This window comes from Phoenix dactylifera, chromosome 17, assembly GCF_009389715.1.
Source record: "Phoenix dactylifera cultivar Barhee BC4 chromosome 17, palm_55x_up_171113_PBpolish2nd_filt_p, whole genome shotgun sequence".
Taxonomy (NCBI): domain Eukaryota; kingdom Viridiplantae; phylum Streptophyta; class Magnoliopsida; order Arecales; family Arecaceae; genus Phoenix; species Phoenix dactylifera.
In genome coordinates, this window is record NC_052408.1 from 10,903,992 (window position 1) to 11,014,088 (window position 110,097).

Sequence of the window (110,097 nt, forward strand, 5' to 3'; positions counted from 1 at the left end):
ATACGACCATACTATAACGTTTAGAATTGGAGTCACAGGTCTGTGGCTATTTTATAACAGCAGGGATGGAACAACTACTATTGCCCCTCGTGAACAAAGGTTGCATTGTGTCTCCCGCTAATGGAAGCTATGGGCCATTGTTCAAATTTTAAATCCTAGCAAGAAATCCTTCTCTGGTAGGTGGCTGCAAAGAATGGTCGACCTTAGGTCCGTTCCAGATGGTTGACCTATAATTGATTTTTGTCAATATACAACCAATTTGACCTTTCCAAGGGGCTGTAACTTGAGTTGTCTCGTGTTCAAAGTCGTGCCTATTTCTTAAAATATCAAGTGCAGAGCAATTAACGGTGTCACATCTTTTTTTTTTGGAATTCAATGATGACAGTTTTACATTGGTGATTCAAGATTTTGGATGTGATCTACCATTTTTTAGCTACTTATATATTTTGATGCATGGATTAAAGTTTTTCAAATCATATGATTTTTTATTTATATACAATTTAGAGATAGCAGATCATATCCAACGATTTGGATTATCAATATAGAATTTCATTATTCAATTCAAAAAAAATGTAAAAAGGAGTGGTTAATAGTAAAAAAAATATGTATAGCATTTGGCTTTCCACTATAATATATCAAAAACTAAGAGGAAAATATGGTGATGGTCTATTTGCCAAACAAGTTACGTCGGACAAGGATATTGAAGTAAATATCTGAATTGATTTAGCTTGCCGGTCCGCTATTCCTGCTTAGAAAAGTTCAATGCATTGGTTAGGAGCCATTCATCATTTGCACGACCAAATGTAAACGCCTATCTAACTAAGACGTGTAGGAATTGACTAAGAGCTCTCTGTTAGATTTTTCCTTCTCTCTTCTTTTTGGTAGGTTTTTTGGTACGCCAGTAAAGTCTTTGAAGACCAACAGATTATCAACTCGATCTTCCAAGCTGTGTTTCATCGTAGGATTGAGAGAGATGGAGGAGGAGGGTTATGTAGAAAGCTATAATGAGCAGATATAAAGATTATAATTGGTCTATAGAAATAACATAGAGAAGACATGAAGAGAATAACCAATCTAGAAAAATACAAGGTCAAAACATATTATGTCTTTGTGCAGAAACTCCTTCTATATTTCTCTCAACTAAGATCTAACTTATTGTGGTAGACTTTTTTTCAAAAAATATATAAATCTCGCTAAAATTGAGCTGAGGATGAGACTCAGCCCAACTTTTTTATTATGGACCTTCGAAAATTTTGCCAACTAAATTAGTTTGACACTCTCTTTAAAAATTCATCTTTTAACATCTCTAGAGGCATGCGAATTTTTTTCCCTTTTTTTGAGAAATAGGATGCATGCATATTAAAATCGTTAAGTTTTTGATATAACTCCAATCATACCTCCTCTCCTCTTCTTAAGGTAGAGGATTGGTAAGTTTAAATTGGATCCAGACCTGATCCATGATTCCAATTCAAAAGAAATCCTTTCCACTTGCACCCCAACAAAAAACAAGTGCAGGTGTGGATGCGATCAATGCTAGGTCCAAGTTATTTTCACATACAACCTAGCCTTGTGTTATTGGTAAAGCCACTTGTACCATCAAACATACGAACCTTTACTTCCAGGGATACGTATTATGGCGTATCAACTTTGTGAACAACTTGCTTTCAAAACCTCTCATCATATGAATCACCAACCATGGTGCTGGTTCTCTCTGCTCTCTTTTGTGCAACCTAGTTGCTGGTTGGTTCGGTCAGTTGGGTATCTCTGCAAGGAGCCTGTTTTCACCTCTGCTCTTGTCGAGGAAGGGCAAATCTCTCTCTACTGGGCCATGGGAGGTCCATGGGACCACCATCCCTCCATGCTTTCCCCCTGCCTCTTTTGTCAGTTCACGTGACTGGCCCTTTGTGAGGCCTTCGAAAGCATTTATGGTCCCCTCCTCATGTGGCCTTGCTTCTCAAAGTTGCCTCTTTTCTGCTCACCATGAATGAAAAAGCTCACAAATCCTAATGCTATAAGAGTTGCAAACTTCTCTCTCTCTCTCTCTCTCCCCCCGGGGGACTGTTGTGATATTTATTTTAGAAGGTATGAGTTCTATAATAGGTTTTTTTTTTTTGCTAAAATAGATGATTCATACCGTTTTAGTACGGACATATTCGAAAAATTCAAAAAACAGTAAATTATGGAGTGTTCTAGGCAACTTCCATTCCTCAACCCACAGGGCGCCTCTGGAGCGCTTTAGGCCACATACGAGACCACTCAGTCCGCAGCCCTGTTAGCCTTTCTATAAACGTGCATGGCATGGAATGCCACGCTGCCACTAACCATGGCCCGAATGTTTCGAAGCAAGGGGTAGCACCCACCCATGTCGTCGGTGCCTCTCTAGATCCAACCGATCACTGTAACCGAATCATCCTCAAGTATAACTGTTCTAGCCTGCAATACACGTCGAGCATGGCCCAAACCGGCCCTTGCCGCCCTCAGCTCAGCCTCTAAGATCGAGGTGTCAACGATCTGGCAACCACCACACTAGAGTATGGGCCTCTAATGACGCCACCATCTAGCATGCATTCATCGAATTTGACCTCGAAAAAACTTGAGGGTGGGGGCTCTTAGGTGAAAAATACCGTTCGAGACGCTACATAAGGAGAAGTAGAGCTTCAAGTGCCCCGAGCTATCAAAAGCTCATCCGATGGTTCTGCATGGGTAATCTCTACCACTTGTACCTGGGCCCACTCTACAACGAACCTTAGTAAAGGGCTGTTCTTAACAAAAGTCCAAGCATTTTAGCCAGCCATATCTGATAAGCAGTATAGATCGCTCCAACGGCCACCTGCTGAGTCTGGAAGACGACGGCCCACCATCTGAGTGCTTGCAAGAAAGAGCTCGAGTGGCACCAAGAATCCAGCAGCATCGCGACGAGCCTCCAGACCCTCATAGAACGCTCACAGTAAAACAGAGCGTGGTCCACGGTCTCATCCACCTAACACTCAGGGCACTAAGAATAGATACCCAATCCCTGCCCGCACAACACCAATCTCATCGGCAGCCAGCCCCAGGCCACCTTACAGAGGAACAGAGCCACCCTTGGGTAAAGACCGAACCTCCAGATCTAGGCACAGTCCAGCTCCAGGCGCTGCTCACTTTGGAGGATGCGATAGATAGCTCCCATTCTGACTCTGGATCTGCAATACATACTCCACACCCTCACGTCGAGGCTAGCACACCCTAGAACAGAAAGCATCTGGACTCTCTCTACGAGATGCTCCCAAAACAACTGATCGATTCAGTTGGCATCCCACCCATCCTCCTCTAGGCGGAGAATATTGTAAAGCCGAAGTCTGTTCACGGCCTTGATGTTGATCATAGTCGGCCAGAGCCTCATCGAGAGAGAGTCCACTCAAGGGTCCTCCACCACATCCACACTCCGCTTATCACCAATCAGCTACCTGGAGTTAGCCAGGATAGTGGGCACATACTTATAGATTTTATGCCAAAGATAGGAGCACCTCCGGCTATTTTGAGCTGCCCCACCGGTCCGTGTTGGGCCGTAACGGCTTGTCTATAATGGTCTTAGCAAGCAGCTATCTGGCATTGCAATTAATGTAAGGCTGGTGGGCGATGGCCTTCAATCCTGGACCAGATGCATGTAGTTTCTATCTCTCAAATTAAGGGAAGAAAGGCAGAATCCAACAATGAAAACAAATATTTTGATTTAAACTCGAGAGTTCATTTCATGATCAACTCTGAGTGGTCCAAGTGACAACGAATGTAGTAGCATAAATTTTTTACCTATACATATACATATATACATATACATATACATCTACATCTACATCTACATATACACATATACATATACATATACATATACATATACATGCATATATGTGTATATATATATATAATCTAACTTCACATGTGATAAGGAATGAATTATCATCTTCGGGACCCCTGCTCTTCAGCAAGAAATGCTTAATTAAGGATGTTTATATGCAATCAAATGCTCTTAACAGTTGGAAGCATCTGTGTTCAAGGAAGCTAGGGGAGTGGCACCACCAACTGTGGAACAATTTGGCTTCTTTGTCATTCTCCAACTGTTGAGTTGTGTTCTGTAATGAAGAGGGGTGCTGTCCACCTTTGTACTCCTTGTTCCTCCCTTTACTATCCTGTTTTCCCTTCGATTTTGTACATAATACCTGTACATACCCTTGTTTGATCATAATAAAATAAGGGGGAAGTACCTTCCTAATTCTTTCTTTTTCAGTCAAAAAAAAATAAAGGAGATGTTTATATGCAAGCCTCCTCTTCTTCTTCTTCTTCTAATCCTGTTCCTAACTCAATATATTTTGTAGCATTAAAAATAACAAATGATTTAAGCACTTGGGTATAATTTTCTAAATGCATCAAGAAGAATAAGGTGACAAAAGGAAACGCCTGGTGCCTCTTCGGAGGATGATCCAATTCTGAACTTGTCGTTTTTCAATTATTGTGTACCTTTCAGGGAGCATCTCCATCTTCCCTTTGGACTCGCAGATGCTGTTTTGATGCTGCTCCAATGGTATATATCCTCTAAGCAGAATGTGCCAATTTCAAATTAATTCATCTCCGAACCTACATGTGGGACATCCATAAGGCAATGCATGAAGTCTTGTAAATAGAGTAATCTTGGTGCCTAGCTTGTATCTATAACTTCAATCTGAGGATCCAAATGCCCTCCATTGGTAAATTTGGTCTGCCAATCTATTATCATATGCAATGAAATGACACCTGGTTGAGGTTTTTAAGACAAGACCAGACACATGCTGTCAAGCTCAAACACCTTCAACATTCTCGCATCAAAGGATATGAAGATGACATTACCTTTATGGTCCTAAAGCTCAGCACTGCATGTGAAAATCATTGGCAAGATATTGTGATTATCTGGTCAGAAGCACTGATTGGGTTTCGTCGCACGACATCCATCATTAGGAGGCCAGCCATGCTGTCTGCTCCTTTCCTTCCAATCTAAAAAATGCGCATGCCATGAATGGCACCCTGGCTTGAAGATTTTAACTCTAGAAGATGATTGAAAACAAAGGGTTTGGTTTTGCTGTCTTTGCCTTGCCGACTGGATGCAACTCCTTGTATCAGCATTGCCTTTCATTTTTGACCAGAATTTTTCAAATTTCAGACTGAGCAAGATCTCATAGAAGATTGATATATTAGGTTGAAAGCCAACTGTATTTAAGTTTTTTACTCGGTGATCAAATCTCACTAGAGGGATGACCTTGTGACTGAATTCCTTGGAAGATATATGCATATAAAAGAAATTATCAAGCTCCTCTGGAAGCGTTTACAGTAGTAAATAACCAACTGGAAGCTAATAGCGGCTTGGCTGACAAACTTTTGCTGGATATCCATACCAACAAAGATAGACTTGCCACTGGGTGGTCATTGAGAATTAACTGGTTATTTGATGCATCTGCCAGTTTTACAGAAGGGAGAATAGGGTGCGAGTATTGGCTTGGCGTGGTCCGGGTAGGATCCTGTATGAGAAAAAGCAACCATGCATTGCCTCTGTGAAAATGGTAGCCAAAGGCAATTACTTCATCAGTCATCACAGAAACACTAAAATCGACGGACCAGAAACTCAAAAGACAAACGATTCTTTTTGTTGGATTTCCTGTCAAATAATACAAGATGGGATAGTGCTACAATGTACTCTAAACCTGAATGAAACAGGCCTTGACATCAAAGCAGTACAAGCAGCAACGCACCTATAGCAGTTCTGAAAATCAATTCCCAAAAGGCAGCACCAGAAAATGAATCACCTTCTGAAAATGATGCTAGTGTGCTCCATCAGCAGCATATGCAATTCCCCTCTTGGAAAAACAAGTAAATATGCAAGTCCACAAGAATATATTGCATCAATGATGAGTCTACCGGAAAGCTTCCAAAAATCAGAAGCGTAAAAACTATCAATCCAAAGCATGCTTTTGCCATGTTCTTTATTTAAGAATCTAATTTACAGCGTGCCTGCTGCTTCAGTTAAAGTTGCTCAGAATGAGCATTACACACTTCTGATAAGACTTAAGCAGACCAACCACAGTTATTTGCCTCAGCACGTTTTTTTTTTCTTCAATAGACGTACAACAAAGCCATTACAGCATCTCGTATTGGGGACGAAAAAAAATATGACAGGAACTTTAAATTGAACTGATAAGAAGTTTGGAACAGTCTATATATGAAAATTCTAGATCTGGAGCAATCAACGATAGTAGGCCATATGACGGGATGATCTAAAAGGAGAAGAATCAAAGGGAGAGCCCCTGCTTGATTGGACAGAAGAATTAACGGGCTGCTTCCTTGGATTCTTGGACTCAGATAGAAGCCATGATTCAACAACTGAGAGCAGGTTGTTGGAACCTTTCAGTTCATGAATGCCAGACAGTTTCCCAAACCTTCTCAGCTCACCATCTTGGATGTAAGCCACATCTGTGGCCCATGTCTCCAATCCATCAAATATATGTGTGGCATAAACAATGGTAGCTCCTCTCTACAATAAATTTTTAGAACTTAGATAGTGAAGGGAAACTAAATAAGAACAAAAGGAATGAAATTGAATTTCTACCTGTTCACACTCTTCCTTGAAGAAGTCAAGAAGATCCATTCTAGTGACAACATCTAGGTCCACGGTAACCTCATCGAGCAAAAGAACCTGTATTTCCTTGAAGGTTTAAGTAGGGATAGCTAATAATAAGAAAATGATGTCCTTAAAGTTCATTTAGACATCCTTTATGGAGACAACCGTGCTTGCTAGATTAAGCCTGATGGATGCAAAGAAATCATATTTTCCAGTCCAATGAGTACTAAAATATTTCAGGAGTTCAAAGGAAACTACAGAACATATGCTTTAGGTTTTTTTTTTTGCACTTATGTAAATAGAACTTTCACAATTTGCACAGCAAGACACCAAAAGCATCCACTATGAAAGCAAATTAGGGAAAATCTTAGTTGCAAAACTCGTCTACTTTGTGGCTGGAAATATTAAGGAGCCAATGCTTATATAGCATCTCCAGTAAAACAAGAAAGGGTAACTAATAGGCAATGGATCAGATGCAGATTAATAATCATTTTGTATGAGGTGGTTGCAGAAATATGCTTATTTTATTAAAATTTTCATCCTCTCAATTTCACAAAGTTATATAATAAATAGGGCAAAAATTTTGAGACATTTTGTATTTTTTTTAATCATTGAAACTAACATATGAATGAGATAATGGGAATATTTACCATGATTATGCTCAAGTCTCAAATTATGCATCGTTAATTCCTGTTTTGTATTTGATTTTTTGTTATTATGTTCGCTCTGTATATGAGTTCAATGTTTTGCAAACTGCAATCAATATAATAATTAGTAAAACGGCAATTTCATAACATGCAGAAACAAAAGAGAAGGCAGCAATTGTAGTTTAATGTTGAAGAGCAACCATATATCCTCAATGGCAGATCATTGAACATGGAGAAAAACACTAGAAAAGTTTAACCTTGTATGGGTGAAGAAGGCCCATGCAAATTTGGACACGGCGGCGCTGTCCATCAGAAACTCTATGCATCCGCCACTGAAGATCAATGTCAAGTAGACTGACGAGCTTCTCTCTCCTAGCAGGATCAATCCCTTCAACTGTTCAAGATTCAAATTAAGGGGAATAATCAGCATCCTAAATTATACATTTAGTCCCAAACTATCAGTTGTTTCAGCTGCTAACCACATGAACAGAGAAGTTGCTACATCTATTAAAACTTCGCCAGTATATTCTGGACTCACGGACATGAAAGATTTCCCTACTCCTACAGAAGCAAGTAATTAACATCTACAGACACTATTTTTGTATTGGCAATTAGCAGGAAAACAATCTAGGGGTCATTTTAACATGAATTCACCAAAAATCTGAAGAATAAATAATCTGTTTTTTTTTTCTGTTACTATGTGCATGGAAATAACTTATATTCAATAAAATAGAAAATTATCTAAGATATGAGAAATTAGAGAAGAATATATTAGGAGAACTGACATTTTCTCCCTGGAGCATGTCATATATCACTCAATGACATACCTCCAAAAATCATATGCTCAGCAGAGAAGTCACCTTGGAGTGGAACATCCCCCTGGGAAAAGAATTTGAGTAAGATAAATCATTTCCATAAACCATGGCATTTCTAGGAACTCAATAATGCTTGCTATGTTCATAACAACTCTGCATGGTTTAAGAAATGTTCTTGCGAACATGAGAGTTTCAACTATATAACTTCCTTAGTCTTTAAAACTTCACATACATAGCTGTTCTCCCACAATGAGTTTGGTATAAACATGATCATTAACTAAAGTGTTAGATTGATATCATTTTCTATGTAATTTTTTTTACTCTATTTGTCAACAAGCATTCGAATGTTAACATGCACACATGTTCTTCCATAATGTTCAAGAAAAAAAGGTAAGGGAAAATCTTTAGCTATATCATAGGGTGAATAGTGTTAAGCAACAAAAAAAAAAGCTCCAGAATAAAGCTACAATGGGTCAAGCTCCTCCTATGAATCTTACAAAGATTAAATTTCCAATCTATCGTATGTTAGAAGTGCAAAATCTTCTGCTCAGAGTTCCACGATTATACAAGCATGTATTTGGAGAAATGCCCTCATCTCAACTACAATACAGTCACGGTTAACTGACAGGCAAAATTTTTTAATGGAGCTTGTTTTGGTCCAATAAAACAAGAAAATGGAAAAACTCACAGCAGAACCAATAGTTTTACTCCAAGAACCTCCAAGATAGGCGAGGTCACCACTACAGACCAGCTGTGTGTCATGAAAAGCAGAACGATTGAGGACTCTCACTACATCCCTCCCTCCAACCATATGTTTCCCAGCTAGAATCTTCAACAAAGTAGTCTTACCTGCAGAAGTATATATCAGCACTGAACACCTAAATCTTATTCATTATACATTAAGTTTTTTCCCCCAAAAAGCAGTCTACATATTTTGTTGGGAAAGAGCTAGGCAAGCAGCTGCAAGAGAAGAGCAAGAGAATATTAAGTTGTACCTCCAAACTGTTTTTTTTTTTTATTTTTTTCTTTAAAAATAAAAACAAAGTCCTTCCTTTTGAGACTAAAGAAACAAAATTTCTTTACTTGCAAGCAATATGCAGAGAATCCAGTGAAATTTATCTAGATGCCATCTTTTCTCATGACAATCAATCCTGGGCTTGTTCTACAAATTACTCGAGAAAGAGTTGAAAACTCGATGCCATCTTTTGTAATGACAATCAATTTACATGAAAATGATGAAGTTGTTCTGCAAAATCATCAAGAATGAGTAGAATTCTGAGAGTGCCCTTTATCTCTCTAGTAGAAGGAGAGAGTGGTCTAACTTTCTTCTAAGACACCATGTTGTTCCTTAACGTTTCCTTGTTACAGCTTCTCATACCATACCGTATCTCTCTTCCCTGCATGGAACTTCAACTTGATCAACTTCCACATTTAAATGACCAAGGATATGTTGATTTCCGTCCTCATAGTAAATGTTATGATTCGAACAAATTTTTGGTACTCCTCATCAGAGCAACCCTTTCTATCATCATTCATCGCAGTTCCAGTGGGGGAAAAAACAGTCAAACACATAAAGAAGGACCAAATAATCATGAGGAATAGCAGGATATCAAGATGATTAACTATAGCAATGAGATATTACCAGTAAATAATTAGAGATAGAACATACGTGTATACTCGGTGTACAAAATCCTCCAAATCTATTCGAGTCACTCAATAAATCCATGTTTCATTACACCATGAATAAACCGAATTTGATTCTTCTGACGTATTGAATTAATTTCAGGAGAAAAAACTGAATTTGCTCCCAGATACGTCCAAAAATCAGATTTTTCTAATCAGACTAACTCATGAATCCCATCAGTTTAAAATCCATCCCTTGAAATTAGAATATTTATAATATACAAAATAGATCTGGATAGAAATCCCTTTGCTCTTTTTTTTTCAAGAAGCAAAAAACAAACCGGATTTGTTCGCTGTAAGATCTTCTACTCGATTGGGGGCAGAAAACCTTGGTGAAATTAGGGTTTTATACTGAGGAAAGAGATAATTCAAGCCAGAAACATGGTTTTGTTTGGAAGAAAGGAGGGGGGAGGAGGAATCAGGGAATCTAAAAGTGGAAAAGAAAGGGAAGGGTACCGGATCCATTGGCACCGATGAGGAGGCAACGATCGCCCGGAGAGATCTCGAGATTAAACTTCGTGAACAACGGAGGCTGGCCCTCGTAAGCGAATTGAAGGCCCGAGACCTCGATCCCTCCCGTCGATTCCACCATCTCTCTCCCTCTCTCGAGCTCCCTCGCTCGTTCTCGCTCTCCCTCTCTCCGAAAGAACTTATTTGTAATAGTTACGTCGTATAAGGTGTTTTATGTAAAAATATTTATCAGAAGTTTGAAGTGCTTCCCGCAAGCGGCGTATTGGAGGTTACTTGAAAACTGAGCATCAGGACGTTTTGCACGTGAACCCATTAACTTATAAATATTACAATCAAATTTATTATCGTAACTTCCTCCGAAGCTGGTGTAGGCTGAACTACTCCCCACCAACTTTTCGTAACACCGTATACAGCATTAATACTTGCATATAAATTTCATTAAAACATAATATAAAACAGTCATCAATACTCAAGGGCATTACTCGATGCCTGATGCAGATGATGCAAAACGCCGGGACTTTAAACCTTAAGACCAGAGTATTTTAATATTCATCAAGGTTTTAATAACATTAATATCCCCTTATCTTACCGATTCGTTTGGCCATTTATGTCCTACTTACATAAACACCACCAATATTAGTTATTTTATACATTAAAATATATTTACATAAATTAATAAATATTTTTAAGTTAATTATACATATATTAAAAAATATAAATTTTATTATAAATAAATTTTAGTATGCTTTGGTATATAAATAAATATATTATTTATTAACAGGTCCTATGTTAAATTTATTGATAATTAATAAATATTTATTATTTTTATTAATAATTGGAATATGATAATAAATATAATAATATATTAAATATATTTTATTTATGAATTTTATTAGTCAATATATTTAAAATATATTAATATAATATTAATATAATATATATTAATATAATTAATATTAATTGTTTAATATAATTAATATAACACAAATGAGAATATTTCTGTCAAGAAATAATATTTTTATATTACCGATTATCCATCGTGGATAAACAAATGGTATTTGTTTTATCTTTTTTTTCAAAAAATAAACATGAGAACTATTATTTATTTTTCCATATCTTGTGTACCTTTTATATTAAATATAGCAATCTGACATGACATGAGATTTATTTATTTTTCCACGTCACATTACCCCCCAGCTAACCAGGCTCTTAAAAAAAAAAAAAAAAAAAGTTATCCCACTACGGCAGACCCTAATCAAAATTGTTAATGTAGTGATTATATCGTTCTTCCCTAGTGGTGTGGCCCGGGAGGGTGTTATCAACAGTATAATGATTATATATTTATTTTTCAAACTATATAATCTTTTTTAAAGACAAAATTGATGCAAATAAATTTTAAGAAATTATAGTTTACAATAAAATGACGTTATTTATAATATAATAAAATATCACAATGATGAATAAGATGCTATAATGGTTTTTATCTTTTCTCTGTAATCATATATATGATATAATGGATGGAGCCTGAAATCATTGTAATGGCCATTATGATATCATAATGGCTATAGCTTTATACTCATCGGTCATCATCTTATATAATTCATGCAAGTTTTTGGCACAATTATTTTGTCCTTCGGCATGCATGCATGAGACGCTTGTTCCTTGAAACACCTTGGACTAGAAAACTTTGCCATGCCCTTCTCTGACTAGAAAACAACTTCGACTCATCTTATACTAAATGTCCAAGAGGCATACATAGTGAACATGTTTAAAACTAAGGCTGCAAATGGGTCGGGTCGACCCGTGACCCGACCCGACCCGACCCGCGTAGACCCGACCCGATCCGAATTTTAGGACCCGCGGGTCCGGGTCGGGTCCTAAAATTGGACCCGAATCATTTTCTGGGTCGGGTCTGGGTTTACCAAACGGACCCGACCCGACCCGAATGGACCCGAATGTTTCAAATTTATCAAGTAACAGATGTAGCTTGTGATTTTTCTTTTTGTCTTCAATCTTCATTCTTTAGATACTCTTCTGTTGCCTGTTGGAATACTCAAAACATTTTGATAACCTCCACGAAGCTTCATTTTCTTCATGGATGAGCCATCTCCACCTGAAGCTCCTCGGGACCTTCCCATTGCTGAAGAGTTCCAGGATCCCACAGAACCAAACACAAGGACATTGACCATCAAAATAGCAGGATCCTCGGCCGATAATGGCGAGAAGTCTGCTCCCATCTCTCCTTCCATTTCAATCTCTCCGCACTTGAACTCCCCCTCCCCACCTTCCTCTGCATTTGTTTCGGCATTACAATCGCCTTATATATCTCCAAGGGCCTTGGAACCGCCCCCAGAGAGGTTGAAGAGGGAGCTGTTCAGAGATGTGCCTTACTTGCTGGTCATCGACAATCTTGAGACGGAGAAGGAATGGTGGGAAGGAAAGGACCTGCATGATTTCATTCCAAGGAACACCGGAGCTACCCATGTCATTGTGACGACCCGGCTCGCGAAGGTGATGGTCTTCGAGCCCATGCAACTCCCACCTCTCTCTTTGGCCGACTCGATGCTGCTGATCAGAGGAAGACGGAAGAAGGACTACCCTGCTGAGGAACTGGAAGTGCTAAGAAAATTTGATGAGAGATTAGGAAGATTAAGCTTCGGGTTGTGGGTGATTGGATCGCTGCTATCCGGATTGGACCCGATCGGACCCGAACCCGACCCGAATCAGACCCGGACCCGACCCGAACCCGACTCGGACCCGACCCGACCCAACCCGATCTTCAACCGGGTCGGGTCCGGGTCCAAAATTGGGACCCGAACAAAAAATCGGGTCGGATCGGGGTCACCTAGGACCCGACCCGACCCGACCCATTTGCACCCCTATTTAAAACTATTCCTTTTTTCATTTTCTTGATAGCGGTTTACAAATTAATGCTGCTCTATACGGACCCCTCCCCGTCCCAGCTCCTTATAAAACGTGGCAGGGTCACAACAGAAACGCATCCTCAGGCAAAATCCAAAGCCCTGCAACGAACATCACCAATGTCCTCATGTGACGTAGACCCCATCTAAACCGCTAGCCCAGCCCAATTTTAAGCAGGCCCAGGACATGCCGAGGCCCGATTAATTTTCTGGCATTGGAGATTACAGCACGGGACGATTAATGCTGACAGCATCCCGACCATTGGCGTCGTGCCTTTGAAAGGAGACTCCGTTTCGACTTTCAATTTTGTACCTCGCCTCCTCTTTCCTCCTTGGGACTCTAGATGTAAGTTGAAGCCACCAACAACAAGCGTTAGAACACCTTGTCCTTGTGCCACAAGACTAGTCATCTCTCCCCCAGAAGTATCCTCTGCCCCTTATAATCAGTACCGGCATACACATCCAATAAAATTCAAGAATATTCATTGAGTTTTGAAATTATCATTACAACTTACTGGGGCAGTTATGGAATACATCCACGGTGGCTACACCCTGCTTCCAAAGCACAATAATACCCTCGACAAATTTTGAGAATCAATGGCATAGGACCCCATATTGCTGAGAACCAACGCTGAACTCAGAGAAGGCTGTCGCCAAAGAATTGCGTCTCATACAAAAAATAAATATCCGAGCCATGCACTTGGATCAATCTCCTAAATGAGATAGTGAAGGAGGGATTGCAAACTCTCCTATAATTCTAGATCTTCATTCTTCAACACAAGACAAAACGGGACCTTTCCCAGACTTTTGTTGTTGGGCCGGCCCACAGCTAGCTGCTCCTTCCATCGCCTCCAAAGTCAGAGCACTCTTAGCCCTTTTGACTGCTACAGAGTGATCACCTATCGCAGCTGAGGATGGTTGATCCGGTTGCCCGTCAGCAGGCCTGCCACCGTCTGGAGCATCCCCGACAGCCTGCACCGCTGTCGTCGCCAGTCGTAGTGCCGACTCCACTCGACTAACTCCGCAATCTGGACCATCTTTCTCTATGAACCCCGCAGCACAAGTAATAGCCTTCACCCACACGGCCACTGTAGTGAGCTCAACTCCGACGTTATGCTGCTAAATCCGGCGATAAATAGTATTTTTGACTAAAAAAATTATAAATAACAAACTAATATGGATATATCAAATTATCGTTTTGGTATTTTTGATCTCGTATCGATACCATCCAATTACAGTATTGGTTTATGGTATGGTGCGAGATAACAAGTTGTACCGAGTATCGATATGATACGATATTGATCAGTATGATAAATCTTGGGGTATACCTTTTGGGTTGTTTATGTTCTTTATATCTATATTTGGAAAGTAATAAAAAATTTGTTGACCCATGGAGTGTATTTATCAATTTCCTGGATCAATAATAACGGTATTTATTGTAAATAACGACTTGATTCTTTTTGCAGGTGGAGAGTCGGACGATGCCCTGCGCATTCAGTTTGTGCATGAGAAAAGTTGCTCCCCTGCTAATTGTACCTTTGGCAACGCCACCCTCAACAGCCATTATTCTTGTATCGCACCAAGAAAGACACCAACACGCCCATGGCAAACTAAAAAGCCCTCCCCGGTGCGCCAAAATCTGCTCGTGTAGAGGGCAGCCTCCAGATAAGGGTGGCAATTGAATTGGATCACATCAAATACGGATTGAATCGGCTACTGACCAGATAAAAAATTTATTAATCCAAATCTAATATATTTATTCAACAGATTAAAATTTGAAATCTGAATTCGATCTATTTATTAATTAATAGGTAAGCGGTCCGACCCACATAACTCATTTATTAAACAGGTTAAGTCAAGTTAAACGAGTTAGATGGATTTTTAACGGGTTAAATAGATTTAAACCGACTCAATAGGTTAGGTAGGTCAAATTAAACAGATCAGAAACAAAATAAACAGAATTCGAATAGATTAAATATATTTAATCCACAAACCTTCTGATAGTATGTAGAATGATACCATCACATATGGAATAAGATTGGCGGCTATCATGAACAGTCACCAATGGCAATATATAAAAGAATTTGTGAGAAGAATAAAATTGAGGATGACAAGTTTTGATACACAAATCCACTTACATTGGATTTGGCAGCATCCTTATAGGTTTGGTGTTTTTAAACTAATCTTATCCGCTAGATTGAACATAGATAAGGCTATTGGTCTTGGATTTGATAGGCTTACATGTTTTATATGAAGGAATTAATTAGTAATCCTAGATCGCATATTAAGAAATAAATGATCTTTTAATCATCGAATCTGTCACAGGGCTTCATTGCAACATTTTTCAGATCAATAACAAAAGCACTCCAAACAGTCTCAACAAACTCAGAAGACTAAGACCGAGAATAATATTTAATGCATGAAACAGATTGATGGAAGACCTTTACACTAGAAATATTGAAAACATGGAAGCTAGATTGAGACATATTACAAGCATATTAGATGCACTCTGCAGGAAGCAAAACGCACGTCCAGCATCAGTTGTGTGGGTACTCAAAAAATACATGCAAAGGTATACAGTTAAGACATGAATGGGCAAAAAATAGAAATACAGCCATTTCAAACTTAGAGAGGCTTCAATCTATGCCCTCAGTCCTGTGAGATAGTTTACATTCATCTGATTAACTTTTGGCGAAAAAGCTTCTGGATGCTGTGAACTCGCAACAGGGAGTGTATTTTCCAGCGAACTAAATGGAATGTGATTTGGTCGCTGCAGTGTCTTCTTCGTTGGACGTAAGCAGGCAAGGTGACCTTTCAGCTGGTTGTTGCAAATAGGCAATTTGCCAACTTGAGTTGCTGCTTCCTTTTCCTTAGTGACTGGAGCTCCACGAGGATCCTGTCGCACCAACAATTAACACACCTTGTTGATAAGAATCTTTAGCTGACGTTATGAACAGATAACCATAAGATATATAGACAAATAAACAGAAAAAAGACATTATATAAACAGAATATAGAGAGATCTTTAGAAAAAAGTCAAATTGAGGGAGAATCTACATCATCTAAGTCAAGCAGTAAGTTAACTTAAAAATAAGTAGTAAATTAACTCTTTGAATTATCATCAGTATCCATACTAAATTAACTCTTTGAATTATCATCAGTATCCATACTGTAGTATTGTTAATGCTCATCTCTAAAATCTTTCAGAGAGACAAGATGGATACAAAGCTCAGAAAGAAGAGCAACATCATCACAGAAGAGTAATCGGTACAAATTCTGCACTGACAACCCGACGTCTCAAAAAAAGATAAGCTAATCACAGCTATATATGTAGAAGTGCAGCAGCTTAGATTTTCCAACAGGTCCTTGTAAATTGAAGGTTAGAAAAATGAAAATAAAATAATGGCTTTAGTAATGGGAGTCTGAATTTCGGCTAATCTATAAAGACTAGACTGCAGCCAAATACCAAAGCTAGGGATGAGATATAAAAATATAATTAAACATAATCAGGAAAGCAGCATACCCCAAGCAGGAGAAAAGAGAAGGGCTGTTTGCTGTTGCCTTCATCAAGATGTGTTTCGATAAGTTTTCGTAAATCTGAGAGGTTTGAATTCTTCAAAACATTGAACTTCTTAATTAGGTTTCCTGCAGATTCTTTTGTTGCCTCCCATTTTACATAAACTTCCAACAATCCATCTTCCCCCTCCTCTCCTGGTCTGTGGTTCTCCTTTGAGTTTCGTGATGCTTCGAAAGAAAGACATCTTGATTGTGGTTCTGCCGATTTCGGCTTATCTGTGAGGCAAAGTGATTCAAATGGCGCAACCAATGAGGAAATTGGGCTTTCAGCTGCTCTCAAATTAGACATGCAGTTATTAAGTGGTCTAACTAATGGCTGAAGAGGACTTTCTGCTTCTAACCCTTCATTTGTCTCTTCAGGTCTTTTCTTGGAAGGAGTTGAAACTTTAACTTGGTGAGCTAACTCTCTGTGGTTGCCGCAAAGTCTGAAAATATTTTGAATTCTTGTTCTCCTGGCAGAGGCAGCATCTTTTGCAATTTCCACGATACCAGCTTGCTTTTCGATTGCATCCTTGTGATATTCAGCACCCAAGGATCCCAAGCCATCAGTCCACAGTTTTCCCATGTCTTCTTCTACCACCTCCTTATCAACTTCGTTTTCCTCTGCACTATCTTTTTCTTCTCCTTCTTCATCCTCCTCAAAAACAGTGCTCAAGCACACCTTATCTGGGAATCTCAGCATGTTAGGATCAACTTCCTCTTCCATACTCAAAGGACAAGAATGCAGCAGGGAGAGGTTTGAATGATTTTCTGACTGCTGAGAGTCCTCCTTAATCTCCTTCACATCATATATCGCTGGTTGATCCCCCATATCTAACTCCATAGATTTCTCCATTCCTTGGTCTCCCGCATAAATTTCAGTCAGTCTTTTCATAAATCTACCTTCATCCATGCCTTGTAATGAATCCTCAACAACTTTGCCCTTTTCATATTCCACTTCCTCCAACTGTTGCCTGAGCATATTGAGCTCCTCTTGTTGCTGTAACAACTTCTCCTCCATCTTCATTAACTCAAGCCTCAAAATCTGTGTTCTTTCATCCACCTTTGATTTTATCTCTTCTTCCTTTACAGCCGCCCCCCTTCCTTCAATCAGTTTGAGCTTAGTCCTTAGCTGTGCTACTTCTTCCTCTTTCTGCAACCGCTCTTTCTGGGCTTCGTCACGCTCTCTCTCTTTAAGCTTGTTATCCATTTGTAGCTTATATATGAACTGGTTCATTGCTACAATTCTTGATCTCAGATCCACAGATGACACCTCAGAATTCACTTTATCTCTGGGAGTCGGCATATGAGCAGCACGGACAATGCACTTTGCCTTAGCTCCGTACTCAAGAGTAGAAATGGTCTTGTGCATTTCTTTGGGGTCAGGACTTGCACAAAGAATCATCAAAATTTTTGATTTATCATCCTCAAATGAATCCTAGAAAATACAATGAAAAAATCCTCTGAATCATTACCCGTTCTTGAATAAAAACCAATAGTAGCCTCAAAGAACATAAGCTCGAGAAGATAATAAATTTTACCTGCAAAAGCATTGTAAGTTTGCTATCTCTGAATGGAACATGAGAGTCACCATTAGCAATGGATTCAACCACTCTTTTGAGTGCTATGTTTCCTTGATTAATTTTAGCTGTCTGCAAAAGATGCATCAAGAATCAACCATATGAGCCCCGATTTCTAGTTGAGCAAATATAATTTGGTACCTCGGCAGATCTATTAAGCTACCATCCCAGATGACAAGCAGAAAAATAAACATGAATTTTGATGGATCAAACTGAAACACATGACTGCAAAAGGCAACCTAGATAATTACTGGGCTTGAATCAAACCAAACTCTCATAAGCACAAAAAAGTAAAGGAGAAAGAAAAGTTTAGGTAGTTAACATGCACTGATGAATGCGGTAAAGAAAAAAGTAACTATAGGAAGATGACCTGCATGATAATATAGGAAAGCAGGTTGACATATAATAATGCAATAACTGAATCTGCATGCAAACCTGGAAGAATCATCTCGTGTTTTAGTCTGCATATTAAGGTATTTGTTCACTAAGTAAAAGAGAGGAATAGAAAATGATACCTGCATTTTTGCTTCGAATCCAATTTGACCAGCTGCTTCTATGTTTTCAGAACCCGCCATGTCAACCAGCATCAGCCTTCCACCTACTGATGGAACATCCAGAATTATCTGTAGATGTTTGCAGGGAAATCAGTATAGGTATCAAAAGGAGGATACAGAAAATTCAGAAAACATTCAATGATAAGCAACAAACCATGCAATGACTTCGTGAGCTTCTTTCATTGCAAAGAGTGCTTTTAACAATCCTCCGCTTTTCTACTTTGGCAACTTCTCTTGATATTTTTCCAGCTTCATTTCCTGATATATACGTCGCATTCTTTGCCTTCTTTCCCATCACTTCTAGTCGAGCCTACATGCGAAGCACAGAAAAGGGAAAATTTATAAGAAAGATAACAAAATTTACACAACATAATTCTAATGATTAATGAGAGTCTTCAAAGATGAATTACCTACGGGCAACTAAAAATCAGTTTTGTAAAATGAATTATGTTATATTTACTAGATGCTCTGAGATCAGATTGACGCCTTAATAACCTACTTTTCCTAGCTTGTTAGAAAAAAAGCTTCACACACAGTGAATTCTTATTGTAAAAATAGAAGAATAAACAGATTTTAAGGATCAATAACCTATAATCTCCCAATCGGGGAGTGCAATAGAGAACTTGAGATCCGATGCGAATAATCAGTCGAAGGAGCGGAGTGCGGGCGCACTCACTCTAACGGCGTACCTTTCGCATGATGGGTCAGCGAGGAAATGGGAACAGCGGAAACTAATTTAGTTTAACAAATTAATATTTATTTAATAGATGAACATTAGATGAAGCTGAACTGGATTTTCTTATTTGTTTCTTTGATTCTCATTTTCATTTTCTTCAGGGATGCGCTCTTTGTTTCCTTCATTCTTCATAGAATGAAACAGGGTGAATTGTCATGTACTTATGACAATTCACCCTGTTTTCTCTTTGCAAAAAAAGAAAAAAAAAACTTAAATCAAATTAATGCCTTAAAACTTGCTCAAAATTCTTCAAGAAAATTTTCTCTCTACAAAAAGAAAAAAAAAGTTAAATCAAATTAATGCCTTAAAACTTTCTCAGAATTCTTAAAGAAAAAACAACAAAAATATTGGGAATTAAGTCCAACAAAAGAAGACGATATTAGATCACTTTGTCAGAAGCTCCTAATTTAACCAATATTTGCAGCTCAACAAAGATGAAGGTTGCAAACTCATTCAATCAAAATCTGCCAGGCAGCTGGAGTTCTGACAGTGCTTAAAAGTGGAACTGAGAAATTAAGATGCAGAGTCATTTTAAACATGAATCAATGGTGCCAAATTGTAAAAAAATCCTTAAGAATACCCAACTTGGAGAACCAAACAAGCTAATAAGAGACTCAGTAAATAGCACATAAAGGCTGAAAATATTACTGATATGTAGAAATCAATAATTGCCTTCACTACCACATAACTGACATGATCCCAGAATCCCGTCAATGTTACCAAAACATAAACCCTAATTTTATCCCAGAATCCCGTCAATGTTACCAAAACGTAAACCCTAATTTTTAAGGAATCAAGTCGGATCCCACATCAAGAAATCAAGAAGGTGGAGAAATAGAAAACTCACTAACCTTAGGAGTGTTTCCTTTTGGAAGCCCAATAGTTGCTCCCCCTCCATTTGAATGTCCTGAAAGAAGATCGTAGATCTCTTCGTTGTATATCTCCAAGACAGCAACTTGGACGAACAAACCAAGCCCAAACCCCCCATCATCCACACCGTTCTCTCTATCTTCATCGCCCTCCCCTAAAATATCCCTTAAAGCTCTGTACACAATGCCTGGCTGCTTCAAACACCCGAACATCGTGTGACTTTTCCCTGATCCTGTTGGCCCATACATCATAATCGTGCACTTGGAACCCATCCGCACACCATTGATCCTCGGTTCCACGAATCTCTTGTAAAAGCCCTCAAGATCTTCATCCTCAGAAATTGAGACTCCATCGAGGCTGAAATCTCGGTACCCGATGTCGGTCCTGACCCGAACAGAGCGGCCATCCTGAGAGATCTCAAGAGCCGAGGGGGGCTTGTCTTTCCGGTCTGCGTGGTCACGGATCCGGCCAATGACTTCAACCGGGTGCTCGGAGGGGACCGTTTCTTTGATGACTGAGAGAGGATTTGGAGAGGGGTGCACTCCGTTCCTTGGATTTGGGAAATGGAGGCGCTGCTTAGATTGAGGAGTTCTTGAGGGAGTTTGTTGCCCCGTAATGTTTCTTGGGGACGGCGTCGGAGCCATTGGCAAAAAATTTAGCCTTCCCTACTCCAGAATCTGTAGAGAGGATGAAGAAAGAATTGCACAAAGAGAGAGAGAGAGAGAGATAATTTTAAAGAACTAAGAGAAGGAAAAATTGGGTCGCTCTTAAGGCTTCTCTGCTTTCTTTGGAAAGAAATGAAGAGAAATCGTAACGAGGGGAAGGGGGGAGGAAGGGATGCTCAGAATTTGAATGGTATATAGCCGTTGGAAGTCCTAACGTCTCTTTCTCCGGAAGATTAAGTGCGACTGATCCGCATAACGTTTCTGTACGGACCAATAATTGCCGTCCGTGAAGACCCCGAGCAATCACGGTCGACGGATCGTGGGTCCGCCTGGAAATTTGTATGCGCCACAAATGGAGGTAGGAGTGAGAAAGAGAATCCGGATCGAATCCCGAACATATCGGAGTGGGAGCGCATTCGATCAAGCGATAGATATGCATCCACAAGGACACGCGTCGGTATGCTAATTATGTCGATTCTGCCGTCCATCGTATCCGCTGTTCGCTAAATCGCGTAAGCTTTTCGACATTGACGGATATGACCTCCATGAAGAGCAGATTAACCGAGTCGCCATGTGGATCTGGTAGTAGTTGTGCCTCCGGAACTATATGTTAAGATGTTCCTTCCATAGAGACAAAATATGCAGACTAGAACATGGTCGTTCACTGGCGGTTTGTCGTGTCCCTGAGGAACACCAGAAACGGACCGGCCTCAACTGTGGCTGCAAGAGCTCAGTATCTCTCAAGGAGGAGGCACCTCTGCCTTGCTCTGTTACAAAAGAAGATACCTTCAACGAATCATAAACCATAGTGAAGCAAAATCAGATAAATCATATAACTTTGTTAAGCAGTATAAAGTATTTACCAAGGGAAAAAATGTGCTCTACCACCCCATTTTTATTAATGAAATAAAAATGAGAAACAAAGGCCTCACTAACGTAAAGACCAATAGTCTCATAATAGAGCACCAAAAGGAGATAAAAAAAAAAAAAAAAAAATCTAACCAAAAACCCCTCAACAGATCCAAGAGCCATTAAGTTCAGAGTAAATATTCAGTTTACTGGTTATGAAGAAACAAACGAAGTACAGCTCCACTGCATGTCCTTTGGATGAAAGAATTTTCATGCAATTGCAATGGCTTGTAGGCTTTGTGAGATCACCAACAGCCTGAGCACCCCTCGATCGCCTCTAGTAATGCGAGTATTGGCTTCAAGGAAAGTTCCTTCGAAAGGTGGAATCTGCGAAAATTGAACTTTCTGCAAAAATCACATGATATTCTCTAGCATCATACCCTGATAAGAAGATTGTAGATCATCAGGTTGCTTCTTGTCCTTTATTATTATTATTTTTTGTTGAGGAATAATGGCGGAAGTAAGGCGCTTATCCCAGCTTTATTGAAGAATAAGGCGCCAGTTTGCTTCTTGTCATTTTGTCAAAAGGGTTGACATTTGCTTCTTATTGTTTGACATTTTGGGGTTGTCTGGATCCCTGAGTATCATTCTGTTTGTCCCTCAGAGAAATAAAATGGTGATGCGAGTCTTCACTTCAAGTGGATCATGTGGCTTGCCGTTCGCTCTACTGCATGGCATTCTCAATTGCCATGATAGAAATTTTCAAACAAGTGGCAATATGTTCAGAGTAAATATTCAGTTTATTGATTATGAATATTAAAAATTAAGTAAATATTACTGAACTATTTCTATGTCAGACCTGTATCCTATCTCCATTTATGCACTAACTTTTCTTACTTAATTTTCCATGTATAAAAAAAGAATTTTTCTAACTCTGTCTAGATTTCACATGCAGAATACTAGGTCTTGAAGTAATATCTGAAGAGACACTTTCTCCGGCCTCCATTTTATTGTTGATAACAAATAAATGTTTTATATCAGTATTCTTTGCTAAGAACTTGTACTGAATCATTTACTTACAGTTTACGTTGTTTCACTAATTTTGCTGTTTTTATAATTTTTTCTGTTGTAATGACTGGACTTGTCATCTAATATTACAAGGCACTGAATGCAAATCCTTGATATGTGGTATTTTATGTAATTATGTTTTTCAAATTTCACTCAATGTGAATCATCTATAGAAAAGTAATAAGTCCTTGGCCCAACCAACAACTCTCATGGGAATGTTTTAGGCTCAACTCCTGTTCTGGTTGAGGCTGCTTCTGTATCACCCTGGATACCAAAAAATATTTTACTAGTCTGAAATATGGAATTACATTGTGTTTAAGATGTATCTGAAAAATTGTTCATTCTCCAGATCTCCTCTGTCATTCTGCATCACCCTGGCTTCCTCAATATCTTACCTCCTCGAGTGGATCATCCCAAGAGCCAGAGCACCTTGTTTTCTGCTTACCCCCTGAGCTCCCCAGGATCAGGAAGCCAGTGCGATCGAAAAATACTTTCATGCCCCTGAGCAAATTCACTTCTATAACAAGCCTTTGCCAGCAACCAATGCAGCTGTTTGAACAAGAACTTGAGCTCTGCAACAGGCCTTGGCTTCACTGGATCAGATTTTTGGCAGGATATTGTTTTTATAAGCAAGCAGAAAAAATCTGACTCGGAAGGGAGGCTAGACTAATTGACTGAGCGAGATATCATTCCTTGCCTCCCTTGACTTTGCTGGTATGTGAATTTTATGTATGTATCTGTGAGTTAAGAGTTTTTGCTGGCCAATTACATGGAGTGGAGTTTTTGAATTGGTCATGTGGATTGTATTTTACTAAAGTATGTGAGTTACTGCAAACAGTCACCTCCTTGGCTCCATCACCCTCTTACTGCAAACCTCTCACAGCTGTCCCTATTTGTGAGATCCCGAAACTGGGCCCGGCCCATTGACCGGCCCAGCCCAAATTTTTGCCCTCACGTGCGTCGCACGTGAGGGCGTGTGAGAAGGGGGGGAGCCATCCCGAAGAAGCCGGCTCCCCCATTCTTTTTTTAGGGCTTCTCCTCTCTTTGAAGAGAGGGGAAGAGGAGCCGCTGCCGGCCGAGAGAGAGGAAAAGAGGGAGGGTCTTCTTCGCGTTGCCGGAGAGAAAGAGAGGAAGAGGGAGCCGAGAAGCCACAGCGCGGACGATCCTTTTCCTCCTCCGTTTGCCGCCGGAAAGAAGCCGCCGGATCTTCGCCGGGGCTGAGGTAAGATTTCTAGCTTCACCTCTTGGTTATACCATTTGAAAAGAAGAAGAAGAAGAAGAAGAAGAAGAAGAAGAAGAGAGAAGGAAAAGGAGGGGGAGGCACCCGTGGCAATCGGCTTGCCTTCGGCCACAGGCGCCGCCGGCCCTCAGTGACGGCCACTTTGAGGACCGGAGAGCACCACTTTCCCTTGTTCCTCTTCTCTGTTCAGTGAAAACAGAGAAGGAATAGTGGAAGGAGAAAGAGAGAAAGAAAGAAAGAAAGGAGAAGAGAGGGAAGAAGGAGAAGGTGTAGGTTTCTCCCATGCCCATACCTCCTCCACGGGAAGAAGGAGAGAGCCGGCCGCTGTGGCCGCCGCCGGCCTTGACTTGGCCACTCCCGAGCTCGCCGACCTCCCTTCGCGGGAGAAGAAAGAAGAAGAAAGAAAGGGGGGAGGAGAAGAAGTCGGGAGAAGAGGAAGAGGAGAAAGAAAAAGAAAGAAGAAAAGAAAGGGGGAAGGAAGAAGGAAGTCGGGAGAAGATTCCAGAGAAGAAGAGAAGAGAAGAAAAGAAAAAAAAAGAAAAAAAAAAAAAGAAAAAAGGGGAGGGAAGGAAAGAAAAGAAAAAGAAAAGAAAGAAAAAGAAAAGAAATAAAGAAACAAAAAAATAAATAAATAAATAAATAAAGGGAGAGAGTGGTTTACGGGTATGAACCCGAATACAAACCCAAACTCGGGATGTCGGACACTTCCGCGTGTTCGGCCCTGGGAGGATGTTAAGATTTGAGTTTTATACGTATATTGTGATGAATTTTAAAAGAAAAATATGATTTTTGGATATTAGGTTCTGCGAGGAATTTGTGAAATTAATTGGATTTGTTGTGGATCGCATTCAATGTAAGTAATGAACTGCCTTCTCTAGACTCTTCATTTATATAATATTATTTTTGCATCAAGTAAATTGTTAATGAATTTATATATGATTTATGAATTTTATGAGATGATGCTTTGAATGAAAAATGGATATGTGAATTGGAATAATATTTTTTCGGACTATTGTTATATTACTGTTCTTGCATCGTATATGCATATTTAGATCGGATTATGATATATCTATTATGTTACAAAAGAATTTTGATGTGCATCAGATTTAGAACTCTCAGCCTGGCTATGTTCTGGACCCTGCCAATAGGGGGTTATGCATTGGCAATTCTGGCCCCACCACAGGGTATAAGTGTGGTATTCTGGCCCACTCCGCAGGGTATAAGTGCGGTATTCTGGCCCACTCCGCAGGGTATAAGTGCGGTTCTGTTTCTGGCCTAGCCACAGGGTATAAGTGTGGTCGTAGCTAAAGGCTGATGAGATGAATGTGATTTGTTTCGAATCAGATTTATGATTATGTATGTGGATATTTGAAAGATACGGATTTCAATGAATTTGTGCTTGAAAAGAAATTGATTATGTTATTATGTTGATTCATCGTAATTTGTATTTATATTTTATGTTATTATATGAATTGACTAGTTAAGGTGTTTATTACTTACTGGGCTGTCTAGCTCATTATACGATTTCTTACTGTTTTTACAGATCCGAAGAATTAGCTCGATCCGGGGGTTTTACAATATGGGAGAGCGAATACAAAAATTATGACACAAGTTATCTTAGATTAGATTTTATTTAAGTTAATGTTCTATCTTTATTGTTCCGCTGCGTATTTAGAACTGTGAGACTATATAATTTGTGTCAGTCAATGGAATAAGATTGCATTTATTTCAGCTGAATTATTTTATTTATATAACTGAGATGTTTGGTTAAGATGCCTTGCATGCTCGTGGGGAGAGTTTCCTACGGGTGTGCGGCGGTTGGCGCGGACCCCCGGCTCGCGATCTCGGGCCGGGGGCGTGACAACTTTTATGGTATCAGAGCCAGGTTGGATAAATTATGAAATAAGAAAATCTGACATGACATGAGTGTAGGTGGGTAGACACTAGGGACATTGGGACGTTAGTTTATGATGACTGTAACAACCATTCCATGTACTTGTAATGAACTGGTAAGCTTATTATTGGCATGCTGCTATCTGATAGACATAGGTCAGTATACCTCCACGTCGGACGAGAAAAAAAAAACTACTCGCAGAGCTACTAATAAGGCACCCAACCCGCAAAATGACAGCACATCCCAACAAGTTGGTAACACCCCTCAGCAGGAGAGAGTCGTCAATCCTGCTAGTGATACTCAGACAGAACGACAAGAACCGGGCCTAGGCCAGGTTATGCAAACCATAGTGGGCCTTATGCAGATGCAACAGCAGTTGCCCCAGACAAGACGACTTTGATTTGAAGAGTGTTATGACTTAGTTTGGAAGAAGTATAATCTACTCTTGAACTACATGTACGAAAATTTCGTGGACGAAATTTCTTTTAAGGGGTGGAGGATGTGAGATCCCGAAACTGGGCCCGGCCCATTGACCGGCCCAGCCCAAATTTTTGGCCTCACGTGCGTCGCACGTGAGGGCGTGTGAGAAGGGGGGGAGCCATCCCGAAGAAGCCGGCTCCCCCATTCTTTTTTTAGGGCTTCTCCTCTCTTTGAAGAGAGGGGAAGAGGAGCCGCTGCCGGCCGAGAGAGAGGAAAAGAGGGAGGGTCTTCTTCGCGTTGCCGGAGAGAAAGAGAGGAAGAGGGAGCCGAGAAGCCACAGCGCGGACGATCCTTTTCCTCCTCCGTTTGCCGCCGGAAAGAAGCCGCCGGATCTTCGCCGGGGCTGAGGTAAGATTTCTAGCTTCACCTCTTGGTTATACCATTTGAAAAGAAGAAGAAGAAGAAGAAGAAGAAGAAGAAGAAGAAGAGAGAAGGAAAAGGAGGGGGAGGCACCCGTGGCAATCGGCTTGCCTTCGGCCACAGGCGCCGCCGGCCCTCAGTGACGGCCACTTTGAGGACCGGAGAGCACCACTTTCCCTTGTTCCTCTTCTCTGTTCAGTGAAAACAGAGAAGGAATAGTGGAAGGAGAAAGAGAGAAAGAAAGAAAGAAAGGAGAAGAGAGGGAAGAAGGAGAAGGTGTAGGTTTCTCCCATGCCCATACCTCCTCCACGGGAAGAAGGAGAGAGCCGGCCGCTGTGGCCGCCGCCGGCCTTGACTTGGCCACTCCCGAGCTCGCCGACCTCCCTTCGCGGGAGAAGAAAGAAGAAGAAAGAAAGGGGGGAGGAGAAGAAGTCGGGAGAAGAGGAAGAGGAGAAAGAAAAAGAAAGAAGAAAAGAAAGGGGGAAGGAAGAAGGAAGTCGGGAGAAGATTCCAGAGAAGAAGAGAAGAGAAGAAAAGGAAAAAAAAAGAAAAAAAAAAAAGAAAAAAGGGGAGGGAAGGAAAGAAAAGAAAAAGAAAAGAAAGAAAAAGAAAAGAAATAAAGAAACAAAAAAATAAATAAATAAATAAATAAAGGGAGAGAGTGGTTTACGGGTATGAACCCGAATACAAACCCAAACTCGGGATGTCGGACACTTCCGCGTGTTCGGCCCTAGGAGGATGTTAAGATTTGAGTTTTATACGTATATTGTGATGAATTTTAAAAGAAAAATATGATTTTTGGATATTAGGTTCTGCGAGGAATTTGTGAAATTAATTGGATTTGTTGTGGATCGCATTCAATGTAAGTAATGAACTGCCTTCTCTAGACTCTTCATTTATATAATATTATTTTTGCATCAAGTAAATTGTTAATGAATTTATATATGATTTATGAATTTTATGAGATGATGCTTTGAATGAAAAATGGATATGTGAATTGGAATAATATTTTTTCGGACTATTGTTATATTACTGTTCTTGCATCGTATATGCATATTTAGATCGGATTATGATATATCTATTATGTTACAAAAGAATTTTGATGTGCATCAGATTTAGAACTCTCAGCCTGGCTATGTTCTGGACCCTGCCAATAGGGGGTTATGCATTGGCAATTCTGGCCCCACCACAGGGTATAAGTGTGGTATTCTGGCCCACTCCGCAGGGTATAAGTGCGGTATTCTGGCCCACTCTGCAGGGTATAAGTGCGGTTCTGTTTCTGGCCTAGCCACAGGGTATAAGTGTGGTCGTAGCTAAAGGCTGATGAGATGAATGTGATTTGTTTCGAATCAGATTTATGATTATGTATGTGGATATTTGAAAGATACGGATTTCAATGAATTTGTGCTTGAAAAGAAATTGATTATGTTATTATGTTGATTCATCGTAATTTGTATTTATATTTTATGTTATTATATGAATTGACTAGTTAAGGTGTTTATTACTTACTGGGCTGTCTAGCTCATTATACGATTTCTTACTGTTTTTACAGATCCGAAGAATTAGCTCGATCCGGGGGTTTTACAATATGGGAGAGCGAATACAAAAATTATGACACAAGTTATCTTAGATTAGATTTTATTTAAGTTAATGTTCTATCTTTATTGTTCCGCTGCGTATTTAGAACTGTGAAACTATATAATTTGTGTCAGTCAATGGAATAAGATTGCATTTATTTCAGCTGAATTATTTTATTTATATAACTGAGATGTTTGGTTAAGATGCCTTGCATGCTCGTGGGGAGAGTTTCCTACGGGTGTGCGGCGGTTGGCGCGGACCCCCGGCTCGCGATCTCGGGCCGGGGGCGTGACACTATTACTATTGGGTTAATGGGTCGATATAAGGATGTCAGCATCTATTAAGAAATTTTTCTACTACATTATCTTCTCCTCCATTTAACCCTTTTAACTATTAGTGGTAGAAGGATTTAGGCTTCGAGTCAGTGAATCTTGAAACATTTATCCCGCTTTCTTTCGTCATGATTGGCAGGAGTGCCAATCATGAGGAGACATCGATGTTTTTCTTTGTTTGATTCTGACCATTTTATAATTATCTTAACAAAAAATTATTCGTGCAACATAAGCACATAAAATTAAATTTTAGTTAGCCAACTGAAAGAAACCCTAACCAATAGTAAGGAAAGCATGGCATTCATCTTCCATTGGTGAATCCATGATCCGATACCGACAATATTACCAAGTCAATCGTTCGTGGCAATGATTTAAGAATTATTTTGGATGTCTCAACTTCTCTTACACTATACAATCACTGTGCTAATTACCAAATTGGGGGCAATATAATTAGTGTGATGAGCAAAAGACAAGATAGATCCAAGGAGAAAACAAAATGGCCTTGCAATGAAATAAAATTAAGGGGAAAGACAAGATGGATCCAAGGAGAAAACACGATGGCCTTGGGCTTAGCCATGGCTACAACATGAAGCAGGAATAAGACATCATATACATCAAAGAAAGCCTTCAGCAGTTCAAGTACCTCTGATGGTTATAGATGGAAACATTGAGGTTGTCTCCCAAATGGAGGTCTAGTACTCTGGTGATTTCTGCAAAGCTTCTTCTGCAACCAAATAAAGCTACCATTCCTTGTGATGAGTTCCACGTGTTTGCTTTTGCATGCAATGCCTATAGATACAAACATATGTGCCATTTGTGGATCTTACTTTGAATAAGTCAATCAAGTCCTGCTAAACTATAGGTTACTTGATATAATATGAGAATGAGTGGGATTACTTATACTCAATATAGTAGAATTGCTAATAGCTAGACCATCTTGCTGGATCCAGCATTTTTTTTATTGTTATTATTTTCTATTGCAAAGATGGTTATGCTTTCGCCATCCTAAAATCATATAAATACAAATACCTTAAGCAAGCTGCATGGTTCATCATATTAATAATTTGTTATTTGTTAGTTTGTTAATAATTTAATATTTTGCTATGTATCATAATTTGGTCATCATGACATCGTCAACGTCAACATGAACATAGCAATCAAAAACCATAATTGGAGTTTAGCATCTAAAATATCATTGCCAACCAACTGCCAGGTAATTTTATAATTGATTTTTTAATCATGCATTCCTCTGATAGTATCCTGCCCTCTCTCTCTCTCTTTTTTTTAAAATCAACTTCAAGACTGCTGGGCATGAACATTATCAAATAATGCATTACTTATAAATATATGCAGAAGAAACACTACATTTGACATGGAACTTGTCTTTATTATTTTTGTTTAATTTTAGGAAGAGAAAATCTTGAACAAAATGATAATTGAAACTTTGGATGATCATCAGCTCCATTTTTTCTCCTCTCTTCACATCAATTTCAATATAATATATATTATGGAAGAGCTCAATGTGAAGATCATTAGTATATTCCCCTGAAAAAGATCCCTTGCTTACCCAAACTCTGATTATTATATATAAACAAATAATGCCAAAATCACCAATAGGCTTTTCTTAATCCAATTAACCATTTGCTTGCTTGGTGGGCAGTTAATTGGTTCTTTGCAAGTCCTTCCAATCCCTATGACATATTTGCCCTGTCAGCCAGTTCCGTCCCCTTGTCGCTCAACCCCACCATAGCCATGTTAACATCCATTTTTACTTGGTTAAATACGCCAACCAGCCCTGCCTCCTCCCTCTGCAACAGTTGAACTCTGCAAGTAAAAGTAAACCAGAACTCGGTTTTTAATCCAAGATATCACTACCAACATGACATGGAGGCTTGTCTTCGACAGATTTAACTTTATTTTGTGTCCTTTTTTGCCGGCCAAGCTGAATCATAATTGTCAGAATTGTGGAAAGTGACCCTTTCTTCAGATCCTCTTCCCAATTGACTTGGTAAACTAGCCTGCAAAACTCTTAATTTATACCCTCCCACCCCCATCCCCCCTTTCTTCTCCCCCCCCCCCCCCCCCCCTCTCCCCTCCCATTCTACTTCCAGGCAAAGTCTCCATCCAACACCATGATGATGAAAGGAGACTTTGAGGTGCATCGTGCCCTTGACTTGGTCCAGCCCGGCGAGAACTGGGACTGCACCCCAGCCGAGTTCTCTGTATCCCATCACACCTCCAATCCCTCGTCCGCGATGGCCAGGCCGGTGCTCGATGGCCACCGCACCAACACCGACCTCTCGGAGTTCATGGAACAAGTTGCGAGTCACTTCTCCGAAGCCTCCCCTGGCACCGATGGCTTCCCAATGGATACTGCTCTACCCACAGAAAAGTTCACAACATCACCAGACGAGTATCGGCCCCGAAAGTCCCCAAGAAGAGTCTACGAGAGCAGCGTACGCGGCGGCGAGAGTAGAAGCAGCAAAAGCTTGGCCGAAAGAGATGAGCACGGTTTGAACATGATAACACTTCTGTTAGAGTGTGCAGTGGCTGTATCCGTGGAAAACTTGGCCCAAGCCAACAGGATGCTGCTTGAGCTGACCCAAATGGCTTCCCCCTACTCCCCGTCCTGTGCTGAGAGAGTCGTGGCCTACTTCACCAAGGCCATGGCCTCTAGGGTCATGAACTCATGGCTCGGGTTTTGCTCCCCTTTAGTCCCCCACAAGAGCATCCTTTCAGCCTTCCAGGCCTTCAACAACATCTCCCCTTTCATTAAATTTTCACACTTCACAGCCAACCAGGCAATTCTCGAGGCCTTACACCAGAAAGAGAGGGTCCACATCATTGATCTTGACATCATGCAAGGCCTCCAATGGCCTGCCCTCTTCCACATCCTTGCATCGAGGGCCAACGGCCCCCCGCATGTGAGGATGACCGGGCTCGGCGCATCCATGGCCGTGCTCGAGGAGACCGGCAGGCAGCTCTCCAACTTCGCCAGGAGGCTTGGGATGTCATTCGAATTCCACCCCATCGCAAAGCGGGCAGGAGATGTGGACCCATCCATGGTCCCGAGCCAGAGAGGGGAGGCCGTGGCCGTCCACTGGCTACAGCATGCATTGTACGACGCCACCGGGCCTGATAACAACACCATGAGGCTGCTGGAGCTGTTGGCCCCTAGGGTGATCACCTTGGTGGAGCAAGAGATGGCACACGCCGGCTCGTTCCTGGATCGGTTTGTGGAGTCGCTCCACTACTACTCCACCATCTTCGATTCCTTGGGCATGTCGTTGCCCTTCGATGACGCGAGCCGGCACCGGGTGGAGCACGGGCTCCTGTCGAGGGAGATCAACAATATACTGGCCATCGGAGGCCCAGCTCGAAATGGCGAGGAGAAGTTTGTGAGTTGGCGAATGGAGCTGGCTCGCCGAGGATTCATGCAGGTGCCCATGAGTGGGAACTCCATGGCGCAGGCTCAGCTCATCCTCAACATGTTCCCACCTTCATTAGGGTACACCATCTTCCAAGGAGATGGTACTCTCAGGCTTGGATGGAAGGACACCAGATTGTACACGGCATCAGCATGGACATCTCGTCCAACTCAATAATACCCTATGCTAGTTTCTGATAATGAGGCCTCTTCTTGATATGGAATCCTAACCCTTTGGAGTGAAAATTAGATTAACTAATCATTTGGTGACTGGTAGTACGTACAGGTTATCAATAAAGAAGCCTTATAATTAGTAAGTGGAGATGAAATACATAATCAGATAGAGAGAGAAAGCAATGAAACTTAGGAAATAACGTAAACAAGACACATACATGGATGATGGAAATTATAATTATATACAGTAATTTAACATGCATGCACTCCCTAGGTTGGCCGGTCCTTTAACAACAACAACAACCATGGCCTATATGCTTGAGAGGAGCATGCTATCGAAAAAACTTCACCATGTGGACTGGTTATTATAAAATAAAGCTAGTCAACAGGAGCCTTTTGTTAGAGTCCGATCTACGACGGAAGGACTGGTCATTAACTTCCCCTAAGATATAAGATGGATATACCCCTTGATATGGATCTAGAGGGAATGCGTTTTCCATGCAAATGAAAAAGGGTCCTGATAGTAAGGCAGACTTCGAGCAAAGTTAGAAGAGATGATAAAACAATTAGAGGCCATCAAATATGATCTTAATCTGCATGAGATCATGATAAGCTTCTTGAGGGGCGGGATGCATGTAACTAAGATATCAGCAACTCCCTAGAATGCATCTGGTTGTCTCTCTGTCGCCGGCTAATTAGGTCATGATGACTAATGGCTAGGTGCACTCTCGAGAATTAGTAGCATGATACTGCTACCTGAAGTGTATCCAAATCACATATATGATCAGCAGGCAATCTTCTATAAATTCTCAGCATCTTTTTCAACATTTGACACTCCAATCCCTCATAATTGTAAATCCACACTTGACCTTGACCATATCTTTCTAGTTTATCTTCTTTTTCTTCTTTTCATTTTCTTAGATAAACTACAAACTAAAAGGACCTTCTTGCTTTCGCAATTTTATTTAATCATCTAAATTGTCATTTAGCGAAAATATAAATATGTAATCGTCACTACTAAACTGAATAAAAGAAATGGAGAAATAATGTTCCATAAACAATAGCTATACAGACCATCAATAGATCCAAGAGTCCAGCCTCTATGATAATGAGTGGTTGGAAATTCCTACAATCATAGCACATGTCAGAAATTTACTGGATGCATATCTCTTGATCAAATTTAATACAAAATGAAGGTAGGTGAGAATGAGATTGAGAAGGAACTTTTTCTCACATCATCTTTGGCCCATCAAAGCCTTTCATGCACTTAAGCAATAGAAATTAATTGCCACAAGTCGGGAGAGAGAGTTTGCTACTTGAATCCAGTCGTATATCATTTAAGATTGTGGTAAATCAAATGGTGAGTGATCTGACATCGCATGCTTTGTGCTGCTTGGCTTGATCCAACGTTCCCGTTTATTTGCAGAGTCAAATCATTGACATATGTTTTGGTCTTCCATTTTGGCCTATGCATGGTGGCATGGTTGATGCAAAATGATGGCAATTGGATTTCTAAGAAATCTAAAATTCATGAGGTGAGATGGATGAGTCGTGCAATTATGCAATATATGATCAGCGAAGCCTAAAGTGGATTTAGACTACTTAGGAGCGCGAGCACTTGACTCAGCCCATTTTATAGTCCACCGGAAATTGCTATCTTGGGAGCGTAATACGATTAGATGTCAATAAGAATGAATGCACGAATATTTTATCCATCCTCGAATTGAGCAAAATGGTTTTAATCAAGATTAAATGGGGACAATTTTGGTGATAGTTTTAAAAATTGAAAATTGTTCAATTTCAGTTTTGATTTTGATTTTGGCGAACTTTTTAATCTAAATCCTATCCAAAACCAAACCTGACACCAAATCCGAAATCGAATATACCTGATATCTTTTAGTACCCTTTATATCTAGTATAAAACCTAGTCCTCCACCGTATTCAATTTGCGACCATGGATGGATAAATGACTAAATGGACAAGCTGTAGAAGCTAAACAGACGATCTTTTTTCCTCCATTTAGTTTTTCTTTGTGATTATTGTGTTTGTTAAATTTGTTTTCTTTGATGAGTTGAAATTGTTTTTTAATTTTGATTATTATGTTTGTTTGATGGCTGTATTATTATTTTAGAATTTCTGAGTTTATTGGATGGTTGTGTTATTATTTTATAATTATTAAGTTTATTGGATATATAGTAGTGTTATTGTTTTTGGAAATATTTATTAGCCGAGTTGATATGAATTATATGAAAATTATAAATGATATCTTTATTTTGGATATTTAAATATAAAAATTTTGAAATAAATAAAAATGGTTACATTTTTGATTTTTTCAGTTTTGATTTTGTGGTTTTTTTAGTATAGGTTATGATTTTTATTTCAAAAATCATTCGGTTTCATTTTTGGAGAGCGATAGCAAATTTAGAGATTAATTTTAGTTTTTTTACTAACCATGTTGAATCTGTTGATATTGTTAGATATGGTTTTCTTTTTTTGGACTCATTGATAATATGCGCATACATGTATACTTGAAAGAGCATAGCTTTTTCATTCGATCCTCAATAATATGGCTGGATGTTAACCCCTCCTAACCTAGAATTTGTATTATAATATGTACATGATATAGAGCAGCAATATTAGCACTCAAATTCTCCAAGAAAGTCTCCTTCCATATTTCCTATATTATATATATATATATAGAGAGAGAGACATATTTTACACGTATCCACCTTACTCTCTGAGGCGTCGCATTCATTACGTGTCACTAGATAATTTCCTAGAAAAGTTGTTGCATGTTTAACATGGTGCAGCTGATGGGAATGGAGTAGTTAAAAGGAAAGAAACTAGACTTTCCCGCTCTCTTCTCCGCAAGTATACTCGATGGCGTGGCCAATCTAAGCAGTGGAAGCCCATGGGAGCACCCCCATCCCAGGGTGTCCATCCAACATCGGTTGGCCACGTGGAATCCGGAACTCAACTGGCGAACGCCGCGGGGATCAGTCGCAGCAATCGAACCGACGCGAATGCCTGGTGCGAACTGTCGATTCCTGTGGGCACCCACCCAGCTCGCCTTATATTTATAGTGTACGCGCTTATATTTTATAGTGTACGCGCGACATAGAGATCGGGTGGAAGAATGTATTGGGGACCATTAATCTCAGCCGTCGATCTTCAACACCCCTCCTTGATTTTGGCAACGCGCTTCTTGGATAATCTTCTAACGTTCATGATTGACTCTAATCTTTACACCTTAATCACCAACCGTACACGTAGAAGTTTTAACAAAACTGGTCCATCGGTTAACAGCACCGACTTCTTCCGGCCACGAAGGGCGGGAAGCCGAAGCAACATGCGCCGCGCGAAGTACCGAACAAATTGCAACAAAATCGAGTAGTTCTGCTGCCCGAAGGCCCCCGAGCCTACCAAACATTATAGTGCGAGCAATTAAATCCACCGTCCACTTGCTTGCCGAGATATCAAATGAAAGAGAGATCTTAGTTTATTGCATGTAGTTTTTACGCGGTCATCCTGACGGTGAGATTAGTCTATTGGAGTCCCCTAGGCTTGAAACGTGTCGGCCGGTGGCTTCCTAGCGAAGCGGCCGCTTCGTCCCCGTGTTTTCCCCCTTACATTATATTTTGTTTTTTTATTAATTAATTAACAATGAATAACTGCGAAAATATGTGCAGGTGTGCTTTAATAATAATAATAATAATACGGTTCATCATAAAAAGCGACAAAAAAAATCACTCAGCCTTTTAGCCATTGTCTCCGCGCTCGCTCGTCTACCTCTCCGTCGTTCTCCTTTCTTCTCTTTCTCGCGCTCCTCTTCGGACCGCGTCACGAAGATTTTGGAGGAAATTTTTGTCTCCGGATCGGTGATCTCTCTTCGTTTCTCGTTCGAATTCGCGGGATTCTATCGTTTTCTTTGATCGCAAGAACCGATCTTCCCCTTCAGGTCCCACCATCATTCTTGAGGTGGCGTCGATCTTTTCTTCAAGAACTAGAGTTTGAGTTTGGATCTCTCGGATTGGCGGAGTTCTGAGGGTTTGGATCCAGCTCTGGATTCGCTTCTAGGGTTTGATCGGATTTGGACGGAGGGCTTTTGTTTCAGTACGGCGGTAGCTGGGATTTGTTGTTAGGGTTCGCTGTCTTTGGGAGGAGTGTGATTTCTTCGTTCTTTTCGAGACGGGAGGTTGAGCGCTAGGATTTTGGTGGTGGATGTTGGAATTCTTTGAGCTGGGAAGGGTCCTGATCGTAATCCCCCGGGTGAGTTGATTGTAGTGGAATCGAGGTATAAGGCTTAGATTTCTTGTAATGTAGGTTGGTGGGATCGGGAATAGTTGAGCATAGAAGTTCGTAGAGTTCCTTTTAGGGTTTTATTTGGGGTGAATTTGGATTTCTCCAGATTGGGAGATCGGTTCATCTTGTTTTGGTGCTGGGATCAGCGGTAGCAATCTAAGGTTTCATCGAGAGGGTGATCTGTTGGCAGTTGATTTTTTGGGGGATTTCTTGACGGATCTTTACTCATGGAGCATGTCATTGGAGGAAAGTTCAAGCTCGGGAGGAAGATCGGCAGTGGATCTTTTGGCGAGCTCTATCTTGGTGAGTTACGATCTTGATTCTCTTATACACATTTGGATCCTGTTTTGGTTTTGTTTCATCTCGTGGATCTTTGTTTCTGGTAGTTTTTTGATGTTTTGTTTGGTGGATTATTGTTGTCCAGGTGTTAACATACAGAGTGGAGAAGAAGTGGCCATAAAACTCGTATGTTCTGATCTATTCTTACCTGTTACTTATATATTTTTGCAACAGCAAAGATCCAAGTCTTTTTGCGTGCATATCTTTGGAGGCTTCTGACTGTTTTTTAAAATTAAAATCTCCCCCGGTTTGTTGTTGCTCTTGGTGATAAGAAATTGAAGTAATTAAATCCTCTGGCTGTTTGGTAAAGTTAAATCGCCAGCACAACTATAGCTACCGAGATTGGAAATTTTCTATTTTTATAGTGATAACAGGCTTGGGATTGCAGTCACAGGAGTTATTGGGGCAATTCCACGCAGCCCATTCATATATGATGATTCTGGAAGCCTGATGCAGTGTTTTATTTTAAAAACTTTTATTGTTCCCACGTGTGTGCTTTAATATTTTGTTTTTTTAATATGCACGTCCATGTTGTTTTTATATGTTATCAGAACTTATTTTGTATCTAAGTGCTTTGATTTATGTTTGCTTGTCCAAAGTTTGTTAGGATACTTACTCTTCTTGTCCATATTTTTAGTCAATTGACGATCTAATGAATCCTTTCCTAGCCTTGCATGTTAATTTTCTCCAGCGCTGCATGTGCTTTATTATAAGAATTATTCACTCTTTTCCTTGCCTCTTATACTAATTTCTGCAGGAATCCGTGAAGACCAAGCATCCTCAACTTCATTATGAGTCAAAGTTGTATATGCTTCTCCAGGGAGGAAGTAAGTGGTTAATCACTAGGTGTAATCAGTTTGCCTTTTTAGCCAATATTACTAATTCTTTTTTTATTTTTTATCCATTTTTTTGGTGTGTTTGGGTGTATTTAGCTGGGATCCCGCACTTGAAGTGGTTTGGCGTGGAGGGAGAGTACAATATCATGGTTATTGATCTTCTAGGGCCTAGCTTGGAAGACTTATTTAACTACTGCAATCGGAAATTCTCGTTGAAAACAGTTCTCATGCTTGCTGATCAGTTAGTAAGTACATTCTTTGCTCTTTTTCTTTCTTTTCATTTTCAGTTCCTGGGATATCTGGTTCCCCTCACACAACACTAATGATGAACTTATTTTGTGCTTCTGCTTTCTGAACAATGTATAGTTATTAGTGATGGTAGAGTAACACTGTTAATTTTTCATTGTAGATTAACCGAGTTGAATACATGCATTCAAGGGGCTTTCTCCACCGTGATATAAAACCAGATAACTTTCTTATGGGCCTAGGTCGTAAAGCAAATCAGGTACATTATTATATTACAGTTTCTCTACTTTCTTAGTGCTTAAGAATATCAATTGCATTTATTGGTCCGGTGCTGCAGCTGAACTTGTATCCTTTTATGAATAAGTTAGTGACAAGATTTTGATTCATACTACTTGATCACAGATTGATATTGTTAAACAGCAAATTTGCACTCGCTATGTGCTGATATCTTCTATGTCGCAATGTAAATGCCTTGTTACTAGTTTTTGCATGTCCAGTTTGATTGATTCGCCAATATCAATTAATGTCGGTGGGGCCTTGGACTGCTTATCATTTGTGATGACCAGAATGAGAAACAATCTTGGATTGCTAGGAACATTTTGTGAATGCAAGGACGAAAGTTCTTGTATAGTCAAATTTTTGAAGGAGAATTTCTGCATCTCTAAAGAAGATATACTTTTACGGGGTTTACTTTTTGACAATGGGCTGGCATTTTTATTTGACATTTCCTTGGCTGGGTCTCAGATAACTTAAATAAAAAAATGAAGAAATATAGCAGGCCATGCATATGCTGTATCTGTCCTTGCAAGATTAGATCTGCTTTAGACCTTTTCTCGACAAAGAAAAATAGTTTTGATCATTTGAAATAAAGGACATGGAAGAGTGTTTTCAGCCATAGCCGCCGCATGCATGCTTTCTAATTAATTTTGAGCAAGCACTGCCCTCATTTAATGGCTGGCTTCCAGTTGTTCATTCAAATACTTGGGCAATTTCCACACCTTGATCATGGTCTAAGTTTTTGTCCAGCATAATATATGGAGCTTCACCATGGTTCAATAAACAAAGTAATGGAATGCACTGTGCAATCAAAGCACAAAAGCGCCACTAATCACCTTAAAATATTCGAAAATCCTGCACCCTTCACTTCTTTCTTTATCTCTTGCTTATTTGCGCCCTTCATCTTGGCCATCGTTGTGATCCTTCACCCATTTCACTTCAATATGAATATGGAAAATAGTTTGTTTTGATCTGTTCCACATGCCAATGATTTAACAAACATCCACTATTAACGGCTAAGAATCATGCTCGCTTGAACGCTGTTGCATGTGCTCATTTTTGTTTTATTGTAATATATAATTTTTTCTTAATTGTTACCTTAGGACATTCTATACTTATATCCAAATATATAGCAAACCTTGAACAAACGTGCTTAGATTGCAAGGTGAACAAAGCTGTTCCTATCAACTGCTAAAAGGATGGATATGGCAACTAGCATGTCTTCTTTTTCAACTCCACCTTTGTTTGGCTGATAGCTTTATGTAGCATTTTGTAATCTTAACTAACTAATTAACAAATTTTTGTATATTAAATCACAGAATTTAAACAAATACTTGAAGTAATGAGCTTTGGTTAGGTTTTGACAACAATCAAGCTTTGATAGCTCAAGGAGGTTGAAGTCATGCATTAAGTTTTGCCTTGAACTTTTCAAGTGATATCATGACTAATCCAGATATCATAGTGGTCACTATCTCAATATTTTATGACATCATAATTATTGGCTTGCGAAATAGACTTCTGGCTATTTTTTTTCCAAGAAAAAGGATCTGTACTCCTATGATGCTTGTCTGAATCACAATCTTCAAGTCAACATTTTCATGGTTGCATATGTAGTCGCTCCAAGTATTCTTAAATCAATATAAGCATGGCTATTTGGACAAAGGCTCAACAGTAATGTTTGCATATGTTGTCTGATATATATTAATTAACTGCATTATGAGGGCATTTTGCCAACCATAGGAATTTGGATGGTCTTATTAAATTTCTGATATGTTTGGTTCTAGCAATAAATATTCTTGACGTGCCAAGTTCAGTTTACCTCTTACTTTCTCTAAGGATGGTGAGCTATGTATATTGGTATTTAACTTCGTTGCGCCATCTTAAACATGCATATTGCACAGTTTTTTTTTTTTTTGTAATTTATTGTTGTTTTGTATGGAAATTATGGGGTTACAGATTTTTTATAAAAATAGATGTCATCACGATGTCTTTTTGGGCATGTATTCACAGAGAGAACTCAAGCATAATAGATAATATGAATAGATAGAGCACCATTTGTTGAACCTATGTTCTATCCAAAACCTTGACTCTTAATTTGGCATTACATAAGAGCTATCCATTGATATGGAATATCACAATATGCGAAAACTTATTTGCTTTTTAGAGATGATAACATGTAGGAGAGATGTGGGATAAACATAATGGCTAGCCGAGCATGAATTAGTTTGTACATATACACCATTTTATTTTATGTCTGATATGTAAGCAATTCATGGCTCTTTTTAATTTTTACTTGTATTAGTGCTTTGTTTTATATGATTCTATGTTGTCCGCGTGCTATTTTGTTTTCCGGGTAAAGGTCTGCACACTAGTTACTAGCATAATTGGATGCATTCACATTTTTTGTTGTTGTTGTAAATTCAGCTATAAACTGCTCGAGTTCTGTTGGATCTTTTCCCTTATTTTTCACTTTTGCTCTTTATGACAGGTTTATATCATTGATTATGGCTTGGCAAAGAAATATAGAGACCTCCAAACTCATAAGCACATACCTTACAGGTGAATTATAAATTGATTCTCATGTGTTAATGTTAAATAAAAGCTGTTTCTTGCCTGCATGCTAAGTGATCTATTTGCACTCTTTGGTATTATTCAGAATTATTCATGTAAGTTGGATGTTAAACCGATTACTATTTGAGGTCTGGTTCTCATTTTTTATCCTCATCATTAGTAACAGTGGAATAAGAAAAATATAGCATATAGCAAATCAAGCCGGTGTAATATTTCAAAATTGAACAAACCAAGCTGAGACCTTATTCAAGGAATGTAGTTCCAAAACCTTTTTTTAGTCTGTACTCTGTACTATATAATGACGGATGCTTTCTATCATGGCAGCTCTCTCCTTGTTCTCTGTCTATCTTTTGTTTAAGACTAGCAGATAGTGTTAAAGATGAAGGTGACTTTTGATGCCCACCTGGCCTACCCTGCCTGAACTGGGCCTGGCCTAACTAGCCCCACCTGACCTATATGTTCCAAGTAACCTACTACTGCCTAGCCATATATGCTGGCTGCAAGGTTCTGTGCAAGATCTCGGTGATAGCTAATAGCTACATGCTCCAGCCACATTTGGGGCTTTAGTGTAATGCTTGGGAAAGGAACCAGATAAGCCTATATGGCTGGATAGGCTGCTTTCAGAATGATGGCATCGGTTAAGGGAAAAGAGTCCTTTAATGGACACATCGCAGATAGAACTCATTCAACCGAGTGTCTGATAAGCAATTTTCTCGAGTCTTCAGCCTTGGTAGCAGCCTAACTTTTTACGGGCAGCGGTAACCATCATTTGTGAGATTGGATGCTAGCTGACTGCTAGTGAGAAGCAATAACAAATCAAAATCACCATGGCTTTGATAGCGATGTCCCATTTACAATTTTTTTTCCTGTGCTGTAGTTTTTCTTTTTTTCGAAAAGAAAGGTGGTACTATTGTATTCTGAAAGTGCTTGTTTCTTGGTTTTTTTCACTGAAGATATATGGCTTCATTTTATAGGGAGAATAAAAACCTGACAGGAACAGCACGGTATGCAAGTGTTAACACTCATCTAGGAGTCGGTGAGTTTGCCACCCCTTATGTACTGATATTTGGCAAAGAATCTTTATATTCTTATATGATTGCACTTCTGCTGTCTCTTATTATTTTTATGTTGTGTCTTCATGCAGAGCAAAGTCGGAGGGATGATTTAGAATCTCTTGGTTATGTGCTTATGTATTTTTTAAGAGGAAGGTTGAAATTGACATTACTCCTGTTTATATTTACTTACACTCATTATAACACTCAAACAATTGTGTGACATCTGTATTCTTCAACTTTTAACTGGTCATCTTGCTTGGCATCAGCCTTCCTTGGCAGGGACTGAAAGCTGGCACTAAAAAGCAGAAATATGACAAAATTAGTGAGAAGAAAATGCTTACCCCGGTAGAGGTACTAAAAGTCCTCTTTTACTGGTCTCTTTTCTGATTTCAATGCATAAAATGTTCAAGCCTGTGATCTCTTTTTATTAACATTTTACCAGGTGCTGTGCAAGTCACACCCATCAGAATTTATATCTTACTTCCACTATTGTCGATCCTTGCGATTTGATGACAAGCCAGATTACTCATATCTGAAGAGGCTTTTTCGAGACCTCTTTATTAGAGAAGGTTGATTTCAAGCGTTACCCTTTCTGGCCTTTGCTGATGCCTTATAGTATTTAAGCTGTAATATGGCTAAATAAATTTTCTACAAAGGATAACATGTCTAAATTTTAAACCTTTGTAGTATTTTATACCTTCTATGTGTTGACTGAAATATTATTGCAGGCTATCAATTTGATTATGTTTTTGACTGGACCATATTGAAATATCCTCAGATTGCTTCCAATTCTCGAGTGCGGGTATGACTAGTGTATTTTCTTATTACCATGGCACATGTCACCCCCATTATCTCATGTTTATATTTTGGTCCTCTTCTTCCAGCAACCCAGTGGAAGAACAAGTGGAGCTGTTGGGCCTTCTCTGGATAGGGCAGAAAGAACCTCAGGTTTGTTTCCTTTTCTGGTGAAGCAATAGGCCATAAACATCGATTATGTATTGATTAGTGATTGACAGATTGAATTACTTTCTTTCTTAGTCTGACGAAATTCATGATAAATCCTCAGGTGCAGTTGAAGCATTCACAAGAAGAAATGCTTCGAGTTCTGGCCATCATGGAGACCGCTCCAAGTATACAACGGCAGATGATACACCTATGTCATCCAAGGAGACTGTAAGTTGCCCTGATTTGTTTTTATACGTATTTGTCTGTATATATCATAACCAAGTGCCATACCCCTCATAACTTACTTTCTGAAGTTAACTGACTCTCCAAAAGTACACATGAAATGTTTTAAAATTTAAATATACCTAGTTAAATGTTAATCACATTCTGTTGTTATAAAACAGCATCATGTGCAACCAATAGCATATTCAACTGTGTTTCTACAGTCAATTGAAAAAATTACCATTTGTTACTGAAATCTGCAATCAAAAGCTGATACATGGTTAGGACAAGTGAACCAATCAACTCCCAGAATCACATTTTTGATCCTTTCAATTAAGTTGACATGGTTTGAATGGAGCCTCACTTCCAGACACTGCAGGCCCAAACAAGCAGGTTAACTTCCGTTTCTTTGGAGGGAGCTGCGCGTTACCTCTGGAATGTGTTCTTAGCTATATTATTTAGTGCTGTGTCAACAGGTCAAGCGTGCTTTATGGATGCCTGAGCTTGATATTAACAATTAATAAATGAACTAGGTATCACCGAGCGCTTGCTTGGATTATATCACCCCCTGCCACTTGGGCAAGGTGACGAGGGTTTGATTCCTTAGAGTTAATCCTTCAGAGGTGGGGTGGGTATAGGGTAGAAAGGTTGAAATTAGCCTCTTCTAATCTTAAAGAAGGTCATAAAAAAGGGTACCACCAACTAGCTGCCTAGCTAAACTGTCTTGATCCTCTGTTGTCAAAGTTGCCTAAGGCTAAGAATTTGGCATCAATTCAAAGAGGTTAGGATCTTATCCCGGAGGTGGTTTGTGAAACATAACACTTTTTTATTGAATATATGGTGATTCGTAATGCTGTTTTTTGATGTTTGGGATAAGTCTCCTTTGCAAATTTAAGATTAAGGTTGCTAAGCAAATATAACCTGGAAGACACAACAAGGTTAGGCGTTATTGGCCCACTTAACAGGTTATTTACCACATGCACGCAAAAGGGAAATTGGGCAAGAAAATCTCATCCTTGAGAAATTCTTGATGTTTGTTTTTGCAATGCTTATAATCTGTTATATCCTAAATATATTTCTTATTTCATGCTCGTTATCTCAGCTTCACGAAACAGAAAAAAGTCGCCCATCTTCACGCAATGGCAGCACATCAAAGAGGGCAGTTTTTTCAAGCAGCCGGGCAAGTTCTTCCCTCGAGCCTAGCGAGCAGCACCACAGCAGAACAAGCCGGCTGTTTTCAAGTAGCAGTAGCCGCCCATCTAGTACACAAAGAGTTTTTCAGCCTGGGGTTGAATCAAGGTCATCGTTAATTTCTCAAACTGCAGCTGTGAGAGGTTCTCGTGATGAACCTCCAATCCGTGGCTTTGAACTCCTATCCATTGGTGGGGAAAAGAGGAAGTAGGAGGACAAGCTGGTGGGTAAGATGCTTCTTCCCCTAGGAGGGACTAGTAATTCTTTGCCATTTATGAGTTTTCTTGAGCATAGCCGAAGTTGGTTATGTTCTGTTCATATTTTTTAGTTTTTGCTTGATTGTGATAAGATGTACTTATAAAGCAAAACATCCCAGCCATGACATTTATTCACAGTTTCGTGTGATTCCTGCTAGCCAGTAATCCACCAGAGCCTTCATGTGAGCCGCTGAACACCTTTTTGATTTCATGTTGAGTCGATGCTGCTGTTGTTCAGGGGTAATACACCTGAAGTCTTCCATGGACAATTGTTTATATGAGACTTTCACCTTTTCAATAAAGGAAAAAAAGGAAAGAAAAAAAATTCTAATCCATCATACGTTTTATGTTGCTGCTGTTACTGGGTATCGTGGATTTTACTTAATATTCGTGGATTCTATGATCCGACGAGCTGCACGCTCTGGTGATCTCTACCATGCGACTTTCGTCGGCTTCTCCTAGCTGTCACAGATTTGGCTGTGAGTTGCTCATCGAGTTTGTCTGATTCATTTGAGAGCTTGACACTTGGAGGCTGAGATGACTCAAGCTATGTTCCCCATCTGGAGCCCCTATCGTTGTTACGGTTTCTCTGCTTCGATGTCACCAGCCATGGCCCGTAGAGGCCATCTGAGGGAGAGTTCGACATTTTGACCCTACCTCTAGGGGACAGGCTGGATCCTTTCGGAATCACCTGAGTCTCCTTTGCCGGTATCCTAGTTTAGGTTTCTCCACCGTTATCCACTGCAACAAAGTTTTTCGGCCTAACTTGTGCCTAGCCGCCCGGAGAGATCTTGGCTCTTTAGGTAGTCAGTTGACTAATGCCTGGTGCGGCCGCACTGGAAGCACACGATCGTGATGTTTTCATAAATAAATTGTCGCCAAGAGGTTGAGTCAGGGCCTGGATGGAGATCCCCAGCTATAGTGGTTGGGTGGTGTCTACCGTGAGCGAATCCGACCCTCTGCTGCTTATCGGTGCAATCGTCCAAGAACACGGGCTGCCCGATCACACTCACAATGCGGAGGATCGCCGATCCTCCCCCAGAATACAAGTGGGAGGAGAGGCAATCTTATCCAGACCAGGGCTGATTTGATCGAACCCTCATTAGGGAAGTTCCCAGCCTCTAAAGTTCAATTGCCAATGGTTGTCCGGTGATGGCTCTGGGGCCTCTGGATAAGATCATGTCTCTCTCACTCTCGGTCTGGAAGTGGAAGAATAAGTATAGTCCCCTGCTAAGACAAAAGGACTCGACCTCATCTTACAACCTCCCCTTTTCCTTAAAGTCCCTGGAAATCAGCTCCAACGGGACTCTCCTTCCAAGGCTTTTTGCAACCACCGCCATTTTTGCCCATTTCTCACGAATCTCCTCTTCCGGCAGCTATATTCTCCTTGGACAGCTCTTCTCCATGGGCACTCCTGTCCCACCTTCGTAGGTGGGGGACCAGCATCGTCGATGTCCGAGCTGGCCGTGGACACCGCCTCTCGTGGAACCAGAAGCAGCAGCAGCAGCAACCGCCACTCTTAATTTCGATGAAATGCACCACCTGCTCACGAAAATTAAAAGCATCGATAGGACACACTGCTCCCAGAGCGCTCCCAACTAGGCTTCCTTACAAAACGGGCTTCTCCACACACCAACTCCTCCCTGTATCCTACCGACCCAATGTTTCCCCTCTGAACATTCTGCGCGAGAGCTTCCATTCTTGCACTTGCTTCATCTGTATCATCCGTCCGAGGTTCATATATTGGATAGAACAATCTGAACCGTCCGCTTCCTTCCTCTTCGAAACTCAAGAGCCCATCGATCGGGAATTCTGGATTTCACGCGACGGAAAGGTGACGCGCTGGTGTAACGTTGTTCATGGTCGGCAGGGTGTTTCGTTGGTCATCGTGGTTTCTTTGGATGCATGAAGATTTCTATGCGTCCATGCGGAGGATGCATATCTTTTCTACGTAAATCCTGATCAAAAGGGCAGATCGTCGATATCGGATAGGGTGTCGTGTTCCGACTTCCGAGCGGGGACGTCTGAAATGGACCGACCACCAATCCAAGGCAGCAGCCTGCTGACTTCCTAACGGTCAAAAACTTGGAATAGAAATTTAAATTGTGGACGAAGTCGGCTCCAATCTTGTACCTGACGTTCAAAAATTTCAACGTTTGTAACCCTTTCTTCATTTCTCCTTCCAGCCCCCTTTTTTGTTTGTCTCCTATGGTCGGATTCCCTAGCATTATTCCCTTCCCAGTTACCATTTCCACTAAAATAAATCGACCTTGCATTGTTAACCGAGTTACGTACAACTTAGTGCAACTCAAAACACATGCTCTTTGAAAAAATAATTAGCGGCTCATGATTATATTTGAAATGATGGAGACCCGTCATGCAAATTGTTTAGCAAGATCCGAACACAGGAGGCAAAATGTATATGTAAATGTTGATCACCTCATAAATATTGGCTATCTTCCATGTTGTCGGATCGTTATAATCCTAGAAGTCGCTGTATATCCATTGAAAATGTTTTTTTTCACCACGAGGAACTAGCAAATGTACATCTTTGTATATATGCGCCTCCAAATATTGTGGGAACCATGAATATAGTATCTCTTGCATTAAAAACAGAAAAGGCTTGCATATTATAACAATCAAAAACCTCATTCGATCATATGGTATGTGAATAACTTCCATCTATGTATAAATCCAGCTTAATTTAACTTTCGATTATATCACTACCTTGTTAGTTTCAACCGTTCAACCTTGGGTTTTAGATGACCCTTTTGGTATGATCAACGAAGATGAGTCTTTAAAACCATAGTGCACATGCCCATCATACTCGCTACGAAAAGCATCATCCGGCCGTATGACGTACGCTAGTCCATTTCCTTGACACAGTGGGAGTGCTTTGCACACAGAGAATATATAAGGCTATCTATGGAAGAAGATGGTGAAGATGTCTCCAATGGGAGTGGAGATGTTTGGGATGAGTAATTTCAGTCTCCTTTTTAAGGTCAAAGTTGGGTGAGCAGCTAACTTCTAATATCTAAATATACGCATACATATTGTCATATAAGTTTACTTACAGATACTTCTCTTTCTTTTTTTTTATAAAAAAAAGAGCAAGAAATAGTGGTCATGCAGCCATTTAATAAAGGGTAGTTGATCATGAACATCAACAGCATGGCTAAAAGTTAACTGGATTTGTGGACATCCTGCTGTTTTTGTCAGTCATATTGCATACTGCAAGACCATGGTGCAATTCTATTTTACTTAAAAGAAATCTTTATACTTCTGTAAACAACCCATTGCCACACTAAGCCGAAGTCAGTTGTAAAGTTAAAGCTGGATGGTCCTGTGTAACCTATGCTTCAAGAGGTACTAGTAATTGACGGTGGAAGTTACTCCTATAATCTACCAGGCACTCTTTCCTTAATAAGGGATCGATTGACATAAAGAGTCACCTTCCAGAGTAGCACTGGCCTCCTCCTTAATCTGATGTAGGCAGGAACCTATGCTATATAAGATTTAAACTTCATCATAACATAATCTTTTTCATCCGTTTGCTAAGAGGATAGGCATATCTTGCTTTCCACCTAATAGAATGGTTAAACTGAGAAAGGAACCACTATTTAAACGAGTGGGTTTAATCTGATGCAATATATCTTTCATTTTTTTTGACCTCTCCATTGTTTTATATCATGTTTCTGTGTAGGCGGCTGCAAGTCAGTGATTGCTCTTGGATGCTCAAAGCCGGTGCAGAAGCTGACCAAAATTGGGATCAGTTTTCTCTTTAAGGAACTAGGTGGAAGTATTCTGACCTTATTGAGGATGACTTACAAATTTCACTGCACATTCTAGTTCCATTTTGTACATTCCGGTGCACAAGATTTTGCCGTCAAGTAAAAGTGAGCAGCATTCTGGAGTGGTCCGTTACTTAGTAAAGCTGCCTATGAAGAGAGGGCAGTCGCCGACCCTTTTCTGACGACCATCCAACGTACAGCAGGTACGATGGTTTTATGAAATGTTAGTCTTATCCTAGATTATAATCCATTTATGATGTTCGGTTGCCATGCTCCTTTGCTTCCCTTTTATAATATTGCACAAGTATGGGCTGCTGCTCGTTTTCAGCTTTCTTCTGGCATCAGTTTTCCTGCTTGGTTCGTATGTCTCACATTTGGTTAATTTTGCACATTTCTTTTCTAAATACAATTTACATGACAAAAAGAGGAGAACATTTGCTACCTGTATTTTGTTAACATTGTTGCTTAGTGTTTAACATTGTCTTGAAAGGTTAGATATCCTCTTCAAATATGTATTATTGATGAAGGTTTTTGACTTCAATAATTTTTGTTAAATATAGTGGACTATAAGTTATTGCTTTGGACTGTGAGTTATTTAAATGATCGTTCTTTGATTGTGTTGATAGTGACCATATTCAAGATTGCTGTTTGGCATTGAAATAAGCAACACTTTAGGAAGGATGGTTAATGTTTTCAGAAAGAGATTTCTTGTGCTCTACTGTGGTTGCATAAACAACAAAATGGCTGGCTTTGGCGAAACCTTCTTAAACTGTTTCTCTTAGTACGATGAGACTTTTGAAATGTGAGACGCGTCAATCCCATCCATGTCTTCATATCTCAGTCCTCATTTTGAACCGTTGAACTGAAGACATGATCTGCTCGTCTGTCACTGGTGTCTACTCCGCACATCAATTTGAACTTCTCAAGCTTTCCTCAAAAAGAAATCTGAAAAAAAAAAGAAGAGGGGATCATGTCAAAACAGTTTGCCATCCCTCATGAAAGATGTGAACTTGCCACTGCCTCTTAAGGCTATTGTGCTGATTGGGATGTGGACTCAGATTCTTTCTAGATTTACAATATCTGAAGGTTGACATGTGGTGGAAAGGTATGTCTGCATGAAGCTGTGCAGCAGAACTTGCACTGTTTCCACGAACTCTGCAATCGACTTGCCTCTTTGCAAGTTATCTATATGATTAATACTGTTTACAGGTTGTCTATAAGTATATCCATTCTGCGAACAAGTTCACTGCTTTGCAAATCCAATATTTTCATTCCTACGGCTGTGCGTCCATTTCATGTCCTTGCTGTGGTCATGTCGATCGTTTGGTGGACGTTTGGATCATTGGATGCCATGCTTTGAGACCCACGGGATGACGGGATTAAGTCTCTTGTTCAGAAGTGAGAGTGGTCATGCTGATAGGTCATGGCGGGGGCGGGCACGCTCACCTCTGACTAGTCGGAGACATAACCGTGCTGCTGCTGAGCTGCAATAGTATTACATATCACATACTGTGATTGCAGCATTCCAACCTCCTTCAAAGTTGAGTAACCCGAGATGCCATACAAAACCTTACACGCGACGACCTAATGGCATATTCTGCATGCCTACGATATATAGCTCTATATATATATTTTGCCGGCTGCTGAGGCTTTAAACAGGAGGCTCAGAGAATTTATTAGGTGGACCAGGTCCACTGTAGATCTAGGGTGGTGAATTCATTTCATCTTATGCACGGTGGAATTATTAGATGGATTTATTTCACCCTAACTCTACGGTGGATCTAATTCATTCAATAATTTCTCAGTTTTGATTTCATGGCTGTGTGGATAATGCATTGAACCATGATGTTGGGCCGGAACAGCGCTCAGAGTACATGCCTGTGCGGGCGACTGCTAGAGGTCCCACTGTTTCGTTGCTGCTTTGGACCCCAAACAGATATACTATAGGACTAGCATAATTATGCCTGCAACTTTCTCCTACTTGCGCGTGTTCGATCCCCATGTTGGTCGGCCATTGATATCGCTGTTTAGATTCATAAATATGTCTCAAAATCCCCTTCCAATAAGTGAATTTAGAATTACAAGTGTGCAGCTTTGATGCCTCATCATGTTCTAACCAAGCTTCCAAGCATGCATGTTGGATGAAACTTAACGAGCTTTGAGCGTACACATCTATGGAAAGCTCATTCCTCTTTGATATTGGTCACTGGAGGTTCACTAGCACAAGTATTGCAAAGCTAAACGAGTGCCGAGTCTGAGAAGCTAAAACTTTTAGATGCAAGTTTGCTGCATTTAAACCTAGGACATATTTTAAGGCTAGTAATGTGCACCTCTAGGTGAGCTTGATGGCATTCGTGTCAGCATTGGTGACTTTTATTCAATGACGAATAAGACGGTCCTTCTAAAGTGGCTGAACTATGGGACTTCACGGGGACCAAGTTACAAACGCACCCAAAGGCATCAAGACCAAGAGGCACGTAGCTCTGCGTGTCCTTCAGTCTCACAAGATTGGACCTACGACAATAGCGGTGCTCAAACGGAGCCCGACAGAAACGATGGCGTAAATAATTGCAGAGTTGTAGGCTCTGAATCCTTCTTTCTGGCTCTGCTTAAAAGCCGGTTGTAGAAAAAGAAAAAAGACTGCCTACAAGCCACACAAGCCATGCCACCATTTAAGCCTCACAAACATCTCCCATTAAATAAAAGCATTCTCTCCTGTACCAAAATAATAATAGTAATAATAATAATAAGAGCATTCTCTCTCCATATATTTCTCCCTTCCATTCCTCCCTCCTAACTATAGGCCAGATTGCTTCTTTCTTATATTTCTCTCCTCAGAGGAAATCGAGGATTTGAAAAAGATATTTGGATCCTCAAACTCAGCAATGATCTTCATGTCAACTTTTCTGTTTTTCTGTATCCTGTTCTTAAAATCTTCTGTACTCATTCATTTTGTTAATCTTCATCCTACGCAAATAACATACAGCTTTTGAGACTCCGTTTTTTTCTTTTTCCTTTTCTTCTTTTGTTTTTCATAGCGTTCTCAACTTCTTTTTTTCTTTTCCTTTATTGGTTATATTATAGATTTTAACTAGAAAATAATCCGTCTTCAGGAAAGAAAACAAGAGATTTTTTTTTGAAATTTCATCGACTTTACTTTATTAAATTTGTTCAGTTCATTCTATATAGTAACCTTCACCACAGGGAATAATGAATCTGAGTGAGATCAAGAAGCAAGCCTCTTCTTTTCTTCAAGAGAAATACAAGTCAGCCAGGCTGGTCCTTACTGATGCAACTCAAGCTGAAATGTAAGTAGTTCGACCCAATGAGAAGTGAGCAGCATAGAGAATAATTTTTTCTTCACTTTTTGCTGGAACAAATTAGTGGTTGCCAAACCGGAGGAAGATTTACATTACATAATTTTGTTTTCAGAGTTAACTCTCCTTTTAAACATAATTCTATAGAAATCAAAAGTAGAACTACAAGTTTGGGGCTTACCAAATAATTATATGATCTGCAGCCCTTCATATCTACATCATTCATGTTACCCATGCCTTGGTTAATCTTCATACATTATAGCATGCCCGGAAATGTTCTTTATTTAAAGTTTTTTTTCTTTCCTTTAATTTCTCTCTCCCTCTCAAATGGTAAATAGATTGGCTGAAGAGGCTACAAACAGTGATGTGTGGGGTCCTGATGCTAAGACAATGACCAGAATATCTGAGGCAGCTTATGACATGGATGACTATTGGAGGATTGTTGATGTTCTGCATAGAAGGTAATCATGTGTCTAAATCAAACAAAAAAGAACATTTTTTTACATAATTTACATTCATGTTCAATAGGAGCATGTTAGTACTCATTTGAACTGCTGGTGAATTTATGGGATCCACAACCTAATGCTCACTGTCAGTGGAACACTAATCAAATGCTATTATATAGTGAATTTGATAATGAACAAGTCCAAAGTGTGAGAAATAGGAACTTGGAAATCTATTGTAAAATGATTAGTAATTTTGGTCGAACTTGGAAATCTCATGCTTAGTAATTTGGCTTCCATGTAGGCTGCGTTCTGTGTATTGGAAGGAATGGAGGCAGTCATACAAAACCCTAGTGCTGTTGGAATTTTTGCTGACTCATGGACCTGAAGAAATGTTTGAAGAATTCCATTGTGACATCAATGTCATTCAGGAGCTCGGCAAATTAAACTATGTCGATGAAAGAGGGTAATTTATTGCTGAGTTGATATAGCCATAAAATACAATATAAATCTTGTACTTCGAAATTTATTGAAAGAGTGGCAATTTTCCTTCTTTAGGTTCAATTGGGGTGCATGCATGCAAAACAAGTCTGAGAGGATATTAAGGCTCCTAAGCGACGAAAAGCAACGCCAAGATGCACGTTCCAAAGCACTCAAAATCTCAAAGGAGATCCAAGGCTTTGGGAATTTAATTGTATCCCCTTCCTCATCTTCCTCATCTACCCCATCTTCTAGTAAAACTTGCAGATCTTCATCATTCGGTTCGTACTCGCTAGATAGTCCTACATGGAATGGAGAAGATGATCAAAGCAAACAATTGGAACATCATATAGCAGCTAATAAAATATCTGAGGATTTAGAGCAAGGATCATCAGAGAAGTGCCCCTTTGACCCTATGCTCGATAAAGAAGTGCAAAGGTTGCATCTTTGGGATAGCCCTATCAAGGAGGATGGCTCTTTGTTTGAATCTACTAATGAAGACAAAGAAGGTGAATCAGATGATAGGTCTGGTGGATTTTGTTCACGGCTTTTTGGGACAGCAAATCAAAGTATAAGAGATAATAATGTAATTGGCTTTAGAAGTTTATCAGATGTAGGCAAGGTGACAAAGAAGAAGATTGATCGGCAATTCTCCCATGGGTTTTGATTGGAGAGTAATCATATAATGCTCTTGTTCAGTGTTATGTAGCATTTCAATTCTCATATGAAATCATTGTATCGGTTGATGGAAATGCATGTGATGTCGAAAAAAATAATTCAAATGACAAGAAAGAAATATCAAATGTAATTTTTTGTAACCAAAATTTTCTTATTTTTATTGAAGCAGAACTTCGTTCCCCAAAAATTGAGGCAGGACTTCCAGTTAACATACAATTGTCATAACATCAGCATATTATTGCCACAAGCCGTTGTACATTGTTCGAAGTAATTGCCACTACATAGAGTCAGTTTGTGCAACATTTCTCAAAATTTTTGGACATGGCAATGCAATTTAGATGACCATGGTAAAGCATACAAAAGAATAAGGCCTGAACAAAGACAGTGACTTGAAAAGAGACCTGTAGCAAATGAGATAAGGTCAGCGCACCCTCAATTTCAAAGCAAAAGGTGTCTTCTGAATCGATTCAATGGCATTTGCAGCTAAATAGAAGAACTTCGATAACGAATTGGCACTGAATATTCTCTCTCTCTCTCTCAAAAAAAGGCACTGAATAGTCTTACTTTTCTGTACAAGCCTGCTGAATCCACTATCGCCATCCAGTGAGATAACATCTGAACTAGAGTTTACGGCAATAACTGGAAGGTGCAAGAGTCTGTAAATCAATTGAACAAGCTGGAAATGCACACTTTGACAGAAGCTACTAACTTAAATATTTAGAAGTGTTAATCAAGCTGTCTTTCGGTATGAAAAAAGCTTGGAAGACTGGGACCTGCAATGGGGTGCCAAAACTAAATTGTATTAATTCAGATCTTCAAGAAATTTATTGCGATTGCTTAGTTACAATCCAAAATGGCCATTGCCGGACTTTCTGCAGAATTTTTCACCTCATAAGAATTATCCTACTTAATAATAGGCATCCATTTGATCAGAATAATTTATTTTTTGATAAGCAAAAGAAAGGTGCACTGCATGCATGCATACTTATCAAGGAACTGAAACACTTGGCATCCAAGATGTGCATAAATATCAAGATGTACACAAGCATACAACGTCAACATCTGCTCATACTACATATTCTTCAATATCTAAATTTGTTCCTCTAAGAATCTCTCTCTGTCTCTCTCTCTCTGCCTTCTCCCGAGCACAAAATAGTTATGCATGATAGTATTTCATGTCATATGGGGAAAGTAAGAAGGGAAAGAATCATTTGTCAATGAAAGCGAATCACAATGCAGGAGATGGCGGATTTGCTCATTCTACAAAGTGCCTCCTCGGCCAAACATTCAGCTGCCATTTGAGCATTTTCAATGTGGCTTATCAAGTCCACAGCTTCCTGGTATCTCATCACCTGGAAAAGATACGCATTCATTCGTTTAGAAAATCAAGAAACTTCTTATTATCTCAAACTATCAATTAAAAATGTAAATATGGTGAAGGAAAGAGAGAGGAAGATATTTGTATGTTTCCTAATACATTTTTCCTCCAGAAAGATCACTACCTCCCATACGCCATTGCTTGCAAGTATGATAAAGTCCATATCAGGTTCCACATTTTGTGCAATGACAACAAGTTGCAAGTCCTTTGGAGGCTTATGGTCTCCACCACTTGCAGCACATAACATGTCTGTCCAGAAGACATAACATATTGCATTACGTGAAATTAAGCAGGAAATTAAGTCCTTAGCAACATCAAGAGATGGAAGTTTAATAATTTGATGAGATTCTCCAAAATGATGATGATGCTTGATATTTCAATGTTTAGTGATGCTTTTTTTTTCTTCATTTGTATCTTTAAATATAAAAAAAGGATCTCACTGTAAGGCTGACCGTTTATGTGCAAAATTGGCTACAAGAGATTCATAGGATAGTATTCAAATATGAACCAGAATCACTACTCTTAGCATCTCATGTGAAACTTAATAGTTGATGGCTAACAAATTAACAGCATATTATTAATATAAGTGGAGGTGTGGATTGGGGTCATGCAAATGTTAGTAGGAAGATATGTACCTGAGAATGACCATTGTCCCTTTATTGCTCTTCGATGATGTTTCCCACCTATTTGTGCGGCCACGCCATCCTTACACACTATAGCTTTGTATCCACCAAAAGATGCTGCCACAAATTGCCTTCTATTCATAACAAGCACAGTTGTGGATCCTCCAATCTCATTTTCTTTCTCTCCTTTATGAACCTTTGCCCTTGTAGAAATATAGGCCTTCCTCATCGTCTTTTTGGCTTTTCTTCGAATTTGATACTGCTAAAGAAGAGATATGTCAAGTAAACAAGAACAATGCTTCCCCCTAGAAAAAGTTAACAAGAAAGATTTCATAGTTAAATTCTAAGAACCTACTTCAATGCTGCAAAATAAGTATATACATCACAGCACTTTAACATGCATTTCTTGTAATCCTCATCCAATTAAATCACTTGCCACATGTATATATAATGGGATATTGCTAGCTTGAGATTTCTTTAAGGTTAAAGTAAAAAAGAACAATAATGTAATGTTGCATCTGCAGCTGTAAAACCATAGGATGGCATTGAATGAAATGGTTTCCACTGCTTAAAAGCAATTGTACTCATATTCATTCCAAAAAGGAAACAAAAAAAAAACAAAAACAAATTTCATATATGAAGCATGCAGGCTGACCTGATGGGCGTTGAGGTAAGAATATCACAGGCTAGGTATGGATAATTAATTAACTGTAACTATATTCATAAATCACACAAATGCATGCTTATAAAAAAGTGAGAGAAAAAAGAAGAGAGAGAAGCTATGAATAATGAATCAGGGGTATTCTTTTACCTCATTAAGTTTCTTGTCAAAGAGATGTGACTGCAAATATTTTGTGATTCCACATCCCATTTTCTGATCGAAGGCTCCAAATAACCACATCTCCGAACGTTCTATTTGCTCTCTTTGCGCAAGCACAGAACCTTCAGGGTTACCATCCCTTTCAATTACATGAAAACCATGCGAAATGCCCACCCAAGTTCCCCTTTTCTTTGCTTCCTTTTTGTCCTTAATTGCCTTTGTAGCAAATCTTCTCAATCTAATTGCCTGCAAACAGAACAAATTGCAAAAGGGCAATCAAACATCTGGAAAAATTATCAGATCTAGCTCTGTCCATTCATTAGGATTTAGGATCATGTTTTGGGATCAAAACAAGATTCACTGATTCATCAAGGGACTATGTGCAAATTTGCCTCATCATTGATGGAAACAGACACTAGATTCAATATATGAACACTACAAACAGACACTGATTCATCCGAGACATTCTAGTAGCATATCCTTGTGAGCAAGAAATAAGAAAATCATAATTATATAATACTATTTTAGTCAAACATCAGGCCTTCAATAATATGATCTATAAGATTATCACTTTTTCCTGGTTGTGATAAACTGATATACCACCAGCTATCGGCTGATACAATTTCTTTTGATATGCCACTTGGTTTTTGACCCCTTATTTAATCACTTTGTATTATTGGGTCATAAATTTTATGCACTACTTAGAATCAATGCTTCCAACAATAACCGAAATTAAATCATGAACATTATAAAATTTCAACAACAACAACAAAAAAGATTTGCCTTTCATCTTGACCTCAGATAAACCAAGATATCCGAGTCTAGAAATCTAGATACGCATCCTCATTGTTTTTCCGGCTTTGTTTCCTCTATATATACACAACCTTACCTACCGAAAGTAAACTATATGAACTCTAAATAAATGTAAAATTTTTGACAAGAGAAGAACAAGGAAAGGGAAAAGAGAGTACCCTGAACTTTCGAAGAAGAACCTTTATAGCCATTCGAGTATCTCCAACAAGGACTGTGGTTTACGTCAATCAAAAGAAAGAAAGAAAGAAAGAAAGAAAGAAAAAGGGGGCTTGGCTGATGTATATCAGTATATAGGAGAAGGAAATTTGAAAGGTTCTTCAAGGGTATCCAATCCGTCTCTCCTCCCTTCTTATGTGCATGACGAAGTCCGCCAAGACCATAAGACCGAGCTTACCTCGTGAAAGCCGACATCTGGCCCAATCCCATCTGGATTCTTTAACGGAGACGGATACAGGGAGAGTGTTTCAAGGTGAGGACGATTCGACCAACGGCTCGAATTTGTCGTCTACAAGTAGGAGCTCTAAGATTGTGGACGGTCTAGATCGGCATTAGATTGAAGAAAATCTGATAATAACGACATATTAATGGTCGAGATTTAAGTTTATTCGAGAGAACTTAAAGCATTCCATCCATAGATTAATGACTATACTTAATTCATAAAATTAAAGAAACGGTCTTAGCATGGACGTCGGGACCGTTACGGTCAACTAGAGTTCAAAATGTGACAGGAGGGAAGGGAAACCAAAAAAAGAAAAAAAGAAAAAAGGAAAAAAAGAAAAGGAAGGCAGTGCCTTGTAAGCGGGGAAAATTAATCGTAGGTTGCTGTTATAACGAACTTACTTACAAGTCCCTGTCTCGCAAGCTTTTCACTTACGATTCTGCGGATGAGAACTATTTACTGGTTTCCTATATGGATAATTAATTACTTTGAGATTCCTAGTTAGAAGCCTAGGATAATATTGGTAGATCCTTATTTTTACAAAAAAAAAATCACATAAAAGTCCATGGACAGGAGCTTCACTTGATATCAGCTACTTTTGCGGGTAACGTCTAAGAAAATTATTTATCTAGGTCCCTAGTTTAACTGTAAATTACTTATAAGTTGGTATCGAGCTGCTATTAAAGCTACAAACAAGTTGGGTCAAATTGGGTATGTTTGGTCTGGACCAAACCTAACTCATATTTTGATCATTATGTTAAACTAGGACCTAGCACGTAGCTAATTAGGTTAGGTCCGCTCCATGAAAATGATTTTAGATCGAGTGAATAAGTTTGCGTCGTACTTGACAGAGGCCTGATTCGAAATGTTTGGGTTTGAGTGAGAACTCGATGGAGCCAAGTTTGCAGAGAAAAGTCTTTTCGTAATGGATGATCCTCGAAACCATAATCTATTGATATACGGCATAAATCCAGTAAGTCAAGTATCCAGTTATTCTTTTGTAGCTAAAAAATAATATCTGATAAGTAAATATAAAATTACTAAAAAATTATTTTTTAAAAAGAATAACTTAAACTTGAATTTTCATTTATTAATTTTTAATTTCATCTAAGCAGTCGATCATTCTAATTTTACAAACTACAATTTCTAATATATACACACACACATACACTTTGAAGGAATTGTAAATAAGACTTCGCCGAAACAAATATTGAAATATAAATGTGTAAATATAATTAAGTGGAAACTGACAAGAGTAGATGTAGTTATTGAGATGCAAAAATGGATTAGTTTAAATAAGAGTTCATTCGATGAATTGAAAAATATATAAAGTGAAAGAGAATAAAATTTCTATGATTCAGATTTTTTGAGTTGAATAAAATCGGGCCGAGCCTTTTTTTTTTTTTACATAAATTAGATACATATGATATACAATTGGGTTAGGTCAGCTTGAAATGCAAGATGTAAACTTGACCTGAAGTTTAGATCAGATCTAAATTTTTTTAATCTAACCTATCCCATGGGTCTTCAATTATAACTTTTGGGTCAGATCTAATCTGGCTGGGACGTGGTCAATTGACTAGACCTATTCTACATATCTAAGAGTTATAGATTGGTTGCTGTATTTTCATATGGTTTGGATTAAATAGTCCCATATTTTTTTTTAAGAAAATGGTTTTATAATTCCCTATCTTCTTTTGGAAGTGATATGGCCATCTCTCTCTCTCACGCTTGCTCATCAAGCTTTGATATATTTGCCAAGCAATTTTGGTATATATAACTCAAGACAATTCCACAAAATACTTCAGAATGCTAGGGGCAACTCTCTATCTTCAACCTACAAAGTACTACCGAATTGACTGACTACAAAAGCGGCCACCTAATTCGCAGCCCCATTAACTTCACAGAAACATGTTTGGCCCGAAAAGCCCTTTCATCCCTCATTATTGTTTAGATATTTTGAAGCAAAAATTAGATGCAACCATTATTCTTTGGGCCCTCCGGATCCAATTAATGACCGTTGCCAAGTCCGGGCCCATTTATTTTACATGTCTGATCTAGATCCACAAAGAATAGGCTCGATCCCAGCGATAATCCGTTTTTCATCCGGAATACTTGGAACCCTCCACCGATATCAGCTTGCTTGAATATAATGCGCATAAAATTTCTATAGGTAGGGGAAAAAAGTGTACGGAAGATGTAATTGGGGTCGCAAAAACCCTAGGGTGTTGGGTGGAAGACGAAAGAGGAAGAAGAAGAGGGATACGGAGAGAAACGGCCGATTCATCTGGGGGGGAAGAGATGAAGGTGGTTGCGTTGGTGAGCGGCGGCAAGGACAGCTGCTACGCGATGATGCGATGCATCGATCACGGCCACGAGGTCATCTCTCAATCCCCGATCCCCCTTTTGGTTCGATCCTTATTCGTTCCATGAACTCCATTGCATTTTATCTTTCGCAGATCGTTGCGTTGGCCAACTTGCTTCCGTTTGATGATTCTGTGGACGAGCTCGACAGCTACATGTATCAAACCGTAAGTTTTCTCTGTCTTGTCTTCGATAATCCGAGGAGACGTCGCTGACAATGCTTTCTCGTTCTCACGATTCTTGATTGTCAACTTTTCTTTTGATCCTTAGTTCTGGAACAGTGCCCCAGTCGGGAGGGTTCATCTGGGGCGAGGGTGCATCAGTGCCCCAGTCTCTTTGTCATCTTCTCTTTTCTGATTTTGTTGGCTGTACCCACGCCCGGCGCGTGTAAGTTGCCGTTGCACCAAAAAAAAAAAAAAAAAAAAAGCTTGTTGGTGATGTCTTCTCCTGTATCAATTCTAGTTGTCTCCTCCACATCCATCATCCGCCCCCGCCGCGCGCGCGGAAAAGAACACCCGCCCCTTTCACCTCGACCCTCCTGAAAACTATGCATCTTAATTGAAAAAAATCACATCATGTATTTGATCTACTGTTATTCTATAAAGAAATCCATAAACTTTTTTTTTCGCTGTTATTAATTTATGTACATGTTTGAAAGTATGAGTGATGAATTTGTTATAAATTTTGGCTTTTTTTTATAAATAAAATTAGGTTGGGCACCAAATTGTAATTAGCTATGCAGAATGTATGGGACTGCCATTGTTTCGGAGGCGGATACGAGGATCCTCAAGGTATGCTACCTCAATAGAAAACCTAATGATTTAAATTTTACTTTTAAAAAATTCTGTTTTTTCCCTTCACTTTCTTGTTTTTTATATAATAATTTCTAATAATGGTAATCAATTTTTCATCTTTGTTTTGGTTTGCTAATGAAAATAATGGTCATTTACAATTCTACTGTAAAGCACGATGATGCCTTATTTTTGAGATGCTTCTCTTCTCAATCCAAAATAAATGAACTTGTTTGGGGACTGTAGAATCTTTTTTTCATAAGTTATGCTATGATTATTTATGATGTTTTGAGAATACACTAAAAGATGCTTTATGTTTCTCTTCTGTTACATTTTTCTCAAAAATGGTTTTTCCCGAAAAGGGCTTTCTTTATTTATCCTTATAAGCTCGATCTTCTATACTGTCTCTTGCAGTAGATTTTTTCCACCCTCTTCATTTTATTCTTCAGATGCTTGATGTTATTATTTTGTGCGTAGGCATCAACATCTTAGTTATGCGGTGACTGAAGGAGACGAAGTAGAAGATATGTTTATTCTGTTAAATGAAGTTAAACAACGAATTCCCTCTATCACAGCAGTCTCTTCGGGTGCCATTGCATCTGATTATCAGAGGCTACGGGTGGAGAGTGTTTGTTCGAGGTTAGGCCTTGTTTCTCTGGCTTATTTATGGAAACAAGATCAAACTTTCCTCCTTGAAGAAATGGTAATCTGGAGTTCATTTGTTGTTTCGTTTAACATATGCTTATTTTACTGACAAATTGTTAATGGCCACTTATTTTGACATTGCTTTGATGCTAATGGTTTCCATGATGTTGGTTCTTATCAGATAAGGAGGGGAATATTGGCTATCACTATTAAGGTAAAAAGCCATCACTATATAACATTTACTTATCCATATCCGGAAATTTAATTTGCTTGATTTTCCAAACTAGAACTTATGCTCGGTGGACTTGTATTTTTCGTAATTAAATTATTGTGATTATTTCTGCAATCACCCCCCCCCCCCCCCCCAAACTCATCTGCATGTTTTCCAATCACAATGTGTGGGCAGTCCTGATTGCCGGGACAGATCGTCTGTATAAGTTTCTTGATTTGACTATTGTCATCATCTTGCCTTTTTTTATTAAAAGTATATTTACTGAAATATCAAATTGTTGGAAATTCCATGCTTTCGAGTTCCTTGCTAAGATGTCTTTTGTTGGAGCTAATAGGCCATGCTACTGGCTTGAGATTTGAGCTCCAGAAGGACAGGTTTTCTTTGGTCATCTTATGTCAGGAATTTTTGGCAATGCTTAGATATTGAATTCCCTGAAATACACTGGAAAAGATTTAGCAGTCCTTTAGGACATAGTTTATTGTGGAGAAGTGAAGTTAGCTATAGCTAATTCACTTGAACATTACAGGTTGCAGCTATGGGTTTGAACCCTGCAAAGCATTTGGGCCAAGAACTTGCAGATCTGCAATCACATCTGCTTCAAATGAAAGAGTATGTAAGGGTACATCAACTTTGACCGATTTTCATTTGTTTTATTATTTACCATTGCCCGCTGACATGTTTATTGAGCTGCAAGGACTATTATATATGAGTGATGGACAACAATTTAAGGTATAATTCTGGTCCATCCTGGTGCAGCAAAACACCAAATCATACTTAGAAAATATGCTACCAGATCCAATTTAGGAGTAAGTTGCAGAGAAATACACAAAAAATGGGTTTTGATGCAAGTTACAGCTGACTTTTATGTGTTAGATATCCTTTCCTTGAAAAAGGTAGCGGAATTGGTCCTGGGTTCTATGACATATAATATTCTGCCATATACAGTATGTAAAGTGAACCTGTAGTCTTGATCAGCCTTCTTATGGCAGAAATGGGCTTGCTAAATGTTTGCACAATTATGATTTGGTTCTATCTCTTACTTTTGTGTAGGCTTTATGGAATAAACGTCTGTGGTGAAGGAGGAGAATATGAAACGCTAACTCTTGACTGCCCTCTGTTTAGAGTAAGTCTCTATCTCCGGCTCCTGTTTAATGGGATTCGATGTGATGTATTCATTAAGCTTGCTATGGCTGGGGGTACTGTTTTAGCTGTTTAGATTTTGCATTTGAATATCATGTGGTTATGCAAGCCATATATTCTTTATCTAATGTTCATTTGAGATGCATGAGATGAATAATGAGGAAACGACAAAGCAGGGCTGCATTTGCAAAAGCTTGCATTGCTGAAGCTGAATCCCTTTAATATGAGTGGATGATGCTGGAAAAGCTTGTGGAATCAACTCCCAACAGAAGGAGTTTACTGAATAATATATTCCTGAAAATTGCAAAACAAAGAAGCTAGATATGATTTATCCTTAGTGCTTTCAACTGTCTTGTTTAATATTTACAGTAGATGTCATAATATTTCTTTGGCAGATTGTTGAGCAAGTCTAACTTGTATAAACTTGCAGACTGCCAGGATTATGCTTGGCAAGTTTCAAGTCTTACTGCACTCAGACTTACCTTTATTGCTTTTCAACTGTCTTGTTCGATATTTAGAGTAGTTGTCATAATATATCTTGGATTCCTCAGATTGTTGAGTAGGTCTAACATGTACAAACTTGCAGAACGCCAGGATTATGCTCGACAAGTTTCAAGTCATACTGCATTCAGCCGATTCCATTGCACCAGTTGGCATCCTTCATCCCTTGGTGTTCCATCTTCACCACAAAAAAGTGGATTCGTCTATCAGCAGTTGTAGCAATAGTTGTTCAGAGAAAATGAGTTATATATGTGAAGTGCAAGGAGATTCTGTGCCGAATTATATGGTCAAGTGTCAATCCATGGATTTGGCATCTGACATGTGTACTACTAAGAAGGTGAACTTGTGTATCTCAGCAACCAGAAGGGACATGTTTTCCATTGGTTGTTGGATTCAAAATCCTTCTACAACCCCAGAAGGTAAGCATACATTTCCCTGTTGAAAGTTGGTTTTCCTCTTGTGAATCTTAATTATCTTTGCTTAGGTGAGTGCTTTTTTAAACTTTGCTATTTGAGTATTCCAATGTTCTAGAATTTGAACTCGCAGACCTGAAGGAAGATCTGATAGCGATTCTGAAGAGAATTGAATCAAAACTCAGTGAACATGGTTTTGATTGGGTGAATGTTCTGTACATTCACCTCTATATTTCCAATATGAAGGAATTTGCACTCGCCAATGAAGTGTATGTGAGGTTTATTACAGAAAAGAAGTGCTACTTGGGTGTTCCATCGCGCAGTACCATTGAACTGCCTCTGCTCCAGGTTGGCCTAGGTAATGCTTATATTGAAGTGTTAGTAGCAAAGGACCAGAGCAAAAGAGTTCTGCATGTACAAAGCATTTCATGCTGGGCGCCTAGTTGCATTGGGCCATATAGCCAGGTAAGATCCTTATAAATAGTTCACTTTGATGTTCATTTTTAGATATACATATTGAACTTTTTTTGGTCATATAATTGTGAATGTATGCAAAGCGTTGTTGATACAACTTGATTACTTTTATAAGATGGTCAGCTTCATAGTGTCCCCTTTTTCCAATTAATCCTTAATTTATATAAAAGTAGCTTAATTTCAACTTTTTTCCAGTTCAAAAAATAACCTTTGCCATATTAATCTGTTAAAGATTTAAATATTCCCTAATAAACCTAATTAGATTTCTCTTGAGAAAAGCTTAAAACATGCTAGATTATGTAAAGAAAGGATTTTAACATTGCCGAACTTTGAGAACTAAAAAATTAGTGACAATTCATAGGAACAGGCCTACTCATGCTAAGGTCCAATTTGGTGAGAGAAAATCAAATTTAGCAGGAAGGAAGAACTCAAAAACTTCTAAAAGTGATATTTAGTATACTAGATTCTAAGAACCTCAAATGGAGGAAGAATAGAGATGTACATGCATTATAGCTAGTTCTTAGAAAATGAACAGTGCATTGGCATGAGTTCTAAAATCTATGTTTTTGGAAAAAGGGTGGTGAAAGCCCACCTACTCCTAAAATGTTTAATCCTTTCTATGTAGGCAACCTTGCATAAAGAAGTTCTCTACTTGGCTGGGCAGTTGGGGCTGGACCCCCCCACAATGATGCTATGCTCTGGAGGTCCAGCTGCTGAACTAGAACAGGCATTACTAAACAGCGAGGCAGTGGCCAACTGCTTCAATAGCTCCATTGCTTCTGCAATTCTTTTTGTCATTTACTGTTCTGCATCTCTCACGTCAAGTCAGAGGACTGAAGTTCAGCACAAAATGGAATTTTTCATTGGACAAAGGGTCTCTGGTTTGCAGCACAAGAGAAGAGTTTCTGATCCTATTTTCCTATATATTCTTGCAACTGACCTTCCCAAAGGGTATGTATTCTTATCATATTTGGTTCTACTGCTCAAGTGGCACAAATTTTACTTTCGATTTAGCATTTCCAAGCTTTATCATGTATATTGTGATGTGTAAAAATGTCTAATGGTTAATATCATGTCTTCAATTTACCTGCTCGTTTTGGTTTCCTGTGCTCAGAACAAGAATGTGAAGAATTTTGTGCTGCATTCTACCTTAATATTATATGTGTCCTGAACAAAAACATTTTAAAAACTTTATTCTTGCAGAGCACTCGTGGAGGTAAAACCTGTCCTTCACATACCAGGGAATGGGTATGAAATTGAAACTGGCATTGCACAACCACCTAGACAAGAAATAGCAAACAAATGGAGATTTGAGTACTCAGAATGGCATGATTCTTGTTGCCAGATTCATACCATCAGTGGAAAGATTTGCTCGGCGGTAGTGTCTGTTACTAATGATGTGGCAGCCAAGGTCTGCTCCAAAAGTGATGAGAAACTTGGAAACTTTTGGCACCACAACACTGAAAAGCACGTGAAAGAAATTGCAATGTTTTCTGTTTTCCTTCTTGATAAGATCCTTTTGGAGAATGAATTCCTTTGGGGAGACCTGACGGTGAGTTTCTTACTTCTGATCTTTGATAATTTTTTTTGGTAGCAAAAGTAAGTTGATTTGTTAAAAGCCTATATTTGTTCTTCAAAAGCAGCACACACACTTAATCATATGTACGTGCCTGTAAAGAATCTGCCAAAGATGCTTCAGAAATATTTCCATGTACTAATAATTTCAAAAAGCCAACAGCCTTTGTTCTCGAATACCTAATAATTTATTGAGAAACAATTTGGTTCTACATTGTGTAAGTAATAATATCAAATGTCTACCAACTAGAAAGTATTTCAAGGTTGCCCGATTATGATTTCAATTATTAGAATGTTAGTTCTCTGTACAGTTTTGTGCTTGGCCCCACGAGTGTGGAATCAATCCGCATACCTGCATGTGTAAATGATGCAAACGTGCTTGCATGTCATCATCTATATGTTTCCATGAATGTTTGCATACAAAAATTTGCAGTCTAAGACTATTATTCCCACAAAGCAACTTGCTTGCTTACCTTGTAGCCGCAAATGTCTTTAATTTGCTTCTCCTTATTCATATGCATGTATTAAATGTGCAGAACTTGAGGTTCTATTACGCAACAAATATTCCCATTGCTACTGAAGTTTTGGCTGACATATTTTCTGGGGTTTTCACTGAATTTGCGGAGGTCAATAAATGCATTGATATCAGTAAGGAGCCAATTTTTAACCTTGTTCCAGTTATAGGCTCTGGCAGATCAGCATGTACGGACAACATAATTTCTTGTGAGCTATTCGCATTGAAGCAGTGAGTTTTTTTTTTCTTACTGTGAGAAACAGGAGATTTGCGAATCAGAGGAATGCCACAACTAATTATTTGATCACGGCATTCCTTGCTTTAACATTATTATGATTAGATTTTTCTGAGGACTCTGGAACCATTCTTTTCCGTGATTGCTCGAGGATTGCTATGACATACTCTCAGAATCTGGAGGCATCCTTGTTGATTACACTCGAACATCAATTTCTGTGGTACCATAAAGCAAACAGAAAGAACCCCATTCCAAGCTCGATAGTTTCAGAGTGTTGATACATCTGTTGGAATCTCCAAAGGCCCCTGTTGCTGCATGGATTAAATGGGCATATGGAAACGCTTTCATCATCTTTCAGTTTATCCTTACGAAAATGAGGTTCAAGGGGATTTTTAAAAGCAAAAGTTGGACATTTGACAGTGTTATAACTTCCATCAAAGATGTCTATTACATGTATAACTTGGTATCGTGAATTTAGCTAGATAATTGTTTCATATTGTGGTTTGTTCCGGGTTTCTGCTGAGAAGGAACCACAGTAGTCGTGAAGTTGCTGCGCAGCGTTGAACAGCAATGTGCAAGCTCTGTCCTGCCGCGTGCAAAATATAGGGTCGTTTTATCCATATGATGAATGCCAACCCTAGCTTAGCGAATTGTACAAGCATTGTGGCTTGTGCTGCAGGAGCGCGGATTCATCAAGGAATCACGCAACCGTACAACAAGGGAAGGGGTAGCTATTCTTTTATTTTGGAATACATTAGTCATTAGTGCCCCCAAAACTTGTACAGCACTACCTGATCTCCAGGATTTTATTGCAGTGCTTCCGATAATATATAAAGAGGACGATCCAATCCGATAGGGTGAGGTACAAGAGGGCGGCAGTGCTATCCCATTTTCCGCTGCAATTAGTAGGGCCACAAATATGTTGGTATAAAAAGTAATAGGCAAGCTCTAATGCACATGCACAATACACAGTGTCGATTCAGACACTTCAACCCATCCCATTTGCAGTGACGACCGAGCTAGTTCTATTGATACCATAGCATATTCCATATAAAAGCAGCCAGATCCAGGGAACTGATTTCAGGGACAAAGTTTTGTACACTAACGAAAATTATGACAAGAAGAAGACAATGCAGGCTAGGTTTTCACGCTTAGGAGCACCCAGGAAGAAAACCGGAGGATTCTCTCCAAGCACTGATTTTGCCCCAGGCTGTTAGGTCTCGCGGTAGGACGAGTAGCTCCTTGCAAGGAGACAACCGACGGAAACTTACAAATGGAAGTTTCAGGAGGCAGGCGCAAGACGGCGGACGATGATTTTTTTACCTAACCATCCTGACTGGATAGAACCAAACCAAACCAACCGTTTCAGGAGGCATAGAGAGCAAGCAAGCACAAGATGGTTTCAGGAGGCATAGAGAGCAAGCAAGCACAAGATGGTTTCAGGAGGCATAGAGAGAAAGCAGGCACAAGATGGCAGACGAAACGAACGATGATTTGTTTAACCGAACCATCCTGACTGGATGAAACCAAACCAACCGCCTCTCTGTTTCCCTACGCTTGGTTCTACCATCAGTAGAATCCTGCAACCGGACTTTTTCTGTTTCCATGGTTCTACCATCGGTAGAATCCTGTAGCCGGACTTTTTCCGCCTGTGTTTCCACGCTGACCAGAGAATAGACCATAATGCAGCGGGCCGAGAAAGGTCGGAGCGCGATGTGCTTTGGGCCCAAACCCGATACCACCAAATGGTTTCAGGGCCCCGTCTCATGGGAAGATTGATGTTTAAGCCAGAGACCCGCCGTGCCTGGTGCTGACGTGGGACGCCGGCCGACAGCGATCCCCAAGTCATATGACCTCTTAATAACGAAGGACCTTTTCATCCTCAGATACCAGATTGAGGCCCCATTGCATACATTACTCATTTTGAGCGTACGTTTCCAACTAAAATTAGGCCTCTATTTGCATCGTACCATTTTACGCAAAACTCCAGACCTCTGAATCCCACACAGACGAGCAATTCTCATTAGCTTAAGGGGCCAAGCTAAGCAACACCGTGAACCCGCATTCAAAGGAGATTCATCAGAACAAAAGGGCAATCTGCACCTTCCTGTCCATCGTATTAGCTCTTACAATACTCCGTTTAGATTGACGGTTCAAAAGCATGGAAATTCGTCAAATTGAAAACAGAATAATTAGCTACCTGCAACATTCAGCGATTAAAGAACAAACTTGGCATTAAAACAAAAACATAAAAAAAAAATGTAAATATCTAGGCAAAATCTCCGATAAGATCTCTACTAAAAGATCCCCCAAGTTCTGGCTTTTGAACAAGAACTAAAAGTAAGATCGAACAGGGATGCATCACAAGCGATGTAAAAAAACCAGCGAACCATGCCATCAGACCTCAGGATGCATTCTGCTTCTTCAGTTTTGCGAACTCCTGCTGGATAGCACCACCTCTCTGAAAAAGTGAAGATTGGAGCATTAGGAAAACGGGAATCAAATGATATGATTTGAGGAGAAAGGATGAAACAAACGAAAATCCAACCTTGATCCTTGCCAACATGACCTTGAACCTGTCAAAATCATTCAAGGCGGCTCTTCTCTTCTGAACAATCAATTTCCTTCCCCATGAACTATTCTCCCATTTGTTCTTCACATCTGCCATTAAATAATCTATTGGATGAACCAAAGAAAGAGGATGTCTCCTTTGGAGGTTACAGAAAGAGAGTTTGAATCATACCTGCAGCTTCCATGGCAGCAATTAGAGACTTCTTCTTAGGAAGTCTAGGAATGTCGATCTTAATATCAGTCAAGGAAAGCCTCTTAAAATTCATTTGCCCTCGCACCATATCAGGGGCATCGACCAGAGCCTGATAAAAGTTTTCAAATGACAACCACAAACAACACCCATCAAAAAATTATGATCTCTTGTCTAGAACTCTGAAGGAAGGTCATCAGATATTGGGGAAGAATTGTTCAAGTCCAGGTAGACATGTTACTATTTTTTATTTTTTTTTACCTCAAGTATATAAAAAGAAAATGAAAGATTTATTCCCCAACCACCAATCCATTATTTCCAAATACGAAAAGAATTTCTGTAATTATCAACATTTCAGACTAGACGAGATATCTAAAGTCGGAGAATATATAAATACAAAACTTACCCAATTTATAACAGTACATAGGAAAAGTCAGTCAATAGAAATTAAAAATGGAAATAGAACAACAAAATCATAATCATGTTGCAGTACAGCAGTGGGATACCAAAGAAGACATTTAAGGAAGTTGGACTACTAGTTACACTTTACATTATCCACCGTTCTGAGATATGAGGTTTAAATTCTTTCAAATTACAACTCAAAAAAGACTTTTAAATTTGTCAATATCAATAGAAGATACGGTATAACGTAAAATGACTAATGCCACTTCTAGAATTGGAATATGCATTTCGTGTGGAAGGTACATGGTCTACAATTCATGTAGTTGTAACTAGTTCTTTCCTTTTACAATGCATCATCAATAGTTACGAATATTCTGTTAAAAACAAAGGATACAAAGGAACCTTCACCAATATTTGCTGGCAAGTCAACCTTCCTGTAATGTAATCAATTTCTGAACACACTGTTCTTCTATGGTCTTTCCTGATAAGTTCCATTTGTCTTAATTAAAAAGAGAAAAGAAAAGAAAGATAATATCCAATTTGGTGTCTGCTCCATGCTTTTCAAAGTAAACCTTCAATGCAGCAGAGGAAAAACTCATTCATATTCAAGAGTAAAGCACAGGCAGATTAAAAATGTATTTCAAATAGCAAGCAGCTGGTTCAAATATAGGTAGAATAAAGGTGTGACATCAAATTTGCCTCTATTTATCTACTTCAGGGAAAAACATTAACATAGAAGCTGATTATATCATTAGAATGTCAATCCATTTTGACAAAGTTAAAAAGCATCAGGATCAGAATTCAGAGGTCATGAAGATGCACAGAGTTGGCCAATGCAAACCGAGTAGATAAGAAAGACCATCTGCATACAAAGTATGCATCTGATCGTGCAATAGTTTCCAATTGCATCTGATCATGAAGATGCACAGAGTTGGCCATTGCATTCAGAGTAGACAAGAAAGATCATCCGCATACAAAGTATAAATCTGATCCTGCAATGATTTCCAATTGCATCAGATGATATAAAATACCAAAATTAACTTAGATTATTGTTCCAATCCAGAAAAAAATTATTTTTAGTTTACTGAAGAAGAACACTCATACTTCGATTAGCTGTCGACAAGGCCCGCCAAACCGACTGTACCGACATACCCGTGGGCCCCAATTCGGTACCGGTTGGAACCGGTACCGAACCAGCCAACAAAGCAGACGCGCGCACAAACGCGACGCGCAGACGCGAAAAAAAAACGCATCCACCCACGGACGTGTTGCCACAGAGTAGCATTAATTAGCCCACGCGGGCTGCCAGCCCGCGTCAGCACGCTACCCTGCTCAGGGGAACACGGGCGCGATTCCCTGCTGGGTAACCGGCCACGGCCGCAGTTCCTGCATGGGGAATCGCACGCAAGCACGAGCTAGGTGCACGATTTCTTGCTTGTGCGTCTGCGCGCGGACGCGTTAAATTCCACAGAGTGTTATTAAATGGCCCACGCGGGAGTGCAGGAAGCTGTGCTTGGGCCGGTGCGAACCGACCTAATTCGCACTGGTACGTAACAGAAAATGGCCAATTCCGGCTCCTATAGGGTCGGAATCGTTTTTCACAGCCGAACCGTACCGGTTGGGGCCGGCATCGGGACGCGCTGAACCGGCCGGTTCAGCAGAACTTATTAATAAAGCCAAAAATGAGTAATGTAAAGGATTGCAAGAACCTGAATTTTATAATACTAAAAAAATAAATTAGTTGATATTTCATCTTTAATCCTTGTCACAAGAAAAAAAAGTCTAATATGGTCATGTTTAATAATCCAACCTAAATTACTATTCATAAGTTCTATTACTAAGAAATATTTTCCTGCAGTTTTTCACATCAAAGTAAAGATGATTCCATTGAGTTGGTATAGCTTACAAACACTACAAACGTATCTCAACCTAAATAGTTATTTCATGTCTATTTATCTAGAATGCACTGAAAAAACCTAAAGAGGACAAAAAAAGAAGAAGAAGAAAACAATGTTAACATCATTTTTATTTTTTTATTTTCAAAAAACAGAAAAAATAGATATTCTATTTTCTGTTTTTCCTATTTTATATAAATTAAAACATCTTTGGTATAATGAATTACTTTTAAAAATCAATATGGAGATGGTGGCAGTTGCTGTGAAAGCGACGGAGGTGGCAGTTTTGTTGGTGGCAAATCTAGTGGCGGTATAGCAAAGGTTTCGACAATAGCAAAGGTGATATGACGGAGGTGATGACAATAGTTGTGCTGTTGGCGACCATAGCGGTGGTGGTGAGAGCACCAACAATATAACAAAGGGAGCGATGATAGAAGCGATGAAGTAGTAGAGATGGCGATGGCTATGACTGTGGTGGTAACAATGATTGTGGTGAAAGCACTAGCAATGTAGTGAAGGTGACGACAATGGAAACAACAGCGACAATGATGGCGGCGGCCATAGTGGTGTCAGAGACAACGATGATGGTGGTGGAGGCCGTAGCGGTAAAAGATATGAATTTTCTGTTTTTGAAAATATTTGAAAGCAAGACTTCTTTCAATTTTTTTAGAAATAATTAAAATTACTTTAAAATACGAAATAAAAATAATAGTACCAAACATGTTTTTTATCTCAGTTTCTACAATTTTGTTTTTGAAAATAGAAAAGAAAAATTAAAAGAAACAGACACTAAATTTCAATATTGTGAGTCAACTCCGTATCCCGACCTATGCATTCCAGATTTCCAATTCGCTTGTCAAGTGTATACCAATGTTTGTTATCCATATTCAAGCTAGATGCAAACAAGGTGCCAAAAAATCACAAAAATTTTGGATCCAACCAACTGAATGAAGTCCCGTCCAAAAATGATTTTCCATTGCCAATAGATAGTAAGAATATTCAGCCAATTTCTATGGAGACAGGAACAGAAAAACGGAAATGAAACAAGTTGAGATAGCATATTGCGGAACCATCTCTTCTACAAGAGATTGGAGTGTATTTCTAAACAAGAATAACAATTGGAGCAAAATGATCCACTCAAAAATAATAAAAAATAATTAAGAGATCCTCCTACTGAGCTAATAAGCCCCAGTTTTCGTCCAAGCCCACGGAAATAAACACACCATGCATCGCCGGAGTGGTAATGAAACTATAGACAAACAAAGAGTGTTCCGGAAAAACTAAAGAAGGCTCAAAACTTTAGGCTTTTGCTTCTCAAACCCAAAGAAAATACAAAATAGAAATTTTCTCATCTTCATAAAAATAGAAACTTTCTTTCAAAGAAAATGGATTGAGAAACAGATCAAATACATACTCGGTTCTGGTCGACAACGTCGACGATGACGACGAGCCTCCCGTAATCCTTCCCGTAGTTCACGAGGGCAACCCTCCCGATCTCCACGTATCGCTTGAACGGCTATCAGATCCCAAAAAAAAACAAGATAAACGAATCAAATAAAAGCCCTACCCAAGTAAAGACACAACAAGAAATGAAATCAACAACTAGACGAAGGAGTCAATGAATCGAAGAGGGAAAGGATCAATTCTATCACCATGGTTGAGAACGGCGGCGAGAGGGCGTAAGAGAGAGGGAGAGGGGAGCTAGGGTTAGGTTAGGGTATCTCTCGTGGTAAAGCCCTGGCCTCGGGTCGCCGCGAGGGGTTTTATTGCTCTTCGCTGACCGTCGGGTCTAACTTCTGAGGCACGCTATTTGATGCTGCAAGCCTGCAACACGTGTTAAAAATGCCTCGTTTCACTCAGAAACAACAAATTACCACCAGGGAGAGAGATCAAGATCTACTGATCGGGACCGTCCATTGAACATCATGAAGCATTTGTCTGCTTATTCTGCTTTGTAATTTTTTTTTTTTTGCGTATCAAACAAGTTCTAAAATTATTGATATTAAAATAATTTTAATATACATATATTGATACTTGGATGTATGATGGATTAAAAAATAATTTTTGTATTTAGTTATTAAAAAAAACACATTCTAGAATAACTTATGTTTGATTGCGTATTTATTTTTTTTAAAAAAATATAAACTATCTATCATATTTTTAATAAAGAAAAATATCTTACTCCATTCTACCTAAATACTTAGAGATATTTTTGAAAGAAAATTATCCCAATATCCAGCGAATGGGTATTGGATTTTACCGGATTTTTCTTCTAATAAAATGTGAAAGCCTATCTTTTTTAAAATCCCCAACCAAATATGAAATATCTCACTATTTTCTCATTGGCCCCACATTTTTTCTCTTTTTTCTGCAAACCAAACAAGTCCTTCGTGGAATGGTATTCTTTGGATGGATGATTCTCCCCTCTCAGAAAAATTGGACATCATGGTATATGGCATGGAACTCTTCTGCTCAAAGCCCGCACGCTAGCTTATCATTCGGACTCTGGGGTCTCCCTGCCGCGGCTGGACGGCGTCTCTCCCACAATCTCGCCCTCTTGGGATTGGCGGATCCCCCAAAGATTTAATTTCGATATTGTTATGAGATCGCAGCGACCGGATACTTGTTGCATGGTCACTGCTGATCCATGCGACCTCTATTCCAGTAGCAGAGCTCCGGGCTGCTGACTGCTGTTGAGGGGTTGAGGAAAGCCCATTTCATGCTACAAGCCACGGCAATTTGGATTGAAGGGGGCTTTGCATCACTGCTTTCATGGACCGCACCCTTCTCATTGAGAAATTAAAAAGCTCACATCACACCCAGCTAGTCACCAGACCTCCAGGAGGCGAACCAAGCCAACGACTATCTTGTCAACCCGGTTGCCAACTCTTCAGCCTGCCAGATGTTTGGACTGGAATCTTGCCACCTGATTCGCTTTATATGTAAATGCTGGTGCCTGGGGAATCTAGTACAATTCGATATAAAGTGGCTCTTGTCCCAGAACTACCAACAAAAAAGGAAAAAAAAAAAACATGATAATATATATATATATATATGATATAATGAAAATTAAAATTTTCACATATATATCCTTCAAATACAGTTTTATTACATATTTACTTTCTAAACACCATTATTTACCTCTCAAAGCATCCTCCATTAACAGTGATGCTCCTCCTCCTGCCACAATTTTGATTGGTAGGGTTAATGAATTACTATCTTACATATGAAATGATACTAGTACCCCTTTCATTAATATCACTAGAAAAATTTAGCATACAGTTTATACTACAAAGAGTTATGTTTTGCTAAATATTCAAAGATATTAATGCAAAGAGTAATAAAGTTTATTTTATACTTAAAAATAGTTATTTATTTATATTTTCAGCCAAAATGTAAATCAAAAGGAGCAATGTCACAAAAACAAGATGATATAAATATGTATGGTGACTTTTTAAAAGCAAATATATAATACATAATATTTGCAAGGATATGATAGCAATGTAAAAATCTTAATAATTTAGGTTATTTTATCTCTTATGAAACTACTCTTGTTTTAATTAAGTGAATTTTGTATAAAAAAATCTAATTAATTGTTGATCTTACAAGAACATATGGATGCTGCATCAAATTATAATATCCTATATACACCTTTGACGAATGCCCAATGCTTATAGATTAATTGCTTAATTTTATTTTCAGTTGAGACTGTACGCAACTCTTCTAAAAAAGAAGGGCAAATTCCAAAATCGATTGTACTCAACTTTGTAAGAGGCCGTGTGCAACTTTTACAGCCCTAGTATACCCAATTCGTACGTACTCCATCCTTTTAAGTTTACGGGCATTCTTCTCCACAATCGCTCACTCATTTCTATCGTAGCTAATCATGTACCGTCCGTACTGCCCAACAATATCATGTCATAACATTGCACGCCTTCCAACTATTTTATAAAGAAATGAAAAGAATGATAAATATGTGCAGATGGATACATAATATTCATCCATTCAAATGAAGCAACAACACAATCCTCCAAGACGTTCTCAATATCAGATAAAGTGGCTTCCCGATATAACTCCAACCAGCACGACATCATCTGAAGCAAGTAAAGAGAGAACCTTCTGATGAAATGCCTCCACGTATTAATGACTTGGTTAATTTGGATTCCAGTCTACCCTGGCAAGTTGTCTTGACAATGGGAGCAAGTGAGGTGGATAATCGACATGCGACACTGCAGTACAAATATTAAGTTGTCTTTTGATTAATTAGTTAATCTTTCTTCTTTTTCCAAAAAATAAAGAGCATTGGAGAAGGCAAATCACTTGATGCTAAAAATATGAATGACTATCTCACTTTTAAGTTCTAAAAAATGTCAATATTCATGTAAAATGATCTGTGACACAGCAGTACATCCGCTGCGAAGGCGGCTTCCTCCCCATCCTTTTCTTAATACCCCCTATAAATGAAAACTATGAACCCCCCCTCTAAAACAATGATAACCCACTCCTTAAATTATATTTAAAAAAAAAAAAAACATAAAAAAGATCCCCCAAAAATGGAAGGGGAATGGGATTAGCAAATCAGGTGGCTTCAGTTGCAGGAATGACCAATCTAATGAGTGAATCTCAAAATTCTCAGCTTTGCTTGGGATTCGAGCTCTCATTCTGAGATCTTTCAAGAATTAAATTACAATTGTTCATGGTTTGCGCATCTAGAAGACTATGATTCCAAAGTTTAATCATAAATAGCCTCCAGCACCTGCTCATGCAACAAAAGATTGTCGATACAGGTTTTTGTTAATGAACATAATAACTTGATGGATCAACTTAAAACAGGAAAAAGAGAACCACCATAAACACATCAATGAGTTTATTGGTGAAGGCTATCTGCCGGTGTTTATTACATGCAGGAATAGTAATTAAAATATTGTAGTAGGAGGACAAGTCCTTTTTTAAAAGAACCTTGATGAATTAGCTGGTTCAGAAGTTGCGACTCACAATGCACGAATGCAATTTGGGTAAGAGATGCATCCGTATATGGACAGCAGAAAAGTTGTTAATACAATTTCAAGCATAAAGATAAAGCTGCATGTCTAGGGATGCTAAAACATTCGGCAGCATACATTATAGCAAATGAAGAAAAAAGAAAACCAGAAAAAAGAGGTGCAATGAACAAGCATATGCATGTAAATCTGCATGGAAACCATGGTACAACAGAGACCTACCATAGCAAAGCAGGAGACCGCACAAGTACTTGTCCATGAAGCCGGGAGAACGCTTGACATGCCCAAGGAATGTGCCCATCTGCTAGCACCCTGTAAAGAAAATGATCATATTTTTTATGAGGACCAAAGTTTACAGATGTCAGCTATTAACCACCAAATTCCAACTCAAGCTAAGCTGCAAAGAATAGACGAATTGGTTATTGCTCAACCGTCCAAGGTAATCATTTTTTGGTGATCATCTCAAAAGAAAGGAGCGTACGATGGAAGGAGGGAAAGCGTAGAGGGGATAGGGTGCATGGACTCATTGTGTGACATTGGAGATTATATCTGAACAAAATGAAGTTACTGAATATGATATTTATTCCAGTTATTTCATACCAGAATACCTTTTTATGGCATCCAAATATTTTCAATTGGCGCATCACCTGCTATGGTTATGTGACATTTCAAAAATTCTTGACATTACTTCATGATTCACTTAATCCTCAATTCGATAACATTGAGCAGTGTAAATGTATAATTGTGTTCAAAATGTGATGATTGGGCAACCAGGATAACGGAAACCATAAAATTAACAAAAACACAGCTAGGATTGAGATTAATCCTTAGACTTGAATTACCAAAGCTAGATTAATGCAAAGAGAACTAATGGAATTTGAACCAGATAAAGCTTAACCTTTGTTTCCTGACAAATGAATTCCACATATGCATAATTTGCTTCTCGTCCTTTGTCACATCCACAAAATCATCAAGCATCTGCATCATGTTATGGTCATCATGATAAACAAAATATTTCCACTTTATGTTGTAAGAATAATAAAACACCAGATCACTGAATTTGATAACCACAAAGGTGCACATTACATGCAGCCAGTTTTAAATGAAAGAATAGGAGTTCTAAACCAAGCCAAAACGATATCTTATAGATGATTGACTTGGACCTTCCAGACACGCAGGATAATGTAGCTATCCTACTCTGACTCTAATAAAATTCTAATTAAAGAAGACAGAAATGAGCAATACAGCATAATCACCGGATCTTACCCTTCTATCTTCAAAATCAGCAATGGCATCATCAACTTCATCCTCACTGTCCCGATCTGAAATTACTTGCTCCGCCACCATTGGCTTTAAACATAATAAACATATCATGTCTAAGAAATTAAAAAGAACGATTTTTTCATAAAAATAAATGTAACAGCAAAATGTTGAAAAGAAAAATAATAATAAACTTAAATAAGTTTAGTTAAGAAAAGAGAGCTCAATTCCATAATGTCTCAGCTACAAATTTAACCATATTAACAAATGAAAATGCTTCAAATGACAGTGTATATAAGATGAATATCAAAGTTAAAGCAGAAGTCACATGCATGAACAGTATAAGCTTGAGAAGGAAATTGATGCAAGTCAAATATATAAAGTGAAACAATTTTAATAGGCATATACACAAAGCCCACAAAGAAGCAAAATTATAGCATTCTGATGTCAATGAAGTACATGGACCTACAAAAAAGGCTGCATAATTACTGATGTAGAACTATTTAAAGATATTCTATTTTTTATCTATTATTGTGGATTTATCTTTTAGTATTTTAAATATGGACCGCATGGATGCCTGCCTAAAACAGCTGCACACCACTTAGGCACTATGCAGTGCCCTGGCCGTCTACATACTGCAGCTGCTTTTGGAACCTTGACAAGGTGAAGCATTAAGTTCTCAAACTGATGCAGGAAACCAGTATCAACTGATAAGAGATAAAATATCAGCTTAAATCTAGAAACACAGAGAGCACGCTAATAAGGCAAATAAAGAATTTTCAGTACGAGTTGATGAAGTGATCAAAAGAAAAGAGCTATGCATCACCTGAGCTCTGTGAGAGTGAAAAAACTGGCGTTTTTGTAGCAGTGCTTGGCTGCTGAAGAAGACCATGAAAAAATAGTAAAAACAAATAACAATTTAGCTAGTATTGATGTAAGGTTGTCGAGAACTAAAATATCAAACTAAAGGCCAGTATTGCATATCATATAGGGACTACTAAAACAGTTTCTTAAGTATGCACAATATGCAAGGATTAGAAACCCACTTTCTGGGATCAGTTCGTTCAACAGATAATTTCCGGGTCTTCGCAAATTGCAACACAGTTGGAGGTGCAAGATTGCTTCCAGATCCACGCTGAGCACAATCATTACTGATAGAAGCTTGAGCTGAAGCAGCGCAAATGCCTATAGTATCAGGGCTAGATGAGCCAGGTTCTATACACTCTGCAGCATAATGATTCTCGGAACCAAAGCTTTCAGATTTATGCCTTGCAGACATCAAATGGGTTTCACTGAATGATAGTTTCTGAAGCTTTTCTTCTTTGTAAGAGCCATTATCTGGTTCATAAATAAATATTCAGCCTATGAGTGAGAAATAACTAAATGCATATCTGGATAATAAATGAGATGCATATCATTATAACCATTCAGAAGTGCAGCATCTGTTGGGTAGGCAAGGAGCCTGTAAGAGGAACATGTGCCATTTTCTTTCTGCAGATAATCTTCATGAGAACCTTCTTGGGCTGCTTCTGGTGATTGCGACTCCAAAACATGTGGATGCACATGACATGCACTCTGAACAAGATTTTTTGATCTTATATGCCTCTTAAACTTTGAGCTAGCAATAAGATTCATATGTTTAGTTAAAAGAAATTCATTGAATTTTATCCGTGCAAAGAAAGATCTGCTCCAAAGCTTCAGCAAGAATTAAAATGATGTGCAGAAAGATTACCAGTAAAAAAAGGTTTGCAACCTTGGATCCACTCCATCAGATACAACCTGCAAATATATGATTTTAGATAGTAAAAGACCTGAAATCGAGAATTGATATCAGAAGGCTCTTTAACCATATGAGTATATGACCTTTCCAAAGCAGGTGATAATTGCACATCCTTTCAGAATTATCTAATTAAAGCATCAATGGATATATGTAACTGTTTAATGCTCAAGACTCAAGAGTTAATGCCTCTTAATAACAGCTTAGGAAAGAAAAATATGCAAATATTCAAGAGAGTATTCCTGTTTAGATGCTACCTTCTTCAAGAACTAGGTGATAGCACGAGTTTTCTTTGTTAAAGAGACATGAGATGTGTTTTGCAACTCATTTAATTCATGGATGTTCTCAACATAGTATAATAACAGAATGAGTTTTTCTTTCTTTTTTTCCCTTTTGTTCCTTTGTTATCTACTGGAAGAGCCTTTTTTCACAATTTTTGCATCAGAATTCAGTAGTACCAAAAGCATCCATGTAAAGTTGGCTCAAAAAATATGAAAATTACAACAAATAGAATATATGACCACTTCTTGTAAAATAAAAAAAAGGATATCCCAGTGCATGAGGATCCCACTACTGCAGTGTCTAGGGAGGTTTGGATTACACAACCTCAACTTTGCATGCAGAGAGGCTGCTTCCGTGTTTCAAATCGGGATACCCGTCTTACAATGGAGCAACCTTACCATTGCCTAAGGCCTGCTTTTGTATCCACTTCTTGTAATATATCCTAAAAACAGCTAGAAATATGCCAACTAACTATTAACATGCAAACTATTATATAGAACTACTCTAGTTCAAACACCAGTCTACAACTTAGAATCCACATAAATATTATTTAAGCAATAAATTTCAACAATGACAGAGTACTAACCTCAGATCCCCATATGTCAGTCCTCACAGAGACATGCACAGCTTGGTACTCTTCAGTTACCTGCACTTAAGTCAGCAACATGTTTAGTTCAATGCTCAACAGGTGATTTGATGAAATATGACTGACAATCTCAGAAGTTTACCTACCCAGAACTCAAAATTGAATAGGTCATGTGAGGAAGTCAAGTGATATCTTAAACCCTATAAAACAGCAAATTAAACATATCAGAGAGATCTAGAAAAATACGAATCAATAGAGAACTAAAGTCATGAAGAAAGAAAAATGAACAGGCAAGAGCAAAATATCACCTTAAAGCTTGCGCATCGCACCAGGCAAAATGGACAGGAGAAGTCTTCAGTTACTGTTTATAAGAAAATGGATTGGTGAGAACTAGAAATTACCTAGGAGTGATGCTTCCCACCTAACATAAATGTTTATAACATGAAACTCTAATATAGGTTTGGCTTAAGTAAAATTACACAAGCAGATATATTGCATGAGATGTGATCAACTAAGGTTTCTGGACATAAGACCACTCATCACCTCAAGTCAGCATCATTTCAGACCTTAGAACTTATGAATGAAAAAGAGGCTAGCTAGGATACATGGAGGAAAACTCCAAGCATGTTCGACAATCTAATTTGGTAATGAATTCTTTAATTAATATCTAAAGTGCAAATAGTATCATATTCTATTTTATCAATTAGGTATCATAGTCTATGTATCAATAGGTATGATTTTATGAGCTTGATGGTGTTATTGGATTTCTCATGGCTTTGGCTAGTTCAACTGTCCACCATGCATCACTTGAAGAATAGATCCAAGTAACCTAAGAGAAAAAGCGAAAATGTGGTGCTTCTGGATGTGGCTAAGAAGCATGACAATTATTATTTTTTGAGTACTTCCATCAATCAAAATATTTAGCTGATGCATCATTGAGTTGCAGCCTATGTATTTGGCATTGTGCCATTACCTGAATAATTTAGACAACTGAGTCAACATACTAGCACAATATTGAATTACTCCATTTAAAAACATGGTTAAGCATACCTAGTAATCAGTAAGGCAAAAGATTGGACTAAGAAGGTCAACACTTGACTTTAATAACCATTTTTATTATGGTAACACCAAAATAATGTACTTAAGGGTCAGGGTGAGGGGATGATAACAAGGGCAGGATTTTCATTTAGCTAGGCAAGTAACTCCTTAGCAGAGTAAAAGAGAAAGAAGATGCTAGTTAACATGATAAATGCATCAATTGCAGCATAACCCAAAAATTCCAAGTAACAAAAACAAGCCCATAACTGCCTTTTGCAACACAAGTAATGGCCTGATTGGCTTGGTGTATGTAGGCCAAGTGAAAGGCCACTTCACGAAGAGGCCTCAGCTCCCCTGGGTCAAAGCCACTTTAGGCCTTTTCTCCCTTAAATTGTCCCAGGCGGGAACTCAGTTCAGCTTCACTTCAGAGTTAACAATATGCCCAAAATGGGCATGAATTTTCACTTATAGGCAGCCAAACAGGTCCTAAGCAGAATAAGAAATATATTCCACGGGCACACCACATACTAAACGGAAAATAGTAATAAGCATGTAACCTTTTGCTGGCATTGGGAACCTATGTTCCCCTTATCATACAACCTTTTTATAAATCTGGCAGCTCACCGAACAAAATGTACCAAACTGGAAAGATTTCTTCTAATTGAGAAATCGAATGAGCTCTAAAAATGTATTCTGACAAACTAGATCGATCTAAATTACTAAAACTTAACATTTCCTTTGTTTTTATGTTCTAATTTGAGGAGGTAAACCTCATCTTCCTTGTTTGCTAGGTGAAACTTAAAAAGAATTAGTGCATCTCTTTCCGTTTCCATCTTCTCTCCACAAAATATAACATCATTTCTCCAAACCCCCCCCCCCTGCGTGCGCGCCTCCCTCATTCTTTTTATACCAAATAAAATTTATCCTTGAGGTGTGTTACTTCATTACTGGGATGCGTAACATCAAAACACTATATGTGTTGGATTTTGAACAAACTACCCCCTCCTTCAATGGAAGGTCCCAAAGTTCCATAACAAAAATTCCTGCTGTAACATTGAGTTCTGAAAAAAAACAACTATATCACATACAGTTGAAGCGCGTGCACATGCACTCACACAGAGAGATGGAATTAGGTCTCACATACAGATGAAGCAAATGCAAGAATGGAAGCTCACATGCAGAGAGAGAGAGAGAGAGACCTTCTGTTTTTTGCAGTGTGTTGTTGTAGTATCTATAGTTAAAGAGGACATTTCCCGTTCTCAATCTGGACAGCAGAAACAGGCAGGTTAGCAACAGCATAAATCTGGGCATCTGATATTTACAATATTCTAACTATTAAAAAGACAACATTGAAAGTGGCAAATATCGGATAACGAAATGAATCAGAATTAACATTGACAAATAAAGAAGTATTCACACTAATATATTGATTATTAATTACATCTGATTGCCTCAAATTTGCAACCAGACCTGATACTCACAAAAAGTTCATCTAACTAATAGAAGAAGTGTATCAAATAGTTCAGTTTAGTTTTCATTTAGCAAATAACAAACGACATCCACATTTGGCCCAAAAATTTTTAAACTAATATAAGACCATTAGGTTTATTGTTCAAAGATCAGATGTTAGAAGTTTTTCGTAGTCCATAAAACCTCAAATAAACTTTGATTTACCTGAGCATCACTTCACCACATGTTTCATTTTCAACTATAGCAAAGAAAAAAGGATCACATATAAATTCCTCACTTTAAAATTATGTGTAAAATACTCTCCCTAAATATCCAACAGCTGATATCAAGAAGAATTTGATTATGGCCTTAATAAATTTTGAATTCATTACTGAACCCTATATTTTTTTGCATTCATATATGCCCAACTAGGATACAACTACTTGTAATTTCAAATGTAATATCATCGCTAGTTTATTCAAATGCTCGTTCATGTCTTTTTCCACCTTCTCACTAACCAGGTTTTCAAATACAAGTCAGATAAACTTTCAATTCTTAAGCAAGTTTTCTACTCCTTAGGGCTCTCCTATTATTTCATAAGATAATTAAGGAAAAAGGCAGTAAGAGTATTTTCACTAGCACCACCACTTCTGCCATGTACTTTGTCATGGGATCACCCATGTCCCATGATCATCAAAATCCACTTCAACAAATATTTCCAAAACGGATGAATGAGGCCCTCCTGTAGTATTTGACTTGGACAAATGACAAACAAGGACTAATTTTAGCAAATAAAAACCTGAAAAGATATTGCTTTCTGTTCTAATATCAAAACTAATGTATACATAAAACCCCCATGACAGACAAATCTTCATAATTGAGAGGTTAAAATTCATAAAAAACAAAAAGGACCTTGACATGTAAGCCAAAACTTAAAATCATATATAAGCCTCATGACTCTGAAACCTGAAAACCAATTATCGGAGGAAATTTAGAAAGAAACCTGCCATTAAAACTGAATTAGGATGGCACAGTTTTTTTAAATTTCTAAAGCTAAGAAATTGAAATCCAAACGCAGTGCATTTCCACTACATATTGTGAATGACCATGTTCACTGTTTGCTGACTTTAAGTGTTTCTTAATATATGTCCTATTAACCACAATAAACATTGGATATGTGAATATGACCCCACTCTTACCTCTCTTGAATTATTAAAAAAATAAATAAAAAGAGGTAATCAAGATATCATCACCCATAGACAACTACTGCATTGTGCCTGCGTATTTAAGCATAGCCATCACCCTTGTGCCACATCTCCACTTACCTTCCACTTGCATGTGGATATCATGTGTTATACTATTTTGCTTCCTCGCAGATGCTTGTCAATGGTCCATAACACTAGAAACTAGGACTTCACAAGGTAATCTTACTCTTTCATATGTACAGCACCTTCTAGAACTCGGATTGTTAAAAATGCCCAAAGGACCTTCCCTCTTAACTTTAGAATACATTTACTAAGCCTAAAGACAGAAGACAGGAATTCAATGGTCTCAGGAACTTCATTTAGATTATCCAGATGGCATTTATCTTTTTTCTACTAAAATATGACACGTGATGAATGATGAACATCACATAAGAATTTAAACTTGATTGAGATAACATAATCACCAGTTAAGTACAGATTATCACCTATTAAGATATAAATATACACACACATATTTACATAGAGACACATATGTGACAGGATTTATTTACCAATTACACAAAAAAATAAAATATCAAAAATTTACAATTCATTGAAGAAAAGGAAAAATTTACAAAAGCTAAATACTTAAAGATGGAATAGTAAGTAAAAATCTAGTTACCGGATAATATGAGGTAATGATGATGTTGGAACATCATTGTATGAGTAAGAATTATAAGGAGACCTCTCTCTTGCTCCAATCTCTTGTGCACATATACTCACTTGCACTTGATATGAATTCTTTCAGTAAAGAAAGTCATCAATCATTTGAGGATCAACAGAAGTTGAATATGTAATATAGAGGCATGAACTCACCATAGGATCCGCATTATGAGAACAAAAGGTCATGCAGTTGTTCTGGTTCAAAAATTTAGGCTGCAAAAGTGACAACGCCAATACATGTAATGAGAAAATGGAACAGACTAAATATAGAATCCATAGAAGGAAAGAAAATAGTGGGGAAAAAATAAAATGTAGTACATCATTCTTAGCATCTTTGCTAGTAATTGAGGTGGATCCATGTTCTGATACTTTTGCCCAAACAAAATGTGGATGAGTTCTGTTTGACCATACATAACCAGGTACTACTGGTTTGACATGATGCACTAATAAATTCAAGAAAAAGACACATGAAAGTGGTATTACATGATTAATAAAAAATTTCTTTGCCGCGACATGGTGGCTTGGCCAATTTGGAACTTCTGATAGTGTAAGACAGGTTACAAAGCATGAAACTTGTCAAGCTGCAACATGCTGGAAATATCCAGATATGCGTTCCAACTGACAGGGCCATCAAATAAGCATTATATATTTGATTAGCCTGGGCAAAATATCACATGACAACTTAGGTATAGTCCCTTAATTATCAGGCATAAAAGGGCCCTAGGTGTATACCATGAAACTAGTTCACAGTGGACATGACACTGTGCCGTTCAAAATAATACTAATTGCGCCAGGAAATTTTTGACATATTACTCAAATGAAAGCAAAGAATGCAGCAGTAGAAATCTGAGACTGTCATGAAAAGCAAATGTCGACTAATATGTTTATCTGATATAAAATTATTACCTGGAAGATAGTAAATGATCTCAATACCAATAAATTAGTACCGAAGAAAGATTCCATACATACACAAGTAGCCACAACAAGAACCAAAGTTTTAATAAAGTATATGTTGGCATTTTATGGTAAGAAGTCACATGAACGACAAGGTTTACTACTTCCAGATGATAATAATACAAGACAAACAGGATATTATTTTTTCATAAAAGAAGGAATAACAGTTCTGCCTCACCCAAAATTCCTTTACAGAAAGTGCACAGTACCAGGGAAAAGTAGTCGATGACCTCACATAGAAAATCATTTAATTGCCACAGCATGTAGCCTCAAAACACTAGGAATAGATCATATCAAAAAAATATAATCCATGTGGAAACTATGATAAATAACCAAGTTGCACCTCAGCACACTGATCAATTAGGGAATCCTTTTTCTTTTCTCTGGATATCACATGAAGCCTTGCAGCATCTATGTGCAAATGTCAGACATCCCATAAATATTAAAAATAATAAATTTATAAACAGCTATCATTTTTAAGCACTTAATTTGTCATATTCATATATAAGTGTATACTTCTACTGGAGTTAATAAATATATGAGCCATTATTTCTTAAACAGTTAATTTGACATAAGCATAAAATGAGGAAATACCTCTATTGAAATAGGAATGGTACATTATTAACATTTAACATAATGAATATGGATGTGTTATATAAACACTATCAACTTCACAATCTTGCTAGAAAAAAATGTAGAAATACGTGGTGGACTACTTTATGGGACAGAATCCATGGGACAGCTGATACAGTATACCATTTCCATCAGCATGACAATAGCGAGAACATCAATAGGTATTATTTATGGAAACCCAGCTAGCATCATGCTGATGGAAAAGGCGATGGCACATCTGATGTCCCATGAACCTGTCCCCCTAACAGCATTCAAATTATTGACAGCCTTCAAAACTAAAAATAGTAGGATTAATATCAAATATGTTAACCATAGTTGTGCATAACATACCTCCAAACTGCACGGGTGCATACTAACAGTCGAAAGCATCTCAGCCTTATGTCCTAAACTCAGCGTCACACACCTCTCCAATGATGAACAAAGTGAATCAATTGGTATTTTTCCCCATAGACAATGACCTTCAATATCTGCTCGCAGAAAAAAGAAAAGGAAAAACTAATGTAGCATCAGTTACAGGAATTCGGAGAATTCACTTGATATCCTTAGTCTCTGCTGGAAATACTGAAATACCAATTTAGTTAACAATCACATACTAAATAAAGACATGACTTGCATGTATGGGCAGAACAATTTAACAAATTTGCAAACCTAAAGATAGTTTTATTTCGGGGGCAAAGTCTAACAACCATGAAGGACTTGAAGACTTGAGAAGGGGGGAAGAGAAAGGAAGGAGGGGGGAGGGAGGACAGACTGTTTAAGGACTTGATGCCTCAATCTACAAACTAAACATGATATTGTTAAATATTTGCCAAAATTTAACAATTTAATCACATAAAAGATGCCTAATATAGTGGCATATTGGGGGCAAATACTTAATATGGTGATTTAAAACTTAAAATAATATTTGCCAAGTTTTCAGGTTACCAAAAGAATTGTGTATGATATTAGTTATTTGCCAGCTGAGATTTTAATAAAATTAATTGTTATAACAGCATAAATGTCTCGTAAACAAAAACGATATTCATGGCATAGATTGTACATTAATAAACCACATCCCTAACTAATTTTGCAACTAATATTGTCTTACTTGGAAAAGAGGTGAGTTCCTCATGATTCAGTGATAGATGATTTTCACCAGAAGCACCTTTTGGTTCCCCTGGATGAATTTAAAATGGAGTTATACTATACATTTACAGACAATACAGAACTAATATCACACAAATTCGTAGAATGAAATCAGAGACTATTTGATCAACTGTACATGCATAAAATACAAAGTCCATACCATTACTGACAAGGATAATGTTGAGATTTCGAACTCGAGCATCTGATGCTAGCTTCTTAATCTCAGGAATAACAAAACTGGCTTCTACTTGATCTTTCTTCCCATATTCATTGAAGGTGGTTATCATACAAGCTCGACTAAGTTGATATACCGCAGAATGCTGTTTGCCATTTATCAAAAGAGAAAGTGAATATTCGATAAAGATATAAAAACAAATGACTTGTAGGATAGCTAAGTTTGTCCACATTTAGATAACTTTTCTACCTCTGTAACATCAGCAACAGGTCTTCCCAATAACACATAAAGAGGTAACCCATCTTGTTTTTGTCCCTCAGCATTCATGCTCCCGGAAAGTGATACAGTTATTTGAATCCTACATGACCAAAGCAAATTTAATCTACTAATTGTCCTATTAAAAAAAATCAAAAATTTATATCAGTCAAAATATGGCACATTAAGCCTTTAGCACATTCACATTAAGTAAAAAATCTTTGGATATCAAGAAAACACAAAATCCTGAATTATGGTATCACTTAGGCCCTGATTGGGGGAGCTGTTAGCAGTAGACCTTTTGGAAGTAGGACTATTGGAAGTAGGACTATTGGAAGTAGAGCTTTCTGAAGTAGAGCTTTTATAAAAAGTTGTTTGTTGTTTGGTAACTACATTCCTAAAGTGTTGTGACACTTTAACATGTGTTTGGTAAACAAACTGAGAAAGTTCTTTTGTATGACAAAATTACTATACTTTTGTATACACTATACAGTCTTGATTCTCGTAAAGCCAGTCATACTTAGTATTCAGGTGGAAACACTTAATGGAATATAAGATGAATAAATAGATGATAGTTACAAAAAGTAGCATTTCTTATTTATTTTTTTTTTAGGAATCAATTTGATTAAATGATGAAAATGGTGCCCAACCAAAATCCACTCAGCCTGGATGTTGCCTGTGTTTTTCTATTTGTGTGTGATGGTAGGATTCCTATAACTTACCATATACCATAAAGCAAGCAATATTAACCAAGGATTTAAAGGAAAAAAGATATCAATATTGAAACAAGGATTTAAGAGAAAAAACATATCTTTACATCTAAAAAATACAAAAAACTATATGACAAAATAAAAACCTCCGTTTGTGCTTTGCCTCTATCTTGTATTGCAAACATCTTTGAAGAAGCAACGGCTGCAGCATAATCAATAACTATTAGAACTTTAAAACAATTTTTTCTTTCAAAATGAAATCATTCTGCACATGACCATGGCAACAGACAGATGGTACAGGGACTTTTTTAAACAAGACAAGACACCAATACCAGAGCCCTATGGTTAACGTACATACATTTTGTATAGCGCGTCGTTGAAGAATATTGTAAAGCTCAACAGGTTTACAATAAACCGAAAGGCTTTCTTCAGCTGCAAATTGTTCTTCAGCGGTCAAATGAACCCGAGACTGCTGGCGGCACATCTGATCAGCAGTCCTAGAATGGCTGCAACTGCAGCCAATGTTCCTGCAGATGAATAAAATCAACATGTAAGATAGTTCATTCTTTCATTGGTTAGAGCATAGGCCTTAGAAAATAAAATTTTAATGAAAGTAACCAAAAATAACAGACCTAGATGGCAAGATTGCTTTTAGAAACTATTGAAGTTAATGCTGAACAACCAGATATGGTGTTTAGAGTGCAAAATTACGTGGTTTCACGAACCGCCAAAGGTAAGCCTGGCATTCTGGATGGAAAGTGGCGAAATATAGATTTTCATAGAACTCCAAACTTGACCAAGTATGCTGATAGGTCATCCACCAAGGGCAACATTCACCTACTTCGTTCCAGCTGCAGCTTACTCTGTAGTATTTTACTGATTCTGTAAAGAATTTCCATAGTACAGTTTAGAAAATGACTTCGTTCTGTCAATATATAAGAAAAAGTATGCCTTGTATGAGCTTATAAGAATGCAAACACACAGGTAATTTTGAAATAACGACACAAAAGGTGATCTGGTCATTTTTGCTTACAGAACATGTATCAACTGATACTAGCTAATAAAATCCTTAGAAAACAAACTGCATGCAACAATTTATAAGAATTTTACTTATAAAACAAAGATAGAGAAATATTAAACTCTGGAAAATGTACATAAGTTGAACATCACTATTTGCTTTGGAATCAATGACAGAATGGCAAGTTAGGAAGCAAGTTCTGCAGTGAATATGAGATCCTACTGAGCTATCAAACCAAAAATATAAAGAACAAAGGACATACAAGGATAAGAAACTAATTATATGATCAAAGAGTAAAAAAGATTGCATGTATACACTATTAAGACCATGACTAAAGAACATAATGAAAGATGAAGGGAAAGTATTGCAACACCATCAATTTGGGCAACAACTCCCATGCTAAATATAAAGATCATGGACATGTTCTCCAATGTGAACTCCCATGTTAAATACAAAGAACAATCATCCATGAACCAGCAGCACACCTACATGCATGACAGAGGAGAAAAAACCATTTCTTCAATATATGCTTCCACCCAACGTCAGCAGAACCAATACCGGGCACCGTATCTGTTGCCTGGCAGGACGAGTCGGTACGGGCCCACATCGTGCCGGGCCCGTACCAACACAGTAGAAGAGACGGGGGAGAGAGAGAACGAGAGAGAAAAAGAGAGAGAGTGGGGAAGAGAGGGAGCAAGAAAGGGAGGAAGAAAGAGGCCAGTCGGCGGAGGCTGGGGAGCCTACGTGCAAAGGCAGAGCTCCGCCTCCGATCTCCAGTTTCGTTCGAAACATAGACCCGGAGGGGGCCTTTTAATTTTACCTTTTTTAAGTTAAAGTTGGCAAACCCATTGCCAACTTTACTTAATTTTTTAAAATAAAAACCTACCTCGGCAACTCCCCGGCCTCCGCCTCCTCTACGTGGAGGCTCTCCAACCTCCGCCGGCCGGCCTCTCTTCCTTCCTCTCCCTCTCCCTCTCCCTCCCTTCCTCGCTCTCTCTCTCTCTCTCTTCTCCTCTTTTTTCTTCTGCTTTCCCTCCGGCGACGACAAGAGGTGTCTCGATTTCAATAGTGAAACCGTCCCGGTCCGCCGCCAGTATGGCCCGGGATGCCTCGAACTAGACGGTTCAGGACGGATCCGCAGACCTTGCCTCCAACCCTTGCAAAATGCCCTTCCCAACTTCACACCATATTTATGAGAAAACAAGTTTCCAGGAAAACCGATTAGAGAAGCAAATGCTATTTCTATGGAATGCACGCGGTAATGGAAAGTACATCTTAGATGATCACGAGAGCAAGTTGTTGATAAGAACTCTCTTCTTTGGCATCAATTTGTATGGAGGAAAAGAGAGGGGGGGGAGCCCCATTGCCCTTTGCTATTAGCCATGCTCTGCTCCAGCACCTCGCTTTGGCCCAAACTCTTAACCAAAAGAGGAAAACACGTTTGAAGATTCTCTTCAATTAGATCGATAAAACCACTGCTCCATTTATTTGTTTCCTAGTAGAGAGATAGTTAATAATTAATTCTAACAAAAAAAGACATTCCTCTTTATAAATCTCCATAAAGTTAAATCTGTGGTTATTTATTAGACTAAATCAATGAAAGGTAGTATCTTTATGATTTATCCATTGATTGTTATACACTTTTCACATGCACTTTCCTTAAAGTTCTTGCTTATTTTGGATCAAGTTTTCTTCTTTCCAAATAGCATCCTTTCTTCTCATTTCCTTTTTGGCTCTTGCAATGTCTTCCTTACCCGTTTCCCTTATGGTAACCATGCTTCACATTGTTTTCCGACATTACTTGCCCCTCTTCACTTCGTAGTGTTGAAGAGAAGAAATTCTTTGCGCCCCCCTCCCTAAACACCCAAAACACAACACATAGTTTCTCTTTTATTTGAACCCCACCTAATGTAAATGGCGATGTGCACAAGCACACACACTTGCACCTCTTCTCGCTTCTTTGATTCCCACCTAATGTAAATAGACTTTGATTCCCACCTTATTTGAACCCCACCTAATCAACCCTATTTTTGATTCCCCTTTCTCTCGTTTATTAAGGGCACGTAGACTTTGGCGGACAGAGTGCTGAGAGGATATGGGCACGTCAATGAGACTGACATGAAAGCAAGTAAGCTTTTCTCGAGACCCTCTTACCCAATCGGTTCAGGAGAGAAAGGTGACAACTTGTAGCTCTTGGTTATCTCTTGCACTCTTTTTTGTTTTGATTTAAGAAATGCCTTGATTTTGGATTTCTTTGGGGCGAAATTGTTTCCTTCTTTAGGGAAAAATTGTCTGCGACAACCCTGAGAACAATAAAAAAATAAAAGGACATTGTTTTAGATGATATTCGTATTCAAATGAGCCGAGCATGGTGATTCAAGAAATTGATTTATCCTCTCTGCTCCATTTGGCTTCTTACTGGTACCTAGTTTTGAATCATCTTTTAGCCTAGTTGGTGAAAGCTCCGGGCTGCCTATCTTCTACCTAAAACTGTTGCAGATTGTGGTTTTGGCACGGGAAGGATCACAAAGAATCTTATTTTAACATAACTAGCTTTATTTCATTATTCTCTTATTTTGTTATTTTGAGGAATTCAGAAATTTTCTTCTGTATTTTTTTTCTGAGCTAGTGTGCCTGCGTATCACCAAGACTCGCCTAAATTTTAAGCGTTAGCAATCAAATGGAGGAAATAAAAGCTGCATTAACTGGTGAAAACTAAGCTATGTAATTAATGACTGGACAGATAGAATATCCACGCTAGCAGCAAAAATTACGTTCTTGTGTTCGCTACTGAGATTGTGTCTTTTTCTTGAATCACAATGGAGACTATTGGCATTCTGCTACACGATTTATCAACCTAGATAGCACCGAATGCCATATATACTGGATGAATATATTGTGTTTTGTCGAGTATTCCTCTATCTAATGAGAACTGCGAGGATCCAAAAAAAGAACAGCAGGTTTGGCTGGAAACATATTAGGGTTAGGGTTACGGTTAGGGATCAACCCTAATCAAAGCCTTCTTTCATGGATTCAGGCAGCATGACCTTTTCAGAAACAAGATCCAAGAAGAAGAGGTTGGAGCAGGAGGAGATAAGCTGCCGATAACAAACAAAAGAAAAACAAGAAAAGAAAGAGCAAAGATGGGTGAGAGAGAAGAGGACAGAACTCACCGATATCGGAGGCTTCGGGGCACCCGAGGGGAGGAAGGCAGCGGAGACGACACCGGCGAGGATGCCGGAGCCGTCGTGTCGCACGGAAGAGGCTCGCGTCCGTCGGGATGGCGGGTGGCTTGGGCTTCCTTCTTTCTCCCGAGCGGACGGCAGGTGGAGGGGACCGGAGGGGGGAGGGGGGGGGGGGGGGTGGGTTAAGCGGATGGAACCTCCGCTCGAGCTACAGTAGCTTAAAAGGCGGTCGAGTTGGCTGCCCGGTCCGAAAGTGGTATCTCTGACGGGCTGAGCCCGGGCTGGGCCTTTTGACGCGAAGGGGCCTGCAGCCGGTCCAGTTGCAGACACGCCCTCCGGGCTGGTTAGGACTAAATATAAATTTTTTTATATAAATACCTCCCTAAATATCAAATTTGACATAAATATTTTTTTTAAATTAATATTTATATTTATACTTTAGTAAAATATTTGTTATGCTATTCTATTTTTTTTATTCTTGTTTTTGCATATGTGTTGTACCATCTAACGCCGTTAAAAAATTAACGATTTCAAATTAAAATGACTAAAATATTCTTAATAAGTTGATGTAAAAAAAAAATTTATAAAGCGATCGCAATAGAGACAAAAAAAATAATTTTAAAATTTTATTTTATTTTTAATTAAAATAAATATGATTTTTATTACCGATGTTAGAAGAACCATTATATTAGAGATATTTATGCAAAAATAATATTTTATGAAGGTACAGAAGTAAATATAAATTTTAATAGAGTATTCACTCAAATTGAAATTTTTAGAAGGGTACGCATACAAAAAAAAAATCTAACAGATATCCTACTATATTTTACAAGTATCCAACTGCCGAGCCATGAGCAAGATTTAACTTCCCAGTAGTTAACCAGTCAAGTAGTTCCCCTTTCTACAGATACATGATATCTTGGAGCTGTCGAGTTATTTTGGTTCATGCGTTGTAGTCATTGTTTGTGAACAAGTATTGCTCCACCAAGTTGACCACGTAATACCCTCCCTCCCTGGATTCGATCATGTGAATATCATCACATTTTTGGCAATATATATCAGATTTCTTTTAAACAAGAATCCCATATTTCAGCAGAGTTTGTAGCTTGTGATATTCCGGGGTACGACCTAAGATAACCTGGTCGGCGGGGGATGATATCATGTTTTTCTTGTTCCCATTTTGGCCCCGAGCAGAACCGTTGCTATCTCAGCTTGCGGCGGGTAGTTCGGTCAATTAGGGCCAGCTCCGTTTGACTCGTCCTCGCCAACGGCTTTTCTCCATCCAACTCCCGCGCTTCGCGCCAAGGCCCGTTAAACCACCTGCGCCATCCAACCCACGGCTGGCATCAAGACTTCGATGACAAACTCCACGCCCTCCCATTTCACAGCATCTAAAAATAACCCAATCTCCTCTCAGAGGATGTGTTCTTTTGCGATTAACCCCGCGGTATCTTCCGTTGAAGCCGGATCAGGCTTTAAACAGGGCTGAGGCAATGTGATTCCCCTTCTTTCCATTCTTCCGATTCACTGCCCGGCCCTTCTGAAAATTTGAGGAAAAAAGAAGAAGAAACTCGAACCAAGTCGAAGACGAAGATAAGTTCTCTCCATCGAACTTCTGTAAGCGAGGCTAAAGAGAACTATCCAAAATGATGCTATTCTTGTTTAGCCGGATGGAATGGGCATGACCGGGAGACCTGTCGTGAGCCTGGAGTTTGATATCTCGTTCAATATTTGCTCTCAAAGGTATGGTTATTTTATTTTAAATCGATCTATGTGCTTGACCGGAGATCAGCAGATATTCAAGGTGAATTAAAATGTTTTGTAATGTTTTCTCTTCTGGAGTTCCTTTTGTAAAAGGTTTTGTATTCTAAAAGGTGAAATGTCTCGTATAGTTTTTGGCCACAGATTTTTTTCATAGTATAAAAGTGCATGATATGGTATGCTTCTTATTTGCATGTCGTCTTCCGGGAATTCCAAGGTCGGGGGCGGAATACTGGGCCACAATAGACCGTCGGAGTGGGCCTAGGGGTGCATAGACGGTCCAATCGTTGGGCCCACACTATATGGGCACCAAGATGAAGGGCCTTTTGAAGGGCCTCCGCTACATCTCCCAAATATTCGGTAAGCCTGTTACTACTAGCCGTTTGATCTTCTTCCTGCGTTCCATGTAGCCCATCTTTTGTAATCAATTCCATCATCAGACACAGATACGAAGGAGCAGGAGATGCAGATCGGATACCCCACGGACGTCAAGCACGTGGCGCATATCGGCTGGGACGGCCCTTCCGTAAATGCCCCCGGCTGGGTAAGAGGAAAACCTCTCTCTCACTCCCCCACCATCGCTGCTTCTGACCTTCGAACCTCCATCTAACGGATGTGATTGATTCAAAAATTTGGAACAGAGGAACGAGTTGCGGTCGTCTTCGGTCCCTCTCACCGCCCCCATTGCCGGAGGCGTCCCACCTAAATATCCCTCAGGTAAGCTCCCTGTCTTTTCCCCCATCGTTGCTAAGAACTGTCGGATCTTGATCTGACGGCCCGACTGATACCCGGGTGCAGAGATCGGTGGAGTACAGGACTCTTCAGCCCGGGACCAGCCGGAGGTTCCGGCGCGGAGGTCGTCGCGGCACAACGCCTCGCTCGCCGGGCACAGCGTCGACTCGCCACACCGCGAGTCCCGACTGTCGCGGCGCCACCAGTCGTCCGGCGCTGCCGCTGTCGACTCCCTGGTGCGCGAATCCTCAGAGGGGTCGCGGCACGGCCGGAGGCATCGGGGCACCGCCGGTCTCAGGCAGGAGAGCACCGCTGGAAGCGGTGACGGGGGCGGTTCGCAGTCGCAGGATGGAGGGGCGGCGGTGCCGAAGCGGGACCGCCCCCGCCGGAAGACCAAGGGGTCCTCGTCCGGCGGAGGCTCCGTCAGGTCGACGTCCCGATCGAATGCCGCCGCCTCGGAATCGGAGGGCGGGGTCGAGAGCCAGAGCTCGTATTCTGCCCCGTCCTTGAAGACGACGAGAGAGGAGGAAGGGTTCTGATACGATCGAACTCAGGGAAGAAAGGGACTCCGTTCCATCATCCGTACAACGAGACTCTGTTTACCGCCTGATTTCTACTGATTTGGTGCTCTTCTGGTGCCCCGCTGTCCAGATCAAAGACGACTCCCTGTGCTCATGGTAAGTCTCGCAAGGACGGACGGATGGTTCTTTTGACTTGGAGTTGACTCTCATATACAACATTTTATTTAAATCAATAGAACAATGCAAGAGGATGGTAAAAGAGAGGGATTAGTCTCTTCAAAGATTCCAATGTACTGTTCTTGCCACCAATCTGCAAATCAACATGGGCGAAAGAATGATTATGATTTTTTTTCTTGTGTGACGTCATCATAGTAACTGCTTCCAAATTTATGCAGATAAATAAAAATATATATATAATGTTGTGCGAGATACAGTCTAACCATTGGCATTGCGAAAGAAGATCAAGAAGATCGATCAACCTTATGCACAAAAGATACAACATAGATCCAATCAACATGGTGCTCTCTCTTTCAATGATTTCTTATCTTGTGTGCCACATTTTTGCATCTTTTTAGCCATCCAAGCCATTCATGTGCCTTACTCATATAAATCTTGATGTAATAGGCTTTCCGCATAATCATGTATGCTTTCAGCATAAACCTCATAAGCTGCCATTTTTTTTTATATATGTTTATTTTTGAATTGGAGGGAGGGCTAGCCCATCAACCCACACCGGAGTCCACCAAATGTCTTGCATTCGGGCCCTCGCATCAATATAAGATGATCGGTCATAGAAAGCACGCTATTCTTATCCCTCTCATATATCTCTCTGAATCAGCAAATCTAACTCAGATCCTAGTTTTTGGGCTGCAGGAAGAAAAAAAAAACCGTATGGAGTTTGGTTGATATAAAGTCATGCTTAAATGGATAGCTCCACCATTTAGATGTGGTAGTTAGCCTTCAAACACACTACTCTATCGCTTATCAGATTAAAATTTGTAAGGGATATTTTCAGAACTTGTCCTTTGGGATCTGAAATTACCATCCAAGACTGAATAGCTACTTGTGTTGCTTGAGAAGACTGGTTCTACATGCACGGTCTCTTCATCTTACAAATAGATATAACATTAGAAAACTTTCATATGCCATCAATCTTTTGAGAACTGCATCGTTTTGAATTCATGGGTGCGAATTGTGATTTTGAAATTGTGCTCTTACTACTTTAATCAGATGAGGGAAATAGCACCATCAAGCAAAATAATGGTTCTTATAGTCAATATTTATATATTTATTTAAAAAAAGAGAGCATATAGACACTGTGAATGCATCTTTCACAGCTCACAAATGTAGAAGGGATTTTGCTAAAGACATTAAATAGACGAGGGAAAAAACTTTCTAAAGCTAATATAGCTCTCGTTTTCTTTTGATCTAAAACTTTCTCCATTGACACCGTATGATTCCAAAAGACATGAAAAATCAAGCAGCAACGACTGTAAACGACTACTTCAACTGCTTTCCGTTGTAGATTAATCTATGGCAGACGAACAATTAATAGGTTTCCTTGAATCAACGACTATGAGATTAATCCAGGTAATGCTTCGCTTGTGCATTGAAGGATGAAAATCCAAAGCAAAGACCAGGAAGCAATGCATCAGGAGCAGTGGAATTGATCATCCACCATCTGGTTGAGGAATGTCCTTGTACAGATTAAGCTTGGGGGAAGTTCCGTTCAAGCGCTTGAGAGAATCCCTGGGGAAGACATTCCTAGCAGCAGTTCTCCAGTCAATTCCATGCCCTCATCTCTATGCCCAGCATCATTGATACCTTCAATCGAAAGGATGTTAATTGTTTCACTAGGCTGTGTTCCTTTCTCCAGCATCTCCACAAAAATCCAGGGATAATTGTATTACAAGTGATGCTCGTTTGCTGGGATCCCGTATTCACCATATCCCTCATCAAACCAATTGCCTCATCTACCACCCCGACATCAGAACATTATAAGTAACAATTATAAGCGTTGAGGGACGGATTCGGACAAGGAAACGGTCATTTTGATTGCTCGGCTTTCTTGTGTCCAGTGTTCGCCGGGCATGAATATGCTTACAAAGGAATCCGAACGTGTATAAGGAGATGAAAGAGGGAGAAGCTCCCAACTTCAACTGTCGGATTGTTTTGATGCAAACGAACAACCACAGAAATATTTGTTTTCGAGAGCCACAGATAATCTAATATTCATTCGCTTCCAGGAAAGTTTCGAAGCAAGCGAATGCAAAAGAACACCCGCTATTCGCTGCTCTTCAGTTTTCAATTAAACTTCTGCGTCATGTTATGAATACTCTTTCCTCCTTTCTCTCCAATATATATATATATATATACACACTATGAAACAGTCAATCCAAGACAAATTTATTTCCAATACTAATAAACCAAAACTTACAGGATAACTAAAATTCGTTATCTAATTATAAATATGAAAGGAAAAAAAAAAAAAAGCTAGCTGAAGGACTGGTGACAGTACCTCTTGACAGTTGGTAAAGCCGCTGGATTTTAGATACGGGTGACTTTGGGTTCAAATCCTGTCCTCACTCTGATCTGGAACAAGTTTCATCTTATCCTAGTTCTTAAAGAATGCTGAAAGCAACCTGATCCAACAATTAATGCAACTGATGCTCCCTGAGTTCCAGCCAGCAAACATGCCTTGCCCTATTGAGTCATGGCCCAGGCAAGAGTTGGCCCAAACAGGAAGAACAGAAGCAGCTCAAAGGATATCTGACAAATCAATCCTGAAACTGAAACATAAAGCAAATCCAAAATCAATCAGATGCAGCTGAATTTCAAAACTGCCCACTACATAATTTTCTTTTTTCCAAGAGCGAGCCTTCCAAAATTTCCTTCTTAACACTATTTCACCATTAAACAACAATGAGATCATATACGTTATTATACATGTGAAATAATTACATGCACAATGTTAATAGGAAAGAAAAAAAAGGAGGCATGCTTGACAGGGCAGATCGCTTTCAGCATATCTAGTTCAGCAAACATAGTTTGTCAGACACCTAGACTCTCAGAATAGGAGTCCAATATCTCTCCGTTAATTGTAGCGCACCAGAAAATGATGATCCTATCAAGAGCGTGAGGGCAACACAATGTCTTTGTCTAGTTCTTTATCTTTGCATCTCTTTCAGGAAATGGAGCTGCCGTTGCAAGTGCAAAACCTGTCATGGTCATGCAGAAGAGTTAGAATTTGTTACATCATTTATTCCTCTTCTTTCTTTCATTCATTCTTTCTTTTCTTTTTCTTTTCTTCTTTTGAGAAATATGGCGGCAATGACACCAATAAGGCCTCAACGCTGGTTCTTTCTCAAGTGGAGAGGGATGCCAACCAGCTGACATTTCTCTCAAGTGGAGAGTTTGTAACACCACATCATTCACAAAGGAGATGATCAGATCCAGGTCAGATCCCACTCCACCATACTAATTGCATTCCTGTTAGTAACTGAAAATTTTGCTTTCAAATGCGAGGTTCAACAGTAAAAAAAAGAAAGGAATTGTAACTGAAAAAATTACCTCCTGTTCAAGAACATCCGGAAGATTCTCAATTGAAACAAGGCCATGAATTTCAGCTAACAGTCTGTCATCCTTGATACCGATCCAAGTTTGGGGAGGCAAAGCTAATAAGAGAACAGTGAAGACATCATTAATTGTTGGGTGCATCACAACACAATTATTATGACTGAAACTGCAACAACTTTTCGAATTTCCTGGTGATACTGGTATGAGCATGTCAACCCCTTGTTTATTGCCATTTGAAACCACTGTACCAGATACAACAGTCATAGGTGCATCCCCATTGGCCCTCAGACATTTGATGCATGTTTCGCTGCAGCAAAAGCTTTCGCTCGCTCCAAGGTCCCCTGATAAAAGCGCCGCCCCTTGGCAACAGACAGTAGCTGCAATTTCTGGTAACAAATCTTTATCTCTAGAAGACAACAAATTTGCGCAACATGATCTTGCAGAAAGCAAGAAGTCTGATACGAATTTAAATAGTTCGGTCTCATGAACTTGTTGCAGTACCTCTTCCTGAAATTTAGAAGGCCAGTATATGTAGCTTCAGAGATAAGATATACAAGAGACAATGAACGTGAAGCCAGGGGAAGAGAAGCAAGACCTTCACTGCAAGCCTTTCTTTCTCCTCCATGCTTAATCTCGGCTCATCCTCCTCTTGTCTTCTAACTTCTGCAACCCACTTGATAAAATCCCCAGCATTGGTGGGTAGGGATTTAAATATAACGTTAAGAACTTCTGGAACAGTGTGTAAACCCTCAGATTTTAAGAGAATAGGTACGTCATCAGTCAAGTACTTTGCCATGCTAACCCAACTCTCATGTCTGCAGCTCTAAAGAATATCCCAAAATTGACTGTGTAATTATTCACTCATGAGTATGATGAAACAATTAGCTATGACATATGTAGATGGAAACTTAAAAATGAAGTAGGTAGAACCTAAGAATTGCATGCTGTTGGACACAATGTACATAAGATGGTGGTCATGTAACTGTTTGCTAGTGGCAAGAACTAAAATTTCTTTTCATATTTCATCTTTATTTGCTAAAGATTAAGTGGTGGTTTGAAGAATGGGGGCAGCCGGGACACAACTAGTCCCATATTTTTAGGATATTAAATTTGATATGAGAGGTGATTTACCTTATCCTAAAGAATAGGACTTACTTGCCGTCAGCTGCCCCATATCTCTAAACCACTCCTTGCCACCATAATTTTAAAACAGAATGCCCCCTGGAAAGATCTTATCCAACATCCAAACAGGGCCTAAAGGAGCATCTCCATACTTTATTATTTAACTATTTTTAACTAATCTCATATATCCAAAAATTGTGCTAGTCTATCAACATTTTGCACAAATATACAAAAATTTTGGTTGAATCAGATCCCACATGTCAAAAAGGCATGAATACAAACCAAAATCTTTACCAGTGTATAAAGCAAAGATGACGCTTTCTGAAGCCTTGACAAGAGCATGAACCTGTGAAAGATTAGAAACTTCAAAGTCTATGAACCAGGCGAGATAAAAGGTTTTTCAGATCAAAGAACATCTGAATCATGGATATAAAAACAAGTTGCATTACTTGTCAGCTCAATGAGTTACAGACAAAATAAAAATAGGCAAATATAGGATTCAAAAGGGTCAAAATAGTGTACAAAAAGGCATGCTCATGTACTCTCCTGCTTCAAAAACTGAAGCTCAAAGAAGAGCGTCATTAAATGAAAAGGAAAAGGTCAACTGTGAAACTTCAAAAATTCAAATACAACTAGAAAATGACTTCTTCATTGAGCATTTCAGGTATCATATTGAAGCTAATGTTGCCCAATTTATTTCTTGAGAATACCATAAGTATGTCCAAACAAAGATCAAAATCAAACAGTTTTTTGAAACTGTAACATCATATTCAACTAAGCATGTAACTCTACTTAATATAGTTGGATGAAACCCATTAAACGGTATCCTGTCGTAGCTGTCAGAATAGCTGTCGCTTGAGGAAATGATTTAGAGAAAGAACCGGCAAAGAAAATTATCACGGAGAATATTTACACTCTACAACTTTATGGCCCACATGCCTAGATAAGATCATGCATACAGGAAATGGTGTCACGCAAATATATCCAGTTTTCTACAAAATAGTCTGCATTATGATAATAAGAGATAACCCCACATTCTGATCTGTTTGATGTTTCAATTCTATATACATAGATTGCTTGATCAACCCAATACCATCTGTGCAAAAGTAAGTGATGTTCTATGTTCACAATGACACATGAAAATAATCTTGCACTCTAATTTGGAACAGGTATTTGTATTATGTATGAGTAGGGTGATCATACCCCCTTGGACATCCAGTTGCTTCATCTATGGTATCCATGGCTTCCCAAAGAAGTGTGAGTGGAACCCAGTGAGGAGGATATTTGAAACGTGCAACATCCAAAATGAGTGCCATGTCACTTCCAGCATGATAGCCACCAATTGGTGAAAAATGACCACTTCCTGTCTGCAAATTAACAAGAATACAATCATCAAACTATCCCTCCCAGAACAAAACAATGAATAAATGCATGGCAGGAACACAAACAATGTGTAATATCCGAGTACCAATTAATGAATTATTTCTTCTCTGGACAAAATTAATAGTTATACATTCCTATTTTTCCCAAAAGCCAAAAGCTATCTCTGATTGTAAGGGTAGTGACCTTTTCAACTTCCCGGATGGCAGATGACTGCAGGTGATATGTAATACAGAGGAAAAAAAACAGCCTAAGGGGCAAAATATGTTAGAAGGTGAAGCATTTAAGAAGTGAATGGCAGCTTATATGAGATTATAAAGGCAATTTTATGAAAGATGCCAAATGAAAATGTAGGCCAATATGGAAAGTAACATTTAAGTGTAGAACAGGGTTTTAGTAAACTGTTGCCGTACTATCATGTGTTAGAGTAAACCTTGCAAGTCATTGAAATATAATACACTCAAATGGTCCAAATAAAATTTGATCATATCACAAGATACGGAACACAAAATTTTAGCTCTTGTATGAGCATTCTCTTAGAAGAATTTGGACACCACTAGGATTTAAGGTTTCCAGAATATCTTTAACACTTAAATTATTTTTTTCATATCTTTCATGAAATTGTATATGCTGTGCTTTCCCAAGCTGAGTAGAAGCTGGCATGCATGCAGATGGAAGTCATCCAAACATCACATGGATCACAAATACCACCTTTTATTTTGGAGAGACCACAGCATGTTCCAGCAAGTCCACATGAAAGGGAGGAGTGTTCGATCATCTTGACGGTATATACCTAGAACCTACATACATCTACGTGCAAGAATACTCATGCACACACATGCACAAATAAGCAAATAATTATACAAAATGTTTCATAATATCATTGAACAGTCTTGATATGGAATACGTATAATAAATTATATAAAAACTAGGCAACTAACAATACAAAATTATGAATTTCGAAATAATGGATGATAAACGGAATCGATAAAAGATTTAAAAAATCAAGCTATAGTCAATAAAACTATAACTATGTTAATACATTTTTGACCTAGCATTTCATCTGAAACAAAAAAATTGTTGAACATGTCTCTGCATGTTTCTTTATCTGGCTTCAATTCAATAAGACAAAAACCACCAATGTTACAGAAGAAACATTTTATTTACAACAAATCTATAATCTACAGGAATGGGAAACAAGTCATCCGGAAATGCTTGACATATACTGGAATTTCAATTGACTAAAAGGAAAAATATAGATCCTGGAAAAAAAATTCGCAAGAAGAAACAACAGGTACCTGTTTAAAAGGCTTCCTATGGTATGATGCAATTAGATGACAATCTTCAGTGGAAGTACATTTTATTACATGGTCACGGAAGTGACCAATGGTGCTTTGGTTCGTATGGAAAGCTTCGACTTTAGCTCCGGCACAATGAGCTAAGCAGGCAACTTTCCCAAATGTGATGCCTTCAGCTTTGACCTTATCCAAAGGTTCACAGCAGTCCAACATGGACTCATCAAACCATCTCCAAGGGCCTGAAAAGAAGGTCATGAAGAAATACAATCAATTACTCCATAAATTAAGAAAGAAGACACTGAAGCAGCTGCCGTTTTTTATTACTATGCACCGGGATCCAGAGAAAAAGGAATTGGAATGAAGTACAAGAATTCCAGGTAACAATCGTTGCTACCAACAGTGCAGGTTATGTATTAGAGACATTCATCCCTTGGGTCACACCATGGTATCTATCTCCCAAAGAAATAATGCAGTTTAGAGTAGGACATGATATACAATGTACAGACTGATGATCAAACATAGGATCATGCAAATTGAGTGAAGAGCTTGATTTAAAGAAGCCAAATTAAACCTTGACCTAATCGTTATGAAAGATTTTCACCATATCTCAACATCAAGTATACCTTAGGCCCACTCAGTGTTTACCAGAAATAAATTTCAAGAATAGTCAAGCATGTATCCAGTTAAATGGAATTCTAAAGATTGGCATGTAGATATATACTAAGGATACAATTTCCATATAAACAGAAAATGGTAATCAAGCAGAAAACAACATGTATCTTGATCATTATATTTGTCTTACAATGTTATGGTAATCTAGCAGAAAACAACATGTATCTTGATCACTATATTTGTCATTACGATCCTTAAACTGAGATTTATTAAGAAGGGCATACCATTTAAGCTTTGCAAGATTTTAAGAAACTAAGAAATACCTTTCCATTTTCTTCGTGGATCTATTTCAAGGGCATTCAAAACAACAGACAAACTGGCCAATCCACAATATGCAGGTTCTGATTGAGTTTGGAAGTAAGAAATCAACCTGAAAAATCCTTCCATGGTCCCACTTTGAAGGGCTTCAGAGAAAAGTCGCTACCATATCAAGACACAAGAGAAGATTAGTACAGAGAAATGCATAGAAAATGCTATATATTACTATTTGAAGGACATCAAGTCGCAGTCGTAAGAGCATGCTTTTAAACAATTTATCAGAATATGAACTTCCTATGTTTTCACAAATCAACATGACCTATCACATCCCCAAGGAAAATAATCTCACTAAAAAGAAAAATGGCGGAAATTATAGTGAAATTGTCATACAACTTAAAAGCAGCATGTTCTTCTAGCATTTCCAATTATTATCTTCCCTAGTTAGTCATCTGACAACAAACTAATATGATATTCAAGGTTTGCTGTTCCAATACCGGACCCCATACCAATGCCATACTAGCACAGTGTCGATACGGTACAGTATAAAGTTTTTTGACGTACTGAGTGTCGGTACACCACCCATACCAGATACTGATACTGAATTGATATAGTACAGTACACCCCATACTGGCCCAACATTGTACCGTCTAGTTCGGGCCGGTACGACATACCATGATGATATTCATATAAATGTTACATGAATACAAGAAAGAGAGAAGAGAAAGTCAGACTCATAGGCGAATAAGATTGGGCCAGTTTAATATCATAAATAAGATTTTTCATGCGCTATATAAGAATTCTACATACCTTTTGATGAAATAAACATGTGTTGGATGCCAAACATACACTGATTTTACAATGAGATAGCAAATGGTCCGGGCCAAATCAGGTCATAGACACAGCCTATCTCCAATTGTCCACTGCAACTATAGTATTTGATAGTCTTCAGATATTTTGCCCTCTTGCAAAAGTTGTATGGTTGAGCTTTCAATCTTGGTTCATTGTATAACATTTGTGACATTTCTAGTCTGCTTTCTATCACTTCTGCGTATACCTCTGGTTGTAACTATGTCAAGAGCATTTCATATGTGCCCCATGTAATACATAAATCAAAAGAAGTATACTTGGGTACTAGATTGTTGGGTTCCTTAATTATCCACCGAAGCCTTGTTGTATTCCCATCTAACATGGTATCAGACACACGATCAGTCAATAATTGCTCTACCTGTTATCTTGGCAGTGCAATTTACGATGCCGTAAATGTTGGAGTCCACAAATTAAGCTTGCCAAGACACTAGTTCGTACAATTTTTGCATGAGCTACCGATTAGGGAGACATCGCAACTCACATAAGCACCGGCACTTGTAGAATCCTTTTCAGATTTTAATCCCGGATTTATTGGATAGAATCGTAGAATCCTACAAATAACATACCATAGAATCCAATACTTTTCTTTATTCTTCAGTTACCTAGAAGGCACTATATAATAAACACATATTTAAAAGTATAATATGCATTTAAGAAAATTCTAGGAACCATAGTAAAGGCATAAATGAATTTACACTTGTGATATCCACTGCACTAATAACAACCAATCCTGTTATCATTGAATATGTAAATATTGCCACATAAGTACATGGTTTGAAAAAATGTAGTTCACCTCCAATCTACTACTGATCTTAAAAACAGTGTCTTTTTGAGAAACTACATAAAAAATAATTTGATCCTTCCAATTTTTGGCAGATCCACAGCAATTGGTACCACTTGGCACACCAACAACCATTCTAGTATTTAACTATTAAATAACATAGGGCAATCAAGAGTACTCCAAAACAACCCGTTATCCAAAAATCTGTACCATTTTAAAACCTAATTACAATCTTGGCAATCAGAAAATAAGGGTTAAAAAAATCTCACTGCAAGAAAATAAGGTAAAAAATCTAACCCCTTTCTTTTGTTGGAAGCAAATAAGGAAAAATAAAAATTAAACAAATAAGGAAAAACTTGAAAAATTCTGAGTACAAACAAATAATGCAAAAGCCTAATTACAATCCCAGCAATAAACAAACAAGGATAAATTAAAATTCCAGATATAAACAAATAATTTTAAAATTTTATTCCCATTTTTCCTCCATTGCATGGACCGCCGATTGTTTGTAGTAAAAAAATTCGTGACGATACTTCTCCGTCTAGGGTTAAAGAAATAGGAAAGGAGACAAGAAGACGGAACATCTTAAGAGGAATCACTAAACCCTAGTTGCGATCTATATAGGTACTAAAAACGCATTCGAAAGAAACAGTTTTAAAAACTCTAGGCAATATCAGATCAAGAAATGGAAAAGAGAGCAAAAGTAAAAGATCACGCAAAATTGTCTATTATTAGGATGAAGATTAAAGAAAGATCGGATTATTGCAACCTCGAAACATATAAACGATCCAACAACTAAACATTGCGTAGAAAACCGTAAATCTCCGATCTCCTCGCTATTTCTCGCTGGAACCAGTTTTCTATGAGCCCACAATCTTAGTGACTTGGAAAGAAATACCATTCCAAGAGCTTAGAGAAACAACATCAGGGTGTCGGAACCCAAGCAAGTTCATGATATGAATGATTGAGAAATCCTAATCTCAAATTAAAGACGACCAAAACTGGCTGGGAAAGAGGGAAAACGCATTGAGGAGAAAGAAGTAAAAGAACATTATAACGATGGTGACGACGACGATGACGACGATTAAATTACTGCAGCCATACGACATATAGTCGGAGCAACAGATTAGTTAAAAATCCCCGGTTTCGTTTTCGTTTCTTGATGTGAACAGCAGATCAAAGAGAGATTAAACGAAGTACAGAGATGGAGAGGGAATCATACCTTTCCCTCGGAGGAGGCGAACTCGATCGCGGGTGGAGAAGGGAGTATCCGCCGATAGATGCTCGCCACCGCCATTCCTCCTCCCTCCTTTTAATCCTCTTATTCCTGTTCCTTTTTCCTTTAGCTTTGGTTGTTCTTTGACGAGGGCCAGGACAAGCCCGATATATTTATCATAGGACCCGCGAAGCATAACGCCTTTCAAACCAGCCACCGCCGCGACTCAATAATACCCCAGTAGACTTTCTGGCGAAGTCGGAGTTCCACACAGGAACGGCCTGGTTTACAAATTGGTCCTGGGCTTGGACCTGAGGCTTCAATTTTTTAGCCCACAGGTGGCTTAAGGGCTGTTCTACTATGGCCCAATATTTCTTAGCCATAGCCCAGACTCTGTGTTTGGGCACCGGTCATACCTATATGATATAATATAAAAGCCGGTCATTTCACCACAAGTTCCATGCGATGTCGCCAAGTGTACATATAGATCGCATATAGCATTGCTAAGTGTATTTAGCAAGGCCACCTATTATTAAATGATGATAAATTCCACCGCCAACCTCTTCGTTTTCTAGTTTTTATAATATTATAAATTATGATAAATCTTATTTGGCCAATTTTCTCTCTATCTATTCAAATTTTATAATATTATAAATGATGATAAATTCTATTTAACCAGTTTAATGTGAGACTAATGGATAATATATTTATAATATTGTAAATGATGATAATTTTTATTTGACAAGTTTTATAAAAGACTAATGAGTGATGATAAATTGTTAAATTTATGAGATTCCAAATCTCAAATCTTGCTGGAAATATGTAACTTTATGTGTGAACATCCGAAGTCAAATTTTTACAAAACTACCTATATTCAGTAAAAAAAGTTTTTTAAGGTAAAGCCACCTATTAGTCTTCTCTCAGAAAATTCTGCAGGTTCGTATTTTGAGATCATTAAGAAGCTTCAAATACCTTCATTTTCCATGCCACATAGATGAAAGATAATATCTATTCAAAATAATAAATAGAGTTTTAATTGAAAGACTTCTAAAAACTTATATGATATAATATAAAAATTGATTGCATGTAAAATTGCCAAGTATACATTATAGGCCGCCGCCTATTTAATAAAAAGTTCTTTAACAAAAGGTAGATGTTGATCTTCTCTTAAAAAAATATCATAGATGAAGGTAGAGTGGTTTACCACATACGAAGCCACCCAATCCGTTGCTCTATTGGCCTCTCTATAGACATGCTTAGCCTGGAAGGCAACGTCTCCACCTACCATAGCTCGAATATTTCAGAGCAATGGGTAACAACCACCCATGTCGTTGATATACCTCTAGATCCAGCCGATCATCGTAGTAGAGTCACTCTCAAGTAGGACTGCGTTGGCCCGCAAAACACGCCAGACTTGACACAGACTAACCTAAGTTGCCCTCAGCTCCACCACAGAAACAGAAATGCCAAAGATCTGGCACTCAACAACAATAACTATCCTATAATCCGAGTCTCTGATTATGAAGCCTACACTACTTCTTCTTCCACCATCTAGCACTCATCCGTCGGATTTGATCTTAAGAAAACTTGCAGGATGAGGGCTTCTTGGTAAAAAATATTGTGTGTGGTACTATAAGAGCAGATGTAGAGCTCCAGATGTCCCGAGCTATCAAAGTGTTGTCCGATGAAACTGTATGAATGATCTTCGCTGCTTGTGCACAGTTTGCTCCACGACGAACTTCAAATATCTAGGCATTTATGCAACCGTTACTCATGTTCATGACTATGCAAGAATTAGTTAATAATACTAGCAACATCTAATGGATTATTAAAATATTGTTACGCTACTTATTATTTATAATTCGAAACCTATATTTTTGGTAACTCGATCAAAATTTAGCAACATCCATAAACTCTGTGTATGCAAATTTATATGGCCTGGGTTTGATGCCCATTAAAACCATGGGTGCCAACTTTGTTGACCAATGGCCGAGCGAGAATGTGGTGGGTGAAATCAACGCCCTGATCTCGGCGGCGGGCTTGACCTTTCGCTAGACTCTTCCGCGGATCTCGAGCGGACGGCCTCGGGTCCCTCCTCCCCTCCTTTCTAACAGACTGCGATCATCTTCCACACTACCTCGGCGGCGGCGGCGGCGGCGGCGGCGGCTCACCTTGACCGAGGGATAGCTCCTTCCCCAGATATCGAGCGGACGATTCAGAAAGGAGGTCGTCAATCTCGTGCGAGGCTATATTCCCTCTATCTGGCATCAATCTTGGCCTCACCTCATCCAAAATTATCTCAACATTCTCTTCAATCAATGGCAGGACACAGACTGGAATGAAAGCAATGTTCTGGTACATAGTTGTTTCAGACTCTTAGAAATGGGTTCACATCACTGAATGTCCTATTTGTCATCTGTATTTATATTAGCTTTGGAGATTATTAGTATGAGAAAGAATAACCTGAACAAGTGAACAAGAACACCTGCTAGCAAAAATTACCTGTATTCTTGACCTTTTAGTTGATCTTCATGTGATAAAAGATTCTTTCTATGGCTTATCTCTCTTGACTTCTTCATTGTGATTTGATGGCAATATGGCATGCAGGTAGTATTATTTTTTCAAAAAAATAATAGCTTGTGCGTTCATAGTCATAATAAAGAATTGAAATATTTTTCTAAAGTAAGTGAATAGCTTCGTCATATTTTGTGCATGTTTATAGATTGCAAGTTTTTCCTAATGTACAAACAAGTATTAAAATGGTAGCGGAGGTAGTCTGTGTGAGTTTGTATTCATTGGTTAAACTGGCATGATTAGTTGATGTTTCCCGAACTAACATGATTAGTTGATGTTTCCCGAACATCGTTCACTTATCCTATGCATACCACTTAATGGGTTTCATGTTGAGCAGATATTTAATTCCTTGCCTATTATTTATCCTTCACAAATTCTTCATCGTTAATTCTAAACTTCGATGCCTTTTAACTTGATGCAGGACAGCAGGGGGGAGAAAGAAAGAGAGAAAAGGGAGAGAGGAGAAATAGGGAAGAAGGAGAGAGGAGGGAGGAGGAGGA

General features: G+C 38.8%; 11 protein-coding genes and 1 long non-coding RNA gene across 23 annotated transcripts; 6 read left to right on the top strand and 6 right to left on the bottom strand.

Moving 5' to 3' along the window:
• Positions 1-5,955: 5,955 nt before the first annotated feature.
• Positions 5,956-10,445, bottom strand: LOC103721732 (ABC transporter I family member 19-like). Its single transcript, XM_008812051.4, has 6 exons — positions 10,224-10,445; positions 8,773-8,933; positions 8,097-8,148; positions 7,527-7,663; positions 6,611-6,697; positions 5,956-6,535 (listed from the first exon to the last, which is right to left on the bottom strand). Exons 1-6 carry the CDS (start codon positions 10,357-10,359, stop codon positions 6,248-6,250), a joined length of 861 nt encoding a protein of 286 aa, XP_008810273.1. The 5' UTR covers positions 10,360-10,445; the 3' UTR covers positions 5,956-6,247.
• Positions 10,446-15,561: 5,116 nt separating this feature from the next.
• Positions 15,562-21,902, bottom strand: LOC103721740 (kinesin-like protein KIN-10A). Its single transcript, XM_008812060.4, has 6 exons — positions 20,436-21,902; positions 19,003-19,158; positions 18,810-18,917; positions 18,256-18,366; positions 16,683-18,152; positions 15,562-16,055 (listed from the first exon to the last, which is right to left on the bottom strand). Exons 1-6 carry the CDS (start codon positions 21,096-21,098, stop codon positions 15,801-15,803), a joined length of 2,763 nt encoding a protein of 920 aa, XP_008810282.2. The 5' UTR covers positions 21,099-21,902; the 3' UTR covers positions 15,562-15,800.
• A 226-nt stretch (positions 21,903-22,128) lies between these two features.
• On the top strand, positions 22,129-28,756 carry LOC113463127. Its single transcript, XR_005506688.1, has 5 exons — positions 22,129-24,258; positions 25,077-25,129; positions 25,820-26,998; positions 27,820-27,872; positions 28,563-28,756. It is a non-coding gene; the product is annotated as an uncharacterized LOC113463127 (long non-coding RNA).
• Positions 28,757-31,016: 2,260 nt separating this feature from the next.
• On the top strand, positions 31,017-32,525 carry LOC103721747 (protein SCARECROW-like). The gene has a single exon (XM_008812073.4). The coding sequence runs from the start codon at positions 31,053-31,055 to the stop codon at positions 32,523-32,525; it is 1,473 nt and encodes a 490-aa protein (XP_008810295.3). The 5' UTR covers positions 31,017-31,052.
• Positions 32,526-36,257: 3,732 nt separating this feature from the next.
• On the top strand, positions 36,258-45,097 carry LOC103721753 (casein kinase 1-like). The gene is made up of 14 exons (XM_008812083.4): positions 36,258-37,126; positions 37,248-37,288; positions 37,920-37,989; positions 38,095-38,243; positions 38,408-38,503; positions 41,009-41,079; positions 42,066-42,127; positions 42,236-42,299; positions 42,413-42,497; positions 42,589-42,715; positions 42,875-42,948; positions 43,031-43,094; positions 43,213-43,319; positions 44,416-45,097. Exons 1-14 carry the CDS (start codon positions 37,051-37,053, stop codon positions 44,713-44,715), a joined length of 1,386 nt encoding a protein of 461 aa, XP_008810305.2. The 5' UTR covers positions 36,258-37,050; the 3' UTR covers positions 44,716-45,097.
• A 6,486-nt stretch (positions 45,098-51,583) lies between these two features.
• On the top strand, positions 51,584-53,546 carry LOC103724012 (epsin-3-like). The gene is made up of 4 exons (XM_008815133.3): positions 51,584-51,860; positions 52,208-52,330; positions 52,617-52,778; positions 52,871-53,546. Exons 1-4 carry the CDS (start codon positions 51,763-51,765, stop codon positions 53,457-53,459), a joined length of 972 nt encoding a protein of 323 aa, XP_008813355.2. The 5' UTR covers positions 51,584-51,762; the 3' UTR covers positions 53,460-53,546.
• Positions 53,547-54,504: 958 nt separating this feature from the next.
• Positions 54,505-57,295, bottom strand: LOC103724018 (putative protein phosphatase 2C-like protein 44). Its single transcript, XM_008815142.3, has 5 exons — positions 57,263-57,295; positions 56,283-56,537; positions 55,484-55,730; positions 54,973-55,097; positions 54,505-54,822 (listed from the first exon to the last, which is right to left on the bottom strand). The coding sequence occupies exons 1-5, from the start codon at positions 57,293-57,295 to the stop codon at positions 54,685-54,687; spliced, it is 798 nt and encodes a 265-aa protein (XP_008813364.1). The 3' UTR covers positions 54,505-54,684.
• A 2,374-nt stretch (positions 57,296-59,669) lies between these two features.
• LOC103721763 (diphthine--ammonia ligase) lies at positions 59,670-66,921 on the top strand. Of its 2 annotated transcripts, none has more exons than XM_026810491.2 (12): positions 59,670-59,922; positions 60,003-60,074; positions 60,619-60,698; positions 61,176-61,401; positions 61,525-61,557; positions 62,102-62,184; positions 62,626-62,698; positions 63,302-63,635; positions 63,748-64,094; positions 64,729-65,054; positions 65,307-65,655; positions 66,215-66,921. In XM_026810491.2, exons 1-12 carry the CDS (start codon positions 59,845-59,847, stop codon positions 66,425-66,427), a joined length of 2,214 nt encoding a protein of 737 aa, XP_026666292.1. In that variant the 5' UTR covers positions 59,670-59,844; the 3' UTR covers positions 66,428-66,921. The 2 variants fall into 2 exon arrangements, with proteins under 2 accessions (XP_026666292.1, XP_008810325.1); XM_008812103.4 differs by having other exon boundaries at positions 59,676-59,922; positions 63,763-64,094.
• Positions 66,922-68,509: 1,588 nt separating this feature from the next.
• LOC103721781 (60S ribosomal protein L14-1) lies at positions 68,510-73,281 on the bottom strand. The gene is made up of 5 exons (XM_008812122.4): positions 73,138-73,281; positions 72,900-73,001; positions 69,171-69,300; positions 68,976-69,088; positions 68,510-68,888 (listed from the first exon to the last, which is right to left on the bottom strand). The coding sequence occupies exons 1-5, from the start codon at positions 73,138-73,140 to the stop codon at positions 68,832-68,834; spliced, it is 405 nt and encodes a 134-aa protein (XP_008810344.1). The 5' UTR covers positions 73,141-73,281; the 3' UTR covers positions 68,510-68,831.
• A 2,120-nt stretch (positions 73,282-75,401) lies between these two features.
• On the bottom strand, positions 75,402-93,002 carry LOC103721792 (polycomb group protein EMF2B-like). 9 transcript variants are annotated; one of them, XM_026810498.2, is made up of 23 exons: positions 92,828-93,002; positions 91,809-91,957; positions 89,362-89,518; positions 88,995-89,163; positions 88,783-88,838; positions 87,921-88,029; positions 87,657-87,816; positions 87,459-87,527; positions 86,702-86,838; positions 84,938-84,997; positions 84,744-84,862; positions 82,628-82,692; positions 80,699-80,751; positions 80,537-80,590; positions 80,391-80,450; positions 79,478-79,524; positions 79,170-79,363; positions 78,792-79,083; positions 78,572-78,623; positions 77,752-77,835; positions 77,384-77,463; positions 76,708-76,797; positions 75,402-75,714 (listed from the first exon to the last, which is right to left on the bottom strand). In XM_026810498.2, exons 3-23 carry the CDS (start codon positions 89,451-89,453, stop codon positions 75,576-75,578), a joined length of 2,181 nt encoding a protein of 726 aa, XP_026666299.2. In that variant the 5' UTR covers positions 89,454-89,518; positions 91,809-91,957; positions 92,828-93,002; the 3' UTR covers positions 75,402-75,575. The 9 variants fall into 9 exon arrangements, with proteins under 9 accessions (XP_026666299.2, XP_008810364.2, XP_008810402.2 ...); XM_008812142.4 differs by lacking the exon at positions 91,809-91,957 and having other exon boundaries at positions 78,572-78,620; XM_008812180.4 differs by lacking the exon at positions 91,809-91,957 and having other exon boundaries at positions 75,402-75,671.
• Positions 93,003-94,261: 1,259 nt separating this feature from the next.
• Positions 94,262-96,280, top strand: LOC103724026 (CRIB domain-containing protein RIC7-like). The gene is made up of 5 exons (XM_026810515.2): positions 94,262-94,582; positions 94,818-94,960; positions 95,041-95,144; positions 95,242-95,317; positions 95,399-96,280. The coding sequence occupies exons 2-5, from the start codon at positions 94,903-94,905 to the stop codon at positions 95,869-95,871; spliced, it is 711 nt and encodes a 236-aa protein (XP_026666316.1). The 5' UTR covers positions 94,262-94,582; positions 94,818-94,902; the 3' UTR covers positions 95,872-96,280.
• Positions 96,281-98,619: 2,339 nt separating this feature from the next.
• LOC103721843 (glutathione gamma-glutamylcysteinyltransferase 1-like) lies at positions 98,620-107,176 on the bottom strand. Of its 3 annotated transcripts, none has more exons than XM_008812207.4 (8): positions 107,030-107,176; positions 104,165-104,321; positions 103,230-103,468; positions 101,755-101,918; positions 100,846-100,897; positions 100,025-100,252; positions 99,424-99,936; positions 98,620-99,071 (listed from the first exon to the last, which is right to left on the bottom strand). In XM_008812207.4, the coding sequence occupies exons 1-8, from the start codon at positions 107,102-107,104 to the stop codon at positions 99,021-99,023; spliced, it is 1,479 nt and encodes a 492-aa protein (XP_008810429.1). In that variant the 5' UTR covers positions 107,105-107,176; the 3' UTR covers positions 98,620-99,020. The 3 variants fall into 3 exon arrangements, with proteins under 3 accessions (XP_008810429.1, XP_026666321.1, XP_038970940.1); XM_026810520.2 differs by lacking the exon at positions 107,030-107,176 and adding an exon at positions 106,577-106,846; XM_039115012.1 differs by lacking the exon at positions 107,030-107,176 and adding an exon at positions 104,967-106,135.
• Positions 107,177-110,097: the final 2,921 nt, after the last annotated feature.

What these genes read in the sequence shown, in the direction of transcription:
- LOC103721732 (XM_008812051.4), bottom strand. Translation starts at nt 10,359, where the DNA reads ATGGTGGAATCGACGGGAGGGATCGAGGTCTCGGGCCTTCAATTCGCT. An exon ending in CATCGGTGCCAATGGATCCG is followed by an intron (nt 8,934 to 10,223) that starts GTACCCTTCCCT and finishes ATACTTCTGCAG; the next exon opens with GTAAGACTACTTTGTTGAAG. An exon ending in TGAGCATATGATTTTTGGAG is followed by an intron (nt 7,664 to 8,096) that starts GTATGTCATTGA and finishes AATCTTGAACAG; the next exon opens with TTGAAGGGATTGATCCTGCT.
- LOC103721740 (XM_008812060.4), bottom strand. Translation starts at nt 21,098, where the DNA reads ATGGCTCCGACGCCGTCCCCAAGAAACATTACGGGGCAACAAACTCCC. An exon ending in AACTTACAATGCTTTTGCAG is followed by an intron (nt 18,153 to 18,255) that starts GTAAAATTTATT and finishes TGTATTTTCTAG; the next exon opens with GATTCATTTGAGGATGATAA. An exon ending in TCTCTTTTCTCCTGCTTGGG is followed by an intron (nt 16,056 to 16,682) that starts GTATGCTGCTTT and finishes TTGGTGCGACAG; the next exon opens with GATCCTCGTGGAGCTCCAGT.
- LOC103721747 (XM_008812073.4), top strand. Translation starts at nt 31,053, where the DNA reads ATGATGATGAAAGGAGACTTTGAGGTGCATCGTGCCCTTGACTTGGTC.
- LOC103721753 (XM_008812083.4), top strand. Translation starts at nt 37,051, where the DNA reads ATGGAGCATGTCATTGGAGGAAAGTTCAAGCTCGGGAGGAAGATCGGC. An exon ending in TAACACTCATCTAGGAGTCG is followed by an intron (nt 42,128 to 42,235) that starts GTGAGTTTGCCA and finishes GTCTTCATGCAG; the next exon opens with AGCAAAGTCGGAGGGATGAT. An exon ending in AGACCTCTTTATTAGAGAAG is followed by an intron (nt 42,716 to 42,874) that starts GTTGATTTCAAG and finishes ATATTATTGCAG; the next exon opens with GCTATCAATTTGATTATGTT.
- LOC103724012 (XM_008815133.3), top strand. Translation starts at nt 51,763, where the DNA reads ATGAATCTGAGTGAGATCAAGAAGCAAGCCTCTTCTTTTCTTCAAGAG. An exon ending in GATGCAACTCAAGCTGAAAT is followed by an intron (nt 51,861 to 52,207) that starts GTAAGTAGTTCG and finishes AATGGTAAATAG; the next exon opens with ATTGGCTGAAGAGGCTACAA. An exon ending in GTTGATGTTCTGCATAGAAG is followed by an intron (nt 52,331 to 52,616) that starts GTAATCATGTGT and finishes GCTTCCATGTAG; the next exon opens with GCTGCGTTCTGTGTATTGGA.
- LOC103724018 (XM_008815142.3), bottom strand. Translation starts at nt 57,295, where the DNA reads ATGGCTATAAAGGTTCTTCTTCGAAAGTTCAGG. An exon ending in GGGACAATGGTCATTCTCAG is followed by an intron (nt 55,098 to 55,483) that starts GTACATATCTTC and finishes TCTTCTGGACAG; the next exon opens with ACATGTTATGTGCTGCAAGT. An exon ending in CAAGCAATGGCGTATGGGAG is followed by an intron (nt 54,823 to 54,972) that starts GTAGTGATCTTT and finishes TATCTTTTCCAG; the next exon opens with GTGATGAGATACCAGGAAGC.
- LOC103721763 (XM_026810491.2), top strand. Translation starts at nt 59,845, where the DNA reads ATGAAGGTGGTTGCGTTGGTGAGCGGCGGCAAGGACAGCTGCTACGCG. An exon ending in CATCTGCTTCAAATGAAAGA is followed by an intron (nt 62,185 to 62,625) that starts GTATGTAAGGGT and finishes ACTTTTGTGTAG; the next exon opens with GCTTTATGGAATAAACGTCT. An exon ending in TTGACTGCCCTCTGTTTAGA is followed by an intron (nt 62,699 to 63,301) that starts GTAAGTCTCTAT and finishes ACAAACTTGCAG; the next exon opens with AACGCCAGGATTATGCTCGA.
- LOC103721781 (XM_008812122.4), bottom strand. An exon ending in TGCTGCCATGGAAGCTGCAG is followed by an intron (nt 69,089 to 69,170) that starts GTATGATTCAAA and finishes ATTTAATGGCAG; the next exon opens with ATGTGAAGAACAAATGGGAG. An exon ending in TCATGTTGGCAAGGATCAAG is followed by an intron (nt 68,889 to 68,975) that starts GTTGGATTTTCG and finishes TCACTTTTTCAG; the next exon opens with AGAGGTGGTGCTATCCAGCA.
- LOC103721792 (XM_008812133.4), bottom strand. Translation starts at nt 89,453, where the DNA reads ATGACCTATCAGCATACTTGGTCAAGTTTGGAGTTCTATGAAAATCTA. An exon ending in CATTATCCTTGTCAGTAATG is followed by an intron (nt 87,528 to 87,656) that starts GTATGGACTTTG and finishes AAATTCATCCAG; the next exon opens with GGGAACCAAAAGGTGCTTCT. An exon ending in CTGACATATGGGGATCTGAG is followed by an intron (nt 79,525 to 80,390) that starts GTTAGTACTCTG and finishes ATATATTTGCAG; the next exon opens with GTTGTATCTGATGGAGTGGA.
- LOC103724026 (XM_026810515.2), top strand. Translation starts at nt 94,903, where the DNA reads ATGGGCACCAAGATGAAGGGCCTTTTGAAGGGCCTCCGCTACATCTCC. An exon ending in CTACATCTCCCAAATATTCG is followed by an intron (nt 94,961 to 95,040) that starts GTAAGCCTGTTA and finishes TTCCATCATCAG; the next exon opens with ACACAGATACGAAGGAGCAG. An exon ending in CCGTAAATGCCCCCGGCTGG is followed by an intron (nt 95,145 to 95,241) that starts GTAAGAGGAAAA and finishes AATTTGGAACAG; the next exon opens with AGGAACGAGTTGCGGTCGTC.
- LOC103721843 (XM_026810520.2), bottom strand. Translation starts at nt 106,708, where the DNA reads ATGGTATTTCTTTCCAAGTCACTAAGATTGTGGGCTCATAGAAAACTG. An exon ending in GATCGTTTATATGTTTCGAG is followed by an intron (nt 104,322 to 106,576) that starts GTTGCAATAATC and finishes TTGATATGGTAG; the next exon opens with CGACTTTTCTCTGAAGCCCT. An exon ending in AAGAAAGGCTTGCAGTGAAG is followed by an intron (nt 99,937 to 100,024) that starts GTCTTGCTTCTC and finishes TCTAAATTTCAG; the next exon opens with GAAGAGGTACTGCAACAAGT.